General features: G+C 48.4%; 5 protein-coding genes, 2 long non-coding RNA genes and 1 pseudogene across 18 annotated transcripts, besides 23 other annotated features; 6 read left to right on the top strand and 2 right to left on the bottom strand.

Moving 5' to 3' along the window:
- Positions 13,624 to 14,548: an enhancer, noted in NCBI's record as "NANOG-H3K27ac-H3K4me1 hESC enhancer chr1:153555559-153556483 (GRCh37/hg19 assembly coordinates)". NCBI's record gives its function as "activates a minimal SCP1, AML or CMV promoter by ChIP-STARR-seq in naive H9 embryonic stem cells {active_cell/tissue: H9 hESC(naive)}" and the evidence as "EXISTENCE:reporter gene assay evidence [ECO:0000049][PMID:30033119]".
- Positions 18,825 to 19,623: an enhancer, noted in NCBI's record as "H3K27ac-H3K4me1 hESC enhancer chr1:153550484-153551282 (GRCh37/hg19 assembly coordinates)". NCBI's record gives its function as "activates a minimal SCP1, AML or CMV promoter by ChIP-STARR-seq in naive H9 embryonic stem cells {active_cell/tissue: H9 hESC(naive)}" and the evidence as "EXISTENCE:reporter gene assay evidence [ECO:0000049][PMID:30033119]".
- Positions 21,582 to 22,362: an enhancer, noted in NCBI's record as "NANOG-H3K27ac-H3K4me1 hESC enhancer chr1:153547745-153548525 (GRCh37/hg19 assembly coordinates)". NCBI's record gives its function as "activates a minimal SCP1, AML or CMV promoter by ChIP-STARR-seq in naive H9 embryonic stem cells {active_cell/tissue: H9 hESC(naive)}" and the evidence as "EXISTENCE:reporter gene assay evidence [ECO:0000049][PMID:30033119]".
- Positions 22,363 to 23,143: an enhancer, noted in NCBI's record as "H3K27ac-H3K4me1 hESC enhancer chr1:153546964-153547744 (GRCh37/hg19 assembly coordinates)". NCBI's record gives its function as "activates a minimal SCP1, AML or CMV promoter by ChIP-STARR-seq in naive H9 embryonic stem cells {active_cell/tissue: H9 hESC(naive)}" and the evidence as "EXISTENCE:reporter gene assay evidence [ECO:0000049][PMID:30033119]".
- Positions 24,758 to 24,847: an enhancer, noted in NCBI's record as "active region_1749". NCBI's record gives its function as "activates an Ori minimal core promoter by ATAC-STARR-seq in GM12878 lymphoblastoid cells {active_cell/tissue: GM12878}" and the evidence as "EXISTENCE:reporter gene assay evidence [ECO:0000049][PMID:35858748]".
- Positions 29,643 to 30,399: an enhancer, noted in NCBI's record as "H3K27ac-H3K4me1 hESC enhancer chr1:153539708-153540464 (GRCh37/hg19 assembly coordinates)". NCBI's record gives its function as "activates a minimal SCP1, AML or CMV promoter by ChIP-STARR-seq in naive H9 embryonic stem cells {active_cell/tissue: H9 hESC(naive)}" and the evidence as "EXISTENCE:reporter gene assay evidence [ECO:0000049][PMID:30033119]".
- Positions 30,563 to 31,762: an enhancer, noted in NCBI's record as "P300/CBP strongly-dependent group 1 enhancer chr1:153538345-153539544 (GRCh37/hg19 assembly coordinates)". NCBI's record gives its function as "activates an origin of replication core promoter dependent on BRD2, BRD4, P300/CBP, MED14 and CDK7 cofactors, with strong dependence on P300/CBP, by STARR-seq in HCT116 cells {active_cell/tissue: HCT116}" and the evidence as "EXISTENCE:reporter gene assay evidence [ECO:0000049][PMID:35650434]".
- Positions 30,563 to 31,795: a biological region, named in NCBI's record as "P300/CBP strongly-dependent group 1 enhancer GRCh37_chr1:153538345-153539544".
- Positions 30,626 to 30,865: an enhancer, noted in NCBI's record as "active region_1748". NCBI's record gives its function as "activates an Ori minimal core promoter by ATAC-STARR-seq in GM12878 lymphoblastoid cells {active_cell/tissue: GM12878}" and the evidence as "EXISTENCE:reporter gene assay evidence [ECO:0000049][PMID:35858748]".
- Positions 31,736 to 31,795: an enhancer, noted in NCBI's record as "active region_1747". NCBI's record gives its function as "activates an Ori minimal core promoter by ATAC-STARR-seq in GM12878 lymphoblastoid cells {active_cell/tissue: GM12878}" and the evidence as "EXISTENCE:reporter gene assay evidence [ECO:0000049][PMID:35858748]".
- Positions 31,787 to 36,523, top strand: S100A2 (S100 calcium binding protein A2). 4 transcript variants are annotated; one of them, XM_047427373.1, is made up of 4 exons: positions 31,787 to 32,125; positions 33,744 to 33,897; positions 34,095 to 34,216; positions 36,040 to 36,523. In XM_047427373.1, the coding sequence occupies exons 2-4, from the start codon at positions 33,754 to 33,756 to the stop codon at positions 36,062 to 36,064; spliced, it is 291 nt and encodes a 96-aa protein (XP_047283329.1). In that variant the 5' UTR covers positions 31,787 to 32,125; positions 33,744 to 33,753; the 3' UTR covers positions 36,065 to 36,523. The 4 variants fall into 4 exon arrangements, with proteins under 4 accessions (XP_047283329.1, NP_001353336.1, NP_005969.2 ...); NM_001366407.1 differs by lacking the exon at positions 34,095 to 34,216 and having other exon boundaries at positions 33,778 to 33,897; NM_005978.4 differs by lacking the exon at positions 34,095 to 34,216.
- Positions 31,915 to 32,672: an enhancer, noted in NCBI's record as "H3K27ac-H3K4me1 hESC enhancer chr1:153537435-153538192 (GRCh37/hg19 assembly coordinates)". NCBI's record gives its function as "activates a minimal SCP1, AML or CMV promoter by ChIP-STARR-seq in naive and primed H9 embryonic stem cells {active_cell/tissue: H9 hESC(naive and primed)}" and the evidence as "EXISTENCE:reporter gene assay evidence [ECO:0000049][PMID:30033119]".
- Positions 32,673 to 33,430: an enhancer, noted in NCBI's record as "H3K27ac-H3K4me1 hESC enhancer chr1:153536677-153537434 (GRCh37/hg19 assembly coordinates)". NCBI's record gives its function as "activates a minimal SCP1, AML or CMV promoter by ChIP-STARR-seq in naive H9 embryonic stem cells {active_cell/tissue: H9 hESC(naive)}" and the evidence as "EXISTENCE:reporter gene assay evidence [ECO:0000049][PMID:30033119]".
- LOC101928034 (uncharacterized) lies at positions 45,862 to 51,889 on the bottom strand. Its single transcript, NR_125947.1, has 3 exons — positions 51,722 to 51,889; positions 48,516 to 49,210; positions 45,862 to 46,388 (listed from the first exon to the last, which is right to left on the bottom strand). It is a non-coding gene; the product is annotated as an uncharacterized LOC101928034 (long non-coding RNA).
- Positions 47,160 to 47,721: an enhancer, noted in NCBI's record as "H3K4me1 hESC enhancer chr1:153522386-153522947 (GRCh37/hg19 assembly coordinates)". NCBI's record gives its function as "activates a minimal SCP1, AML or CMV promoter by ChIP-STARR-seq in primed H9 embryonic stem cells {active_cell/tissue: H9 hESC(primed)}" and the evidence as "EXISTENCE:reporter gene assay evidence [ECO:0000049][PMID:30033119]".
- Positions 48,024 to 48,318: a silencer, noted in NCBI's record as "tiled region #14368; K562 Repressive non-DNase unmatched - State 7:EnhWF". NCBI's record gives its function as "represses a minimal TATA promoter and a strong SV40 promoter by Sharpr-MPRA in K562 cells {active_cell/tissue: K562}" and the evidence as "EXISTENCE:reporter gene assay evidence [ECO:0000049][PMID:27701403]".
- Positions 48,285 to 48,846: an enhancer, noted in NCBI's record as "H3K4me1 hESC enhancer chr1:153521261-153521822 (GRCh37/hg19 assembly coordinates)". NCBI's record gives its function as "activates a minimal SCP1, AML or CMV promoter by ChIP-STARR-seq in naive H9 embryonic stem cells {active_cell/tissue: H9 hESC(naive)}" and the evidence as "EXISTENCE:reporter gene assay evidence [ECO:0000049][PMID:30033119]".
- Positions 48,373 to 50,302, top strand: S100A3 (S100 calcium binding protein A3). The gene is made up of 3 exons (NM_002960.2): positions 48,373 to 48,450; positions 49,141 to 49,286; positions 49,785 to 50,302. The coding sequence occupies exons 2-3, from the start codon at positions 49,146 to 49,148 to the stop codon at positions 49,947 to 49,949; spliced, it is 306 nt and encodes a 101-aa protein (NP_002951.1). The 5' UTR covers positions 48,373 to 48,450; positions 49,141 to 49,145; the 3' UTR covers positions 49,950 to 50,302.
- Positions 51,555 to 51,744: an enhancer, noted in NCBI's record as "active region_1746". NCBI's record gives its function as "activates an Ori minimal core promoter by ATAC-STARR-seq in GM12878 lymphoblastoid cells {active_cell/tissue: GM12878}" and the evidence as "EXISTENCE:reporter gene assay evidence [ECO:0000049][PMID:35858748]".
- Positions 51,755 to 52,335: an enhancer, noted in NCBI's record as "H3K27ac-H3K4me1 hESC enhancer chr1:153517772-153518352 (GRCh37/hg19 assembly coordinates)". NCBI's record gives its function as "activates a minimal SCP1, AML or CMV promoter by ChIP-STARR-seq in naive and primed H9 embryonic stem cells {active_cell/tissue: H9 hESC(naive and primed)}" and the evidence as "EXISTENCE:reporter gene assay evidence [ECO:0000049][PMID:30033119]".
- S100A4 (S100 calcium binding protein A4) lies at positions 51,825 to 54,010 on the top strand. 2 transcript variants are annotated; one of them, NM_019554.3, is made up of 4 exons: positions 51,825 to 51,878; positions 52,113 to 52,161; positions 52,822 to 52,977; positions 53,708 to 54,010. In NM_019554.3, exons 3-4 carry the CDS (start codon positions 52,837 to 52,839, stop codon positions 53,870 to 53,872), a joined length of 306 nt encoding a protein of 101 aa, NP_062427.1. In that variant the 5' UTR covers positions 51,825 to 51,878; positions 52,113 to 52,161; positions 52,822 to 52,836; the 3' UTR covers positions 53,873 to 54,010. The 2 variants fall into 2 exon arrangements, with proteins under 2 accessions (NP_062427.1, NP_002952.1); NM_002961.3 differs by lacking the exon at positions 52,113 to 52,161.
- Positions 51,895 to 51,944: an enhancer, noted in NCBI's record as "active region_1745". NCBI's record gives its function as "activates an Ori minimal core promoter by ATAC-STARR-seq in GM12878 lymphoblastoid cells {active_cell/tissue: GM12878}" and the evidence as "EXISTENCE:reporter gene assay evidence [ECO:0000049][PMID:35858748]".
- Positions 52,336 to 52,916: an enhancer, noted in NCBI's record as "H3K27ac-H3K4me1 hESC enhancer chr1:153517191-153517771 (GRCh37/hg19 assembly coordinates)". NCBI's record gives its function as "activates a minimal SCP1, AML or CMV promoter by ChIP-STARR-seq in naive and primed H9 embryonic stem cells {active_cell/tissue: H9 hESC(naive and primed)}" and the evidence as "EXISTENCE:reporter gene assay evidence [ECO:0000049][PMID:30033119]".
- S100A5 (S100 calcium binding protein A5) lies at positions 53,946 to 60,484 on the top strand. Of its 7 annotated transcripts, none has more exons than XM_017002029.2 (4): positions 53,946 to 54,391; positions 56,160 to 56,246; positions 57,426 to 57,577; positions 60,195 to 60,484. In XM_017002029.2, the coding sequence occupies exons 1-4, from the start codon at positions 54,370 to 54,372 to the stop codon at positions 60,333 to 60,335; spliced, it is 402 nt and encodes a 133-aa protein (XP_016857518.1). In that variant the 5' UTR covers positions 53,946 to 54,369; the 3' UTR covers positions 60,336 to 60,484. The 7 variants fall into 7 exon arrangements, with proteins under 7 accessions (XP_016857518.1, NP_002953.2, NP_001381163.1 ...); NM_002962.2 differs by lacking the exon at positions 53,946 to 54,391 and adding an exon at positions 55,822 to 56,046; NM_001394234.1 differs by lacking the exon at positions 53,946 to 54,391 and having other exon boundaries at positions 55,822 to 56,246.
- LOC124904423 (uncharacterized) lies at positions 59,956 to 64,189 on the bottom strand. The gene is made up of 2 exons (XR_007066630.1): positions 63,710 to 64,189; positions 59,956 to 62,727 (listed from the first exon to the last, which is right to left on the bottom strand). It is a non-coding gene; the product is annotated as an uncharacterized LOC124904423 (long non-coding RNA).
- Positions 61,015 to 61,650: an enhancer, noted in NCBI's record as "H3K4me1 hESC enhancer chr1:153508457-153509092 (GRCh37/hg19 assembly coordinates)". NCBI's record gives its function as "activates a minimal SCP1, AML or CMV promoter by ChIP-STARR-seq in primed H9 embryonic stem cells {active_cell/tissue: H9 hESC(primed)}" and the evidence as "EXISTENCE:reporter gene assay evidence [ECO:0000049][PMID:30033119]".
- Positions 61,640 to 63,032, top strand: S100A6 (S100 calcium binding protein A6). Of its 2 annotated transcripts, none has more exons than NM_014624.4 (3): positions 61,640 to 61,682; positions 62,271 to 62,429; positions 62,801 to 63,032. In NM_014624.4, the coding sequence occupies exons 2-3, from the start codon at positions 62,292 to 62,294 to the stop codon at positions 62,933 to 62,935; spliced, it is 273 nt and encodes a 90-aa protein (NP_055439.1). In that variant the 5' UTR covers positions 61,640 to 61,682; positions 62,271 to 62,291; the 3' UTR covers positions 62,936 to 63,032. The 2 variants fall into 2 exon arrangements, with proteins under 2 accessions (NP_055439.1, XP_016857522.1); XM_017002033.2 differs by having other exon boundaries at positions 62,256 to 62,429.
- Positions 63,604 to 63,898: an enhancer, noted in NCBI's record as "tiled region #2166; K562 Activating DNase unmatched - State 5:Enh". NCBI's record gives its function as "activates a minimal TATA promoter and a strong SV40 promoter by Sharpr-MPRA in K562 cells {active_cell/tissue: K562}" and the evidence as "EXISTENCE:reporter gene assay evidence [ECO:0000049][PMID:27701403]".
- Positions 65,075 to 65,402: a transcriptional cis regulatory region, noted in NCBI's record as "candidate enhancer chr1.8692 targeted for multiplex CRISPR interference". NCBI's record gives its function as "positively regulates S100A6 gene expression in K562 cells {active_cell/tissue: K562}" and the evidence as "EXISTENCE:mutant phenotype evidence [ECO:0000015][PMID:30612741]".
- Positions 87,788 to 87,837: an enhancer, noted in NCBI's record as "active region_1744". NCBI's record gives its function as "activates an Ori minimal core promoter by ATAC-STARR-seq in GM12878 lymphoblastoid cells {active_cell/tissue: GM12878}" and the evidence as "EXISTENCE:reporter gene assay evidence [ECO:0000049][PMID:35858748]".
- Positions 96,867 to 97,168, top strand: RN7SL44P (RNA, 7SL, cytoplasmic 44, pseudogene; annotated as a pseudogene).

Genomic DNA, 108,737 nt, shown 5'->3' with positions numbered 1-108,737 from the left:
GCCTCCAGAGTAGCTGGGATTACAGGCACCTGCCACCATGCCCGGCTGATTTTTTTGTATTTTTAGTAGAGATGGGATTTTACCATTATTGGTCAGGCTGGTCTCAAACTCCTGACTTTGTGAGCTGCCCGCCTCGGCCTCCCAAAGTGCTAGGATTACAGATGTGAGCCACCACGCCCGCCTGGCAAAAGTTTTAATGAGCACTTTCACATTCAAGGTTTTTTTGTTCCTCTTAACAACTGCAGTGAGATAAGTATCATGACCCACATTTTACACATGAAGATGTCAAGGTTCAGAGAGGTGATGTGACTCAGCCAAGGACTCACTGTTGATGATCAGGAGACTTGTGACTCAGACCCCATCTTTTACTAACTCTGTGTGGACTGCCCAAAGGGCAGAGGTTCTTGTCCGGTTTTGGCCCCAATAATTATGGAGGACTAAGAGTGTCCCTCAGAGGCCCTGTATAGTGGCTGTGTTGTTTCTGCTGCAGACTCATTTATTCATTCAGTAAGAATAAAGTACCTTAAGGCCAGGCGTGGTGGCTCACACTTGTAATCCCAGCACTTTGGGAGGCAGAGGTGGGCAAACCATGAGGGCAGGAGTTTGAGACCAGCCTGGCCAATGTGAAGAAATGCCGTCTCTACTAAAAAAAACCAAAAAACAAAAAAAACCCCCAAAAATTAGCCGGGCGTGGTGGTGCACGCCTGTAATCCCAGCTACTTGGGAGGCTGAGGTGGGAGAATCATTTGAACCCAGGAGGCGGAGGCTGCAGTGAGCCAAGATCGCCCCACCGCACTCCAGCCTGGGCGACAGAGCGAGACTCCATCTCAAAAAAACAAAAAAACGAAACAAAAAGAATAACGTACCTTGTACATGCCAGACACAGTAGATGCTATAGCAAAAAGAGTAGAAACAGACATGCTTTCTGATTTTATGGGGCTTACAAGTTGGAGGAAGAGTCAGCAGACAGCCACATGGTCACATAAACAAGTGGATAATTACAAATTGAGATAACTTCTAAAGGATCACATTTGTAGGAATTTTTAACAAAGAAACTTGACTTAGCGTTTGTGTGGGAAGATCCTTGTGGAAGGGACACTTGAGCTGAGATCTGAAAGATAAGCGTAAGTTATCCATGCAAAGGGAGCAGGTGAGAGTGGAGTTGAGGAGGAAAAGGACTTTCCAGATAGAGGGTCCATCATGGGCAAAGGCCCTATGGCAGGAGGGAGCATGATGAGTTTGTAACTGAGAGAGAGCAGGCATGGCTGAAGCTCAAGAGCAAGGAGGAGAGAGGTACCAGGCAAGGATGGAGAAGTAGGCAAGGCTGGAGAAGTAGGCAAGGCCTTGGGGGACACAAAAACCAAGGAATGGTTTTTCTAGTGATGTGAGAATGTGTGTGTGTGTGTGTGTGTGCTTGTGCATGTGACATAGATTTGCCTTTTGGAAAATTACACTCAGTCTGCAATACGGAAAAGATCAAGAGGGGCAGAACAGATTCAGGAGGATCAGCTAGGAGGCAAAAAATAACACCTAATATTTGTTGAGTACTTACTTTATACCAAGTGCTATTCTGAGTATTTTGCATGTATTAACTCCCTAATCCTTATGAGCTTATGAAGTAAGGACTTCCATTATTTTCATTTTACAGATGAGGAAACCAAGGTGCAGAAAAGTTACATAAGTTGCTGCAGATCATAGAACTGATAAGTGGTGGAACCCGGACGCTCTGATTTCAGAGCTTCTGTTCTTAACTGTGATTGTCTCCTGAGCACTAGGGTGGTGACAGTGAGGACTCATGTATCATGCATTCAATCAACATATACTTATGCAGTGGTCACTATGTGCCAGGCACTGTTCTATTTTTTATTTTTTGTTTTATGAGGCAGATTCTCACTCTGTTGCCCAGGCTGGAGTGCAGTGGCGTGATCTTGGCTCACTGCAACCTCTGCCTCCTGGGTTCAAGCGATTCTCCTGCCTCAGCCTCCGGAGTAGCTGAGATTACAGGCACCTGCCACCATGCTCGGCTAATTTTTACATTTTTAGTAGAGACGGTGTTTCGCCGTGTTGACCGGGCTGGTCTTGAACATCTGATCTCAGATGATCCACCCACCTTGGCCTCCCAAAGTGCTGGGATTACAGTTGTGAGCCACCATGCCCAGCTTTTTTTTTTTTTTTTTTTAAGACAGAGTCTTTCTTTGTAAACCAGGCTGTAGTACAGTGGCCCAATTACAGCTCACTGAGGTCTCAACTTCTCAGATTCAGGTGATCCTCCCACCTCAGCCTCCTGAGTAGCTGGGACTACAGGCGTGCTGCCACCACACCCGGCTAATTTTTATTTTTTACTATTTTTTTGTAGAGACAGGGTTTTGCCATGTTTCCCAGGCTGGTCTTGAACTCCTGGGCTCAAGTGATCTGCCCATCTCGGTCTCCCAAAGTGCTGGGACTACAGGCATGGGCCACCACTCCCAGCCTCAGGCACTGTTCTGTCTCTGCCGTCACAGAACTCAGTCCACTCGGGTGGAGATATACAATCAGTAAGCAGACAAGAAAATCATATGGCATATGGAGAAAAACAAAGCAAGAAAGAGGACAGTGAGTCCTGAGGAATGGGGCTGGTGGAGAGATGTAACAATGGGATGGATTTGGGAGAAATGTAAGGGGTAAAAAAGTCAGGCCTTGCTTATGAACTGAATCTGATGGACCAGAGAGAGGAAGGTGTCCAGGCAACTTCCATATATCTGGCTTGTGCAGCCAGAATGGTAGTGCCATTCATTGATACAGGCAATGCTGGGAAAGGCCCAGAACCCTTTTTCAGAGTGAGTGGGGAAGGAGGACATGTGGACACTGCAAGTTTAGTTTCAGACATCCCTTTGGGATAGTGATGTGGTGATGACAAAATGGTAGTTGGGGGGTGCACGGCAGGTGCGGTGGCTCATGCCTGTAATCCCAGCAATTTGAGAGGCTGAGGCAGGTGGATCACTTGAGGCCAGGAGTTTGAAACCAGCCTTGGCAACATGGTGAAACCACATCTCTACTAAGCATGCACCAGTAATCCCAGCTACTCGGGAGGTTGGGGTGGGAAAATTGCTTGAACCCAGGAGGCAGAGGTTGCAGTGAGCTGAGATCACGCCACTGCACTCCAGCCTGGATGACAGAGTGAGACTCCATCTCAAAAAAAAAAAAAAAGGATAGTTGGATATCCACATCTAGAGTTCATGGGGGAGGGCTGGATTGGCAATTTGGGAGTCAGAAACATTTAGATGGTAACCTAAGTACTGGGCACGGATGAGCTTGCCCATGGCAAGCATGGAGTGAGAAGAGGGTCTGTCCAAAAGGCACGTCCAAATGCAGACTCCATATGCCCCTTTTGTCCTCAACCTGCTCTTCGTGCTCTGGTTCGCTGGCAGCTCTGTTGTCAGCATGGAGCCATTCATTCTTCCTTTCTATATTTCGCATCCCACATCTTGTCTGTTTTGAAATCCTGCTAGTTCCATCTTCAAAACATATCCAGAATTAATCCCTCTTTCCACTTCTACTGCTACCATATTGATCAGAATCATGGTTGTCTCTTACTTAGACATTCCAAGCATCTCCCCTTGTTCCTTTATAGGAACATACTCACCTTATATACTCATATAGCAGCCAGAATCATTCTTTAAAAATGTGCTTCAGGCTGGGTGCAGTGGCTTACGACTGTAATCCCAGCACTTTGGGAGGCCGAGGTGGATGGATCACTTGAGGTCAGGAGTTCAAGACCAGCTTCGCCAACATGGTGAAATCCCGTCTCTACTAAAACAAAAATTAGCTGGGTGTGGTGGGCATGCCTGTAATTCCAGCTACTCTGGAGGCTGAGGCAGGAGAATTGCTTGAACCTGGGAGGCGGAGGTTGCAGTGAGCCGAGATCATGCCACTGCACTCCAGCCTGGGTGACAGAGCAAGACTCCATCCTGGAAAAAAAAAAGTTATGAAAGTAGATCATAATAAATGTTATTTATCAAAAAAGTACAATTTAAATTATTTTACTTGTAGTTAGCCAAAGGGAAAATGAACAAAATATTGAACTTCAGGTAATTTTTTTTTTCTCTTGAGATGGAGTCTGTCGCTCAGGCTGGAGTGCAGTGGCCCGATCTCGGCTCACTGCAACCTCTGCCTCCCGGGTTCAAGCAATCCTCTTGCCTCAGCCTCCTGAGTAGCTGGGATTACACGTGTCTGCTAATACATGCCCAGCTAATACATGCCCAGCTAATTTTTTTTAAAATACTTTTAGTAGAGACAGGATTTCACCATGTTGGCCAGGCTGGTCTCAAACTCCTGAGCTCAGGTGATCTGCTCACCTCGGCCTCCCAAAGTGCTGGGATTACAAGCATGAGCCACTTTGCCCGGCCCTTACTACACGTTTTCATTTTAGACGGTGACTTACGAATTCTTCCAGGGGGATGAGGAAAATAATACATTTACACTTCCATTTCCTGTACCCCAGAGTAGCACTATCTGATAGTTATATTATGTATACAGTATTTACATTCTGTCTTGTAACCGTGATTTCCATGTAAGTTTAGCTTCAGTTCTCTGAATGCGATGCTCACAGACAGAGCGTTTAGCTTGGTTTCTTAATTCCTGCATCCTTAATGTGATTTATTATTTGGTTGGTTGAATTTCAAAGGGCCCTTGTTTTATGTATTCCCTGAGTTGTTTCTTTCAACTCGAGTCTGTTGCAGCTTGGCAGGGAATACAATTCTTGGGTCACCCTTTCTCTCTGAGCCCTGTAACCTTCTCTCTACTGTTTGCTGACATTGTGTGTTTCATGGGAAAATCTCAGGGGAACTGGACTCTCCTCCCTGATACACAGCTTGCTTTCTGTTCATGGATGCTCTTCCTTTTTAAAGATTCTTTTTCTTTTCCTATTGTTCTAATGATGAAGTATTTCAAAGGTACAGAAAAGTACAGAAAATAACACAATATCTAATCATAAGCTTTGTTGAAGTTGGACATTTTTCTATATTTGAGTTAGATTGCTTTAAATAAATAACTAAAACTTACAGATCCAGTTAAAGGCCTCTGTGTACACTTCCGTATTGTACTTGCACTTTCCACAGCTGTAGTCACTATCCTGAACTGTGTATTTATGATCCCCTTGATTGAAAAATTTTTTGATCACATGTGTACAAATTTCTAAACAATATATTATTATTATTATTATTATTGAGATGGAGTCTTGTTGTGTTGCCCAGGCTGGAGTGCAGTGGCACAATCTCGGCTCACTGCAACCTCTGCCTCCCAGGTTGAAGTGATTCTCCTGCCTTAGCCTCCCAAGTAGCTGGGATTACAGGCGCCCGCCACCACGCCCAGCTAATTTTTAAACAATATTTTATTTAGTATTGCATGTTTTTGCACTTTACATAAATGGTATCATAGCATATAAATTCTTCTGCAACTTCCTCTCTTGTTTAAAATAAGATTTTACTTATTTATTTATTTATTTGAGATGGAGTTTCACTCTCGTTGCCTAGGCTGGAGCGCAATGGCTCAATCTGGGCTCACTGCAACCTCTGCCTCCTAGGTTCAAGCGATTCTCCTGCCTAAGCCTCCTGAGTAGCTGGGATTACAGGCCTGCACCACCACGCCCAGCTAATTTTGTATTTTTAGTAGAGACGGGGTTTCTCCATGTTGGTTAGGCTGGTCTTGAACTCCTGACCTCAGGTGATCCACCCACCTTGGCCTCCCAAAGTGCTGGGATTACAGGTGTCAGCCACCGTGCCCAGATAAAATAAGAGATTTATTTTAAGATTTATATTGATGGAGTTCATTCATTTTTACTACTCTATCATATTTCATTGTATGAAAATACCCTATTTATCTATAGTCCTATTGATGGACATTGGGCTGTTTTCAGTTTTTTGGGTGATTTATTTTAAAACTATTTTATTATCTATTTTTGTTTGTTTGAGACGGACTCTTGCCCTGTTGCCCAGGCTGGAGTGCAATGGCTCGATCTTGGCTCACTGCTACCTCTGCCTCCCAGGTTCAAGCGATTCTCTTGCCTCAGCCTCCTGAGTAGCTGGGATTACTGGCGCTCACCACCATGCCCAGCTAATTTTTTGTATATTTAGTAGAGACAGGGTTTCACCATGTTGGCCAGGCTGGTCTTGAACTTCTGACCTCAGGTGATCTGCCAGCCTCGGCCTATCAAAGTGCTGAGATTACAGGCGTGAGCCACCGCACTTGGCCGTTATTATCTATTAATTTAAAAATTTTGTTGCATTGCAGTCAGAAAAACATAATCTGTATAATATTGCAAACTTTTTTTTTTTTTTTTGAGATGGAGTCTCGCTCTGTCGCCTAGGCTGGAATGCAGTGGCGTGATGGCAGCTCACTGCAAGCTCCACCTCCCAGGTTTATGCCATTCTCCTGCCTCAGCCTCCTGAGTAGGTGGGACTACAGGCGCCTGCCACCACACCCGGCTAATTTTAGTAGAGACAGGGTTTCACCGTGTTAGCCAGGATGGTCTTGATCTCCTGACCTTGTGATTTGCCCTCCTTGGGCTCCCAAAGTGGTGGGATTACAGGTGGCCCTTTTTTTTTTTTTTTTTTTTTTTTTTGAGACAGCGTTTTGCTCTGTTGCCCAGGCTGGAGTGCAATGGCACAATCATAACTCACTGCAGCCTCGAATTCCTGGGCTCAAGCGATCCTCCTGCTTCAGCTTCCCAAAGTGCTGGGATTATAGGTGTGAGCCAACACATCTGGCCTTAATCTGATAATAGTGAGTCTCTGAAATTTTTCAAGGCTTTCTTTATAGCATCCAACATATTCAATATTACGTGATACATACATGCTAGAAAAGATTATGTATTTTCTCTTTGTTGGGTGTGAAATTCTATATACACCAATAGCTTAAATTTTTTGTTGTTGTTGTTGAGGTGGAGTCTCGCTCTGTTGCCCAGGCTGGAGTGTGGTGGTGTGATCTCGGCTCACTGCAACCTCTGCCTCCTGGGTTCAAGTGATCCTCCTGCCTCAGCCTCCCTAGTAGCTGGGACTACAGGTGCCCACCACCATGCCCAACTAATTTTTGTATTTTTAGTTGAGATGGGGTTTTGCCATGTTGGCCAGGCTGGTCTGGAACTCCTGACCTCAGGTGATCCACCCATCTTGGCCCTCCAAAGTTCTGGGATTACAGGAATGAGCCACCATGGCCAGCCCAATAGCTTGAATTTACCAATGATATTATACAGCTATTTTATACCTCTGCTTATTTTTGTCTCCTTGATCAACCAGTTTCAGAGAAAGGTGTGTAAAAAATCTCTAACCATAATTAATCTATTTCTTCCAAAAAACATTTTTTCTTTTTAATTTTTAATTAATTATTATTATTTTTTAATAGCGATGAGGTCCCACTATTCTGCCCAGGCTGGTCTTGGAACTCCTGGGCTCAAGCAGTCCTCCCACCCTGGCCTCTCTAAATGCTGGGATTATAGGCATGAGCCACCACACCCAGCCTCAGAAATTTTATCAGTTGTTGTTTTATATATTTTGAGGCTATATGAGTAGGTGCTTTTATGTTCCTGGTGTTTGTATTTTCTTGTATTACCTCATTCTTTGTCTTTTATATTTTTCCTCTTGTATCCTCTTTTGTCAAATATTAAAATTACTTCCCTGATTTTTTTTTGGTTTATATTTGCTTCATGTATTTTCTTCCTTTTGTTTATTCCTTCTATTTTCTTGTTTAAATATTTGAAATGGTTTTTTATTTTTTTTCAGATGGAGTTTCACTCTTGTTGCCCAGGCTGGAGTGCAATGGTGTGATCTTGGCTCACTGCAACCTCCACCTCCTAGATTCAAGCGATTCTCCTGCCTCAGCCTCCCGAGCGGCTGGGATTATAGGCATGTGCTACCACGCCTGGCTAATTTTTTTGTATTTTTAGTAGAGATGAGGTTTCTCCATGTTGGTCAGGCTGGTCTCGAACTCCTGACCTCAGGTGAACCGCCTGCCTTGGCTTCCCAAAGTGGTGGGATTATAGGCATAAGCCACTGCGCCCAGCCCGTGATAAAGTTTTTTTATTTTCAGTGTTTCTCTTGTATGCAACATATTGCTGAACCTTAAGGAAGAAACTCAACCCAGGAACGTTTGTCTTTTAAGAAGTGTGTTTACTTTACCCATCTTTATTACAATTACTATAATATTAGGACTTATTCTGCCATTTAATTTTATATTTTTCATGTACTGTGCCTTCTTTGTTGTTTCTTTCCCCACCTTTGTTACTTTCCATTACATAGAGCCAACATTCTTCTCATGTTTTGAAAACTATACATTCTATTTTCTTGTTAATGTAGTTGCTTTAATTTGACTTTATGCTACTTCATTGAATAATTTTTAATTATTTATATTCTTCCTAATAATAAAGTTCCTTTCACACCCTCCTATCCCATCAGTCTTGTCTTTTCCTTCCTCTTTTTTTTTTTTTGAGATGGGGTCTTGCACTGTCTCCCAGGCTGAAGTGCAGTGGTACGATCTTGGCTCATTGCAACCTCTGCCTCCTGGGTTCAAGCAATTCTGCCTCAGCTTCCCGAGTAGCTGGGATTACAGGTGTGCGCCACTGTGCTTGGCTAATTTTTGTATTTTTAGTAGAGACGGGGCTTCACCATGTTGGCCATGGTTGGCCAGGCTGGTCTCGAACTCCTGACCTCGGGTGATCTGTCTGCCTCGGCCTCCCAAAGTGCTGGGATTACAGGTGTGAGCCACTGCACCCGGTCCGTTCTGCTTATTTTCATCATATTCATAGTATCTATAATTCAGGTTTTTTTTCTTTTTTTTTTTTTGGTGTAAGTTCCCAACCAATGGCCTTGTCCTTCGAGTACTTTTCCTCAGGCTGATGATAAAAGTTCTGTGTGAAGGTCCTTTTGCTTCAGCTCATCTATGGGACGGAGTCCAGCTGCAAATATATGACACAGTAACTAGAGACTCTACTCTCCAACCAATCATTCCATTCTGATTATCTCTCACTCTCCTCCACCTCTTCTTTCTCAGACTCTCTCCCCCTTTTAGCTTTTGTTGATATTCAATTTTATTATGTCATTTAATCATGTTTATTTCCTATATTGCAGGCATCATCCTATCCTCTTGAACTTATTTCTCTTCTTATTTGGATACTTTGAGAACTGTAAATGTAGGTCTTTGTGTGACAAACATTCTGAGGCTTTTGTAATGCGATAATTTTTTTTTTGTTTTTGAGACAGAGTCTTGCTCTGTCACCCAGGCTGGAGTGCAGTGGCGCAATCTCAGCTCACTGCAGCCTCTGCCTCCCCGGGTTCAAGCAATTCTCCTGCCTCAGCCTTCTGAGTAGCTAGGACCACAGGCACGCGCCACCATGCCCGACTAATTTTTGTATTTTTAGTAGAGATGGGGTTTCATCATGTTGGCCAGGCTAGTCTGGCTAGTCTGTAACTCCTGACCTCAGGTGATCTGCCCGCCTCGGCTTCTGAAAGTGCTGAGATTACAGGCATGAGCCACCACGCCTGGCCGAGAATATTTTTTACTATATTTTCAAATTTGAATGACTATTTGGCTACACAGAATTTTTTTTTCTTTCTTTCTCTCTCTCTCTCTCTCTCTTTTTTTTTTTGAGATAGAATCTTGCTCTGTCTCCCAGGCTGGAGTGCAATGGCGCAATTTTGGTTCACTGCAACCTTAGGCTCCTAGGCTCAAGAAATTCTTGTGCCTCAGCCTCCTGAGTAGTTAGGGATTACAGGGGCATGTCACCACGTCCGGCTAATTTTTGTATTTTTAGTACAGATGGGGTTTCAATGTGTTGGCTAGGCTGGTCTGGACCTCAGGTGAACCTCCCACCTCAGCCTCCCAAAGTGCTGGGATTAACTGGGTGAGCCACTGCACCTAGCCTAAAATTTCTTTCAGTACTTACAAACCTTGCCACTTTCTTGTATTCAGTGTTTCTATTGAGAAGTCTGATGTCAATTTGATTCGTGTTCCTGCAGGACAGTTCTCCCCATGGCCTTGGCCTTATCCAGTTATCTCCCCTTTATCACTTGGAGCTCTCAGGAATAACTGTAGAATGGGCTGAGATACAACATCCCGAGATAAAGAGGGACTGGTGAACAGCCTGGGCCCCGTTCCAGTAACCCCTAGAAACAGGATGTCCTTCAACTCATTAGCCAAGCATGTCACATTGCCCCAGGGGTGTAAATCCAGGGCAGGCTGCTTTTTTTGTTTTGTTTTTTGAGACAGGGTCTCGCTCTGTGGTCCAGGCTGGAGTGCAGTGGCATAATCACGGCTCATGCAGCCTTGAACTCCTGGGCTCAAGAAATCTGTTCTCCTCAGTCCCCCAAGTAGCTGGGGGTACAGGTGTGTGCCACCATGCCCAGCTGATTTTTTTCTTTTTCCTTTTCTTTTTTTTTTGAGACGGAGTCTCACTCTGTTGCCCAGGCTGGAGTGCAGTGGCCCGATCTCTGCTCACTAAAACCTCTGTCTCCCGTGTTCAAGCGATTCTTGTGCCCCAGCCTCCCAAGTAGCTGGGATCACAGGTGCCCACCACCACATCGAGCTAATTTTTTTGTATTTTTAGTAGAGATGGGAGTATCACCATGTTGGCCAGGCTGGTCTCAAACTCCTGACCTCAGGTGATCCGCCTGCCTTGGCCTCCCAAAGTGTTGGATTACAGGGATTACAGGCATGAGCCACCGCGCCTGGCCTGTTTTTTATTTTCTAGAGATGGAGTCTCATTATATTCCCCAGGCTGGTCTCAAACTGCTGGCCTCAAGCAATCCTCCTGCCTCAGTTTCTTAAAGTGCTGGGATTACAGGCGTGAGCCACCATGCCCAGCCTTAGGATGCTTTTTGGAGTCCCTCAGCTGAGATGCAAGTGGGGCACATGTAACTGAGACTCCATCTGCCCTGGGCAGCTTTTCTTTTTTCTTTTTTTCCTCTTTTTCTAATCCAGTATGACTGGTAGTTCCTGGGCAGCTTTTCTGAGCCTTGGGGTACCAGCCTGCCATGAATCTGAGGCTTCTGTTGTCCCCTGCTTTCAATCTGTAAGTAATAAACCTGCTTCATGTAACTTGAGTGTGTCTGTGTGTGTCTGTTTAACTTGACTCAGACAGGTTGAAACCAGTGCACAACGGACCTACTTCTCAATTCCTTTGTAGGCAATCTATTGCTTTTGGAAATGTTCAGAGTTTTAATTGAATTTGATCTTCTTCCACTTCAATATGAGTCTAAATGTGTTTTTTTCCTCAGTTACCCTATTTAGCATTCTATGAGCCCTTTCTATCTGAGATCTTTTTCTCTAATTCTCAGAAGTGTTTCAATGTTATTACTTCATTATTTCCTCCTCTCTGTTTTTTTTTTTTTTAATTCCCTGTCTGGGGAATCCTGTTATCCTGATATGAGCACTCTACTTCTATTCTCCATAGCACTTAGCTCCTTTAAAAATATTCTCTTTGTTCTCTACTTCTGCCTTCTGGGAGAGTTTCTCAGTCTGATCATTTAGCTCATCCATTTATTCTCCAGTTGTAGCCATCTTTTATTTTTCCCAATGATTATGCTCTTTATTTTATTTTATTATTATTTTATTGACACTCTGTCACCCAGGCTGGAGTGCAGTGGCACGATCTTGGTGCATTGCAACCTCTGCCTCCTGGGTTCAAGCAATTCTCCTGCCTCAGCCTCCTGAGTAGCTGGGATTACAGGCTCACACCACCACACCCGGCTAATTTTTGCATTTTTAGTAGAGACGGGGTTTCACCATGTTGGCTAGAATGGTCTTGATCTCTTGACCTTGTGATCTGCCCGCCTCTGCCTCCCAAAGTGCGGGGATTACAGGCGTGAGCCACTGCGCCTGGACAGTTATTTTTTTATGACTTCTTGTTTTTATTTCTATCACTAATCTCTCCTTTATCTTTTTGAGGATTTTATTACCTTAATTTAACTTTTTGGTCTACCAGTTTCAATAACTATGCTTCAAATGGTTCATGTTGGTCTTTTTGGGGGGTATTTTGTTACAATTTCTGTACATCTCAGGTTCTGGTGATTTTGGCTTGTGAGCCTGTGTTTCCTGGGCTGGAGTGGGGGTTGTTCTCAGCTACTGCATCTGGAGGTATTGGGGGAAATCCTCAGTGTGGACAGCCAAAGGCACTGCAGAACTAGTGTCACCATTTTGTTTGCGGTCATTCCGCTGGGCAACATCCTGGATGGGAATTTGCCTTTAAGCTTTATGTTGTGCACATGTACCCTGGAACTTAAAGTATAATAAAAATCTATCTATATATATACAAAATAAAAAAATAAAATATTCACTCATACATGTGGAAAAAAAATAAAAAAATAAAAAAATAAAAAGCAGCTCTGGGAAAAGGCAGTCTCCCTGGATTTAAACCTCCAGCTCTGTGGATTTGCAGTGGGAGGAAGCTTGTTGCCTCAGATCAGCCCCCGACTTACTTGCATCAGCTTTTTATCCTGATAGGCCTTGTGTTTTGCCCTGCTTGTTTCTTCTCTGGAGGCAATTGTATCATATCCTTGTTTTTTTCCAATCCTTAGACCTTGAAAAAATGTTTTCCTTAGTGTAATGGTCAGAACCTTCAAATTAATGTTGAATAAAGTGATAATAGCAAGAATCCTTTCCTTGTGTTTGACTTTAACAGGAACAATTTTAAAGCATTTACTGTTCATTCATTTACTGTTAAGAATAATTTAATGTTAAGAATAAGATTGCAGGCTGGGTGTGGTGGCTCATGCCTGTAATTCCAGCACTTTGGGAGGCCGAGGTAGGTGGATCCTTTGAGCTCAGGAGTTTGAGACCAGTGAGGGCAACGTGGTGAAACCCCACTAAAAAAAAAAAAATAAGATTGCAGTAGGTTTTTGCTTGTTGGTCAAGATGTTCCTTTCTATTCCTAGATTATTAAGCGTTATTATTATAAATGGGTATTGAATTTATTCTGGCATCATCATATGGTTTTAATTTTTAATCTCTTAATGTGGAGACTTACATTAATGTATTTTCTAATGTTAAAGTCATCCCTGCAATCATGACATAAACCCAACTTAGTCATAATTTTTCTTAAGTATAATACTTGATTCCATTTGCTAACAGTTTATTTAGGATTTTGCATCTATAATCATAAGTGAGATTGGGTCTCAATTTTCCTTTCTCATACGATACATTTCTGGTGTTGGTATGTAGGATGATCTGCTTGGTACATGGGTTTGGCTGTATGTAACGGATACCAAAAATAGTGGTGACGTGAATGAGAGGGAAGTTTTTTTTTTCTGTCCTGTATTATCTGGAGGTTGGTGGTCCAGGGCTGGTTTGGTGGTTCTGCTTAACCACCCCTAGTTCGTATGGTCCAAATAGCTCATGTACTTTCTAAGTGGCAGGGTGAAGAAACGGCATGTCTCTGACTTTTGAGCATGAATCAAAACTTGCATACCCCATTTCTACTTCTCTTGGCCAGAACTTAGTCATATGGCTACACTCAGCTGCAAGGAAGGCTGGGAAGTGTGGCCTTTATTTGAACTTAAAAGCAAAGATTCTTTTGCTGTGAAAGACAAGGGGAGAATAGGTAATAGGACAATTAGCAGTCTCTACCATAAAGGTTATTTTATATATGCCACATATGGGCAGTATTTCCTTTTTCTATTTTCTGGAAATTTAAGTTTGTATGATTTTTTTTTCTTTTTTTTTTTGGCTGACTTTTGTTTTTTTTTTTTTTAAATTTATTTATTTATTTATTTTTTAATTGATCATTCTTGGGTGTTTCTCGCAGAGGGGGATTTGGCAGGGCCATAGGACAATAGTGGAGGTAAGGTCAGCAGATAAACAAGTGAACAAAGGTCTCTGGTTTTCCTAGGCAGAGGACCCTGCGGCCTTCTGCAGTGTTTGTGTCCCTGGGTACTTAAGATTAGGGAGTGGTGTTGACTCTTAATGAGCATGCTGCCTTCAAGCATCTGTTTAACAAAGCACATCTTGCACCGCCCTTAATCCATTTAACCCTGAGTGGACACAGCACATGTTTCAGAGAGCACAGGGTTGGGGGTAAGGTCACAGATCAACAGGATCCCAAGGCAGAAGAATTTTTCTTAGTACAGAACAAAATGAAAAGTCTCCCATGTCTACTTTCTACACAGACACGGCAACCATCCGATTTCTCAATCTTTTCCCCACCTTTCCGCCCTTTCTATTCCACAAAACCGCCATTGTCATCATGGCCGGTTCTCAATGAGCTGTTGGGTAGACCTCCCAGACAGGGTGGTGGCCGGGCAGAGGGGCTCCTCACTTCCCAGTAGAGGCGGCCGGGCAGAGGCACCCCTCACCTCCCGGACGGGGCGGCTGGCCGGGCGGGGGGCTGACCCCCCCCACCTCCCTCCCGGACGGGGCAGCTGGCCGGGCAGAGGGGCTCCTCACTTCCCAGTAGGGGCGGTTGGGCAGAGGCGCCCCGCACCTCCCGGACGGGGCGGCTGGCCGGGCGGAGGGCTGACCCCCCCACCTCCCTCCCGGACGGGGGTGGCTGCCGGGTGGAGACGCTCCTCACTTCCCAGACGGGGTGGCTGACGGAGGGAGGGGCTCCTCACTTCTCAGACGGGGTGGCTGCCGGGCGGAGGGACTCCTCACTTCTCAGACGGGGCGGTTGCCAGGCAGAGGGTCTCCTCACTTCTCAGACGGGGTCGCGGCCGGGCAGAGGCGCTTATCACATCCCAGACGGGGCGGCGGGGCAGAGGCGCTTCCCACATCTCAGACGATGGGCGGCCGGGCAGAGACGCTCCTCATTTCCTAGATGGGATGGCGGCCGGGCAGAGACGCTCCTCACTTTCCAGACTGGGCAGCCAGGCAGAGGGGCTCCTCACATCCCAGACGATGGGCAGCCAGGCAGAGACGCTCCTCACTTCCCAGACGGGGTGGCGGCCGGGCAGAGGCTGCAATCTCGGCTCTTTGGGAGGCCAAGGCAGGCGGCTGGGAGGTGGTTGTAGCGAGCCGAGATCACGCCACTGCATTCCAGCCTGGGCACCATTGAGCACTGAGTGAACGAGACTCCGTCTGCAATCCCGGCGCCTCGGGAGGCCGAGGCTGGCGGATCACTCGCGGTTAGGAGCTGGAGACCAGCCCGGCCAACACAGCGAAACCCCGTCTCCACCAAAAAAATACAAAAACCAGTCAGGCGTGGCGGCGCGCGCCTGCAATCGCAGGCACTCGGCAGGCTGAGGCAGGAGAATCAGGCAGGGAGGTTGCAGTGAGCCGAGATGGCAGCAGTACAGTCCAGCTTCGGCTTGGCATCAGAGGGAGACCGTGGAAAAGGATTTTTTTTCTTATTTGGTAAACTTGTCTATGAAAACCATCAATTTTATCTTTGTTAGGTAGATTTATACTGCTAATCAATTTCTTTAATGATTATAGGTCTTCAGATTTTCTCCTTCTTAGTCAATGTTGGTCAGCTTTACATATAAATAATTTACATATATATAAAATTTACATATATATAATTTTTTTTCCTGCAAAGCTGCCTATTTCATCTAATTTAAAAAATGTCAACCTCAGCTTTAGCTGGGGGAATCCTGGTTAATCTGGTTTAAGAGTATAAGTCTTCAAAGTAATTTTGTTTTGCTTTTCCCAAGTGCCCCAAGGCCAAAACCAGTTTAGTATTACTTTTTATGTTGACTTCTTGGCTTTGGGGTTTTCTGAACCATTCCAGCCATGTAAACTAAAATCCCAAATCTGCATGAAGACAGGCCCAAGGTTAAAATTTCTCTAAGAAAACTTTCTCCATCCAGAGCCCAGGCGAAGACGTACAAGCTTCCTCGAAATCTCATTTTGCTCATGAGAGGTTTTTTCTTTCAGCCCATTCTTTCACCAAGAAAGTGGTACTTGGGGCACCTTGCTTCATGTAAGGTGGCTTTCGGATTCCCAGATACTTGCAGTTATAAGGACCCATCTCTTCACGATTGGTCCTTGAAAACTGAAGCCCCTTGTTTTCTGAGATTAGAAACCGTCCCTTCCCAAGAACAGCTGTAGCATTAACTCACGCCTAATTGGTTTTTAGTTTCCCCTTCGCTTTGGGCCTAGAAGGGTTTTCTTTACTTTAATGTGAACTTAGCTGTGAAATAAAAAAAGTATCACTGTCATGTTTTAACCAGATAGATTCTATTGCAGAAGCCCCTGTTGAAAATAAAAAAAAAAACCAAACAAACAAAAGAAAAAAAGAAAGAAAAGAAAAATAATCGATAGAAATGGAAGTCTAGCTATTTTTCCTTAACGCAATAACTTTATCAGAATATGTCCTGGCTTTGATAAGTCTGGATCATTTTCTTTTCTTAGAACATGATGTGCCTGGCTGGGAACAGTGGCTCACACCTGTAATCCCAGCACTTTGAGAGGCCAAGGTCAGTGGCGCACTTGAGCCTGGAGTTCGAGACCAGTCTGGGCAACATGAGGAAACCCTGTCTCTACAAAAAAATATTAGCTGGGCGTGGTGGCTTAATCCTGTAATCCCAGCACTTTGGGAGGCCGAGGCGGGCGGATTACCTGAGGTCAGGAGTTTGAGACCAGCCTGGCCAACGTGGTGAAACCCCATCTCTACTAAAAATAAAAAATTAGCTGGACGTGGTGGCTTGTGCCTATAATCCCAGCTACTTGGGAAGCTGAGGCAGGAGAATCGCTTGAACCCAGCAGGCGGAGGTTGCAGTGAGCCGATATGGCGCCACTGCACTCCAATTAGGGCAACAGAGTGAGACTCGGTCTTAAAAAAAATAAATAAATAAAATAAAAATTAGCCAGGCATGGTAGTGCACACCTGTAGTCCCAGCTACTTGGAGGCTGAGGTGAGAGGATCACCTGAGCCCAGGGAGGTCAATGCTGCAGTGAACCATGATTGTGCCACTGCACTCCAGCCTGCGCAACAGAGTGAGGCCATCTCAAAAAAAAAAAAAAAAAAAAAAAAAAAAAAAAAAAAAAAAGGTGGGTGTGTCCATTAGATCTGGAGTCAAGTATTTATTTTATTTTATTTATTTTATGTTTGAAAGTATTTATTTTAGATTATTTTATTCATTATCGTATGCTTTGTTCTCTTTTTCAAAAATATCAATTATAAATCATTTGGATTTTTCTGTTTTCCACATTTCTCATTCTTCCTATAATGCTATTTTCATTGTTGTGTTCTTCCATTTCATTTTTATGATTTTCAGAAATTTATCCATTATAGTCTTTTTTTTTTCCATTGCATTTATTCTATTTTAAAATATGGCCTTCTTGGACAGGCACGGTGGCTCACGCCTGTAATCCTAGCACTTTGGGAGGCTGACGCCGGTAGATCACCTGATGTCAGGAGTTCGAGACCAGCCTGGCCAACATGGTGAAACCCCGACTCTACTAAAAATACAAAAATTAGGTGGGTGTGGTGGTGCATGCCTGTAGTCCCAGCTACGCGGGAAGCTGAGGCAGGAGAATTGCTTGAACTGGGCAGGTGGAGGTTGCCGTTGAGCCGAGATCATGCCCCTGCACTCCAGCCTGGGTGACAGAGCGAGACTCTGTCTCAAAAAAATAAAAAAGTGACCTTCTTAGTTATAGAAGCCAGAAAATAGAAAAAAGAAAAAAAAAATATGGCCTTCAACTTTGAAATGTTTTACTTTTTCCCTTTTATTTATTTTCTAAAATCTGCTAATTTTCTCTTCTTCACCTTCTTTTGCTATATAATCTTTTCTCTGAAACTTTGTATCTCATTTTAAAAATTATTTTTAAGGCTGGGTGCGGTGGCTCATGCCTGTAATCGCAGTACTTTTGGTGGCCGAGAAGGGAGGATTGCTCAAGGCTAGGAGTTTATTTTAAAAATTATTTTTTAAAGAAGAGGTCATGTTATATGAGGTTTTTTTTTCCTTTAGAAGTATTTGTCAGAATTCTTCCTGAGTTTATTTGGATATATTGATAATTATACTTCATTTTTTGCTGCTTATGTTTCTTTCCTCCATTTATCTCTCTCTTATTTTTTTTAAGACAGGGTCTTGCTCTGTGGCCCAGGCTGGAATGCGGTGGTACAGTCATGGCTCCCTGCATCCTCGACCTCTTGGGCTCCAGCCATCCTCCTGCCTTGGCCTCCCAAAGTGCTGGGATTACAGGCGTGAGCCACTGCACCTGCCCCATTTCTCTCATTTTTAAAAGAGCATTTAAAAGCAAAGTTCCCAAGTTAATTCCTTTCTGATTATTATTTACTTGGAGTGGGGCTAGTTATCTGCTGAAGGGTGCTGTGGTAGAGTGGAGTGAAGTGTAGTGGGCTTTCATGGTACTTGGCGGTAGAGGGTGGGGAATACATCTTTTCTTCATTTTCAGTTTTTGGCAGACAGGGTTGCTTCACAGCAAAACTTTTCTTTCTTTTTTTTCCAATCAGCTTCCCCAGGTTGAATCACAGCAATGCTTGGTGGAATGTGGTCTGACACTCTCTGTCTCCTCTCCTGCTTTATCCCAGTTCATCTCTGGTGGTGTCCCTGACAAGGCAATAGGAATGTCATGCCAGCATTGTTTCTTCTTAAGCTCCCCCTTCCCTGCTGTCTTGGGGTGTCAAAGTCGGTCTCCTCAGGGAGACCTCTCCCTTAGCCTCTTCTCAACCTCAAATAGGTAGGTTCCTTTTACGGGGCGCTCCACCAAGGGCTTGGGTGGCATGTTCTGCTCTCATTGAATGTCCTTGCTTAGCTTCCTGCAGAGATACATTCGGCAGATGCCTTTTGTGATTTGTAGCTTGGGGTTTTATCAGTTTCATTAACCATGGCTTTTTACCCTTTCTCTATTTGTTTTGTTTGATTATTCTTAGTGATGTCCCAAGGTTGAAGAAAGAATCTAATCTTCCATCCTTTGTTGGGAGTTCCCTAGAGTCATCTTTAAGTCCTAAATCAGATAATGTCATTCCATCATTTGAATGGAATGACATTCCACTGGCCTGTTGTTGGAGTTAGGAAAAAAACTAAATTCCTTACATCAGCCTACAAGGCTCTGCATGATTTGACCCCTGCTCATCTCTCCAATTCCACCCTGTGCCATTCTCTATCTCTTTCCATCCATGCTCCAGCCACACTGGCCTTCTTTTACTTTCTTTATGTCCCAAACTCTTTACCATCCCAGGGCCACTGCCTGGAATGCTCATGGGCTCTGCTCCCTGAGTGAGTAACTCTCATCCTTCAGTCTCAGATGAAAGCCCTCCTCCTTAGCAAGCCCCTTTCCTGACTGTACCCAGGTGGGTGTGTGGGGCCCCCCATGGTTCTCCATCATCACACCTATTTGTATTAATAGCACTTACTACTACTTGTAATTATATATTTTCCCCCTTTCTTCTCCCAGTTGATTATATGCTCCGCCAGGGCAGGAAATATGTCTGTTTTATTCACCAATCTCTCTGCAGGCTCTATCTAGTCCAATGTCAGCTCTTAATAACCATTTGTCAAGTACATTAATAGAGAATGAATTACAGAGTTTTATCCTTGAGAGCGGTGTTGAAGAGTTTAAACGATGTGGTGGTCTGTGGAGAGACCCAAAAGGTTTTTGAGCAAGTGAGTGACAGAACAAAGAGCTATAATCACAATGGATGAAGAAGGGAGAGACTGGAGTCCAAGGAGAAGCTAGCCAGGAGGTTGCCAGGAGGTTGCTGTCCCAGGACAGGCTGGCTGGCGTGAGGCAGTAGCTCTGGGGACAGAGAGAACGGGTCAGCCAGGCGAGCTTCCAAGGAAAACCCAGCAGCACTTGGTGTGTGCTCAGTGGCTGCTTGGCTGGATCTGGGTTTCTACAGAGCAAGACAGAGATGATACATGTTGGGGCTTGGATGATGGGATGGAGCTGGGGTACGGGGGAGCAGTGAGCTCACAGGCAGAGCCTGGGGTTGGAAGGGCGGAGCTGGTGGAGTGGAGATTCAAACGCCTTTTAGGAGCTGTGTAAACCGAGGGGTGTGGCCGGGCGTGGTGGTGAGTGCCTATAGTCTTAGCTATTGTGGGTGGGTGGAGGACTGGGGGGAGTTGGGGTGGGAGGATCACTTGAGCCCAGGAATTCAAGACCAGCCTGCGCAACATAGCAAGAACCATCTCTATTAAAATAAATAAATAAACTGAGGGGTGGTGATGCTGTGAGAAAGAGGAAGAAAGAGAAAGGAGACAGAGGGAAGCAAGCAAGAGAGAAAAGCTTAGAGGACCAACGTTAGCTCCACCAGCTGGGGTAGAGAGAGGAAGAGGACCTGGGGAAGGGGCTGGAGAAGAAACTCTGGGTGAAGGAGTGGCAGAGCCAGGGTGATTGCGGAGCGGTACTCTGCAGTCATGCCAATCCGAGTTCAAATCCCAGCTCTACACTTAATCCCCTGAGCTTCTGTTTCCTGGTCTATTAATCACAGACATTGCCCACATTATAGAATGGTTGAGAGGAGTAAATTAGATAATAAATGTACAGTACTTAGTGTAATGCCTACACAGTATAAGCACTCAGCAAATTTTAGTTTCTTCCTGCCTACCTGCCTGTTTGCCTTCTCTTTTTCCCTTCTTCTTTTCTTTTTTATTTTTTTTTTGAGATAGGGTCTCCCTGTGTCACCCAGGCTGGAGTGCAGTGGTGTGATCTTGGCTCACTGCAACCTCTGCTCCCTGGGCTCAAGCGATCCTCCACCTCAGCCTCCTGAGTAGCTGGAACCACAGGTGCATACTACCATGCCTGGGTAAACGGTGTTTTTTATGGAGATAGGGTTTCACTTTGTTGCCCAGGATGGTATTGAACTCCTGGGCTCAAGCAATCTGCCTGCATTAGCCTCCCAAAATGTTTGGATTATAGGCATGAGCCACCGCACCTGCCCGCCTGCCTTTCTTTCTTTCTTTCTTTCTTTCTTTCTTTCTTTCTTTCTTTCTTTCTTTCTTTCTTTCTTTCTTTCCTTCCTTCCTTCCTTCCTTCCTCCCTTCCTTTCCTTCTTTCCTTCTTTCTCTCTCTTTCTCCCTCCTTCCCTCCCACCCTCTTTCCTGTCTTTTCTTTTTTTTTTTGACAGGGTCTTTTTCTGTTGCCTAGGCTGGGGAGCGTTGGTGCAATTATGGCTCACTGCAGCCTTGATTTCTTGGGCTCAAGTGATCCTCCTGATGCAGCCTCCTGAGTAGCTGGGACTATGGACATGAGCCACCATGCCCAGCTAATTTTTATATATAGATATAGTTTACAAAATTTTAATTTTCATTTTTATACATAGAGATGGGCTCTCGCTATGTTGTCCAGGCTGGTCTGGAATTCCTAGCTTCAAGCAATCCTCCTGCTTCGACCTCCCAAAGTGCTAAGATTACAGGTGTGCACCTCTGCTCCTGGCCTCTTCTTTCGTTCTTAGGAACAGGTGTTTATCTAGCCAGAAGCTGGGCAGGTTCAGAAGGTCATTCTTTATCACTTCACTGAGGGATGCTTTTGTTCTGAGAGACTAATTATTGTGCATCTTTATGACCACAACATAAACACAAACATTCCAGGAATTAGCTCAATTTCTTCCCAGAAGTAAAGTCCCTTTGAGAATCCAAATGCAAACCAGAGGCTAGTTGGTGAATGGAGAGCCTGAAGGTGGATGAGCTTAAAGGATTGCTTGAGTAAGCCTGGTTGATGATGTGTGTGTCTATCATCCTGTAGGGAGCCAGTTTCTTATTTTGTTTTTCGTTTTTTTTAATTTTTATTTATTTTTTTATTTTTTATTGATCATTCTTGGGTGTTTCTCGCAGAGGGGGATTTGGCAGGGTCATAGGACAATAGTGGAGGGAAGGTCAGCAGATAAACAAGTGAACAAAGGTCTCTGGTTTTCCTAGGCAGAGGACCCTGCGGCCTTCCGCAGTGTTTGTGTCCCTCGGTACTTGAGATTAGGGAGTGGTGATGACTCTTAACGAGCATGCTGCCTTCAAGCATCTGTTTAACAAAGCACATCTTGCGCCGCCCTTAATCCATTTAATCCTGAGCTGACACAGCACATGTTTCAGAGAGCACCGGGTTGGGGTGTAAGGTCATAGATCAACAGCATCCCAAGGCAGAAGAATTTTTCTTAGTACAGAACAAAATGGAGTCTCCTATGTCTACTTCTTTCTACACAGACACAGCAACAATCTGATTTCTCTATCTTTTCCCCACATTTCCCCCTTTTCTATTCGACAAAACCGTCATCGTCATCATGGCCCGTTCTCAATGAGCTGTTGGGAACACCTCCCAGACGGGGTGGCGGCCGGGGAGAGGGACTCCTCACTTCCCAGAAGGGGCGGCCGGGCAGAGGCGCCCCCCACCTCCCGGACGGGACGGCTGGCCGGCCGGGGGCTGACCCCCCACCTCCCTCCCAGACGGGGCGGCTTGACGGGCGGGGGCTGCCCCCTCACCTCCTGGACGGGACGGCTGCCGGGCGGAGACGCTCCTCACTTCCCAGACGGGGCGGCTGCCGGGTGGAGGGGCTCCTCACTTCTCAGACGGGGCGGCTGCTGGGCGGAGGGGCTCCTCACTTCTCAGATAGGGTGGCCGGGCAGAGACGCTCCTCACCTCCCAGACGGGGTCGCGGCCGGGCAGAGGTGCTCCTCACATCCCAAACGGGGCGGTGGGGCAGTGGCGCTCCCCACATCTCAGATGATGGGCGGCCGGGCAGAGACGCTCCTCACTTCCTAGACGGGATGGCGGCCGGGAAGAGGCGCTCCTCACTTCCCAGACTGGGCAGCCAGGCAGAGGGGCTCCTCACGTCCCAGATGATGAGCAGCCAGGCAGAGACGCTCCTCACTTCCCAGACAGGGTGGCGGCCGGGCAGAGGCTGCAATCTCGGCACTTTGGGAGGCCAAGGCAGGCGGCTGGGAGGTGGAGGTTGTAGCGAGCCGAGATCATGCCACTGCACTCCAGCCTGGGCAACATTGAGCACTGAGTGAATGAGACTCCATCTGCAATCCCAGCACCTTGGGAGGCCGAGGCTGGCAGATCACTTCTGGTTAGGAGCTGGAGACCAGCCCGGCCAACACAGCGAAACCCCGTCTCCACCAAAAAAATACGAAAACCAGTCAGGCGTGGCGGCGCGCGCCTGCAATCGCAGGCACTGGGCAGGTTGAGGCAGGAGAATCAGGCAGGGAGGTTGCAGTGAGCAGAGATGGCGGCAGTACAGTCCAGCTTCGGCTGGGCATCAGAGGGAGACTGTGGAAAGGGGAGAGGGAGAGGGAGGGGGAGGGGGAGGGGGAGAGCCAGTTTCTTATTTTGAAATGGGGGGAAGCATTGAACTGGATCAAGCAAGCTGTCATCAAAGTCCATTACTTTTGAAGCTAGACTTAGATGTTTTACCAATTATAATGAGAAAAATATGGGCATTTCCAAACTAGGAGAAATAATGTAGCAAATTAACAGATTATTCTCAATTTTAAGGTTTTCTTTACTATTTTTCTTAAACTAACACCTGATACTTTCAGATGACAAAAAGTGGGCTCAAAGGATAAATAAATATTGACAGGAAAACCAGGAGTAGATCATGATCCCTGTATTTTAGTGGATGTGGGGTTTGGTCATGGTTCTATGTTGCTGATACATCAGATGGCCCCATCTTGGCCATGACACTGGCTCTAAGTATATGTTAGTTTCTTTTTCTTTTCTTTTCTTTTTTTTTTTTTTCCGAGACAGAGTCTTGCTCTGTCATCCAGGCTGGAGTGCAGTGGCATGATCTCTGCTCACTGCAACCTCCGTCTCCTGGGTTCAAGTGATTCTTCTGCCTCAGCCTCCTGAGTAGCTGGGATTACAGGCGTGTGCTACCATGCCGGCTAATTTTTGTATTTTTAGTAGAGTTGGGGTTTCACCATGTTGGCCAGACTAGTCTCAAACTCCTGACCTTGTGATCCACCCGCCTCGGCCTCCCAAAGTGCTGGGATTACAGGCGTGAGCCACCACGCCCGGCCCACAGTTTCTTCTTCTATTGATACATGTAATAACACTCACTGAGTCCTCCCTATACTTTACATACATACAAATGTGTTATCTCATTTGATAGGTGAAGTGGGCAATAGTATTCCCATGTTACAGAAGAGGAAACTGATGCTCAGGAAAAGGTTAAGTAACGTTTGTAAGGTTACATGGTGAGTGTAGTAACTGTGGTAACTTGCTTCCTATTTTTAGTAAGAGACCCTTGACCACACTGGCAAATCATAGCACTCCGTCTCCCTGGCAACAGAAATTGGCCCATGGCTAAGTATATGAGACAAGCAGGGCCAATCAGCGCTCTTCTCTGGATTAATATATAGATAATGGGTTTACAAAGCTGGAGCAGTCTGTGGCCACATTCCTCATTATTTGGAGAGGCTCTGCTATGCTATACTAAGGGTGATGCCCACATGCAAAAAGACACAAACAGCATGAGAGAAGAATGGATGGATGGATGGTGTTGAGTTCCTCATTCTGGTCCCCATGGCTGTGGTTTATTGATCCTGTGAATTATCACAGTGACCTTAATGCGATGTAACACAATACACCACATTTTTACTTTGGTGAGCTTGAATTAAACTTCTGTCTCTTTTAGCTGAAAGATCTTGATTGACAGAATTAGAATATGGTGGAGTCAAGATTCAAATCCAGAATCCAAAGTCTTAATTCCTTTGCAATAACCATTTCCTAGTATTACATATTGATCTCCAAAAATGTCTTTCTTTAAACCACTTCCTCATGAGCAACACACTATAATATTACAAATCACCACCCACTCTCCTGAGTCACTTTTCTTTTTCTGAAGCTGCCCTTAGTCCCTTTCTAAGATTTAGAAAGTAACTTGGATTTATCAGAACACAGAATGCATCTCTCAAGTTGGGTGTTTCTGGGAAGACTGTGAATCACCCTGATTTATGTTGATCCCTGTTAGCACCAGTTTCAGTTTTACCAAGTGACATTGTTCCTTCTTGGTCCTCTATGCTGGCAAATAGTGGAGCCTGGCTTCAGACTCAAGCCTGCCTTATACCCAGGCCTATGCCCTTGCCAGGACAGCAGCGGCCTCTAGCTGTGGGAAACCATGAGGAGCTGGCAGGCCAGGGTGGAAATATCCTGTGTTCTCGAGCCAGGTGTCAGGCGTGAGAACTCAGGAACTATGATACACTGACATTATTATCATTATTATTTTGTTTAGCTCACTCTGTTGACCAGGCTGGTCTCACACTTGGCCTCAAGCAATTCTCCTGCTTCAGCTTTCTAGTGCTGGGATTACAGGCATGCGCCACCACACCTGGCTAATTTTGTATTTTTAATAGAGATGGGGTTTCTCCATATTGGTCAGGCTGGTCTCGAACTCCCAACCTCAGGTGATCCACCTACCTTGGCCTCCCAAAATGCTGGGATTACAGGTGTGAGCCACAATGCCCGGCCACATCCTTCTTTCTTTTGAGTTCTGGGAAAAAGTACTCAAGCAGGGCTCCAAGTCTTAGCTGTGGACCAGCGAATGTAATTTGGAGCTGAGGCCAGAAAGATCTTTCTATTCCTCTCCTGCTGCTTCTTGAACGGACCTTCCTTGTAGCTCATTCTAGATAGCAACTGCCCAGCTGCCGACCCTTGCGGCGGTGGGGTCATCAGTGCAGGTGGGGAGCACAGGATGCAGGGCACGTCTTTCCGGGGGGCAGACTGACTGGGAAGAGGAAGCTGCAGTGAGAAGGGGCAGAGCTGAGCCTGCTCAGAGCCTATCCCTCAGTCGCACCTCTTCCTTTGGGAGAAGGAGAGAGTGGTGGAGAGAGAAGTGGGTGGCTCCTCCCTGCTGAAGAACTCTTTTGAGAGTAGGGTGTTAGATTGCTTCCTCCCCAAAACACTGGCATTGGCAAGAAGAGTTTCTGGTGACGTAGGAGAAAGCTGGTTCCGTAGAATGGTAGCAAGTCAGTTTTCAGGAGGTTCTGGGGGTGGAGGTGGAGGATTTAGAGCATATCTGGAAAAGTGGTGTTGAAGGGAGGAGAGAGGATGGTGGTTACGACGGACAGCACTTGTGCCTCTGTGTCAGGCACTGGGGATATGGAGCATTGACAATACTCAGTGCCTGTTTCTTAGGAGCCCAGTCTAGTGGGAGGGACACATATATAGTCACAATTAAACATAAGAAATAATGGGGGCTGGGTGTGGTGGCTCACGCCTGTAATCCCAGGACTTTGGGAGGCCGAGGTGGGCGGATCACCTGAGGTTCGGGAGTTCGAGACCAGCCTGACCAACATGGAGAAACCCCACCTCTACTAAAAATACAAAATTAGCTGGGCGTGGTGGTGCCTGCCTGTAATCCTAGCTACTCGGGAGGCTGAGGCAGGAGAATCACTTGAACCCGGGAGGCGGAGGTTGCAGTGAGCCGAGATCACGACACTGCACTCCAGCCTGGGTGACAGAGCAAGACTCTGTCTCAAAAAAAAAAAAAAAAAAAAAAAAAAAGAAAAAAGAAAAAAAGGGATAGAGCGATGGGCAAGGGGCTGCAGGAGGAACACTAGCTGTGTGTGTGCATGTGTGTGTGCATATTCTTCTGCTCTAGCAGGTGCGAGGCTGGGAAGTAGATACCGGGATGCTGCATGGAGGCAATGACCTTTGAGCTGAGTTTAAAGGGTGATTAGGATTGACAGGTGGACCTCCTGAGGAAAGGCTTTTCAAGAGAATGTGAGGCATAGGCAGGTGCTTGGAAGCACAGAAGGGCGCGGCATGCACATCAGTGTAGTTGCTGTGCCAGCAAAGGCATGCCATCTCTTCTGAAAGTTATGGGGGTTCACTAAGCATTTGAATCTGGGCTGACATGCTCAGATTTGAATTTTAGAAAGGTTATTCTGGTGGGAGAGCTGAGAAGGGGTTAGAGTTGGGGGGCGAGGATGGAGGTGGGAGGGGAGTTGGGATGTGTTTGCAGTAGTCCAGGAGCAAGATGATGCTGAGGGACCTAAGGCAGTGTGGACAAAGCTGGGTGGTATTTAGAAGGTGGAAACAATAGGTTGACTGGCCAACATCTGGAGGGCAGAGCGGGGGAAGCAGGAGGCTAGAGGACAGGAGGACAGCCACATTTCTGGTTTGGGTGATTGGGTGGATGGTGTTGTTATGTGTGGCAAAGGGGAAGCCAAGAGGAGGTGGGACAATGAGAAATGGTTCTTTTAAGCTTATTTGATTGTATTATTATTTTTTTGAGACAGGGTCTCACTCTGTCACTCAGCTCACTGCAACCTCCACCTCCCGGGTTCAAGCGATTCTCGTGCTTCAGCCTCCTGAGTAGGTGGGATTACAGGTGCACGCCACCACACGCAACTAATTTTTGTATTTTTAGTAGAGATGGGGTTTTGCCATGTTAGGCAGGCTGGTCTTGAACTCTTGGCTTCAGGTGATCTGCCTGCCTCAGCCTCCCAAAATGCTGGGATTACAGGTGTGAGCCACCATGCCCAGTCTCTTTTATATTTATATTTAATCCGGGCTAGGCTGGGCATGGTGGCTCACGTTGGTATCCCAGCACTTTGGGAGGCCGAGGCAGGAGGATTGCTTGAGCTCAAGAGTTCAAGACCCGTCTGGGCAAGATGGCAAAACTCCATCACCACAAAAGATGCAAAAAGATGCGCACAGTGGCGCACACCTATAGCCCCAGTTACTGAGGAGGTTAATGTGGGAGGATCACATGAGGCTGCAGTGAGCTGTGATGGTGCCACTGTACTCCAGCCTTGGCGACAGTGAGTCTATGTCTCAAATAAGTAAGTAAACAAAAATTAAAAAGAATCCAGTCCACAGGGCATTTGAAGGCAAGAGGAAAAGATGCCAGAATCAGAGATGGGGAGAAGATGGGCTTCTGGCGCCTGCTGAGGTTGAGAAATGAGACAGATAGGCTGAGTGTGGGGTGGAGAGAGGATGGGCAGAGAGACTGAGGCTGGTCTGAATGGAAATGAAATGTTAGGGCTCTCAGGGTTATCGGGGAATAATTGGAGCTTCTAGGAAAGGTTTAACGTTGTGACCACCTGTGTTCGTCATGCCTCCCCACCCCTTACTAATTGTGTGAATTTGGCAGACTTTGAGTCTCAGTGTTCTCCTCTGTGAAGTGGGGTCATCTTATTCCAACTCCTGGGATTGTTGTGTGAATTAAATGGGGTAATGTACGGAGAGCACCTGACGCACAGCGAGTGCTTCAAAATTTCAGTCTGCACCCCCCAGCAAAGGATATGCACACGCCCATTGTGAGTGACAAATCCAGGATGACCTGAACCCAATGTGATAACGTGGGTCCTCGCATGCTGGTCATGCTGCCGGGAGACACTTATGGATCCAATTAGTACAACAGGGGAAATAAATTATTTAATGCATTTTGCTAAGACAGAATACCTCAGAACTTATTTTGTGGGGCGGGGCATAATAAAGGGGGTCCTTCTGCTGAAAACGTTTAAGCTCAGGTTCGTGGCACCACTCAACCAAGGTCGACAGTCACACAGTAAGCCAGAGGCAATGTCAGGACTTAAACTAAACCTGTGGCCCCCACAATGAGGCCATTTCTCTTTCCCCTGAACGGCCTGGGGAAAGGGGGTGGGTGGGCAGAACTTGGCAGTGGCCAATCCCTCACTTCTGTCCCCTGGTTTTCTCCTGCCCTTATCTCTAGGCTTGCATTGATTGATTGATTGAGACAGGGTCTTGCTCTGTCGTCCAGGCTGGAGTGCAGTGGCACGATCATGGCTCACTGCAGCCTCAAACTCCTAGGCTCAAGTGGTCTTTCCGCCTCCTATCTCCCGAGTACCCATATCCCTAGGCTTTTAAAATGGCTTCCAGGTATCTGGCTGCCGTCTCAGACATCCACCTGGGCTTCTGGGCAGGGACTGTCCGGGAAACCTCATCTATGTGAAGCAGGTGTGGGTGTAGGAAGGCCGCTTGGAAATGAATCAGCACTGTCTCCTGTTTGAGTCGTAAGCAGGGCGCCAGAGGGTCTGGCGGACAAGAAAGGGAGGATGACAGGAGGCCGGCACTGCAATGACACGCCTTAGCCACCAGAGGGCACGAAGCAGCTGGGCAAAATCCCGCGGGGCCGCTGGTGGAAAATTTCTGGCACCTGGAGCCCGGAGATGGGGTGGACGGAATGTGAGGACCCAGCTTCCTGAGGCTGGGCCGGGGCAGAGTCACTGCTTTGGATGTCCGCAGGGCCTGCTTGTGTCTTGACTACTCTGCCTTTGTAGACAGCTGGAGAATGTGAGAGTGGGATTGGGATCGGACTCTAGGGGCCATTCCGTACAACTCTCCTGCCCTGCCGTGGGGGAGGGAGTTGCCCAAGGTTACGCAGCAAGTTAGTGGCAAATGAATACGATTATCACCAGTCTCAGGTATATGGCCATTTGATGGGCGCAGTCGCAGCCTCAGTTCCTGAGACAGAGACACCTGATTAAGGACAGGCCTTCAGGAGCTGACCCTAGTGACCCGCGGCTCTGCTGCTGTCTCTGTTTTTCTCCCTGGCTTTTCCATCTGACTGACTCTTTGTCTTCTTCGTCTGCCTGCCTGTCTCCGTCTCTGCCCGCTGGGGGGTTTGCTCAACTCCCTCACTGGGTCCTGGGAGCCGCAGTTTCCTGCTGTCACTCCTCAGGGATTTGTAGCTCTCTGAAGCTCTTTTCCGACCCGTTGTCTCGGTTCCACTCTTGGGATCCAGAGGAGAGGTGATTATTTCGTAGCATAGTCAGTGGTGTGATTTCACGGGGTGAGAAGGACTCCCTTGCTCCTAAGCACTCCTCCAGTGACCCCTGTTGCCATGTGGTAGCCGTAAGCACTGGTTGGCACCTGGTGTGGGCGAGACCCTTACCTCATGCAGAAATGAGTAAGACCGGTGAGCTCACCATGTGGGGGTGAGGCTGAGAGAAAACAAGTACACAGGTGATTCAGTCAAAATCAGAATTCTCTAAGTACACACGAAAAGGGCAAAAGGGGCGCTTTGTACAGGACAGAACAGGTAGACACTGAATCCGGTTGGGCCCTGGGAAGGCTCCCTGCAGTGGCCTTTGAAGGGGGGGTTGGATTTCAGCAGGATAGAGGGCATGGGCATGTGTGGGCACGTTCTGAACAGAGGGGTCAGCGCAAGCCGAGGGTCTTGGCCACACTAGTTGCATGTGCCGGTGTGTTTAAGGGACACGCAGCAGCAGGCCGAGTCTGGAGCGCCTCACTGCCAGGCTTTTTAAAAATTTTTAATTTTAATTTAATTTTATTTTATTTTTACTTTAAGTTCTGGCATACATGTGCAGAATGTGGTTTGTTACATAGGTATACATGTGCCATGGTGGTTTGCTGCACCTATCAACCCATCATCTAGGTTTTAAGCCCCGCATGCATCAGGTATTAGTCCTAATGCTCTCCCTCCCCTTGCCCCCATCCTTCTCCCCGCAACTGCCCACAGGCCCTGGTATGTGGTGTTCCCTTCCCTGTGTCCATATGTTCTCATTGTTCAACTCCCACTTATGAGTGAGAACATACCGCCTGGCTTTAAGGGACAGCCATGGGGATGCACTGCAGTTTCTGAGCAGGGAAGGCCCTGTGGAGGCCCTTAGTTAAAAGGAAAGAATGGCTGTGAAAATCGATGCATTGCGCTCCCTTGTCCCTCACCCTCAGTGTGAAGGGTTTTTATTCCGAGTTCTACTTGAAGTAGGCCTCGATGGGAAGACAAGTAGCATGAGGGGTTCAAGTACTGAGGGGAGCAAGGGACACTCGGTGGCTGTGCCAAGGTGTAGAAGAGGACACTGGGGGCCCCAAGGCCTGACTTCATGTACACTGCTCAGGCTGGCCCCCAAGTCACACGGTGACCGCTAGGAAGGGACCAGCCTGTTCTCAGTCTGATCCTCCTGCCATGTCATTATCCAAAGCTCCTCCTGGCAGGGCCTGTTTGGGGTCTCTGTGCCAGTGCTTTCCCTGCCAGGCTGGGCTGGGGCTTCCACCTACTGCTCTGGGACTGCTGCTGCCCTGGCCCTGGGGGAGGAGGGTGTGCCGCTGAGTCACTGCCTGGGCATCTGGGCCTGGAACCTCGGGTGAGTCACTTAGGGCTGAGGTAGAGGGGCTGGGGGAGGGGAAGAAGCTACTCGACAGCTGGAGCAGGGAGGGGAGCTGGGGCCACAGGAAGGGCGGTGCCCTGATGCCCAGACGGGCCGGGATAGACAAAGGGCCAAGGAGGAAGGGGCCCTGGGAGGGGGCAGCCCTCCCTTGGGCTGGGCTCTGAATGGCCACAGTGTTTGCCTTTCTCCGGGTCTGGGGAGGACATGTGTGTGGGGGGCAGTGAGAGAGGGCTGTGGCTGAGGGCTGTGCTTCAGGCCTGGATTCTGGCTTGGGAAGCTGTCCAGCTGGTGTTTTCAGCCTTGGGTAGGGATGTACCCCTACCCACCCACCCAGCCCTCAAGCTGGAGAAGAGGAGGCCAAAGTTTTCCTGTTCAGCCTTTAACTACTCGGGACTTCCTTATGCTCCCCACAGACTGTGGCCCAGCCCAACTGCGGCTGTGTGTAGAGCAACCCCATTTCTCACTGCTTCCCCATCCTTCCAGACACCTTCCTACACAGAGGGACCTTCCCAGGTATTTCTAAGCACACTTAGTTACCTCATTACCTCATTAAGAGGTATTCTGGTGCTGGCCATTAAAAGTCACTCCACTTCATCCATGCCCTGAAGTCAGTCCTGTCCTTCTCCTCCTGATGTCCCCCAGCTGCCTCCTCTGGCCCCCAGCTTCCTAAGGGTGGCCCCAGGTTGCTTCTCTCTCACACACACGGGCGCATGTATGTACACGAGCACTGGACCATGAAGTCTCAGCGTGTGCTCACAGCCTCTCACACAGGAGTGGGCTGTGACTCACAGGCATGTCATGAGAATGAGGCCTGGCACCAGTCTCCAGGCCCCAGAGCAGGGGTTGCCTCCCCTCACCCCGGTCCAGGATGCCCAGTCCCCACGACACCTCCCACTTCCCACTGTGGCCTGGGTGGGCTCAGGGGCTGCCCTTGACCTGGCCTAGAGCCCTCCCCCAGCTGGTGGTGGAGCTGGCACTCTCTGGGAGGGAGGGGGCTGGGAGGGAATGAGTGGGAATGGCAAGAGGCCAGGGTTTGGTGGGATCAGGTTGAGGCAGGTTTGGTTTCCTTAAAATGCCAAGTTGGGGGCCAGTGGGGCCCACATATAAATCCTCACCCTGGGAGCCTGGCTGCCTTGCTCTCCTTCCTGGGTCTGTCTCTGCCACCTGGTCTGGTGAGTACCTCTGTCCTGCTGAGGGCAGGGTGGGGAGGATCCCCGTGGGTCTCTGTCTTTGTCTCCACAGTTCTCTCATTCCAGCTTCCCTGGTGGGATCAACCTGGGCCTCTCTGGGCCTTCCCCCTTGGAAGAACTCTCTGTGAAGTGCTGAAGTGTTGACTGAAGGGTTTTTTTTTTTTTTTTTTTTTTTTGAGATGGAGTCTCGCTCTGTCGCCCAGGCTGGAGTACAGTGGTGTGATCTCAGCTCACTGCAAACTCCCCCTCCCAGGTTCACGCCATTCTCCTGCCTCAGCCTCCCGAGTAGCTGGGACTGCAGGCGCCCACCACCATGCCCGGCTAATTTTTTTGTATTTTTAGTAGAGATGGGGTTTCACCATGTTAGCCAGGATGGTCTCGATCTCCTGATCTCGTGATCCACCCATCTCGGCCTCCCAAAGTGCTGGGATTACAGGAGTAAGCCACCGCGCCCGGCCGACTGAAGGGTTTTTCTCCAGGTTCCTCTGTGAGGTCTCAGTGCAGGGGTTGCTCTGAGGCCCTCCCCTGGATATCTCAGTCTAGGGGCCCTTCTTTGGGGGTCTAGGCCTAGGAGCAGGAGGTGTGCATGTGGGCGTTGCTGCAAAAAGAATCCTGAGATTTTTTTTTTTTTTTGCAAAGTCCTGGATTCTAGCAGGACTAAGGTGCAAGAGGCAGGGGTCTCAAGACTCTGCCTGGGTCATGGCCCCAAGCAGCAAAGCTCTGCCCCCTGCCTCGGTGAAGGCAGGGCTGGCATGATGGGCCCAGGGCATGCCCTGCCTCTGGCATAGCTCCTCTGGCCTCACCCTGAAACCTGCCTAACCTTTCCAGGCTGGTCTGAGTATTCTCAGAGGCCTTGCCGCTGAGGTCTGTCCCATCCTGATCCCAAGGCAATGAACATTTCATATCTTTAATTCTAATTCCAACAGGATCCTTCCTGGTGGAGAGAATGTTAAGTTGCCCCCACCCTATCCATGCCCCTGTCTGCCTAGAGGCTCAGGGGCCTTCAGGGTGAGGGGAGACACATTCCCCACCCTCTGGGAGCTCCTAGTCTGAGAGAGGAAACACTCCTGCCCAAGGGAGCTTCCAGTTAGATGGCAGAGAGAGATGCCTCTGGCTTCAGGAGTCCCGAGTCTAAGGAGGGAAACGACTCCTTCAGGGAGCTTCCTGCTCCTAGGCTGTAGCCATGGCTCCTGCCAGACTGCACAGGAGCCCCCATCTGCCAGCCGGTGCATGTGGCCCTGCTCCCCAGAGCCTGCGCAGATGCCATCAAAATGGGACTCTGGTCACCCTGTCATTTCCCTTCTGGCAGACACTAAAATGGGGAGCCCTGCCCTCAGGGGGGTGTCCCAAGTGCCATCAGAGGAGGCTTGGTGACTCCCAGACACAAGGGAAGCTTTAGCGTCTGCCCTCAGGGTGAGATGGAGGTATCGCCTCCGGCCTCAGGGAACCACAGTCTGAGGGGGAGATGCAGCCCCTGCCTTCCCATTCAGAGAGGGGTTTTGTGAGGTGGCTTGGGGGCATAGGGCAGAAGTGGATCCTACAGGCTGAGCTAAGGCCCCAAGAGCCTCAGCAGTGTACCCATCACCTGGCACCTCTGCAGCCACAGATCCATGATGTGCAGTTCTCTGGAGCAGGCGCTGGCTGTGCTGGTCACTACCTTCCACAAGTACTCCTGCCAAGAGGGCGACAAGTTCAAGCTGAGTAAGGGGGAAATGAAGGAACTTCTGCACAAGGAGCTGCCCAGCTTTGTGGGGGTGAGTGGCACAGGCCTGTGGGGGAGGTCCTGGTGTGAGTGTGGGGGTGCAGGTTAAATCTCTCCCCCAGTTCCGGGTGCCTGTCGATGCAGGTGCCAGGGTGGGGCCCAGCCCCCTCCCCACTTTAGCTTCATGGCTCCACTGGAGTGGAAATGAGGCCCGAGTGGGAGTGCTTAATTAATGGCTGTTTCCTGCAGCATTCCAGAGAACCATGTGCTGTGAGGGCCTTCCGAGTCCATCTGTTTAATCCTGTCATTGGAGACTTGAGAAACCAGAGCCCAGAAGGGAAAAGTGATTGTCCCAAGATCACACAGCACTGGCACGTTCTCTCTCTCTCTTTTCTTTTCTTTTTTTTTTTTTTGAGATGGAGTTTCCCTCTTGTTGCCCAGGCTGGAGTGCAATGGCACGATCTCGGCTCACTGCAACCTCTGCCTCCAGGGGTCAAGCAATTCTCCTGTCTCAGCCTCCTGAGTAGCTGGGACTACAGGCGCATCCCACTACGCCCAGCTAATTTTTGTATTTTTAGTAGAGACAGGGTTTCACCATATTGGCCAGGCTGGTCTCGAACTCCTGACCTCGTGATCTACCTGCCTCGGCTTCCCAAAGTGATTTTTGTATTTTTAGTAGAGACGGGGTTTCATCATATTGGTCAGGCTGGTCTCGAACTCCTGACCTCAGGTGATCTGCCCTCCTCGGCCTCTGAAAGTGCTGGGCTTACAGGCGTGAGCCACCGTGCCCGGACTCCTTTTTTTTTTTTTTTTTTTGTGGTGGGGGGACAAGATCTCACTCTGTCACCCAGGCTGGATCATAGCTCACTGTAATCTCGAACTCCTGGGCTCAAGCAATCCTCCCAAGTAGTTGGAACTACAGGAGTATTGTCACCATGCCTGGCCAATTTTTATTTTTGTAGAGATGGAGTCTTGCTATGTTGTCCAGGCTGGGCTTGAACTCCTGGGTTCAAGCAATCCTCCCACCTCGGCCTCCCAAAGTATTGGAATTACAGATGTGAGGCACTGTGCTTGACCTCTTTCCATTTTTATATGCCAAACTAAGAAAGTATGTAGGGATAGAAAAGCCCAGCTAAGATATATAGTCTGGGACATTTTGTGGAGAAATGCATCGACCTTCAATTTGTCCCTCACCCTCCCTATACTGACTCATTGGTGATTCCCAAAGTTAGGTGTCAGGCTTTGAACACATGAGGCAGGTCCTTCTTTCCTTTTTTTAATTTTGTTTTTGTGGCTGGTTAAATTTTTCTAATTATTTCGGCTAGTATTAAAAAAGTGTTTTTCAGCTGGGTGCAGTGGCCTATGCCTGTAATCCCCACAGTGTGGGAGGCTAAGGCAGGAGGATCTCTTAAGCCCAGGAGTTCGACCAGCCTGGGCAACATAGCAAGACTCCATCTCTACAAAAATAAAAATAAAAATTGGCCAGGCATGGTGGCATACGCTTGTAGTCCCAGCTACTTGGGTGGATTGCTTGAGCCCAGGAGTTCAAGGTTACAGTGAGCTATAATACAGCCTGGGTGACAAAGTGAGATCACTCTGGTTGCCAAGACCAGCCTAGGCAACATAGCGAGGCCTTGTCTCTACTAAAAATAAACAATTAGCTGGGTGTGGTGGCATGAGCCTGTGGTCCCAGCTACTTGGGAGGCTGAGGTGGGAGGATTGCTGGAGCCCAGGAGGTTGAGGCTGCAGTGAGTTGTGATTGTGCCACTGCACTCCAGCCTGGGCAACAGAGCAAGACCTTGTCTTAAAAAATAAAAAGTGTTCTTTTCTGAATCTACCTGGCTGGTGTTGGGGAGCAGCAACCTTCGGTTTCCTCATCAGCAGAATGGGGTGATGATACCTACCTCGCTGGGCTCCTGTGGGATTCGAGCTGATGCATGCTCAGAGGAGCATCCAGTGTCCTCCCTGTGTCCAGGAGGAGGGCACACTGGAGATGCTCACCAATGAGTATCTGTCTCTCTCCTTACTCACTGGGCCCTCTTGGTAGCTCCCAGGGCCTCCTGCCCACCTTATACCCAGCTGCCCAGTGGGGAGGGAGAGCTGGGAACCAACCTGAATGTGTGAGGGTCTGGGTGTTTGGTGGAGCTGGGGTTGGGGCTGGCTTGGTGATGAGTGTATTTCCTGTCACTTTCAGGAGAAAGTGGATGAGGAGGGGCTGAAGAAGCTGATGGGCAGCCTGGATGAGAACAGTGACCAGCAGGTGGACTTCCAGGAGTATGCTGTTTTCCTGGCACTCATCACTGTCATGTGCAATGACTTCTTCCAGGGCTGCCCAGACCGACCCTGAAGCAGAACTCTTGACTTCCTGCCATGGATCTCTTGGGCCCAGGACTGTTGATGCCTTTGAGTTTTGTATTCAATAAACTTTTTTTGTCTGTTGATAATATTTTAATTGCTCAGTGATGTTCCATAACCCGGCTGGCTCAGCTGGAGTGCTGGGAGATGAGGGCCTCCTGGATCCTGCTCCCTTCTGGGCTCTGACTCTCCTGGAAATCTCTCCAAGGCCAGAGCTATGCTTTAGGTCTCAATTTTGGAATTTCAAACACCAGCAAAAAATTGGAAATCGAGATAGGTTGCTGACTTTTATTTTGTCAAATAAAGATATTAAAAAAGGCAAATACCATCCACCATCACTATCATTTCATAAAAAGATAAAATTTCAATTCCAATAAAGGAGGAAAGGTATAATTTCAGAATAAAGGACAGACCTTAACATTCAATACTGCAAGTAATGAGTTGTACCAGGATCTACTCAAGAGATATGAATTAGTCTAATCGACCCCGCAAAGCTTTATTTAAAAGATTCCTTGTTAGACCGAGCACGGTGGCTCACACCTGTAATTCCAGCACGTTGGGAGGCCAAGGCAGGCAGATCCCTTGAGGCCAGGAGTTCGAGACCAGCCTGGTCAACATGGTGAAACCCCGTCTCTACCAAAAAATACAAAAAATTTAGCTGGGTGTGGTGGTACATGCCTGTATTCCCAGCTACTCGGGAGGCTGACGCTGGAGAATTGCTTGAACCTGGGAGATGGAGGTTATAGTGAGCTGAGATTGGGCCACTGGACTCCAGCCTGGGCAACAGAGCAAGACTGTGTCTCAAAAAAAAAAAAAAAAAAAAAAAAAAAAGAATACAGGCCATAGGCAGTGCTGTGGTTTGAATGTGTTCCCCAAAGTTCATGTGTTGGAAACTTTATCTCCAAAGCAATAGTAATTAACAGGTGATTAGGCCATGAGGGCTCTGCTGTAATGAATGGATTCGTGCTGTTATCACAGGAGCGGGTTCCTTATAGAAGGATGAATTTGTCCCCCCACCTTTTATTTCTCTCCCTCTCTTTGCTCTTCCACCAGGAGATGATGCAGCAAGAAGGCCTTCTCCAGGTGTTACCCCCTCCAGCTTAGACTTCCTGGCCTCCAGAATGGTGAGCCAATAAATATCTGTTTTGTTTTGAATACCAGTCTGTGGTATTCTGTTGTAGCAATACAAAATGGACCAAGACAGGCAGTACACCTGTTTTCAGAAAACAAGTGTATTGTATTCTATACAACACATTCTATATTATATTGTACATTCTTTTTTTTTTGAGACAGGGTCTCGCTCTGTTGCCCAGGCTGGAGTGAAGTGGCATCATAATCTCTGCTCACTGCAACTTCCGCCTCCCGGGTTCAAGTGATTCTCCTATCTCAGCCTCCTGAGTAGCTGGGATTACAGGCATGTGCCACTACGCCCAGCTAATTTTGTATTTTTAGTAGAGACGGGTTTCTCCATGCTGGTCAGGCTGGTCTTGAACTCCTAACCTCAGGTGATCTGCCCGCCTCGGGTTCTAAAGTGCTGGGATTACAGATGTGAGCCATCATGCCCGGCCGAGAGCAAAAATTTATTATCTCTTATGGTTCTGCAGGTAGACTGGGTTTAGTTGATGGTTCTCACGTGGGGTCTTCCATGTAGGTGGAAATCGGAGCTAGAGTAATCTGAATGTTTGAACAAACTCAACTTCTACGGTAGCTTGCTTAACATGCGTGGCAACTGATATCGAATGTGAGCTGGGACCTCAGCTAGAACTGCCAGCCGGAGTGCTTACCATGGCCTCTCGATGTGGCTTGAGCTTCTTAGAGCATGGCAGTAGGGTCCTGAGAGGACAAATCCCAAAGTGAGCATTGCATGAGGCCTACGTGGAAGCTGGTAGGCTTAAGATTTATTAATTTTAATTTTAATTAAATTAATTAATTTATTTTTGAGACAGGGTTTCATTCTGTCACCCAGGCCCGGGTGCAGTGGTGCAATAATGGCTCACTGCAGCCTCCACCTCCCAGGGTCAAGCAATTCTCCTGCCTCAGCCTCCCAAGTGGCTGGGACTACAGGTACACGCCACCATACCTGGTTAATTTTTGCATTTTTTGTAGAGACAGTGTTTCACCATGTTGCCCAGGCTGGTCTCAAATTCCTGGACTCAAGGGTCCCACCTGCCTTGGTCTCCCAAAGTGCTGGGAATACAGATATGAGACACTGTGCCTGGTATTTCTTAAGATTTATTTCAGAAATCCCAGGACATCATTTCTGCTATATTCTAATGATAAAAAAAAATCATTAAGTCTGGCTCAGATTAAGGGGAGGAGGAGAATTAGACATCTCTCTCTTTTTTTTTTTTTGAGATGGAGTCTTGCTCTGTCGCCCAGGCTGGAGTGCAGAGGTGTGATCTTGGCTTACTGCAACCTCCACTTCCTGGGTTCAAGTGATTCTCTTGCCTGAGTAGCTGGGATTACAGGCATGCGCCACCACGCCCGGGTAATTTTTGTATTTTCAATAGAGACAGGGTTTCACCATGTTGGTCAGGCTGGTCTTCAACCCCTGACCTCGTGATCTGCCTGCCTCGGCCTCCCAAAGTGCTGGGATGACAGGCGTGAGCCACCGCGCCTGGCTAGACATCTTTTAATGTAAAGAGCAGCGTGCATAAAATTGACAGTGACCATCTTTGGAGACTAAATACCATAGTCTGTCTTCTAGCAACCGCAATTCACATCCCTCCCATATGCAAAATACATTAATCTCCTTCCCAAGACCCACAAAGTCTCATCTCTTTAAGGCATCAATTTGATGTCTCTGATCTTATTATCTGAGACAGGCCCAGAGATATGAACAAGGCTTCTCATGTGCAGTTCCTCCAGGACGGCTCCTCAAAAGTGGTTCCTCTTGACCTGAAGTCCTGTGAAGAACATAGTCGATGTTCACAGGTGAGATAAAGATACATAACTGCCATCCAGGCTTGTTGGCTCACGCCTGTAATCTCAGCACTTTGGGAGGCTGAGGTGGGTAGATCACTTGAGCTCAGGAATTTGAGACCAGCCTGGCCAAAGTGGCAAAACCCCGTCTCTGCTAAAAATACAAAGATTAGCCTGGTATGGTGGCATGCGCCTGTAATCCCAGCTACTCGGGAGGCTGAGGCAGGAACATCGCTTGAACCTGGGAGGTGGAGATTGCACTGAGCTGAGATCATACCACTGCACTCCAGCCTGGGTGACAGAGTAAGACTCTGTTTTTTTTTTTTTTCTTTTTTTTTTTAAAAAGATAACTGCCACAAACACGCCTATTCTTAAGGGTGTGGTGGTGTACTGGAGGCACAAATTGGTGCATTGGTCCATAGCAATTCCGAAATTGAGTCAGACATATGTCACCAGATTCTTGACTAGGGCCCAGTTCTGCTCTCTATAAGTGGTTCTTCTTGGCTCTTGGCCTCTAGGTTCTTGACTCCATTTTCTGAGTTAACTCTCTATTTTCCAAAAGAAGTAACTGTGTTGATAGCTAAGTAGCTTTCTCAGCCTAGTTCTTGCCCATTTGAAGTTGAAGACTCAAAAACTTCTTTTGGTTTTAAGCCATCTCGGTCTCTTTTAGTCCAAAATGATATAATTCCTGTAAAAATGTGGCCTCACTGTGCATCAATTTATAATTCACTTAATAGACAAAGCCATACCTACAAATCTTTTTAAGATTGGTCTCTCTCCAGCTTGGACTGAGAGTCAGGGTGCTGGGAGTAAATGCCCTTGAGATTCCTAAAAGCCTTCTAGTCTGAAAGAGCCTAAGAGGTACACTTCTAGAATTATTAGACGTTGTATTATTTATCTGAGAAGATCTAGGAAGCTTGCCCTTAAATCTTTTTGAGGTCTCATTACAAGGTCTTACCTTTGACTTACTTCATCTTTATCCTGAGTTCCTTTTTACTGTTAGGGATCTGGATTTGGTGTTTGCCCCACGGCCATTTATTAGTTTGAGAGTCATTTGCTGGTGGAAAGACTGTGCTGGGCCCTCTATAATTCTTTAAGAAGCTGAATAGTTCGTTCCTTCTGGTTTTTTTTTTTTTTTTTTTTTTTTAATGGAGTCTCACTCTGTCGCCCAGGCTGTGCAGTGGTACGATCTTGGCCCACTGCAACCTCTGCCTCCCCGGTGAGTAGTTCCTTCTTTAGTTCAACATTTTTTTTTTGAGACGGAGTCTCGCTCTGTTGCCAGGCTGGAGTGCAGTGGCACGATCTTGGCTCACTGCAACCGCTGCCTCTGGGGTTCAAGTGGTTCTCCTGCCTCAGCCTTCCTAGTAGCTAGGACTACAGGCATGCACCACAATGCTCAGCTAATTTTTTGTATTTTCAGTAGAGGCGGAGTTTCACCATGTTGGCCAGGATGGTCTCGATCTCCTGACCTCGTGGTCTGCACACCTTGGCCTCCCAAAGTGCTGGAATTACAGACATGAGCTACCGCGCCCAGCCTAGTTCAACTTTCTAGTCTCATATTTTATCATAGGCAGCCAGAAGAAGCCAATTGGTACTTTCGTATTCTGCATAAAAATCTCCTTACCCATATCCATAAACTGATTAGGTACCTTTCTGTTTTCCATGTAACTACAGACAACAGTGTTGCCAGACATCCTGGAATTACCTAATAGGATCTCTCTTTTCTAGACTCCAGTAACAATTTCCTCACTGTCCTTCAAATCATTACTAATAATCTTCTAGAGACCCTTCTAGCTTTCACCCATTGCCTGCTCCCAAAGCCAATGACACCTGTTTCAGTTTTTTTGTAATAGCAGCATCCTACTCTTGTAGGTCTTTGATGAAAGATGCAAGGAACAAGCTCATGCTAACTTTCTAAACTTTTTCTGCCACTTCCTCTATTACTACACCTAGGTTTCTTTTTGGTCCATGTTCCCAGATATGCCAGGGTCTGACCAAATGTTTTGTCATTTCACAACAAAGGTCCTGACTTTCCAGCCTGACATATTGGGTCATCATATCTCACTACCTTCCTCCCTCTACTTAGCCAAGTTCACATTTTAGATTCTTTTTTTTTTTTTTTTGAGACAGTGTCTCACTGTGTCGCCCAGGCTGGAGTGCAGGGGCGCGATCTTGGCTCACTGCAACCTCCACCTCCTGGGTTCAAGTGATTCTCGTGCCTCAGCCTCCTGAGTAGCTGGGATTACAGGCACCCGCCACCACGCCCGGCTAATTTTTGTATTTTTAGTAGAGATGGGGTTTCACCATGTTGGTCAGGCTGGTCTCAAACTCCTGACCTTGTGATCCACCCACCTCGGCCTCCCAAGGTACTGGGATGACAGGTATGAGCCACCGCGCCTGGCCCCCACATTTTAGATTCTTTTACTTGAGGATTCCACTTTAAGATATCAAATTCTCTACTAGTTAGGGTTTTTTTTTCAACTATAAGTTACAGAAAATCTGACTAATGCTAGCGGCTTCAATTGTCTTATACAAGAAGTCTGGAGTAGGATGTTCAGGTTTGATTCAGGGTTCCGGAGATGCCATCTGAGATCCAGTGTCTTTTCATTTTTTGGCCCTTTAATATATAGGACATCTACTGTTTTCCTCATGGCTTGTTGTTTCGTGATCACACTGTGGCTGCTATACCTCCAGGCCTCACTGTCCATGTTCCAGGCTGGAAGACAGAATAAGGATGAGGTGCAAAATGCCTTTTCCACAGGAGCCTTTGCCTTTTTATTATGATAGAAGTGCCCTCCCCCAGAGACTTCCACTTACATCTTTGGCCTTAACTGTGTAATTTGGCTAGTCTTAGCTGTAACCAAGGGTTTTTAGCTGACCACATTGACATCTTAGAAGAAAAAAAATGGGTCTTAATAATGAAGAAAGAGGGGATGGATAGTGGAAGAGTAATGCAGAGTGTTTTCCTGAATTTTTTTTTTTTTTCTGAGATGGAGTCTCATTCTGTCGCCCAGGCTGGAGTGCAGTGGTGCGATCTCGGCGCACTGCAAGCTCTGCCTCCAGGGTTCACGCCATTCTCCTGCCTCAGCCTCCCGAGTAGCTGGGACTACAGGCGCCCGCCACCATGCCCGGCTAATTTTTTTGTATTTTTAGTAGAGACGGGGCTTCACCGTGTTAGCCAGGATGGTCTCGATCTCCTGACCTCGTGATCCGCCCGCCTCGGCCTCCCAAAGTGCTAGGATTACAGGCGTGAGCCCCCATGCCTGGCCTGAACTGTTTTTTTACTTACTTGGGAAATCGATCTTTGAGAACCACTTCCAGAGTAGCTCAGATAGGGTCCCCAGAGACAGAAAAGGCCAAGTGAGAAGGCGCTGGGACAATTGCTTGTTCTCACTTATGATTCTGCCTTGACTGCACATCTGGGGCTGGCGAGGCAAGGCGGAGCAGGCCTTCAATGATACATGGTCTCTTTTCATAGCAATAAAAAGAGAGAAGCCCACCTTCCTAATATCCTGTAGGAAAGGGAGCCAGTAACTATAGGTCAGGGAATCATGATGATGGTAATTAACATTTCTGTAGCAGTTCTCAGAGTTCCTTTCATGCACACTGTAATTTCAGCCTCATGGTAACCCCGAGAGGAGCTATCATTAGGCCGTTTTTACAGATGAGGAAACTGAGAGGGAGCAGCATCTGTCATTTGTGGAGCACTCCCTCCAGCTAGGCACTCTGCTGGTCTATTCAAGTGTCATCTCATTTAATCCTCGGGGCAACTGGGTGAGAGCAGAGCTATGCTATTAGTTTCTGCACGTCACAGACAAGGAAACAGAGGCTGGGAGAGGTTAAATAAGGAGTAGCGTCAGGACTTGACCCATGTCTTAAGAAAGGTCCTCATCCCTGTGGACACTAGGGTGGCAGTCCGGGCCTTCCTCCCCTTCCCACAGCCATCTCCAAAGCCTGGGGCTTTGTGTAAGGTGAAAGGGACCTGGATGAGCAGCATCCAGACTCTCAGTGTCCCTATCCTGAGTCACTGGGGGAAGCAGGCCCACTTGCTCCTGGTGGATTAGTGCAGTCTGGTTTCTTTTGGGCCTTAGGCTCACAACAATTCCTGGCTTCTCTTGGCTCAGGTTCTGGGGCTGTTTTGGCTGGTGGAGACTAGCCTCAGCTGGCTGCCCTTGGAGCTGGGCAGGTTCTGAAAGAGGCTGATTTCCTTTCCTTCTGGGCATTTGACAAACTAACAAACACCACTTTCCCAGATGGTTCCGGCAATCTTCCCTTATCCCCTTTCCTCTCCCCAAATCTCTGTGCAGAGGCACAGAGGAGGAGAGTCTAGAAATAGCTCTGTTCAAAAGTTTGTTGGGCCAGTTGTCTCCCACTTCCTCCTAGAGCTGCTGCTGGAGGAGAGCCTCAGGAACACATACCTCACCCTGCATCCTGCCCTACTGTCACTTTGGCATTTGCTGTTTCGCATTAATCCCTGGCAGCCTATTAACCCTCCAGGAAAGGACAGAATGAAGGCAAAGCTGGGCTCTGAGACAAGGGACTGGCTGAAATAGGGCCCCCATGCCCTTGTCTTTAGGTCACTTGATCTCTCCACTGACTCACTGCTCTCATCTATGAATTGGTCACAATCAGTCAATGACTTGGCAGTCAAAAGAAGTAGTAGGTCTAAGTAATAGGTCCACAGGCCTCTTTGATCTCAGTTCAGATCCTCTTCCCATCTCCCCAGGCCCAGTCCCCAATTCTGTAGCAAAGGCCTTCCTGGCTCTACACCAGTCCCAGTCATCAAATACCCCTTCCTACACCTTCCCTATATTTGGCTCAGATGATGAGAAAGGAAGCTAATCATTTTGACAAGGTTCGTTGGTCCCATGGGGCTATGGGATTGGGGTGGGTTCACCCTGTCTCTGGGGCCCAGGCCCTTTTGGCACAAGCATGTGGGATATCCAGATGCTCAGGACAATTTATCTTGTTCTTCCCCGAGGTTCAGAACCAGACACTGACCTTCAGGGAGGCGGTGCAGTTTCCAAGGGCGTATGGTGATAGTGGTGATATTGGGGCGACAGAGCCAGGGAGAATGGGTGCAGGGGAGAGAGAGTCAGTGCTATAATAAGTCCTGCCAGATCAGATAGTGTCAGCTCTCACCCTTCATGCACCCACACGCGTTGCCCCTACGGGGAGAGAGCTCCTTGCCCTCCAAATATGGTGCATTTCTCAGTGGTCAGCTCCACATCTGCAGTGGGGGCGGGGGAGGCGGCTCTGGAAGGTGAGCAGCAAGGGTCCTGGGCTCAGCCCGAGCATGAACAATTGAGTGTGTGGACACTGGACGGGGTGTGGGAGGAGGACGGTCCCTCTCCAGGCCTTGGAGGGGCGGTTCATGTGGGATGCATTCGGAACCACTGCAGAAAGGGAGATTCAGGGGAGATGCTGGGGAAGAACTTCCAGCAGGGCAGAGAGTCCAATCATCCCAAGAAGAGTTTGTGAAAGCAAGGGAAGGGAAGTTACAGCTCTCCCCTCCACCTGCATGGAGGAGGCAGGACCAAGTGAACTGTTGGGGAGAGGCTGGTTCTTTCCCTCCCCTCCCGCCCTCCCTGAAGCCCCACTGAGGTGACTCAGTGCATGTTTGTTGAATTGGACTCAGAGGCCTCTGCCCTGACATTGTCCACAGTGACAGCGAGTGATAGAAAGCGCTTTCATGTCGGATTCTTAAAGTAGGAATCTTCCAAACCCATTTTGGAGGTAAGGAAATTAAGGCTCTAACAAGGTAAAGAATGTAACATGCTTGAGGGCAGGTGGCAAGAGGAAGGTAGAGCCTAGAGGTTCTTTCCATGACAGTCTGCCAACCCCAAAGTCCTGTACCTTGACAACTCTGTCCCCCCACCCCACCCCTCAGGCCTCACCTCCCAGAATGAGCTCCCGCCCTCCCCGCAGTCTCAGTCTGAGTCTCTCCCAGTCCTCTCCCAGTGGACAAACCAAGGTGCTGCAACCCAGAGAGGTCTGCCAAGCTGAGAAACGCCAGGGGCTGGCGGATGAGGACAAGGGCAAGGAGCCGGGCTGCTGGGCTCTTCCCTGACCACCCATATATTAATAAAGTACGTCGCTCCCTACGATCATCTTCTTTCTCCCAGCTCTGCTTTATTTTTCTTCATAGCATTTATATCAGCAATCTGTTAAGCACCTATTTTGTTATTGTCTGTTTTCCCCAAGAGACTGTCATCTCCACAGAGCAGGGACTTTTGTTTTGTTTATGGCTATACCCCCAATGCGTCTAAATATTTATACGAAAAATGAATGCCTGCTAGGCCTGCCACTCACTATTACGTGACCCTGGGCAAGTTACCCATCTCTCTCTCTCTTTTTTTTTTTTTGAGACAGTGTCTTGCTCTGTTGCCCAGGCTGGAGTGCAGTGGCACGATCTCAGCTCACTGCAACCTTCGTCTCCTGGGTTCAAGCGATTCTCCTGCCTCAGCCTCCCGAGTAGCTGGGATTACAGGTACGTGCCAATATGCCCAGCTAATTTTTGTATTTTTAGTAGAGATGGGGTTTCACCATGTTGCCAGGCTGGTCTCGAACTCCTGACCTCAGGTGATCTGCTCGCCTTGGCCTCCCAAATTGCTGGTATTATAGGCGTGAGCCACTGCGCCCGGCCTCACCCATCTCTTGATTAACATTTATCAAGCCCTTGCCATGTGCTGGGCACTATTTACTCTATGAACTTTATATGTATTAGCTTATTTAAACCCCGCACAAACCTATGAGGTAGTTACTATTATCACCCTCCATCACTGACAGGTGAGTAAAATGAAGCCCCGAGAGCAGAGGTAGGCTGCTTAAGGGAGGTGGCTGGGGGCAGAGCTGGGATATCATAGGTGGGAATAATTAAGCTCGACCTAGAGCTGAATTAATTGCTGGTGCACTCTGGCCCCCCCTTCTGCTGCGTGACTGTCTCTTGTTCTCTGCCCCCTGCTCCCCATACTTCCATTAAAAAGCCCATATAAAACAGGGCTATGTAGCCCATTATAAAACAGGGCTAATCACAGCTCCTCTTTTCCTTCCCTCCTCTATTGCTCACTCCCCTCCTCAACAGGGCTGAGTCTCCAAGGAGAGGACGGCACAGGCAAGGCTTGGGTGCTGGGGGCCGAGGGCGAGGTCGAAGGTGTCACTGGCGCTCTGGCTGCCTGCACGGGCAGGAAGGCTTCTTTGCCGGCCTGGGAGTCAATCTCCTTCCTCTTTTCCCTCTCACGCTCTTCTAGGTTTTGGGTTCTCTTCCTATAAAACAGGGAGGAGTTTCTCAGGCTCTGGTGTGAGGGAGAGAATAGAGAAGTTACATGAAAGTATGTCTGTTTCTGGTAATATGGTGGTCTGTGCCCACTTCAGCTTAAAAACAACAACAAATGCTGCATAGAATTAAATCTTTTCAAAGCATTGAAGAGACCACAAGGCAGTAAGAAATGAGTAGGCCAAAATCTAAGTCAAAGCAGAATCTGTACTGGGGCCCCCCGTGCCCTGAGGTCATTGGCCAAGCCAAGCCGAACCTGAGCTTTGATCCTGATGGTTTGGGGAGTGAGGAAGACAGAAGTGGAAGCCCAGTTCTCACCCCAAGAGGGGACACAAATGGATGACCCTCCCATGATGCTGAGACCCCAAAAGGCTACACACTCAAGCTAAAAGCCAGAGGAAATCCCATCCTGCCACCCACAAGACTTCAAGGAAAGTTGTTTTGGTGCTGAGCAGAGCAGGGGAAGAAGGAAAACAGCCCTTAAGGAGCTCCAGCCACTGGCCAGCCTTCATGTGACTCTAGCCCAAATTCATTCCCATCACCTGGGGTGGAAGGGCCAGAAATCTCAAGCTTAGACTCTGGAAGTGCCCCTGGGAGGAACACACCTCCTTCCTGTGCCTCAAAGACATCCCACCTGATGATTTCCCCCCTGGGAAGCAAGCAGTTCACAGCCAAAAGCTGGGATCTGGTCAGGCAAGTTCAGACTTCTCGTCTGTAAAGGGGAGGCTTAGCCACGTGCTCTCCAAGTTCTACCCGGAATAGAGATTTGTAGGGGTGCAACCTGAGCGAGGCAGAAGTGTGTCCCCACTTGGTATTCTGGGGGCCTCTGCAGAGTGAAGAGATGGGGCTGTGATGTGATGGATAAGCCAGACTGTCTCCTCCAACTGAGCTGGAAGGACTTGGCAGGAGACTGTCCCCTGTTCCCAACTCTGGGGGAGGGCAGATGGGGAATGAAAGGGGAGTGGTGTCTGAGCCCAGACTGGCCTTTGATGTGTGCGTGGATAGGTGGGCAGGTGGGGCCTGTAATGGGTCTGCTGAGGGATCCCTGAGGGCATCCTCAGTGTTGACCTACTTGTGTCCCCCATAATTGCTTCCTTCCTTTCTTGGGAGGCTACAAATAGTGACGCCCTGTCTCTAAGCTCCTACAGCTGAAACGCCAGCACCAGTGGTGAGTGCCAGCTGCTTGGGTCCTGCCCTGGGTTGAGTGTCAGGGCAGTTTGGGGACCCCCAGTAGCCAGCCTGACTCCTGACCCAGGGTCTGGCATTGGAAGCAGAGAGATGACCACAGGCGGGCCTGACACGGGGAGGGAAGTCAGATATAGTGGACGCAGAGGTTTCCTTACACAGTGAGGGGCTGTTGGGGAAGTTTGGGCAGGGAGGTGTGTAGAGCTAAGGTCTGCCTTGGGGTGGGAGCACTGGGCTCAAGGCTCTGGTCTTCCCCTTGATCAGGCCCCTCACCTGCTCCTTGCCTCCTTGCTTCACCTCTGAGTCTCCTCATTTCTGAGGATCATGGCCCTTTCCTCTCCTGGGAACCTGGACACCTTGCTCTAATCCTGGGGTGTTTACAATGAATTAAATCCTGGCAGTGCTTGGCACTCCCCACTCCCCTTCCCCTACTTTCCTGCCAGCCACAACCATGCCAGCCATTTGCTCCCAGCAGGGGGCCCAGCAGTGGGCAAATCTTCAGGGAGAGTCTTGGCCCTGGCCGCCCTGTGCTGCAGGACTCTTGTCCCGTGGGGGAATCAGGAGTGAGTCACTGGGCTAGCATGGAAAAAACTCTTGCCTTCCTGGCTGCCTTCGGGTTTTCCCAGGCTGGAGGCATCATCCCAGAAGGGCGGTGGAAGGGGACAGTGGAAGTGGGGGGAGGTGAGCAATTCCAGGAAGGGCTTCCCCTCCAATAGAACAGAGTATCCCTATACAGAACCTCCCTGCTCAAAACCCCCAGGGGTCGGGAGGGTAACCTCAGGGGAGGCCAGTCTCAGATTGGTAAACACCCGAACTGGTCAACTCTCAAGAGACCATCTGGTTCAGGTTCCTGACTGGGCCAGCGAGGTGAGATGAACCCCAACTTACAGATCAGGCCCCGCCCCTGAGACCCAGAGAGACAAATGGCTCACCAAGGTTGCACAGCTGGCGACAGGCAGAGAGGATCCCACAAGTTTTTCTTCTGGGTGCAGCTTCCTCGAGTTCAGGGCAGGAGGCAGGGTGAGGGCAGTGGTGGTGAGGCTGTGGGGGCGCCTCTCAGACCTGCCCCTCCCTGCTAAGGCCTAGCTTCTCCAAGGGCTGAGGGCAGAGAAGCACAGGGCCAGGCTCTCCTTGTGCAAGTTCCTGCAGGGAGGGAGGCTTCTAGGGCATCTCATGGGCTGGGGCAGACTGGGACCGAGCCATCCCTGGGTGTTGGGGATAAGAAGAGGTGGCAGATAATCTGAGAGTGCTTAAGGAGCCCCACGGTGGGGTGTGTGGGTGGTGGGGTAGGATGCTGTCTCTCTGAGGAGTTTACAGCGATGTTGGGGCAATGAGACCTCTACATGGGGAAATAACAACAGGACAGCAGGGGGATAAATTAGGAGGGGCTGGTGTGGTCTGGGAGGGCTACTCAGAGGAGGGGGAGACTGCGGGGCCTGAAGCCTGATGGAGGTTAAGATGGGTCTGGGAACAGTCTCTGAGAAACACAGAGGGCAGAGGTGAGCTGGGGGGCTGGCCTGGAACTCTGCTGTGAGCCACACCCTTGTTCTGTGACAGTGAGGATGGCCAGGCCTCTGGAGCAGGCGGTAGCTGCCATCGTGTGCACCTTCCAGGAATACGCAGGGCGCTGTGGGGACAAATACAAGCTCTGCCAGGCGGAGCTCAAGGAGCTGCTGCAGAAGGAGCTGGCCACCTGGACCCCGGTGAGCAGTCAGAGTGTCCGTCCCCTCCTCCTCCGGGGGGAGGCACTGCCTAGACTCTGCAAAGAGAGACCTGGGGACAACAAGCATGAGCACAGGACAGCAAGGGAGGGGGCTGGATTGTGAGGAGGGAGTGGGAGGGGGAGAACTGACACAGCAGAAACCTCAGCTTCCTCATCTGTAAAATGGGATGACAATCATCCCTGCTGCCTTGCAGAGCTGTTGAGAGGACTGAGTGAGAGCACCATGAAGAATGCCTAACACTTGGTAGGCACTCAGTAGCAAATAGTAGGTGCTCGATTAATAATCTGAGAGGACAGATTTGGGAGGGGATTGCAACGAGTGCATTATCAGAGCAGGGAGGTTGAAGTCGGCCCTCAGAAGGGTGTAGTTTGGGGTGGGGTGGGTCCACTTGGGAGAGGAAGGAGGGAGGTGGCGTGTGAGGCTGTTCTGCCCTCCTCATCCTACTCCCTTACCTCTCCCAACCCTTCCCTTGCACAGACTGAGTTTCGGGAATGTGACTACAACAAATTCATGAGTGTTCTGGACACCAACAAGGACTGCGAGGTGGACTTTGTGGAGTATGTGCGCTCACTTGCCTGCCTCTGTCTCTACTGCCACGAGTACTTCAAGGACTGCCCCTCAGAGCCCCCCTGCTCCCAGTAGCCTCTGCTCCAGGGGGTGCGCTGGCTGTCGGGGGCTGGGCATGTCTCCCACACCCCCTCCTACCCTCTCTCCTGTACCCCTTTCAATCTGGACTTGCCCAGGTCTTCTGCGATCAGTTAACCCATTTTACCTAGGAGGCCCAGAGATGTGAGGGCTCCTTCCTCAGGATGCCCAGCGAATGAGGGGTAGAGCCACTCTGGGGCCCAGCCTGCCTGCCGCACCCCTGTGGCCTCCCTTGTGGATGGGAGGAGGCGGGATCTGCTCTGAGGCCCTCGAGGCTCAGCAGAGCGTGCACCAATGAGACCACGATGGGAAAGGGCCTATTTAACTCCTAATAAAAAACTGGCATCAGCTTGGTTTTGTTTGGTTCTTCTCTGAGGACGCGTCTCCTGAGCTCTTTGCTCCTCTCTGGCCTTTTCCACTGCGGGAAGGCAGCTGAGGGCAGGGGCAGGGTGCTCCCTGAGGGAAGTTGCAGACCCTGCAGAAATGCAGTGGCCTCCAGGGTCCAGCAGGAGGGCGTGGGGACAAAACAAGGACCCCTGTCCTCCCTTCCTCTCTCTCTTTCTTTGGGATCTTTGAGAGAGGACTGCCTGAGTTTCCCCTGGGACTCAGTGCTCATGGTTGGAGGAGGGTGGGGCCGTGGGTGCAGTGGGGGTGTTTGTTCCCTGCCTCGGGCTGTGGGAGCCCAGAGAGCAGCACTAATGGGATTAGGGTGTCTGAGGTGTTTCTCCCAGCCAGGAAGGGGTGCTCTGTATGGAGGGGTAAGGGAATAACTTGAGCTAGCCCCTATCCCTGAAGCCGCAGCCCCCTGAGGGCCTTAACCCCCTACTTCTAACCCTCACTGGGTTTGTAGCCCACCCTGAGAGGTTGACCCGAATTATAACTCCCCTATTTCATGCCATTTCACCTCTAACTCTCCACCCCAACCTGGATTCTTCATTCCTGACACTCATCCCAACTTTAAATGGCCCCTCCTGATACCCTCTCCGAACCTGAGATCTATCCGTGAGCCCCCACGCCTCACTGCCACTCCACTCCATCACTACCTCACCCAGGACCTTTCCCACTGACGTTCCTGAGGTGGTCCCAGAGCCTCCTTTGGGTGTGAGCCTGTTCCCCTCCAGATCCCCCCGCCCCGACCCTGAGCCTTACTTGGCATGGCAGACAGTACCGGGCATGGGGATCCCCACCCCAGTTTTTGTTTCTGAATCTTTATTTTTTTAAGAGACAAGGTCCTCTGTGTTGCTCAGGCTGGAGAGCAGTGGCTTGAGCATAGCCAACTGCAGTCTCGAACTCCTGGGCTCAAATGATCCTCCTGTCTCAGCTTCCTGACTAGCTGGGACTACAGGCTACAGCCATGCTGCCCAGCTAATTAAAAAAAAAAATTGTTTTTCCTTTTTATAGAGACAGAAGTCTCTCTATGTTGCCTAGGCTGGTCTTGAACTCCTGGCCTCAGGCGATCCTCCCATCTCCCCCCTAGCTTTTGTGTCACCACATTTCCAGGGCAATCTCCCACCTGTCACCCACCACCCCCTGCATCTCCTTTCCTAGGTCCCCATGGGACTACTCCCTGTCCCCCATGCTCCAGGCACAGGCTGCCCCTTCCTCCACCTCTCTAAAACTCAGGCTGAGCTATGTACACTGGGTGGTGCCCATCTCATCCAGTCCCCTGCTAGTAACCGCTAGGGCTTACCCGTTACCCACGGGTGCCCACCTGGGAACAGGAGGCTTGGTTCCACGGCTGGGCTGGTGGAGGGTGCTGTGGCACTTACCGCATCAGCCCACAGCAGGAAGGCAGTATCCGCTCTCCCCTGTCCCCTGCTATGGGCAGGGCCTGGCTGGGGTATAAATAGGTCAGACCTCTGGGCCGTCCCCATTCTTCCCCTCTCTACAACCCTCTCTCCTCAGCGCTTCTTCTTTCTTGGTTTGGTGAGTTGTGTTGGCCTGACTGGCATGCAAGGGGTGTCAGAGGCCAGGGCTGGGGAAGGAGAAGGGGAGGCTGGTGGGGGCCAGATGTGCTAAAGAGATCCAGATGTGAGATTCTGATGTGGAACTCTGGGTGGATTGTGTGCGTGGGTGTGCATGGCACACACACACATGCACGTAAGACGGAGGAAAAAACAAACAGAAAAGTGAGCAAGTGACTGAATTTGAGCTCTCCAGGTGCTTCTGAGATGTGGGCTTGCACACGCTGTTGCTATAGTACGTGTTGGTATGTATGTGCCTGTGGGTATCTGCACTGGCTCATGTTTGCTGGGTTGCGCACTCGGGAGCAGGAAGCAAAGGAAAGGCAGAAGGCAACTGTGGGCCTTTGTCTGGTGGTGTGCCCCATGAGCCTCTGCCCTGCACGCAGCAGCCCAGCTCGAGAAGGTGCATGGCCTCTGCAGCTTCTCTTCCAACCCTTGCCTCTGCCACCTCACTTTGCCCCTCCCCATGCTGAGAGCTAAGCGGCTGTGCTGGTTTTTTCCACTGCAGGCCCCTGGGCAGGCCTCCAGCAGCCACACCCAGTTCTGGGAGGGAAAAGAATGGCAAGGGCGGGGCCTTTGTGGCTGAGCTGTGGGAGTGGATAGACTGAGTGAGGGGTGGAAAAAATGCTGTTGTTGAGGCAAGGCCTGGGAGGCCCTGGGAGTTTGCTGCCCGAATCTCCAGAGCTTGCGCAGCGGATCTTGCAAATGTTCACTGCCCAGAGCATGTGTTCCCCACTGTGCACACCCTCCCAGCCAGGTGCGGGGGCCCACTGCTCTGGGCTCCCCCAGGGAGGGAGCAGAGTCTCGCCAAGTGCTCCTGGAGGGATGGGAGTGGAGCCTGGCATTCTGAACACATCTCTGAGGGGTGGGATTAATAAGACGGTCTCTGTGCCTCCTGCTCCCAGATCCTGACTGCTGTCATGGCGTGCCCTCTGGAGAAGGCCCTGGATGTGATGGTGTCCACCTTCCACAAGTACTCGGGCAAAGAGGGTGACAAGTTCAAGCTCAACAAGTCAGAACTAAAGGAGCTGCTGACCCGGGAGCTGCCCAGCTTCTTGGGGGTGAGTGGGTAGTGCCTGAGTGAGTCCCCACGTGGGGCATTTCCCACAGAGGAGGGCAGCAGTCTTGCTCTAGAGCATTAGCTACAGAGGGCATCTATCAGTGGGGTGGCTGCCTGGGGTGGAAACACATTGAACACCACCACTCACTGCCTGGCCCCATGCTGAAAGAGGGCTGAGAATGAATGGGTCAGACACTGCCAGGTGCTTTGCACAACTTAACTGAAGGGAAGACTAAGCTCAGAGTGCTAAGTAACTTCCCAAGGTGGTCAGTGTACACAACTGCCATCCGGACCGGGACTGTCTGACTCTTGCCATCACTCCAACAGTGGACACTGTTTGAGTTTCTATTTGGCTTGTAGATGTGAAGACACAGATGTGGAGATGATCACAGGCCTGCAGACGTTCCCTTCAAACAATAACAATGTATATTTGTATCAAACATAACACAGTTTATATATTGTTTTCATGACTATTACTACCTCATGGGATTATTAGAACAACCTTGGGTGAAAATGTAGTGGTCCCGTCATTTTTCCATTGCACCAGGTACTCAGACTTCCTTATCCAAGGAGCACCTTCTCCACCCTAGCTTAGCCTTGAGGGTTGGAGTTCCAAACTGGACCTCCCAAAGGAGCCTCCCTGAACTCTGGTCTGGGAGTAGAAACTGGGTCTGGTCCTGGCTCCACCCACTGGGCTTCTGTTTTCTATCTGTAGCCTCTTCTCCCTCCAGAAAAGGACAGATGAAGCTGCTTTCCAGAAGCTGATGAGCAACTTGGACAGCAACAGGGACAACGAGGTGGACTTCCAAGAGTACTGTGTCTTCCTGTCCTGCATCGCCATGATGTGTAACGAATTCTTTGAAGGCTTCCCAGATAAGCAGCCCAGGAAGAAATGAAAACTCCTCTGATGTGGTTGGGGGGTCTGCCAGCTGGGGCCCTCCCTGTCGCCAGTGGGCACTTTTTTTTTTCCACCCTGGCTCCTTCAGACACGTGCTTGATGCTGAGCAAGTTCAATAAAGATTCTTGGAAGTTTTGAGGCTGATGGTTTGAGAGACTCTGGGGGCGTGGGTTGGGGACTGAGGGATATGTTGTGGGGTGGTGGTGGGGAGAGCTGGGAGTTGAGCTGAAGTTTTATGGACAGCAGACCAGTGAAGTTAGGGGAGGGATGCAGGGTGACTAACAGTGTGTGTGCACAGGCAATAGAGTTCACTCGGTGTGGTCAAAGCCGAGAAGGGGACCCCTCACCACCCCCCTGCCAAGGTTTGGAAGGTCCCAGCTGTGGGATCTCAGCCAGCCCACTTACCCCTCCCACCTCTCTCCAACCTTGCCTCTGGCAGGATCTTGAACCGAGGCTGGAATTGAAGGTCATATCTGTTCCTGGTTGGGGTCTGGAATGGAGTTTGGGTGTCCTGGGAGTAAGTCGGAGGGAAAAGAATAAGGCTGAGTTGCAGGGAGGAAGTATTTAGGCGAGAGTGGGATGGGGAGGAGGGCTGGCACTCAGTGCTGACGTTGACAGTCCAGGCCCTGTCCTGCCACCCACTTCCAGATCATTGGCTTCAAACCACAGGGATGGATTAATCCTTTCCTGTGCGTGGTAGGATCAGGGAGGGCAATGTGGAGGGAGACCCGCTGTTTGCAGCAGCATGAGAATATAGGCATTCTCGAATCCACCGTCTCTGCCATAAAGGTCCCTGGATGAGATCTGTTATCAGTCAGGAATCAAGCTCCTTCAGAGAAGGACAGGGGACCTCAGAAGAGATGAGTGGGGGTCAGTGGCTGGAGTGGGAGTGAGGCAAATGGTGGGAAGGTGACCATAGTTTTGGAGACAAAATTCCACATATATGATCTGACAAATGAAATTGAGATTATTTTCCCCCCAGAAAATATAAGGCATGATATTGCTTCCCCTTAGGTAGGTTCAAGGCCAGTGGCTCCAGGGTGCAGTGGTGGGTTGAGGTTAGACTTCAAGGCCATGTCTGGGTGACTCAGGGATCTTTTAGGAAGAGGTGCATGGAGGTCAGGTGCAGAGGCTGGAGGGCTTTGTCCCACTGACCTCCTCTTGAGGGTCCTCTTTCCTCTCATCACATGGGGCTTTTCTCTCAGGTTTCAGAGGAGTGGGGCAGGTGACTCAGATGTTCCCGCAGGGTTTGAATACAGAGACTTGGGAGGAATTTCAGTTCAGGAGAAAGTCTGCTGCCTTCCGCTGCCCTCTCCATCCACCCTCCCTGGGAGCGCCCTCCCTGGGGCCTCCACCCAGGTCACGCTCTCCTTCAGAGATGCCTACTGCATAGCAACCAATCCCTGCTGCCTCTCCAATCTTGCCAGCTGGGGGTGGGGTGGAGTGGGGAGCAGTGGGGAGGCCCCCCAGGCTGGGGTGGGACTGCAGCAGTGATAGGTACTACACCCTGAGCCCAGGTCTGTTCTTGGACTGGTGGTAGAAGTATGTTGTTCTACTGTGGTAGAACGATGTCTGAGTGTCTCCTGGGATACAGGAAACTCTCCCTGGCCCCTACTTCCTCCTTGACTGCAGCCTGAACCTGAACCCCCCTCCCCAATCCACAACCTCTACCCCAGTGCTGGGCCTTAGCCCTTCGCTGGACACCTTCCCTATTCCTGATTCTCAGTCCTCCATGCCAAGAGTCTCCGACGAGCCTTTCCTGTGAAGAGCAGTGAGGCCTAGAAGAAATCGTTCATTTAAAAGCCCTTTAAAAACCTCTGGGCCCATATTAGCTCATGACCTTGACCATATCCTTCGCAGAAAATATCTTCCTCCACTGATCCCCATCTCAAGGGCTGTCTTCTCTACTCCTGGAGTGGGTGGCAGGATGGGTGGGAGGGGCCCGATGTGGAGAGCTTCCTAGGACACGGGGAGATGGTGCCCTGTGTTTGTCCCACACTTCTGAGGTTTTCTTTCCAGGACAGCCTGGTTTCCCTTCTTCGGCTTATTGTTCCATCAGATTTCAGATTTTGAGTTCTGATTTTTGGTCAGAAGAGTAAAGTTTCTGGGATTGGGGACGTGTGTGCTATGGGAACTCAGTGTGTCCCCAGCCCTTGTTTGTAAACAAGGAAGGTGAGATTGGCAGAAGGGGTTTCTCCCCAGCTCCATCCCGGGAGGCTCTGACGTGGGCATCCTCAAGTCCCCAACAACTTCTCATGGGCCCTTTCTCTCCCCTGGATTCCTAGGGACAGAGATCAGGGAAATAAAGGCAGAAGGCAGTGAGAGGGAGGCTATGCCTGCTGCTTGGATTCTCTGGGCTCACTCCCACAGTGGTAAGTCCTTCCTTCCTATGTCTCTGTTCATCTGATATCTGGTGGGTCACGCTGGATGATGAGGGTGACAAGTGGTGGTGACCTCCACCAAGGAGGCCTGGCCCCACAAGCGGGCATGCGCTCAGGGAGAAGAGGGCAGAGCCTTTGGAATTTCTTGAGAAATGGCTCTGGGGTGGAGGTGGGGGTCTGGACTAGCCAGGATGCTCCTGCAGGTGCACAGAGTCCCTTGCCTTCAACTGTGGTCCCAGCTGAGTCTCCTTGAGGTGGGAGAGGCTGAGGTTTTTGTGGTGGGAGAGGAATGATGGGTCTGGTTCAAGAATGGCAGGGAGGGCTTTGGGCTGGAGGTGAAGACTCTCCACAGATTTAACCTGCAGCCTTCAAGTTCCGTGGGTGTTGCCTCCTTCCTCCCTGAGGGGGAAGTGGTTTTTGAGTCTGAGTCACTTGAGCTCCATCTGTCTCTTCCCTTGGCTGAGGGTGGCTGTGCTATTGGAATCCAGGCCCTTATTCAAGCGTAGCCTCTGGATCCAGGTTTTGGAATGATCCTGGAGATTTCAAGAGGCCCCCTGCCCTCCCTGCCCGCTGACCCGTCTCTGTGTGCACTGCTCTGGGCCAGAGTCTGGAGACCAGCTGGGCCAGCTCAGCTCACCTCCCTGCTGCTCCTTGTTGAGACCCCATCACCCAGTTCCAGCCCAGCCCCCTCTCAGCCCTGGACTCTCTCTTTGCCCTGTCCCCGACTTTAATAATGGGACACTCCTCGATATCAGGTGATTCAGGCACTGGGGGAAAGGCTGGTGAACTGCCTGTGGAAAACCAGTTCCTAAGCTGGAAGAAGCAGAGAGAAAATCGTGACCCTTGATCTGCTCCACCATCTGCCACCAGGGCCTTTTGAGGAGGTCGTCTTCTCATCTTTCTGCCTCAGGCCTACTTTTCAACAACTCCCCAGCAGGAGAGTCTGTGGTCTCCTTTGGGGTCTTGCTGTTCTCCTTGTACCAGCAGCTCCAGAGTTTGTTGTGGGTCTCATTGTAACCTGTACTGATATAGATGGGCGCTCTTGTTAGTGGATTTCAGTCTCATCCTGGGTTCCAGTCTCTTGTTCTTTGAGGGAGGGGCCTCAGAGGTAGGCTAGTGCTGCTGGTGGTGACTTCCTGAGGAATGGGATCTTCCCCTCTCCCTCTACAGAGCTGCACACTGTGATGGAGACTCCTCTGGAGAAGGCCCTGACCACTATGGTGACCACGTTTCACAAATATTCGGGGAGAGAGGGTAGCAAACTGACCCTGAGTAGGAAGGAACTCAAGGAGCTGATCAAGAAAGAGCTGTGTCTTGGGGAGGTAGGTGATTGTTCCCTCATCCTCCACCCCAAAGTCTGAGTACTCCCTCTGGGGGACACATACCTACCCTCAGGATCCTCCAGCCTAAGCCAGGGGCAGGGTGGCCAAGGGCTACAGACAGAGACAAAGGAAGATGGTGGGGATTTCGGGCCAGCAAAACTCTAGCCCTCTGTGAAGGAGAATGGGTCAGGGTCTCACTGAGAAGGAGGAAGGGCTGAGTCTGGAGGGTTTAGAGAAGGAGATTGAGGAGCCTTCGATGGTGGGGCCAGGCTCTCCCAGCAGTGGCAGAACCTGTGCTAGGGGTCATGGGTGGTGAAGGGATGCAGGGTGTCCAGGTCCAGCTGTGTACAACTCAAGTGTAGGGACTCTGCCTGATTCTTCTCTGTGTGCACAGCATGGCCAGGGCTCTCTGATGGTGCTGGCACTCAAACTGAAAGGTTAACTTGTAAACATAGGGTAGTGAGGAGACAGAACTGGTTCTCACCAGATGGAGGTGGTGGGAGGGAGGTGACTGACAGAGGGGAAGGCCCATGAGGTTATTATAATACAATATCCCCGAGGATAAATAAATAAATAAATATATATATATATATATATATATATTTTTTTTTTTTTTTTTTTTTTTTTTTGAGAGAGTCTCGCTCTGTCACCCAGGCTGGAATGCAGTGACATGATCTTGGCTCACTGCAACCTCCGCCTCTCAGGTTCAAGCGATTCTCCTGCCTCAGCCTCTTCAGTAGCTGGGATTACAGGCACGCACCATCACGCCCAGCTAATTTTTGTATTTTTAGTAGAGATGGGGGTTTCACCATGTTGGTCAGGCTGGTCTCGAACACCTGACCTCGTGATCCATCTGCCTCGGACTCCCAAAGTGTTGGGATTACAGGCGTGAGCCACTGCGCCTGGCCAAGGATAAATATTTTTGAGACAGAGTCTCACTCTGTCACCCAGGTTAGAGTGCAGTGGTGCGATCATGGCTCACTGTAGCCTTGAACTTTCAGGCTCAAGTGATCCTCTTACCTCAGCCTCCTGAGAAGCTAGGACTACAAGCAAATACCACCACGCTTAGATAATTTTTAAAATTTTTTGTAGAGATGGGGTCTCACTATTTTACCCAGGCTGTTCTTGAACTCCTGGCCTCAAATGATCCTATCGCCTCAGCCTCCCAAAGTGCTGAAATTACAGGCATGAGCCACTGTGCCTAGTCTTATTATTTTTATAGTTAAAAAAAATCAATGCTCAAATACATCAAATAACTTGCCTAAGGACAATCCGCTAGTGGGAGGCTGAGCTGGAGTTCTGGGCCAGGCCTGTGAATCATCCTCCCTGTTTCCTTTAAAATTTAGCCTGGGTGCCTCTCCATCTATCACACCTTGAGCCCTGGTAGGCCCTCCCAGAAAGAAGGTCCACAGTGTGCCACATGGGCAGGGGACAGAAGCAGGTATGGGCGTCCCCAGGCCTGATCTCTGGCCTTCTGCCAGGCTGCCTGCATCCTGGAGGTTAATGAGGGCAGAGGGAGGGGCCACAGGTCCAGCAGGGATTAATTACAGAAGGAGAGACGCCCAGAGGAGGGCCTGGCAATAACAGGAGCCCAGGCTGGGGACTAGGATCACGTGACAGACAAGCAGTTTCCGCCTTTGTAAGTCCCAATGTCTCCTGTGAAAACCTGTAGCTGACGGCAATGATGAGGAGACATCAGGATCTGCTTGTCTATATTTTCTTCCTGTTCCACCCAAAGGACCCTGACTCCATCGTCCTAATGGAGCCAGGCTGGGACATCAGGGGACTGAACAACAGTGCACAACCAGGCTCCAGGCAGGCCTCTTGCACAGCTCTCCTAGCAGGGGAGGGATGCAGTGGCTTCACAGCCCCAGTGCACTGCTCTCATTGAGAGACATTTTGTCCGGGGTTATTCTCACCTAGTCCTTAGAATGGGGAGAGAGTCACTCAGAGACTTGGATAATGCTCAATGCCACATAATCAGCAAGGTGTTCTTTTTTTTTTTTTGAGAAGGAGTTTCATTCTTGTTGCCCAGGCTGGAGTGCAATGGCATGATCTTACTTACTGCAACCTCCGCTTCTCAAGTTCAAGCGATTCTCCTGCCTCAGCCTTCCAAATAGCTGGGATTACAGGGATGTACCACCATGCCTGGCTAATTTTGTATTTTCAGTAGAGACAGGGTTTCACCATGTTGGTCAGGCTGGTCTCGAACTCCTGATGTCAGGTGATCCACCCGCCTCGGCCTCCCAAAGTGCTAGGATTACAGGTGTGAGCCACCACACCTGACCCAGCAAGCTGTTTTTATCAGGTGTTGGTATAAAACCTAGATGATTGTTTCTTTGGCTGGGGGACAGTATTGCAGGGAAGGCAGGCTAGGCTAGCATTCCTGCTGTCATTTATTTCCATTCAGGAGTCAGGTCCCTGACCCCCTACCTCATGCCAGGCCCTTCCCTAGGTGTGGGCAGTGGGCAGACTCTGGGGGTCGAGATGCTGACAGTGTCATTGACTCAGCTGGGGCTCACCCTGAAGTTTCGGGGTGGGGATGACACCATGCAGTGGTGCGAGGGCAGGGCTGGGAGCGGGGTCTGAGCTGTCTCTCCACCTGGGTCCACAAAAGATGAAGGAGAGCAGCATCGATGACTTGATGAAGAGCCTGGACAAGAACAGCGACCAGGAGATCGACTTCAAGGAGTACTCGGTGTTCCTGACCATGCTGTGCATGGCCTACAACGACTTCTTTCTAGAGGACAACAAGTGACCAGGGCTGCCCTCCACCCTCACCCTCCACCCTTTGCTGCTGACCTCGGCTGCTCCTCTCACAGACCCTCTTTGGCCCCCTGCCCTCCTCTCCCTCCCAGATGGACCCTTCCATGGGAGGAAATAAAGTTTCCATCGCAGGTGCTGGGAGTCTGGTTTTGAAGCTGTCTTGTCTACCTTGGCCTGGGGAGAGGGGAGCACAGGAAGGGTCTCTCCTTGAGTGGGTTGAGACAGCTTCTGCCTCTGGGGGTTAGGGTCCTGGGCTCCCACTGCATTCCTCTCCTTCTTTGGTGTGGACGTCATTGGTTTTGTCATGGCTTAGTTTTGCCTGCCTGGAAAATGGGGAAGTTAGGCCAGGCGGGAACTCTGCAAGGATGCAGAGGAAGTTAAGAGGGAAAGTTGCTTTGAGAGGAGGACACTGGGAGGGGTTGGGAGTGGCTCCTGAGGGCGGTGATAGGCAGGCAGGCCTGACTTGTCCACAGCTCACCGGAGGCCACCTTGGCAGCACCTGTAGGAAGGGCATGTCTGGCCTCCACACCAGCCCCCTCCCTCTTCACCATTTCCCCTTCAATAGCACCACTCTCATCATCTATGGGGGACAGTGCTTTCTTCTCTCCCTGCCTCCTCCATCAAAATCTTTTCTCAGGGGAGGGTCTGAAAAGGCCTTCACTCCCCCGTAAATAACGAATGGTGCTTACAGGGCTGGGCTCCCACGTGCATGCACATTAACACCAAAGGTGCTGTAGTGAATGGAATTTGGGGCACTGAGGGGAAGGAGTGGAGGTGTTGGTAGGAACTTGTTGCTGGTGGGGGATGGGCGCCGTAGATATCCTTTACACCACTGGCTACTCCCCCTATCTCCTCTGGGGTGACCCTGAGTATCCTCTGTGGGACACCGGCATCCTGTGAGGCGCCCTCCTTGCCCACATTGACGCTGCGCTGGCTCGAGGGTCACATTCACGGTCTGGCAGAGGAAGCAGGGGTGACCGCCGCAGTCCTCCTCCTGCTCCCCTTGCCGAGTCACGTGTCACGAAGAGCAAACTGAGCAAACTGAGCTGCGCAGATGAGGGGAGACTCGTCACCAGGCGTGCAGTGGGCACTGCTGGGCTCCCCCATCCCGTCCTAACCCGGAACAGCCCCGGGCAGGAGGCGTGGAAAGTCGAGGGGGTAAACCGCGAATGTGCGTTGTGTAAGCCACGGCGCAGGGTGGGGCGCGGGCGGGACTTGGGCGGGCGGGGTGGGCTTGGCCGAGCTGGCCTCCGGGGCACCGACCGCTATAAGGCCAGTCGGACTGCGACACAGCCCATCCCCTCGACCGCTCGCGTCGCATTTGGCCGCCTCCCTACCGGTGAGTTCTCTCCAGGAGCCCTGGGTACTTTCCAGGGCCAGCTGCCCTCACGCTGGGGGTCCAGCCATCCCCTGCCCAGTTCAGCCGCTGGATCCAGACTGGGGCCATCTGTGGCGCTCCCCCGCTGGAGGGATAGTCAGGAGCAGCAGTGCTGTGCCAGGCAGGCCTTGGGCTAAGGGATCGCAATGGGGTGTGCTCTTTTGGGGTGCGGAAGGGAGTGCCCTGGGTGTGTCATTGCCACCATGTGTGGCCCTGTGAAGCTGTGTTTAAGCTGCCTTTGCAGCCTCCATTCCCCTCCCCTGCCCAGCCATACTCCTCAACTTCTGGATCCCCTGAAGGACAGTTCTCAGCTGTGCCCAAAGCTACTGTTCCTATATGCTTCTTAGAATCCTTAAGCCACCTCTCTTGCCTTGGCCCTAGTGTGCTCTCTCCTTCCCCTTCAAGCCCTGGGCTGTCTCCTGATGCCATTGTGTGTGGCCTGAGACTGGGTGGTTCCAAAGGAGGCGGGGCTAGTGCAGGCAGCATTATTGGGGTGTGTGGGTGAGAAGTCCTTGCTCCCATGGCACTGACTAGGCCCTCTGCTGCCAGCTCCAAGCCCAGCCCTCAGCCATGGCATGCCCCCTGGATCAGGCCATTGGCCTCCTCGTGGCCATCTTCCACAAGTACTCCGGCAGGGAGGGTGACAAGCACACCCTGAGCAAGAAGGAGCTGAAGGAGCTGATCCAGAAGGAGCTCACCATTGGCTCGGTGAGTGGCCTCCTCCCCAGGACCCCTTTTCCCACCCTTGTCCTTTGGAAGCAGGATTAGGGGAGAGAGAGGTGCCAGGTGCATCTGACTCACATTTACCCACATTCTGAGGCCCTGGTCCACATGTAGACCCTGAGCTGTAGACCCACTCTCCCAGCGGGTAGGGGATGCTTCCAGCCGGATATCCATCTCTCCAAATGAGGACCAGTAACTGAGAAGTAGCTGAGGAGAAGCAATGCCAAAGTGACATGGGTCCTTGGTGATGAGGGAGCACAGAGCCACTTGCAGAGAGGATTGCCTGGGAGGGGGAAGGGGAAGAATCCAGGGTTGTCATCACCACTGAGTATGGATTTCACATTCTAACACATTAGAAGCTGCAGGATGCTGAAATTGCAAGGCTGATGGAAGACTTGGACCGGAACAAGGACCAGGAGGTGAACTTCCAGGAGTATGTCACCTTCCTGGGGGCCTTGGCTTTGATCTACAATGAAGCCCTCAAGGGCTGAAAATAAATAGGGAAGATGGAGACACCCTCTGGGGGTCCTCTCTGAGTCAAATCCAGTGGTGGGTAATTGTACAATAAATTTTTTTTGGTCAAATTTACCCTTGCGTCCTGGCTTCCGAATGATTTCTGTTCCTCCTTGGCTTAGTGGGACACCAGCCATTGGAAGATTTGCTCACGGTCAACCTCTGAAAATGACTCATTGACTCGCCAGGCCAGAGGACCCACCCTGACAAGGCTGCCTCTAGCACATAAGGTGCCTTTATGTGAATGAGGAGAGATGCCCCTCTTGGCAACGCCATCCTAAGGAAAGGCTCAAGTGGTTTCCAGTAGAGAGAGTCCTGGGATGAGCTTGGAGATGGAAATGGTCCCTGGGCCGGGATGTGATGGGGTTTGGGGGCCTGGAAGTGAGGCAGAGATAGTCCCAGAGGCTCCCAGATGTGTTTTGCTCTGGGTGTGGCAAGAGGGGCCCTGGGGTGGGGCAAGTCCCCTTTCTCATCACAGCGCAGGGGTTAGATAGGGCACATCTGAGATGCCTGAGGCTTGGCTCAGGGAGTTTCCTACACCAGTGAGGACGCTGTGTGACTGAGTCTACTGCGGCTGCCCAGGTCCCAGGTGGAGTGGGGGAGGCACACTCTTGGAGTGTGTCCCTGCATTCAGGGTGAGGGCTTTTTGTTGGAACGGTGGTCTGAGGAGCTGGCAGCTGCACCAACACGTGAACCACGGGGTGTTCAGTAATGGGGCGGGGTATCCCTGCAGCCTCAGCGTAATGACTCACCCGGCACTTCCACGGGATCCCAGCCTGGATCTCAGCCCCCATCAGAGAAGATGACTAATTGAATCATTGTCCATCATCTGGATTAGTGTTTTCAGGCAGAAGGGAAGAGGATAAGGAGGGTAAACGCTGTTTCCGGGTGATGCCACATCATTCAGCCTCTCTAGGCCTAGTCCGAGCTGGGCAAGTTTACCTCTAGCTTCTGGGGAAGAGATCTTGACTTTAGATGGAGACCACATCCTTCTTTCCCTCTCACCTCCCCACTTCCCTTGGGGGTCCAACTTTGTGGAATTAAGTTGTCTTCTGTCCCCACTGGGTGGGGATTGGTAAACAGCTGGGAGATGCACCTTCTTGGAGGCCCTCCTTCTCTATTGCCTCCCCTGCCCTGCAGGGAGAAGTCGCGCTGTTGGTTGCAAGAGACCGGGGGCCGAATTCCCTCTCTGCACAGCCGTGCCCAAGCCTTGGCTCTATTCAGCTCCCTCTGGAAAAGTACGCGCTCCCTAACCCCTCCCGCGCCCCTCTAGGTTCCCGCCCTACACCCCTTTCCTCCCCCTTTCTTCCAGTCCCTCTCCGCCTGCCTTCCAGTGGCTGACAACTTGGGGTTCGGAGCGAGCGCCCTCCTGTGGACAGAGAGCAGGGCGCTGCGGGGACAGTCGGGTTGGTTTTCTTGAGCCTCTGGCAGGGGCCCGCCGTGGGGCTGTGGCCTGGCAGTCAGGGGAGTCCTTAGGAAGAGGAAGACAGAATAGGGCGCCCCGGGAATGTCAGGGTAGGGGGATCCTTTAGCTCCCGGCAATCAGCCCTAGAATTAAGCAACTCAGCTTCACAATTGACACACCTACAATAAGCAAGTCCATGAGGGAAAGGCGGTCCCTTTGTAAAGACAAATGGAATCGGAACCCTGCGCCTCCCCTCCCCAACCTGCAGGGCTAGAAGACCTTCGTACAAATCAATGCTCCCTGAGGAGAGGGAAGAGGAGTTTCAGTGACAGGAAGCCCGCTGCTGCGGGGAGGGGATGCTCAGGCAAGGCCGTCTGCCGGGCGTTCCTGGGGAGCTCTGGTGGGTGGGCAGGCCACCGGTGCAGGAGAATCAACACAGGTGCACAGTCCATCTGCTCAGTAAACAGGCGTGTCCTTTCGTTTCTGCTTCTCCACAGTGGTGGAGGGGAAAGGGAACATGAATTTCAAGAATAAAACAAAAAACAAAACAAACAGCAAATCTTTAGGGGTATAATTTTTTAGGTTTTTTTTTTTTTTCTCGCAGGATAGGGGAGGGAAGCAGCATTTACAATGGAATATGGTAGGTGCAGCAGTCAAATGGTGGAATTGGGTGTGGAGAGGTGCATAGACTGGACGTTTTATTGCTCCGACCAATTTAAAGTTGGAATTGAATCCTTTCAGCTCACTGTTGAGTATGGTGTGGGCTTACAGGATGGGGAAAAGTTAGGATGTGAGCTGAGGGCTTCATGAGAGGTCACTTTGCTTCTCTGAAGGTTGAGCAGTGGGAGTGGCTCTAGTCTCTCCACTTCCTTCAGTTGAGGTCCTCCCATTACTGACATTAATCCTACAATCTAATCACCCTAACATTGGTGAAGCTGCAACAGCAGCACCACAGACCATCTCTGTAAACTGGGGCAGGCCCCAGTTAGGGGGTTTAGGACTGAGTCACAGGAAGTAGCTCTCTGTTTTTTGCCAAGCAAAAAGGAAATTGTCAAGAATAATGCCACCACCTTTGTATAGGACCACATTTTTATAGCAGCTTCATTTTTGTGAGGCACCTATCATAGCCATTGCCTCTTGTCATCTTAGAAGATTTGTGTGTAGTATGTATTATTTTATTTTAATTTTTTAGAGACTGTCTCTCTCTGTTGCCCAGGATAGAGTGCAGTGACACTATCATAGCTCACTGCAGCCTCCAACTCCTGGGCTCAAGTGATCCTCTCACCTCAGCCTCCCGAGTATCTAGGACTACAGGTGTACACCAACATGTCTGGCTAATTTATTTTTTGTAGAGATGAGGTCTTGCTGTTTTGCTCAAGCTGGGCTTGAATTCCTGACCTCAAGTGATCCTCCCCACTTGGCCTCCCAAAGTGCTGGGATTAAGGTGTGAGCCATGTGAGCCGCTGTGCTCAGCCTGTGTAGTATATATGATTAACCCCACTGGACAAGTGACAAGAGGGAGCTACAGGGAAGCCATTGCCTCTACCCAGGTCAGACTGTAAGTTAAGAGGGAGCTGCGAGCAGAGCTGAGTTCTCCTGATTCCAGGCCAGCTCATTAGTGCCTGTCTCATGACATTCTTTGACCATTTCTTCCTTATCTTTTTCTCTTAAATGTTTTAATTAGATATTGGGAATACATAAAACTGTTTATAGACTAAATCTAAGATATAAGAACAATGACACAAAATCCACCCAGTATAACAAGTGAACATTACCATCACCTTCTAATTCCCTAACTTGTCTTCCCCATCCCATTTTCTTCCCTCTCAGTGGGACCGCTGTCTGGTAATACTATTTGTCATTTCCTTTCTTAATAATTTTTACTACATGTATTTTCATCTCTAAATGATATATGGGTTTACATTATTGTGAGTTTTATGTAAATGGAATAATGCCATGTGCATTCTTCTGTTACTGGCTGTTTTTCACTCAACGTTATGTTTGAGATTTATCCAAGTTGCTCTAGTTTGCTAGTTTTCACTGCTATGTAAGAGTTCATCATATGACTATAACATTATTTATCCTGACTATTGCTAATTATCATTTTGGATTATTTCTATTTTCCCCATTACAAACAGTGCTTCTGTGACCATTCCTGTAGATATCTCCTAGGATACGTACCAGAGTTGCTGGAGGTTTGCACCTATGAGTGGAATTGCTGGTGTGTAGAGTACTCACTTTCATTTTTACTAGAAAATGCCACCTTGTTTTTCAAGGTTATTGTACTAATTTGTACTCATAACAGCTTTGCATGTTCCATTTATTCCACATCCTTATTTTTTGTTGGGCTAAGTTTTTTTGGTGCCCAGTATGAAATGTTAACTGATTTTTAAAATTTGTATTTCCAGGATTACTGATGATTCTGAGCATCTTTTCTTTTCTTTTTCTTTTTTTTTTTTTTTTAAGTATAGACGGGGTTTCACCGTCTTAGCCAGCACGGTCTCAACCTCCTGACCTCATGATCCGCCCTCCTTGGCCTCCCAAAGTGCTGGGATTACAGGCGTGAGCCACTGTGCCCGGCCAAGCACTTTTTCATATGTTTATTGGCCATAAGTTTCTCTTTCTGTGAAGTTTCTGGTCAAGATTTTTGCTCTTGTCCTTATATATGTTGCAAATGTCATCTAGTTTGTGGCTTGTTTTTGCACTCTTTTAAGGATTGAAAATTAAGAAGGTATCAATTTGCTTTTTTTCTTTTTGAGACAGAGTCTTGCTCTGTTGCCCAGGCTGGAATGCAGTAGTGCAATCTTGGCTCACTGCAACCTCCACCTCCCAGGGTCAAGCAATCCTCCCACCTCAGCCTCCTGAGTTGCTGGGACTATAGGTGTGTGTCACCATGCCTGCCTAATTTTTTTTAATTTTTTTGTAGAGATGAGGTCTCACTATGTTGCCCAGGCTGGTCTCAAAATCCTGGGCTCAAATGATCCTCACATCTCAACCTCCCAAAGTTTTGAGCTTGCAGGTGTGAGCCATCCTGCCCCACCTGGATTTTTTAAATGTCTTTAAATAACATGTTATCATTTTCACCAAGTGTATACTTAATTGTACAATTTATTGACATTGTTGCAAATGCCATATTTTTGTTTATGAAAAAGCCAACCTCTGTAACATATATGTATATATTTTTTGTATTTTATTTTTAATTATTATTATTTTTAAAAAGAGATGAGGTCTCACTGTGTTGTCCAGGCTAGTCTTGAACTCTTGGGCTCAAGCAATCCTTCCACCTCAGCCTCCCAAAGTGCTGGGATTACAGGCATGAGCCACCATGCCTGGCTTATAAAATATTTAAAGAGATTTATTCTGAGCCACATGTGAAGACCATGACCCATGACACAGCCTCAGGAGGTCCTGAGACCATGTGACCAAGGTGGTTGGGTTATAGCTTGATTTTATACATTCTAGGGTGACAGAAGTTACAGGCAAACATCAACACATTAAGGTATACATTGATTTGGTCTGGAAAGATGGGACATCTCAAAGTGAAGACTTACACGTCATAGGTGAATTAAAATAATTTCTGATTGGCAATTGATTGAAAGAGTTAAATTATTACCTGAAGACCCAGAATCAATAGAAAGGAGGGTCTGGGTTAAGATAAAGGATTGTGGAGACTAAAGTTCTTATTATGTAGATGAAGTCTCATAGGCGGCCACCCTTAGAGGCAATAGATGGCAAATATTTCCTATTCAGATGTTTAAAAGGTGCTAGACTCTCAGCTAATCTCTTCTATTTTTTTCATGTGCAACATGATTTTTTATTGATGCATAATAGCGGTACATATTTATGGGGTACGTGTGATATTTTGATACAAGCATACCATATGTAATGATCAAATCAGGGTAATTGGGTATCCATCACCTCAAACATTTACCATTTCTTTGTGTTGGGAACATTCCATATCTTTTTTTCTAGCTGTTCTGAAATTTGCTATACGTTCTTTTAACTAAAGGTCCCTTGCTGTGTTATGGAACACTGGAATTTGTTCCTTCTGTTTAACTGTATTTTTGTACCTATTAACCAACTTCTCTTTATCCTCCCCCGTCCTCTACCCTTCCCAGCCTGTGGGAATCACCATCCTACTCTCTGCCTTTATGAGATTTACTTTTTTATCTCCCATATATGAGTGAGAACATTTGATGTTTGTATTTCTGTATCGTGCTGCAAGTGAAAGGATTTCATTCTTTTTTTGTGAATGACTAGTATCCCATTGTGTATATATACTGCATTTCCTTTATTCATTCATCCATTAATGGACACTTAGGCTGATTCCATATCTCGACTATTATAAATAGTGCTGTAATAAACATGAGGATGTAAATATCCCTTTGATATACTGATTTTCTTTCCTTTTGATATATTACCAGCAGTGGGATTGCTGAATCGTATGACAGATCTATTTTCACTTTATTGAGAAACCGCCATACTGTTCTCCATTGTGACTGTACTAATTTACATTCCCACCAAGAATAGACTAGTGTTCTCTCTTCTGCACATCCTTGCCAGCATCTGTTATTTTCTGTCTTTTTGATAATAGATATTTTATTGATACCCTATTTTAACTGAGATGAGATATCTCATTATGGTTTTGATTTGCATTTTCCTGATGATTAGTGATGCTGAACATTTTTTCATATACTTCTTGGCCATTTGTATGTCTTTAAAAAAATTTTAAACAATTTTATTGAGGTATATATCTATATCTATATATCTATATATATTTTTTAGATGGATTCTCACTTTGTCACCCAGGCTGGAGTACAGTGGCCTGATCTCAGCTCACCGCAACCTCCAACCTCCTGGGTTCAAGTGATTCTCCTGCCTCAGCCTCCCAAGTAGCTGGGATTACAGGTGCCCGTCACCAAAAATTAGTCGCCTGGCTAATTTTTGTATTTTTAGTAGAGACAGGGTTTCGCCATGTTGGCCAGGCTGGTCTTAAATTCCTGATCTCAAGTGATCTGCCCGCCTTGGCCTCCCAAAATGTTGGGATTACAGGCGTGAGCCTTCTAGCCACTGCACGGAGTGGTGGCAGCACCCTACCACCCTTGTTTATTTCCCATTAGGGAGAGCCTTAGCACCCCAGACCTACACGGTTTGGGACAAATTCATCCCCTTTCACAACTCACCAGTTAAGGTGAGATCTTTTCAGCTGGAGAAGAGAGCCCCTTTAGCTCACGGCCATCAGGGGTTAGGATTCCTTCCCAGGGGCCCTTTGGTTTCCAGGGCAGTCCTGTTTCCACTGGCTGAGCTTGTGGCAGAGGTGCTAAGCCATACAGGGCTTTTTCCCATTTATTTTATCGGGGCACTTTGTCTTTTATCGGCCTGGCCTTCTGCACTGATGGCAATTACTTGGACGAGTGCTTTTAAGGAAACCTGGAGGGAGCTGAGGGCTTGTGAAGCAGCCAACAGTTGAGTCTGCCTCCTGTCTCTGCATTTTTCTTTCTCTTTTTAGTCCTGTTATCCTTATTCTGCTCTCAATGATAAAAGACTGAGGAGGTTAATTTGAGGATTTCCTGCATAGCGGCCATGCTGTATTACACAAGAAAACCCAGATGTTTCTTTTTTGAGAGTTTGGGGGTTGAATTTGCCCCAATACTTTAGGATGCAGCCTAGAGGTGAGTCTGAAGGAACAGACGGGGTTTGTCCCATGGTGGGCCTGGGAACCATGTGCTTGGGGGCGGGACTCTTTTTGGAGCATGAACCACACTTTCTCTCGAGGTGTCCCTCCAAGATGAAAAAGGGTTCCACTGTGTCTGCTGAGGGACTTGGGGGTGCACTTTCTAAAGGGGGGTCCCACCTATTAGAAAAGACCACTTGGCTGCTTCCTTGTACCTGCATTGGCCATCCCGCATAAGGCCAATCCAGGTACAAGGAAAACAGGTGAAGGGAGAGCTCTGCCTGTGCTAGCCCAGCGGAGGGGGCGGGTAGGGGAAGACTCATTGTTCCGAGGCTGTCTGAGATCACCTGATTTAGCAACATCTGGGACAGGATGCCTGGCTGACTCCACAGGAGAATTTAGAGTAAGAAAGAGAGGGTCTGAGTCACCCAAAACGTGTGTGAATTTGCTCTGAATGAGCATCCATGGCCAGTTGCATGCATAGGGATTAGGGACTTCCAACCAGAAAATACAGGAGAGAGCCTTCTTCCCTTCTGGGCAAGGTGGCCAGCCCCATTCACCCTCTGGCCTTCAGGTAACACTGGAAAGTGGCCTGGGCTAGTTGCTGTCAATTGCCAGAGGGATACTAGAAGCCAGCTGCTGGGAGACTGAAAAGATAACATAAACTTAGGCCTCTCACCCAAATGGGTGGTAGCCGTAAGACAGTTCCACATGGACACCGTTTAGTTCCACCTAAGTGTAGCTCCAGCCAGAGACCTATAGTTGTTTTTATGCTTAGATGCTGTCCACCAAGGGTCCCCAGTTGGGAAAGAGAAAGAGAGAGGTGAGAGAGTTCCCCATAAGGAGAGAGAGTTCCCCTACGGGCAACTAAAATGTCACAGGTGAGCAGCAACTCTCTGGGGCTGGTAATGTGTGGACGGTAAAATAATTTACCAAGATAGTTGTAGGTAAAGATAGGCAGATTTATTAGAGAAAGTATGAATATGTTGCAAAAGAGCAACTGGCAGAGTCAGCAAGAGAGGAGCTGACTGCAAGGAAACAAAGGCTTGCTGGGGATTTTATAGGATGGCTCTTTTCTGTGTACGGATGGTTACATCGGCACAGCAGTACCGACAATGCCAAGGTTGCAGTGAGCTAACTTCCAATTTCTATCAGCTGAGGGTCTGGTGATAGTTGTGATAGAGGCAACGGCCAGCCAAATGCCTAGGCAGATAGGGAAGTGTCCTTGGAGAACTTCCAACCCGCCCAGGTCATTGTGCACAGGGGCTTGCCTAAACATGTGCACGGTGAAAAATTCCATCCCTTAACACATGCACAGTAAGGGAAATAAATCAATGTGGAGTGGCTCAGACTAAGGGCCCCCATGCACACCGAAAGGTCGGGGTGGAGCCACCAGGAATTCATACCTTATGCAAGGGAAGGAGCCTGACTCTTCAGTGCATATGTGGGAGCCCTGGTATTCAATTGTGAGGTGGAAACCTGTTTGCAGGACCCCTCTATTTGCTGAGAGGGGACCCCTCTTTTGCTCAATAAATTTCACCCTCCTCATCCTTCAATGCATCCATATGCCTAATGTTTCCTGGTTGTAACACAAGAACCTGGATTTAGCTGAGTTAAGGAGCAAAATCCTCTATCAGTTGGGCACAGGAAGATTGTGAGTTATTTGTACATGAGTGCTATGAGTCCTGGATCATGAAGAAAGGCCCACTTATAGCTGATCTGCTTTCTCTTTTTGCTTTTCCCTGGTCCCACCAGCCTGACTCCTTTTTCCTATTAGGACTCCACACCTCTGACAGCTCCATCCTTCGACCCCTTGTGCACAATGACCTGGGCAGGTTGAAGGAGGTTTGGAACTGCTGCTTGCTGGAAAACAATGGCAGAGGTAGCTGCAGACCAGCTTATTAACCTCCTGCCCAGCAAGGAGGAATAGGATCAGAGACCTGCTTAAAAAAGCAGTCTGGCCATGTTTTTGTAGAGCAGCTGTGGTATGCTGCAGGTCCGCTCCAGCCCCCAGTTGCCTCAGACTCCTCAAAGCCCAAAGGCAAGAGTGGCTAAAGCAGCCAAACAGCACAGATGGTGGCTCATCCCTTCCTCTCTGAGCTCCATCCAGGGAGGTTTGAAACCTTTGCTGGCTGGAAAACACTGCCAGGGGTGACTAGAGGTCCATATGAATAAGCAGTCTGGTGGCCTTTCTGTAGAACTGCTGTGCTGTGCTGGGGGAAAAAAAAATCTCAGAAAACCAAGAATAGGGAGAACTAACTTTCTTTCTTTTCTTTTCTTTCTTTCTTCTTTCTTCCTTCCTTTCTTCCTTTCTCTCTCTCTCTCTTTCTTTCTTTTTCTTTTTTTTAAATAGAGACGAGGTTTTGCCATGTTGCCCAGGCTGATCTCTCTCTCTCTTTCTGTCACCCTCTCTTTTTTTTTTTTTTTTTTTTTAGGACAGTCTTACTCTGTCCCTAGGCTGGAGTGCAGTGGCACGATCTCTGCTCACTGCAGCCTCCACCTCCCAGGTTTGAGCTTCTCCTACTTCAGCCTCCTGAGTAGCTGAGAATACAGGCATGCGCCACCACACCTGGCTAATTTTTGTATTTTTAGTAGAGACCGGGTTTTGCCATGTTGGTCACACTGGTCTAGAACTCCTGACCTCAAGTGATCCTCCTGCCTCAGCCTCCCAAAGTGCTGGAATTACAGGTGTGAGCCACCACGCCTGGCCCGATTCATTTATTTTTAGACTTTTGTCTTTTCTAATATATAACTTTAAGGCTATATACTTCATCTAAGTACTATTTTAGCTACCCAATAAGTTTTATATTGTCTTATAAATGTACATAATATGTAACCAGCTGGAGTTACTAAACTCTCTCTCTCTCTCTATTTTTTTTTCTTTGAGACAGAGTCTCGCTTTGTCACCCAGGCTAGAGTGCAGTGGCATGATCTTGGCTCACTGCAACCTCCTTCTCCTGGGTTCAAGCTATTCTTTGGTCTCAGCCTCCTGAGTAGCTGGGACTACAGGCACGCGCCACTACACACAACTAATTTTTGTATTTTTAGTAGAGATGGGGTTTTGCCATGTTGGTCAGGCTGGTCTCGAACTCCTGACCTCAGGTGATCCACCTGGCTTGGCATCCCAAAGTGCTGGGATTACAGGTGTGAGCCACCACGCCCAGCCTAAACAATATATATATTGGTTAGTTCTACACATGTTATATTAACCAGCTTTTGTTTGGTTATATTTACATGTTATATATTTTTTCATTCTTCTCCTGTTAATCTTTTGTATTCTTTTGCTTTAGATTTGTTTTTATGTAAATAGCACATATGGATTTAAAAAATCTGACCAGTTGATTTCTCTTTTCTAACTGGAACAATTAATTCATTCATATGTATTGATGTTACTGATATATTTGTTCTTATTCCTACCATCTATTTTGTGTTCTTGGTTTTTTTTTTTTTTTTTTTTTGAGACAGGGTCTTGCTCTGTTGCCCAGGCTGGAGTGCAGTGGTGCGATCTCGGCTCACTGCAACCTCCACCTCTCGGGTTCTAGTGATTCTCCCACCTCAGCCTCCCCAGTAGCTGGGATTACAGGCACCTGCCACCACATCCTGCTAATTTTTGTACTTTTAGTAGAGATGGGGTTTCATTATGTTGGCCAGACTGGTCTTGAATTCTTGACCTCAAGTGATCTGCCCGCCTCGGCCTCCCAAAGTGCTGGGATTACAGGTGTGAGCCACCTCACCTGGCTGATTTTTCCACATTTTTAAGGTTTCCTTTTCTTTATTGATTGGTCAAAGTGTAGTTTTTCAAATTTTCATTATGATTTCTTATCTTCCCATGAATATTTCTTAGAAGTATATTTTTAAACTTTCATACATGTACCTTTTTTCTAGTTATCCTTTTGTTACTGATTTTTAATTACATTGTGTTTTGATAGCAGGGGATTTATTGTATAATTTTACAAAATATGTTCAGACTTGTTTTGCTCTAGCATGTAGTCAATTTTCATAAAAGTTGTGTGGGTGCTTCAGAAGAATGTGTGTTCTGTAGTCATGTTTTCTTTTTTTCTTATTGAGGTTCTCTTTTTGTCTGCTTGATCTCTCAATTACTGAAAGAAGCATGTTGAAATATCCCACTAAGACTGTGATTTTATAAATTTATTTTAGTAATTCAGTCATTTTCTTTATATTTTTTGAGGCTATACTAAAAGATACAAACAAGTTCGGAATTGTTATGTCTTCTGCAATATTTGTAGTAATACATAGTGATTATTTTTCTCTAATAATGCTCTGTATATATTATATTATATATATATTTTTTGAGACAGAGTTTCACTCTGTTGCCCAAGCTGGAGTGCAGTGGTGTGATCTCAGCTCACCGCAACCTCCACCTTTCGGATTCAAGTGACTCTCCTGCCTCAGCCTCCCCAGTACCTGGGAGTACAGGCTCCCACAACCATGCCTGGCTAATTTTTGTATTTTTAGTAGAGATGGGGTTTCATCATGTTGGCCAGGCTGATCTTGAACTCCAGACCTCAGCTGATCCACCTGCCTTGGCCTCCCAAAGTGCTGGGATTACAGACTGTGAGCCACTGCACCCAGCCTGGGAGGCTATTGTGTCTGGAATTGGTGGGTTCTTGGTCTCACTGCCTTCAAGAATGAAGCCGCAGACCCTCGCGGTGAGTGTTACAGTCCTTAAAGGCGGCATGTCTGGAGTTTGTTCCTTCTGATGTTCGGATGTGTTCTCAGAGTTTCTTCCTTTTGGTGGGGTTCGTGGTCTTGTTGCCTCAGGAGTGAAACTGCAGACCTTCGTGGTGAGTGTTACAGCTCTTAATGCGGGGCATCTGGAGTTCTGTTCCTCCTCCCTGGTGGGTTCCTGGTCTCACTGGCTTCAGGAGTGAAGCTGCAGACCTTCGCAGTGAGTGTTACAGCTCATAAAGACAGTGTGGACCCAAAGAGTGAGCAGCAGCAAGATTTATTGTAAAGAGCGAAAGAACAAAGCTTCCACGGTGTGGAAGGAGACCCGAGCAGGTTGCCACTGCTGGCTAGGGCAGCCTGCTTTTATTCTCTTATCTGGCCCCACCCACATCCTGCTGATTGGTAGACGGGAGTGGTCTGTTTTGACAGGGTGCTGATTGGTGCATTTACAATCCCTGAGCTAGACACAAAGGTTCTCCACGTCCCCACCAGATTAGCTAGATACAGAGTGTCCACACAAAGGTTCTCCAAGGCCCCACCAGAGTAGCTAGATACAGAGTGTCGATTGGTGCATTCACAAACCCTGAGCTAGACACAGGGTGCTGATTGGTGTATTTACAATCCCTGAGCTACTCATAAAGGTTCTCCACCTCCCCACCAGACTCAGGAGCCCAGCTGGCTTCACCCAGTGGATCCTGCACCAGGGCTGCAGGTGGAGCTGCCTGCCAGTCTCGCGCCTTGCGCCCGCACTCCTCAGCCCTTGGGTGGTCAATGGGACTGGGCGCCGTGGAGCAGGGGGTGGCGCTCGTCGGAGAGGCTCGGCCGCACAGGAGCCCACGGAGCGGGTGGGAGGCTCAGGCATGGCGGGCTGCAGGTCCCGAGCCCTGCCGCGCGGCGAGACACGGCGAGAAATGGAGTGCAGCGCCGGTGGGCCGGCACTGCTGGGGGACCCAGTACACCTTCCGCAGCCGCTGGCCCTGGTGCTAAGTCCCTCATTGCCCGGGGCCGGCAGGGCCTGCCGGCTGCTCCGAGTGTGGGGCCCGCCAAGCCCACACCCACCCGGAACTCCAGCTGGCCCGCAAGCGCCGCGCGCAGCCCCAGTTCCCGCTCGCGCCTCTCCCTCCATACCTCCCTGCAAGCTGAGGGAGCCGGCTCCGGCCTTGGCCAGCCCAGAAAGGGGCTCCCACAGTGCAGCGGTGGGCTGAAGGGCTCCTCAAGTGCCGCCAAAGTGGGAGCCCAGGCAGAGGAGGCGCCGAGACCGAGCCAGGGCTGTGAGGACTGCCAGCACGCTGTCACCTCTCACTATGACAATAGAAACTCAATTTACCAAGATTGGCAAATGCCCTCAAAGCAAAACCCAGCTTCAAAGCTATTCTAATTTTCCTGGATTTCTGTTTTTATTTACATTTGGCCTCTGAATATTTCTTACCAAATTGTTTCACTGATGCACTTTAAAAAGGTTTTCATATTTTATGTAGCATTTTGAGATGTTTCTGGTTGGCCAAGATACCTATCCTGTCATTATTTATTGTTTTATTCAATACATGTGTACTCAGAGTGTGCCTTCTGTGTGGCAGGAGCCATCCTTATTGCTGGGGCTGCCCTGATGGTTGAGATCCATGCTTCGCCCTGAGGGAACTGCCTGACCACAGCAATTCAGAAGTCATTTCAGTTTACTTAAGATACTTGGTTTTAATGGATTTAATAGCTGCGATAGGTATCTCACAAAAATACATAGCCCAACTGCTTTGTTCAGGAGTGAGGCTATGGAATTGAAGAAGTCTGATAAACCAGAGCTGGGTGGGATGTTAGAGACGGTCTAGTCTATAGTGTTAAGGCTGTGCTCCCTGGAGTTACCCTAGGCAGAGCTGCTGAGAACAGCCCTCCAATCTGTGTCCTGCACAAAAAGCTCATGCTAGGGGAATCAGTGAGGGCTGAAATTCAGCCTGTGCTGAGCTTTCTAAGCCACCACCTCGGTGCCTGGCTACCTCTGCCTAGAGGATGAGACACCTTTTTCTCATTTGTACAAAGGCAGCATGTAGATTTAACAGGCCCAGGGATGTTATTTAGCTAACAGAGTAAGGGGCATGCCTATGGCCAGGGCTCTGGGGCCTCTTCCTAGACTCTTTTGGCTTGGACACTCACTTTAACTATTATATGTGTGGTTTTTTCAGTGAGAGGAATATATCTTGGACCCAGATCACTAAGCTAAAAGGAAGAATCAAGCTAGGAACTGCTCAGGGCAAACCTGCCTCCCATTCTACTCAAAGTCACCCCTCTGCTCACTGAGATAAATGCATATCTGATTGCCTCCTTTGGAGAGGCTAATCAGAAACTCAAAAGAATGCAACCTTTGTCTCTCATCTACCTGTGACCTGGAAGCCCCGCCCCCTTCTTGCTTCAAGCTGTCCCACCTTTCCGGACCTAACCAATGTTCATTTTAAATATATTGATTGATGTCGCATGTCTCCCTAAAATGTTTAAAACCAAGCTGTGCCCTGACCACCTTGGGCACATGTCATCAGGACCTGTCATGAGGCTGTGTCACGGGTGCCTCCTGAGGCTGTGTCCTCAATCTTGGCAAAATAAACTTTCTTTCTTTCTTTTTCTCTCTCTCTCTCTCTTCTCTCTCTCTCTCTCTCTCCCTCCCTCCCTCCCTCTCTCTCTCTCCCCCTCCCTCCCTCCCTCCCCCTCCCTCCCTCCCTCCCTCCCTCTCTCTCTCTCTCTCTCCTCTTTCTTTCTCTTTTTCAGGCTGGAGTGCCGTGGCACGATCTCAGCTCACTGCAACCTCTGCCTCCCGGGTTCAAGCAATTCTCCTGTCTCAGCTTCCCCAGTAGCTGGGATTACAGGTGCGTGCCACCACGCCTAGCTAATTTTTGTATTTTTAGTAGAGACAGGGTTTCACCATGTTGGTCAGGCTGGTCTCAAACTGCTGACCTCGTGTTCCGCCCCCCTGAGCCTCCCAAAGTGCTGGGATTACAGGCTTGAGCCACCGCGCCTGGCACTGGCAGAATAAACTTTCTAAATTAATTGAGACCTGTCTCAAATTTTGGAGGTTCACACTTCCAAAAATTTATTTAAAAAACTAATACAAGGTTTTTGGTGCTTTAAAAAAAATCAATAATAATATGGCTTCTCCTTCCTCCATCTAGCATCAGTGCTGGAATCCCAAAGAGGGAAAGTAATTTGGTGGCTTAATTCAGTGAGGATCACAGCCAGTCAGAGGAGTCTAGCTCTGGGTTGCGGGGATGATGAGGAGAGCAGTTCAGCCTGGCAGGGAGATGGGGAGGCGTAGGTATTCTGGCTGGAGATGCAGCTCAGGGTAAAGTGGAGGAGGAGGTGAAAGGGGGGCTCCAGACATCATCCTGTAGACCAGTGGCTTCCTTCCAACTTGTCTATCGATGGTTTATTTTTTTTCTTTGAGATGGGGTCTTGCTCTGTTGCCCAGGCTGGAGTGCAATGATGCTATCATGTGTCACTGCAACTTCAAGCTCCTGGGTCAAACGATCCTCCTGCCTCAGTTTCCCAAGTACCTGGGACTACAAGTGCATGCTGCCACACCTGGTTAATTTTTAAAATTTTTTGTTGAGACAAAGTTTCACTATGTTGCCTGGGCTGGTCTCAAACTCCTGGCCTCAAACAATCTGCCTGCTTCTGCCTCCCAAAGTGTTGGGATTGCAGGTATGAGCCACCGTGTCCGGCCCGATGCTTATTTTTGTCTATTTATTTTTCTCAGTGAAAATACTTTCCTCCCTTATTATATCAATAAACTTAGTGATGGTAAAGAATTTGAAAAATATTTTAAAATATAAAGAAAAAGAAGTCATCTGAAGTCCTATCTCCATGAAATAACCGTTGGTTTGATTATATCCTTTTATGCATCTGTTTTTAAATATATGATTTTTCATATATGGGATCATATAATACATGGTGATTTATTGGTGATATTTAAAATTTTTTATTTTTATTTTTTATTGTGGTAAAGACTCATCACATAAAATGTACCATCTTAACCATCTCTAAGTATACAGTTCAGTGGTGTTAAGTACATTCACAGTGTTGTGCAATACAATCTCCAGAACTCTTTTCATGTTAAGGAACTGAAAGTCTACCCCCATGAAACAATAGCACCTCATTCCCCCTCTCTCCAGCCCCTGGCCACCACCATTCCACTTCCTGTCTCTATGAATTTGGCTGCATTAGATACCTCATATAAGTGGAATCATACAGTATTTGTCTTTTTCTCCTCAAGGCTCATCCATATTGTAGCATGTGACAGGGTTTCCTTCCTTTTGAAGGCAGTGATATTTTTAGAGGCACTGTTTGTTTTTATTTTTTCTTTTCTTTCTTTCTTTTTTTTTTTTTGAGACAGAGTCTTGCTCTGTCATCCAGGCTGGAGTGCAGTGGCATGATCTCGGCTCACTGCAAACTCTGCCTCCTGGGTGCAAGTGATTCTCCTGCCTCAGCCTTCCGAATAGCTGAGATTATAGGCGCCCGCCACCAGGCCTGGCTAATTTTTGTATTTTTGGTAGAGATGGAGTTTCACCATGTTGGCCAGGCTGGTCTCGAACTCCTGGCCTCAGACAATCAGCCTGCCTTAGCCTTCCAAAATGCTGGGATTACAGGCTTGAGCCATCCACCTGGCCCTTTTGAAGTGTAAATCCCTAGGGAGATAGTACTCTATCTAGTCTTCTAGGCACTGGTTTAACCTAGGGACTTACAGGTGGTGAGCATTTAATCTCTCTTCTGGAGATAAGAGAAGTTTTACCATCCTTTTGGATCATGCAGTTAACTACACAAATGGCTATAAATCCTAATTCTCAAGGTATGTGAAGAATTTTGGGAGGTCAGGTAGAGCTTTTACTGGAGCATTGAAAAGTTCACTGAAATGGACTGTTTTATTTCCCTACACTCAAATAACCAACGTTAATAGATTATAACACATTCTTTCATAGCTTTCTTTATGATCATGTCACTATACATAAATGTAGTTTCACATATAAGAGTTTTGTTTTTTTTGTTTTTTGTTTTTTGTTTTTTTTGAGACAAGGTCTCTCTCTGTTGCCCAGGCTGGAGTGCAGTGGCGCGATCTCAGCTCGCTGCAGCCTCCGCCTCCCGGATTCAGATGATTTCTCCTGCCTCAGCCCCCCGAGTAGCTGGGATTACAGGCACCCACCACCACACCCGGCTAGTTTTAGTGTTTTTTGTAGAGAAGGGGTTTTGCCATGTCGGCCAGGCTGGTCTTGAACTCCTGATCTCAGGTGATCTGCCCACCTCGGCCTTCCCAAAGTGCTGGGATTACAGGTGTGAGCCACAGCACCCGGCCTAAGAGGTATTTTTATATAATGTAGTTGCATTATAAAAATGGGATCATGATGTATACTTTCTGCATTTTATTTCTTCTTTGTTTATCGTGAACATTTCTTCAAGTCAACTGATAGAGATAGATCTAAATCATTCTTTTTAATGGCTATATATTATTATTCCAAAGTATGGAAGCACCACAATTGATCTGATCATTTCCTATTTCCCTAGTCATGGGCCTTTCCTGCTCTAATTTTTTTTCACTACAACTAATAATACTATTGCTGAGTAAACATCTTTATAACACATCCTTAAGGACTGATGCTTTCATTTCATTTCTTTTCTTTTTTTTTTTTTTTTAAATGGAGTCTCGTTCTGTAGCCGAGGCTGGAGTGCAGTGGCACGATCTCGGTTCGCTGCAAACTCCACCTCCCTGGTCCCAGTTCAAGCAATTCTCCTGCCTCAGCCTCCCGAGTAGCTGGGATTACAGGCATGCGCCACCATGCCCAGCTAATTTTTGTCTTTTTAGTAGAGATGGGGTTTCACCATGTTGGCCAGGCTGGTCTTGAACTCCTGACCTCGTGATCCACCCGCCGCAGCCTCCCAAAGTGCTGGGATTACAGGCGTGAGCCACTGCGCCTGGCCTGGTGCTTTTATTTCTATGGCACAGATTCCCAGGAGTGAAACTGCTGGGTTGCAGGGCATATGTATATTTAATTTAAATAGCTATTGCTACATTGTTTTCCAAAACAGCAATAGCAATTCACACTTCACATTAGTAGTAAATGAGAGCAGCCTTTCCTGGCATCCCTAACAGCCTCAGGCACTATCACTTTAGTTTTGTCCCCACTAATAATAGGATACTAATAGGAACTTCAAGAGCTCTAGTGGATCTTCAGAGGCAACTTAAGGGCTTCCTCTTGAGGGGGTAGTGGCTCACGTGGGTGAGACTCCTGGTCCCTTACCCCATTTCAGCCAGAGCCCTGTATTTTTCATATATCAGGCTTCCTCATAAGGTTTTATTTTAAAGAAAGGTTCTAGGAATAAACAGATGTTTGAAAGCCTCATCTCTAAGCCGTGAAGTAGGTGAAGGTTGAACAGAATGGTGATGTGATGAAAACCTGGACTTCAAGGAGACCTGGAGCCTGGAGAAGGGGTCCTGGAGTGGAGGCAGAGCCCCCCGCCAGGAGGCTGGTGCCCTGGGTCGGTGAGAGAATGAGGATGTGACCTGGGGTGGAGTAGGGTAGCAGGAAGAGGGCAGACGTGTGCCCAAGGATGAACATGCAGGGTTTGTTGGCTATAGGGTAACAGGGTGGGAGGAGGTAGGATGGAGCCTAGAGAGGGGGTCTAGGATACCTAGGTATGGCTCCTGGGTGGCCAGGATGCCAGTGATGATGACACACCTGGAGACAGCTCCAGCTGTCCTGACACCTAGGGACCTAGTCCAGGTGGTGAGCAGGGACAGACCCAGTGGAGCCTGAAGAGGAAGCTGGGAGAAGGGAGCTGTTTTGCCCCACCCCATTATAGGCAGTGCCTAGGGCGAGGGAGTCAGGGAGGGGCTCACTACCGGAGCTTGTCTTGCTTCATACCAGGAAGGGTGTGACAAGAGAGCAGGGAGCAGAGAAGGAGAAACCTGGCGAGCCACTTGCCATTGCTCAGTGGGCTGTCCAAGGAGATCCTTTCTCTGTCCTCTGAGCACCCAGCTTCCCTGCCTGTGTCCTCCCCAAGTCCAGGGGACAGCAGCCCAGCCCTCTGTCCAGAAGAATGAGGGAGGCTGGGGAGGGCCCCAAGGGACCCCTTTCCAGTCCTCCTCCACAGGAAGGAAGAGCCACAGCATCAGAAAGCCCCTCTCCTGCCTCCAGGCTCAGTTTAGGGTTTTCAGCTAGGAAGAATCCTACACAGATGCACCTTTCAATGAATGCCTCTTACCCCGCCTCCTGTCATGGTCTGTGTGCCTGCTCCTCTGGGAGCTCTGCACCTCGCATAGGAAGCCCCAGCCTTTAGTTCCCTGGCACTGAAGAGTGCAGATGCAGCTTTCCTGAGCCAGGCTGCGTGGCTCTGAAGGCTTCAGGTGGCGGTGCAGTCCTACACCCAGGAGAAGGGAGGGATGGGCCCTCCAATTCTGATCATTCTCTGCAGCATGCAAAGCCTGAGACTGAGTTCCTCATGGGTTACCTAGGGCCTTATGACTTCCACAGGCCCCAGCACTTTTGGCTCTGTGGGCGCTTTCCTTCATAGAAAAATATTAAAAATAACATTTCATGACTGCATTGGTATAAAGACAAATACAAGCCAAGATGAATTCACTATGATAGATTCATTATGATTATGTTCAAATTTCTCTGCTTGTAAAAGAAACAAAAATTAATCATTTTGTTGGGCCCTCAGGGCTACGCCTCCAGTGCCCAATGGGTGCCCACCCTGCCTGGAGGCCGGCACACCTCACAGGGCAGGTGGGTGCAGAGGGAAGGAGGTGGAGGTGGTTCTTTTTTTTTAGATGGAGTCTCGCTTTGTCACCAGGCTGGGGTGCAGTGGTGCAATCTCGGCTCACTGCAACTTCCGCCTCCCTGCAACTTCCGCCTCCCGGGTTCAAGCGATTCTCCTGCCTCAGCCTCCTGAGTAGCTGGGAATACAGGTGCACGCTACCACGCCCGGCTAATTTTTGTATTTTTAGTAGAGACGGGGTTTCACCTTGTTAGCCAGGATGGTCTCCATCTCTTGACCTCGTGATCTGCCCGCCTCGGCCTCCCAAAGTGCTGGGATTACAGGCGTGAGCCACCGCGCCCGGCCATGTTGTCATACTTCTACAACAGCACCTGATCATAACCACCTGTTTACCTGTCTGTCTTCACGTGAACCTGTCTGACTGCATGGGAACCTCCCCTGACACAGTGATCCACACAGGCTCAGTAGTAGGGGTGCAGTAGAGCATACTGGTTAGAGCTCAGATTTTGGAATAAGGTGGAATCAGGTTCAAATCCTCCCTGTGCCATTGCTAGAGACATGACCATGGGCAAGCTACTTAACCACTCTGATCCTTAATTTTGTCATCTTTAAGTGAAGATACACTGGCTGGGCTTGGTGACTCACACCTGTAAATCTCAGCACTTTGGGAGGCTGAGTTGGGAGGATTGCTTGAGCCCAGGAGTTCAAGATCAGCCTAGGGAACATAGTAAGATCCCGCCTCTACAAAAAATAAAAAATATTAGCTGGGTGTGGTGGCACGCAACTGTGGTCCCAGCTACTCCAGAGGCTGAGGTGGGAAGATTGCTTGGCCCACAAGTTAGGGACTGCAGTGAGTCGTGATTGCACCACTGCACTCCAGCCGGGGTGACAGAGAGACCCTGTCTCAAAACAAAAACAAAAACAAACAAACAAAACCCCCAAAACCAAAAAACCAACAAAACAACAAAGATTCCATCTAGACTGTGGACTTTGCAAGGGCAGGGCCCCGTCAGTCTTGTCACTGTGGTATCCTAAAACCTGACCTCAACAATGGAAAAAAAAGAAAAAAAATTTGCCACAGGGACTGTGGGTAGGGAGGGGTGGAACAAGAGAATGTAAAATTCAGTTTGTCACCCTGTGTGGTTATTATTTTGAAGAAAACAATAAGAAAAACAATAGAGTCGAGCCGGCTGAGCCCAGCATAGTGGAGAAATGAATCCATTGCTCCTTGGACCATCTGTTCATCTTGAACACCTGGGGACGAGGGAACAGTCAGGGGGAGAGGCTGCCTGGGACACTTCTAGGAGGATCTGGGCAGAGGGAGAAGTGATGGAGCTGGATGGGGTTTGGGAGGGCGGGCATGGAGTGAAAGGCGCCCGGTGAAGCCTGCCGCCTGGGGAGGATGTGAGTGTTCCTGGACAAGGGGCTGGTGGTTGGGGTGCAAGCAGATTTGCCCTCTATGGTGGGCAGTCAGCTTGGCCTTTCTTGAGAGAAGGGAAGTCTATTGCGTGGGGCAATAAACTTAGAAAATTTGAAAAGACGCCATGACAGATACAAAAATAAAAACACAAAAAATTCAAAATTCTACCATCCTAACAGTGATTTCCAGTTGGGTTTTCATGTTATCTTCCCTGTGTCTGGCTTTTGCATTGTTATACTCATGGAGAGTGTACCGTTTGTCATTCTACTGCTTTTGTTTGACCCAATGGCATGAATCTGCCCCTTCCACCATATGCATCAGAGGCAGGTCCTCTCCACCACCCCACTAGGTGTCCGGGGTGCCCTTTGGTTGTATAGTTATCCTAGGGATGCAATGGAAAACTTCTCCTAGTGTGCACGTGTTGTCTGTATTAGGGTGTTGACTGCCACTGGATGGCACTGCTCACTGGGCTGGCAGCTGGTGGGTGCTTGGAGCAGAGAAGGAAGTTTCTATTCACAGGAAGCCCTGAGCAGGGACCAGCTGGGACCTCAGGTCCTGATGGTGAGAAGGCTGAGGGGTCAGCCATGAGGCCTAGTTCTACCCTGTCTCCTGGGAACCCACCAAGGCCTTGGTTCCTTCTCTTGCTCTTGCCCTGTTGCCAGCACACCCGACAACAAATGCCATGCTCTGGCAATTCTCCAAGTCTGGCTTGTCCCATGTCCTCCACTGCAGACTCCCCTTTCCTTCTGTACTTTCCTGGCTCCCCCAGGATACACCCACTTCCGACCCCGCTGCTTTCATCCCTCCACTCCAGAAGCCCTGTCCTAACTGCAGCTTTGATTATAGCAACATTGGTGTATGTGTCTGTTTTTGCACAAGCACCATGCTGTTTTGGTTAAAGTTGGTTAACTTCAGTGGTTGCTCACTACCTGGGTGATAGGACAGTTAGCATACTCCAAATATCAGCATCACACAATATACCCTTGTAACAAAACTGCACATGTACCCTCTGAATCTCAAATAAAAGTGGAGAGTAAACACACAGAAAACCTTGTAGCAACAGAAAAACGTTGAGATTAGGAGGGCTCATTCTTAGCGGTTGTTTTATGGGAGCAAAATGTCAATACCTGTATCTTGGTATTTGTTTCCTGCATTAATAAAATACTGGGGTGAATACCTGTTTTATATGTAAATGTTTTCAGAATTTATTGCATTAAAAAACACTGGAACTGTGTATTTAATATATTTTGAAAAAAATTAGAAAAACACTGCAAAACATCAAATAAAACACAAAAATTTCAAATCTCCAGCCAAGCAAAAAGCCCCATGTGCCTGCTCTTAGTCTCTTAGGTGAGGGAAGAGACTTACTAATAGTCTGTCCTGAGGAAACCACTCCCAGGAATGGGTCCAAACTCCTTTTAGTGCACACCTCCCTTTCCCCCAAAAACAGGCATTACTATTTTCCTACCAAATTTTCCTATGAAGGCATAATTACCATTTTGATGACAACACACAGATCCTTCCTGCTGATGTTCAACTTTTGCTAATGTCCCTTACTTCTTGACATCCTGGGTATCCTTTCCTCCCCCTAGTTACAGATTGCTTGTGCAAATACGTTAATAAATACCGCTTTTAGCTGTGAAGTTATTAAGAGTGTGAGTTATTACAGATTGTTCTGTGGCTGGAGCTCAGCGCTGGACTATGTTTTATGTTTTGACTGGTGCCCTTTGTGTGCAGCTCAGAGCCACAGTGTTAGTTTAGGAAAATACAAATCTACCATATGCAATGAATGATCAGGAAACTGTTGAATTTGGTGAGTAACAACTCTCTCAGAGGCCAGGCACTGTGGCTCACACCTGGAATCCTAGTACTTTGGGAGGCTGAGGCGGGAGGATCACTTGGGCCCAGGAGTTTGAGACCAGCTTGGGCAATATAGTGAGACTTTGTCTCTACAAAAAATAAAAAAAAAATTAGCCTGGTGAGGTTGCTTCTGTGGTCCCAGCAACTCAGGAGGCTGAGGTGAGAGGATGACTTGAGTCCCAGAGGTCGAGGTTGCAGTGAGCCATGTTCATGAGACTGCACTCCAGCCTGGGTGACAGAGTGATACCCTGTTTCTAAAAAACAAAACAAAACAAGACAAAACAAACAAAACAAACAAGAAACAACTTTAAAATGTTTGGAAGAAAATATAGAAAAAGATCGTTATGACCTTGGGGGTGGTGAAGGTTTCCTTAAGCAAGAAGAAAAAGAACATAGCCCAGAAAACGCTTTACTGCATTTAAATGAAAAATTTGTGTTAATCAAAAAGCACCATTAAAAAAATACAAAGCTAGACTCTGCCTCAAACAACAACAAACAGACAAAAAAACTTTCCAAGAAACTGAGAACCTTAAAAAAAAAAATCTGGGAGTGTGGGTGTCAATCTCCCCAGCCTCCTGCCTCAAATTTGGGAATAAAAATGAGACTTTCCCCCCACCTTTTTTTTTGGTTCTCCCATTTGAGGTCAGGGCTTGGGCCTGGGAATGAGGGAGCCCACAGGGTCAGGCTGCCCCGGGCCCTGGACACTGGCATCTACCTTTTCCTCCACGTGGCAGGAGACCGGGCCAGCCTTGGGCTGCCACTACCGGTCCTTTGGCTCCCCCTGTTGACCACCCAGTCTCCAATCGTCGTGGTCTTGCCTGCGGAGAGGCCTGAGGGGTCTAGCAGAGTGCTGGGATTGCCAAGGGAGAAACTGATGGCCAGATGTTTGAACAACAGCTGGCTGGAGCAGAAGCCAGACCCCTCTGCTCTTCTTTAGGGTCAAATCTCAAGTCACATTGTCCCAGTGATGGGCAGCCCTGCCCTGTAAGGAAAAGACTGAGCTAGACTTCTCATTCCCAATTTGTCTTCCACATTGCTGTTACATTTGGCTCTTTGGGCTGGGTGCGGTGGTTCACATGTGTAATCCCAGCACTTTGGGAGGCTGAAGAGGGTGGATCACTTGAGGTCGGGAGTTCGAGACCAGCCTGGCCAACATGGCAAAACCCTGTCTCTTCTAAAAATACAAAAATTAGCCGGGTGTAGTGATGCATGCCGGTAATCCCAGCTACTCTGGAGGCTGAGGTGGGAGAATTGCTTGAACCTGGGAGGTGGAGGTTGCAGTGAGCCAAGATTGCACCATTGCACTCCAGCCTGGGCGACAGAGTGAGACTCACTCTCAAATAGCACCAATCAACCAAACAACAAAAACAACAAAAAGAAAACATTTGCCTTTTTTGCTAATAAAACTGATCTGTAGCTTAAAATCCTATATTGACTTCCTATAATGCCCATAGAACAAGATCTAACTCCTCAGGCTTGCACCCAAGGCCCTCCTCAATTTTGCCTCAGTCTTTTCTTCTGTTTATTTTTTCATCAATTTGCCCCCTTCCCTAGGCCTGGATCTGTGCCTTGGGCAGAGATATTTTTAGAGACAAAAGAAACCTTTGCTTCAGTTATGTGTAGAGAAGTTTGGGGTTATAACAACGTGTGAGTGCAAGGTGTTATTTGGCCTGATGGCTCAGGCAGAGGAATAACAGATTATGATGTTTGAAAGATTAAAGTGGAAACAAACAAAATGCACCATAGCATAATAAAGCCAGTATTAATATTTTACAAAGAGGATGTTGAAGTTGTATTAATAGGGGGATATGCTTCCTTTGTGTAGAAATACTGATTATTGTGGTGAGTGGTGTTTGCCAAGCACCAAAGTGGGGATAAAACATCCACTAGCCCCATTTCTATGGCGCCAAATGCACCGGCCTCCCTGCGGTTTGCTAAGGACACCCCCTGCTGGCAGAAAGAGGGAGCATGGCACACATGCCAGACACTTGCCTGGTCTCCTGATCTTGCCATGCCCTTTTGCACCTCCATGATCTGTTCATGCAATTTATTCTGTCTCTTTGTATCCTCCTCCACCCCCAGCCTTCCATACCTAGCTCAAATGGGACCTCCTTGGTGACATCTCAGGTCCCTGTTCTTCTCTCCTATTGTACCCAATATAGTCCTCTACAGTTGCCCTTAGCACACCCTAGTGAAAGGATCAGTGTACAAGCCTGTCCCCCTCCACTTCGCCTTTCTTCTACTCCCCCCACTCCTGTTATCTAGACCAAAGGCTCTTCAGTGTGAGGGACCGTGCCACCCTCGTCTTCATTTAGCACAGGACCTGCCACATGGTGGGTACTCAGTAAATCTTTGCGGGATGGATGAACATACTTTCACATTGTGGAGGGTTGTGGAATAAGGGCAGGGGAGAGAGTTCCTGTGCAAGGTGTTTTTACGTTGTATTCTGACCCACACAAATCTTGGAAGATGAGTTCAGCTCTGAGGCAAGGAGGTGGATCGAATACTTGAGATCAGGCCCAACAGACAGGTCTCAGACTGCAGGTGCTGGGCAGAGGGTGTCCACCAGTCATGATCTCAGGAAGGCAATGAGGGCTCAGTCCTGATGAGGAAGCCAGGGTGCTGATTCGCTGCTATGTCCCTCACACCCAGCTCCATGCCTGGAGGACAGCAGGTGCTTACTAATCACTACCGGCTTGTTGAGTGCCCAGGACATGGTGATGTGCAATTGGAAACAAAACTCAATTCTCTTCAAATGCATGCCAATAAACTCACATTCTTATTTTTTTTTATTCCTGGATGCAATCTTGACAGGTCCCATAGCCTTTCTAGTCAATCTTAGGCCTCAATTTTCTTTTCTTTTTCTTTTCTTTTCTTTTTTTTTGAGACAGAGTCTTACTCTGTCGCCCAGGCTGGAGTGCAGTGGCACGATCTTGGCTCACTGCAACCTCTGCCTCCCGAGTTCAAGTGATTCTCGTGCCTTAGCCTCCCGAGTAGCTGGGACTACAGGCGCGTGCCACCATACCTGGCTCATTTTTTCTTTTTTGTATTTTCAGTAGAGATGGGGTTTCACTGTGTTAGCCAGGATGGTCTCGATCTTCTGACCTCGTGATCCAACCCCCTCTGCCTCCCAAAGTGCTGGGATTACAGGCGTGAGCCACCGCGCAGGGCCAGGCCTCAATTTTCAGGCTGTGAAAAGTCCGGCCTGAAGTTCAATCTCGTCTTCTCAAAGGCCCTCTCTTGCCTGGACTGGCTTTTGCCCTGCAGCGGGGAAGGGCATGTGGGTAGCTTCTTCACTGTCTCCCCTCTGTCCTTTCAGCTCTCCTTCCCCACACCATGTGTCCTCTGGCTCTTGTAAGTGGGGGAAGCAGGAGGAGAGGCAGTGCTCACAAAGGTCTTCTCACTGGCGTGTTTACAATCTGGCCTTGGTGGCCTCCTTGGGTGGTGGATGCTTGAACGCTGACCCCTGGGGTGGGCTCCCCAGCTCATGATCTCCTGATGTAGCTGCTGCCTTCTTCAGGTGGCCTCCCGGCCCCTGCCCCTGGCTTCCAGGAGAAGTCTCCACACAGACTCCTTGCGGGGTGGCCCTGTCCTGTAGGCAGGCTCCCTTTGTGGGGATCCCTGTCTGGCCACAGGACCCCAGCATTGCTCCAACATCAATCGGCTTCAGCCTCAGGCCTCTCACAGACACCCCTCCTCATCTGCTTTGGGGCAGGCAGCCTCTTGCCTTTGGACTTTTATAGGTGTGAGTCAGGAAGAATTTCCTGTATCCCCCAATTCTACAGGACACAGCTCACGCTCTCTGAGGGGTTCTCTTACAGCTCCTCTCACTTGGTTGAAGGGGGAAGGAGGAAACTTGCCCTCCTTCGTGGAGGTGAGGACGGGCAGCACGTGGCGCCCTCACCCCGCCCTCTCTGAGCAGTCCCCAGCCTTTCCCTTCCTTGAGGTGAGGGGTAGATAAAGTCACTGAACTGTGTTTTTGGTTCACCTCCCACCTAGAAATTTCTCCATAGATGGTCAAAAGCCTCTCTTAAGAATATATAGAAACTTAATGCCCTTTGTCCCCAGCTTTGAGACCAACATAAAAAAGGAGCTGGTGACAAAGTTCTATTTTAGCATTCCATTACATGAGGGCTTGTAGAATGAATTGTGAACAACTGGACTTAGAATAACGGGGCCCGGGGGTGAGGGTTGCTTCCAGGAGGGCTTCTGGGTGGAAAATGGGGCTGTGGGAGTGGAAGGGAGGGATGGCAGGGGGCAGCAGGGGAGCCGGCTCCAGACCCCCAGGCAGACTTGCACTTGAATCTTGGCTTTCTTTTTTCTTGGTTGTGTGTTCTTGGGAAAGTTACTTGTTCTCTCACATTTGCCTCATCTCTGAAATAGGGACTATTATAGTTAGGATTAAAGAGATAATGTCTGCAGGACACGCTTCACTCTGGTAGTATCATTTTTGGTATTCCTGTTCCTTGGGTGTGTGTGTGGGGGGTCCGTGTCAGCAGGAGGGGAGTAGGTGGGGCGAAGCCTTCTTGGCTCTGCTGGAAGCACCAGGAGGAAGATGGGTGGGAGGAGGGAGACATGGGGGGAGGAATTCAGTGCAGAGGTGAAGTCAGTTTCTGGCCCCTGGGTGGAGTGGCTGTTAGGGGAGAAAGCCGTGCCCGCTGAGTGTGTCCTCACCCTGTCCTGCACTGACAGCCTTCTCATTCCATGTCTGTGTGGGAGGCCCAACTCAGCCTTGGGCCTGGCCTCTGCAGAGTGGCCCACGTGGGCAGGGTCCTGTGCTCTCTGAGCCCTCTGGGTTTCTTTCTTCCCCCTTCCCCTCTTCAGGGCCAGCTCCTGCTCTCTGGCTGACCCGCCACAGGGATCTGGGCCTTGACCCAGGCAGCTGACTCATGTGCTCTTTGGATTCTCTGGCAAAAAATGTTGCAGCCTCCCCCACCCTGGCCTTGGAAATGGAAATTCTTGTTCAAGGAGCTGGTGAAGATAGTCAGCTGCATACAGCTGGTGGGTCAACAGGGACCAGGTGGCGGGTGTGAAAGGGCTCAGCAAGTTCAGAGCATCCTGCAAAGGGCTGTGGAAGCTAGCCGGTCTTTGGTGTCATTCCTGCATTCATTTTCACCCACACAGGTCTGACCACCGTCTCTTCCCATTTCTGATAACCCCATTCCTAGCGGAACTTTCTCTCCCCATTTTTAGTGGTGCTGGTGGTGCTCCCAATCATACTGCCTCACTCCTACCTGTCACAGCACAGGCCCGGCTGATCCGATAGCCCTGTCCCTTGATGCCTGGCACCCTGACCATGCCTACCTTGCTCAGCCCCTTGTAGTCCTGTGACAGAGGAAGCAGATGAGAGGTGGTGGCTCACTGCCCATGTGGACCTGGGTGCCATGTGGCTGTGCGTACAGGGGTGATGTAGCAAGAAGGATTTTGTAGCTGAGAAGAAATTGAATTTGGAACCCAGAGGTTGGATCCAGGTGATATGGTTTCCTAAAGACAGTTTAGAGACCATGTGATATGGTTTGACTGTGCACCCACCCAAATCTCAACTTGAATTGTATCTCCCAGAATTCCCATGTGTTGTGGGAGGGACCCAGGGGGAGGTAATTGAATCGTGGGGGCCGGTCTTTCCCATGCTATTCTCATGATAGTGAATAAGTCTCACGAGATCTGATAGATTTATTAGGGGTTTCCACTTTTGTTTCTTCCTCATTTTTCTCTTGCTGCTGCCATGTAAGAAGTGCCTTTGGCCTCCTACCATGATTCTGAGGCCTCCCCAGCCATGTGGAACTGTAAGTCCAATTAAACCTCTTTTTCTTCCCAGTCTTGGGTATGTCTTTGTCAGCAGCATGAAAACGGACTAATACACCATGTCAGGTAGGTATGCTGGAATTTCAATAAGACAAAGTTGAGAACGTGAGGGGAAACTTGGGGGCCTGTTCAGCAAACAGCCCCCAGGCTGACATCCTCTGGAATGTTCTGAGGAAATGGCATTCTCTGGGTCTTTTGCAACAAGTACCAACTTTACACAAATGACCCATCAGAGGGCTCTTTTTTCCAAGCCTCAAATCTAGCTCTTGTGATGATGTCACTCTGGCCACAATGATTATTGAAGAGGTGGGCACTACACTAAATTGGGCCAATCATGGCCTCTTCCTGGGGGAAGGATGTGAGGGAAAGAATGTCCTCTCTCCTTTGGATTGCTACCAGTGAATGACCAAAGTTGTGTCTCACACAGAAGCCCTCCTAGCATGCAAGAGAGTGCAAGATCTCCCAAGAAAGAGAGATGGAGCATCAATGGCATCTAGAAGCCAGGGGACATTATATGAGTTTTGGCATTTACCCCTGTATGATCCAGTGCTGTGAACTCTTTTCTCTTATTTTATTTTTCTTTTTTAGGGACAGGGTCTTGCTGTATTGCCTAGGCTGAAGTACAGTGCCTAGCCATAGGTGAGATCATAGCACAATACAGTCTTGAACTCTTGTGCTCAGGTGATCCTCCCAGCTCAGCCTCCTGAGAAGCTGGGACTATAGATGTGCATCATTGCACCCAGCTTCTCTCTCTTTCTCTTTCCTTCTTTCTTTTCTTTCTTTCTTTCTTTCTTTCTTTCTTTCTTTCTTTTCTTTCTTTCTTTCTTTCTTTCTTTCTTTCTTTCTTTCTTTCTTTCTTTCTTCTTTCTTTCTCTCTCTCTTTCTCTTTCTTTCTTTCTCTCTCTTTCTTTTCTTCCTTTCTTTCTTTTTCTTTCTTCCTTTCTTTCCTTTTTTCTCCTTCCTTCCTTCCCTCTCTCTCTCCCTCTCTGTCTCTTCCCTCTCTCTCTCTCTCTTTCTTTTTTTTTTTTGGATGGAGTCTCACTCTGTCGTCCAGGCTGGAGTGTAGTGGTGTAATCTTGGCTCACTGCAACCTCTGCCTCCCGGGTTCAAATGATTCTCCTGTCTCAGCCTCCTGAATAGCTGGGATTACAGGCTCACACCACCATGCCTGGCTAATTTTTGTATTTTTAGTAGAGATGGGGTTTCACCATATTGGCCAGGCTGGTCTTGAAGTCCTGACCTCAGGTGATGTCCACAAACCTCGGCCTCCCAAAGTGCTGGGATTACAGGTGTGAGCCACCACACCTGGTCAGCTTCTCTTTTTCTCTGAAGTGAGTCTTAGTAGAGGAGTTTTTCCCCTCAAAATATCTAAAACACTAAGACATCCCTTCAGAAGCCCCCACGTTGACACTATGTCATAGCAACATGTACCCTTGGTGACTCTCCTCTGCCTCACTATTCGAGTCACTGTCCTCTGCCCACACTTGTACCACTGCTTTCCACCAACACACACACACCTGGGGAAATGGAAAGATTAATACTGTATTAAGATCATTTTTCCCACTTGGCCCTGCAAATGACTCTGGGAGGTAGGTGGGTTGGGCAGGTTGGGTTTACCCCTATTTTGCAGGTAAGGAAACAGAGGCTCAGGGAAGTGAAAAGCTGTGGCCATGCCTCAGGGCTGGTGCCAGGGCTGAGTTGCAAACCCAGGTGATCTGGTGCCAGGCTGAGATGGCAGTGCCACTGTGAGGCAGTATGGCATTGCAGAAGGCAGCAGGGAGTTAGACTTTGACTTAGAAAGAGCAGCTAACTTCTGTGAGACTTAGTTTCATCAGCTGAAAAACTAGTGTTTTAGTCTGTTTTTTGGTGCTTCAGAATACCTGAAACTGGGTAATTTATAAAGAAAAGGAATTTATTTCTTACAGTTTTGGAGACTGAGAAGTCCAGGGTCAAGGGGCTGCATCTGGTGAGGGTCTTCTTGCTGGTGGGGACTCCCTGCAGAGTTCTGAGGCAGCACAGAGCATCAAGTGGTGCTGGGGCTGAGTGCGCTGGCTCAGGTCTCTCTTCCTCCTCTTATAAAGCCACCAATCCCACTCCCATGATCACCCATTAATCCGTTAATCCATTTATCCATGAATGAATGGATTAGTGGATTCGTGGGGCTAGGGACCTCATGACCCAATCACCTTTTGCAGGCCTCATCTCCCAGTACTGCCACACTGAAGATTAAATTTCAACATGAGTTTTAGGGAGGCCAAATATTCAAGCCATAGCAATGGGATACAATTATCTATCCTATAAAGCTGCCTTGAGTCTTAAAAGAGAGCTTCCAATTTAAAAGGCACCTGGCCCACAGACCGTGACACCATCATATTCTTGTGAAATGGCTCCTGAAGGTAGGGAGTAAGGCAAAATGTCTACACTACCCAGCCCAACAAACAGCAAGCACAAGGAAATATGAAGACCCTGGGTCAGTGCTCTGCGCTCCGTTCTCTCTTAGACTAGTTTCTACAGCCCGTGAAAGTGTGGGAGGACACCTGGTAACTGCGCAGTAATTTGCACACTTGAGTGGGCACTGGGATCACCGGAGGGCTTGTTAGAACACAGATCTCTGGGCCCCTATCCCAGAGGTCCTAACACAAGCAGGTCTGTGGTGGCCTGAGACTCTGTATTTCTAGTAAGATCCCAGGTGCCGTTGTTGCTGCCGTTCTGGGGACCACATTTTGAGAACTGCTGTCCTACAGGGTCTGCTCCTGGGAGGGCCCAGAGACAGGGTGTGGGGATCCCTTTGTGTTTTCTCTCCCAACCAGGCTTCACTGAATGGTTTCTGGAGCCCGTCCTGCATCCAGGCAGCTGGACCAGCGTCACTGGCAGCTTTAGTGAATGCGGTTAGTGAAGAACCAGAAAAAACAGGTGTCACACTTTTGGTGCTTGAATTTTTTTTTTTTTTAAATTTTTGAGACGGAGCTGACTCACTCTGTCATCCAGGCTGGTGTTCAGTGGCATGATCTCGGCTCACTGCAACCTCTGCCTCCCAGGTTCAAGCGATTCTTCTGCCTCAACCTCCCGAGTAGCTGGGATTGCAGGTGCGCACCACCACACCCAGCTAATTTTTGTATTTTTAGTAGAGACGGGGTTTCACCATGTTGGCCAGGCTGGTCTCGAACTCCTGACCTCATGATCCACCTGCCTCGGCCTCCCAAAGTGCTGAGATTACAGATGTGAGCCACTGTGCCCGTCCTGGTGCTTGCATTTTAAAAAGCCAGGGTAGAGGTGCAAGATAATAAAGATTTGGAAGCATATGTAAGCGTTCCCTAAGCTTCCTACCATGACCCCAGCCAATCCATATGGGACGACTGGTGGGGGCAGGAGCTGAGAGCACTGAGCTCACAGAACAGTTCTAGCCCTGAGATGGCCCTCCCAGCACTGATCAGTGCCAGCAGGAGGAACATAGGGCCTGGACACTTCACTGAGCCTCCCATCCCACCCACCAAAGGCCCACATGGGTGGTGGGGCCTGGAAACCGAGGGAGGTGGTGGTGCATGGAAGGGGTAGTCTTCCATCCCCTGCCCCAACTTGGGCAAGATGGAGCTTCCTGGCTACATAGGGTTACTACCAAACAGACAACTCCTTGTAGGGCTTATTTTATTTTATATTTTAATTTAATTTAATTTAATTTAATTTAATTTAATTTAATTTAATTTAATTTAATGTTAGTGTTTGCCTTCCTATCTGCCTATCACTATAAGGCAGCCAGAGCCCTGAGCTCTTCCTTGGTCTTCCCAATATTTCTGTATCTAACAAGAGAATAAAGGATCATTGGGCAGAAAGTAGACGTAAGAGAGAAGAAAGAGAATACTGGGAGTGGTGCATGGCACCCTCATTGTTACAATAAGAGTAGCTCCTAACAGTGTCCATCAACATTGCTGGATGTCAGTCACAACAGGCATGGACAGCAGGTAAATAGCCACAACAAATGCCAACTTTCTCTAGAGCTGTAGCATCTACCACATAGATTTTGTGTAGACCAAAAGGGCTCTCTGCAACCCAGGCAAAATGTATAAAAACACAGATATGCCTAGACACTCTCAGGCAAAAGTATTGCTCAAAGGAAAATAAAAAGATTGCCTATAAAAGAGCAATTCAAGTGAATCTCATATTTCTTAGAAGTTACAAATAAGCAAAATCTTCAGTTTTTGAGGAAAGAAAAGGTTGTGCCTCAGAATTGCATAAACATAATTAAGCAGCTAGCCATCTGTGAGGACACCAGAAAAATATCCCTAGATATACAAAGGTCCCTAATATTCTCTTCTTGAAGTAAAGAATCATGTTCTCTTCTTGAAGTAAATTACTTCAAGACTGGCTAAAAGATGAATAAAAATTTTAAGAATTCTGGAATGGTGACTTAGAATTCTTGATGGTAAACCAATAAAACTGGTTAAACATACTGTTAGATCTAAATAATTGAAATATAATAATAAAATTTACTGTAAGCTTAAAAAATAATTATTTCAAGAAAAAATAAAATGAAAATACAATTAATTAGCAATAATCAGGCTGGGCCCTGTGGCTCACACCTGTAATCCCAGAACTTTGGGAGGCCGAGGTGGTAGGATCACCTGAGGTCAGGAGTTCGAGACCAGTCTGGCCAACATGGTGAAACCGCGTCTCTACTAAAATACAAAAATCAGCTGGGTGTGGTGGTGGGCACCTGTAATTCCAGCTACTCGGGAGGCGGAGGCAGGAGAATCGCTTGAACCTGGGAGGTGGAGGTTGCAGTGAGCCGATATTGTGCCACTGCATTTCAGCCTGGGCGACAGAGCGAGACTCCCTCTCAAAAAAGAAAAAAGAATTAGCAAGAATCAGAGTTTAAGTCACAAGCCATATTGCTGGACACCAGTAAGTAGCAAGCAGATTGAGAAAGAGTAAAAGTGTATTAATTTCCTCATTTTACATGAGGAGAATAAAAGGATATACATTTATTCTTAATTTTCAAGATTAGAATAATATTTGTAAAAATGTTTTTGAAAATCTTTAAAGTACATGCAGGGAAAATGGAGAGAAAAATATGTTTTCCAAATAACCAGAGCATCTGATAAAACAAAACAGGACACATAAAATGAAAGCAGAAAGCAAAGGAAAGGGTGAGGAAGTATTAAAAAGAAAAACAGGCTGGGTGTAGTGGCTCACACCTGTAATCCCAGCACTTTGGGAGGCCAAGGCGGGAGGGTCGCTTGAGGCCAGGAGTTCAAGACCAGCCTGGCCAACCAGACGGGAGACCCCGTCTGTACAAAAAATAAAAAATTAGCTGGGTGTGCTGGTGCGTGCCTATAGTTCCAGCTACTCAGGAGGCTGAAGCGGGAGGATCTCTTGGGCCTATGAGTCCTGGGCTGCAGTGCACTATGCCAATTAATTGGGTGTCCACGCTAAGTTTGACATCAATATGGTGACCTCCTGGGAGCAGGGGACAACCAGGTTGCCTAAGGAGGGTGAACTGGCCCAGGTCAGAAATGCAGCAGGTCAAAACTCCTGTGCTGATCAGTATTGGGATCACTCCTGTGAATAGCTACTGCACTCTAGCCTGGGCAATAGAGCAAGACCTGGTCTCTTAAAAAAAAGGAAAAAAAGAGAAAAGAAAATTAACTATGCTCTGTTAACTGATATACAGGTAAGTTATATGCTGTTACACATTAAATGATGCAAAATTGTATGTACAGTGTAATTCCAATTTTGTGTAAAAATGGTAACAATTTCTCTAAACTTATATGACAGCATTTCTCATATTGCTTTCTGTAGAACACTACTTTCTATGAGATGTTTGTGAATAATTGTTCCAGAAAAAGGGATCTGGTAAAACAAGGCTAGGAAAATCTAAGCAAAACCATGTAAAACCATTTCATTTTGGCAAGTCTTCTCAGTGCCTTATTGGATATTTTTTCTTTTTGGCCACCCAGCTCCTGGACCCTCATCTTCCATGTGTGGACTTTCTCGTCTCATCAGGCAGTGTCCATCTCCTACAGCAGAAGCGGATGATCCCAGTTCCTTACCTTTTCTCTTCCCTGGTGGCTTCACCAGTCGGATAGATACACCTGTCTGGGAGTTGGAGCTGGGCTGGTTACCCCCGGAAGCAGAGGTGCTGGGGAACCCTTCCTGGCAGGGGCCAGCCACATTCCTCAGTGCCCATGCCATTCAGTGTTCAGAGTGACTATGCCAAGGTCCTCACCAGGCTGTTTTGGCGGTGTGATTTTGGCATTTCTCTTTGTGTAACTTTCCTTTGTTCTTGCCCACCTTCTAAACCCTAGTTCTCTAGTCTTCTTGAATCTAGAATTATTTCAGTTTTTTGAGAATACTAGAATTTAGTGTTATTTAAGTAAAATTTTGTTCTCCTCAAATCAGTTTGAGGCAGTTTCTGCTGCTCGCATTTCTGAATATTGACTGACGCATTATTATACTAATGTGTACTGTGAATTTCTAAAAGGGAGAAATTTTCCAAAGTTATTTGTCTGTACTTTTTCCCTTTTCTTTTCTGAAAACTTATGAATCTCCTGTGAAATTAGTATGGTGCGAAACGTAAACTTATGGCTATAAAAAAGTCTGGGAGGAAATACAACAAATGAAGCATAAAGGATATTTTATTCCAAATAATGGGTTGAGGACTTGTGTTTGTGTCTCCCTTCAGAGATCCCATTAAAGGGCGACTATAAACCCATCACAGCAGAGATGATATAAGGTGGATCAGACAGTGGGTAGGAGATTTAAACATTTCCCCAAGCTGGAAAGGCAAAGGAGGTGTGCTGATGGATAAAACAGAGTGGAGGAAGCCTCAGAACAGAATATGATGCCTGCAAAGGACTGGGGAGGAGGTGGAGCTGACCTACACTTTGGAGCCCCAGAGAGACTTAGGGATGAGTTGACCATGTAGGGTGGAAATGAGAAGGGACAGGCAATGCTAGGGTTAACTGAAAGTCTGTCCAGGCACCAGCTAGGGCAGTCAAACCCTTTTCCTCTCTTTCTCATCTGCTTGCAGAGCAATAGCTGTCTAGGTCCTGCTCTTCTTTAAAAAAATTAACACATACTCTGGCTCGTTTACCTTGGCCCCCTAGAATAAAGCCTTTTCAGTTCCAGCATAAACAGCTGGTTCCTGTCAATTCACCCTCAAGTGAAGCTTGCCAGGCCATAAATGGTGTCTTTTTTTTTTTTTTTAAGACGGAATCTCACTGTCACCCAGGCTAGAGTGCAGTGGTGTGATCCTAGCCCACTGTAGCCTCAAGCTCCTGGGTTCAAACAATCCTCCTGTCTTAGCTTCCCAAGTAGTTGGGACTACAGACATGTGCTAGCACACCTGGCCAATTAAAAAAAATATTTTGTAGAGATGGGGTCTTGCTATGTTGCCCAGGCTGGTCTTGAACTCCCAGCCTCAAGCAATCCTGCTGCCTTGGCCTCCCAAAATGCTGGAATTACAGATTTGAGCCACTGTGACTGTCCCATAAGTGGTACTTCTAAGCAACCTTCTTATGCAGAGGAGAAACCAGTTGGGAAAATCGATATACATTCACAATAGCACAGTAAACCCTGCATCAATGTAAGAGCTATTTAGAAAAACTAACTTAACCTTTTATTCTTAAGGATGTAGAATCACCAAAATATGAAGAATACTCCCAGCACAAAAGAGAAAAGACAAAATAACATTCAGAATAAGCAATAGCCCTGGAAGAAAAGGAGAAACGCAGGACTAGAAAACTGCATCTTCAAAGACATTCAATAAGGGGGTTTCCAGAAAAATGACTTTGTAATAGAATTCATGTAATAGAATAAGAAACTAGAAGACATTAGTAATATAAGGCAAAAGTATAGATTTCTTTTTTAACAAAAGAAAAAAAAAACCCAAAGCAATTAGAGACCTCAGATAAAAGAAAAAATGGTCCAGGAAGAAAGCGCTCTAAAATATGGCATGCAGCCTGGGCAATGTAGCAAGACCTCATCTCTGCAGATAAAAAATATTAGCCCGGTGTGGTGGCATGTGCCTGTAGTCCCAGCTACTTGGGAGGCTGAGGTGGGAGAATCACTTGAGTCTGGGAGGTCGAGGCTGCAGTGAGCTGTGATTGCACCACTGCACTCCAGCCTGGGCAACAGAGCAAGACCTCATCTCAAAAAAAAAAAAAAAAAAAGTGTGGCATGATACTGAGCAATTGACAGTTAAAGTGTCTTAGCACTTTTAGTCCATTCGGGCTGCTATAAAAAAATACCATAAGCTAGGTAGCTTAACAACAGAAATGTACTTCTCACAGCTCCTGATGCTCCAAGTCCAAGATCAAGGTGCCAGCAGATTCAGTGTCTGGTGAGAGTCGGCTTCCTGGTTCATAGATGGCAGTCTTTTCACTGTGTCCTCAAAGTGGAAGGAGTAAAGGGGCTCTCTGCAATGTCTTTTTATGGACACCAATCCCATTCATGAGGGCTTCACCTTCATGACCTAATCACCTCCCAGAGACCGCACCTACAAATACTATCATATTGGGGATTAGGTTTCCATATATGAATACTGGGGGCACAAACATTCAGTCTATAGCAAAAAGAAAAAAAGAATTTTATTGACATGCTAGGAATATTATTCTGTAAGAGACAAGAGGTTGTAACTCTGGATCATTACAGAAAGAAGTGTCATCTTAGCTTTGTAATAAACAATAATAATGTTGCCATAATAATGTAAACACTATTTTCTGGTTTTTGATTATTTTTAACAGATCTATAAACAAAGCCCAAAGACTTAATTATGATTCCAGAACAGAATGTCAGTGTTTTACATGACAGTGTTTACATGACAAGTAAAGTTGTAACTGACAGAAGGTGGGAGGAGGAAGGTGAGGAGGGAGGTTGGAGGGAAGCGGGGAGACACACATATCCTCTTCTAGTGTGGGGAGTTCAGAGGCACTGTCTGAAAACAAAGGGAGGCTTAGGCTTATTATTAAAAGTTACAAAGGTAGTCAAGAGAAGAACTAAAATTATAATATAACTATCAAAACTGGGGAGGAGAATAGAGAAGAGTTGGGAAGTAGAACAAAAGAGAGTTATATCCCTATCTTTCATTGTAGGCATTCCGCAGATAATGTTTAAAGGCAATGCATTAAGTAATAGAAACGTAAGCCACGTTATTAGAATGATGGGAGTACACTCAATAAGTGATGAGAAATTGTTAAAACGATTGATTCCTTTTGAGGAGAGGGACTGCAGGTAAGGCAGGGAATACTAATTTTATTATTTTTATTTTTTAATTGTTATTATTATTATTTATTATTTTTATTTTTTATTTTACTTTAAGTTCTGGGATACCTGTGCAGAGTGTGCAGGTTTGTTACATAGGTGTACATGTGCCATGGTGGTTTGCTGCACCTATCAACCTGTCATCTAGGTTTTAAGCCCCACATGCTATTAGGTATTTGTCCTAATGCTCTCCCTGCCCTTGTCCCCTACCCTCTGACTGGCCCGGGTTTGTGATGTTCCCCTCCCTGTGTCCATGTGTTCTCATTGTTCGACTCCCATTTATGAGTGAAAACATGCAGTGTTTGGTTTTCCATTCCTGTGTTAGCTTGCTGAGATTGATGGCTTCCAGCTTCATCCATGTCCCTGCAGAGACATGAACTCATTCCTTTTTATGGCTGCATAGTGGGAATACCAATTTTTTATTATAAATTTTTTTGAACTATTTGACTTTAAAAAAGCTATGTACATGCGTTAATTAGATAAAAATATAAAAATAATGGAAGATGCATTATAACATAAAAAACAAAATAATTTGGAACATAATGGATAGTTCTTATTTTCTAATTTACATGCTTTCGTATAGTCTGCGTTTTCTGTAATGAGGATGGGTTACTTTTTATCATTAATAAATGAAAATAAGATAAGAAAAAGAAAAATTAACAACGACTTCTTAATTCTCAGACCATCAGCTCTAACAGGGCAAGAATCCTGTCTGTCTTATCTTTGTTTTTCCAGTGCCCAGGGCAGCCTGGCCCCAGCAGGTGCTGAATGGATTGAATGCAGGAAGATAGACCCTGGGAGAGAAGCATTTGGGGGCAAGGGAGGCAGAGGTGGGCTTCACCTCATCTGAGTTGGCTGGAGTGTTGCCCCTTCCCTGGTGGCCTCTCAGAGCTTCCCCGCTCCAGAGTGCTCCGAGGCTTGGATCGTCTGAGCTGGGTTTGGGGCCTTAGTTCTTGCTAAAGATTCCTAGTGTTCACATCTGCCTTGGCCTGTGCTGTCACCCCTGCTGTTGTCTGGGGAGCCCAGAGGTTGTAGGATGAGGTGATGGGGTGGGCGTGGGGTGAGGCACGGGCCACTGGGGTAATACCTGCCATGGGTCCTGGGGAGGGATGAGGTCACAGCCTGCTGTTCTGAGAGGCGGGTGGGGAAGCCAGGCCAGCAGGCAAAGAGAATCTTATGTGTTCTGCATTTTAAGGATAGGATAATCTCTGGGAAAAATCCAACATACTTTGGGAGTGGATCCTCTTTGTCTCAGGGCAGTTCAGAGCAGGTGTGACCCCAAGCAAATGTCCCCTGGGGCCAGCCTGTCCTCCCCAGCTGGGTGTTCACCTACCATGCTCGCCCTTGCTTGTTGTTGCTTTGCTCCAGTAGCTTTCCCTCAGCTGGCCCGAGGGACTCAGAATGAGAGCCTGTGGCCCTAACCAAAGAGTGACCTCTAGGGAGCTCTTATTTCAGGGGAAGACCACTCATGACCACAGGAGCTCCTAGTCTCACGGTAAGGATAGGGCATCACCATAGCTTCTCCCTGCGTGGGTCAGAGTGACCCCAAAACTGATCCCCCCTCTTTCACCTCCAGTCTGATGGCAAGAAGTCAATGATGTGTCCCCTGGCCTCCTGGGAGCAGTGGTTGGGTGAGGGGTGACATCAGTACTCTTAATTTAGAAAGTGGGTGGGACCAGGGGAAGGGTCTCGTAATAGACCTAGGCCATTGCCAAGATTGGCCAGCAGGGGGCGGAGTAGACCTTAGCAGGAGAGGGCAGGCAGAGGAAGGAGGGAAAAGGGAGGAGATGGTTTGATGGAAAGGGCTCTCAGAAGGAAGGTGGGGAGGGGCTTGGTGGGAGCTGGGAAGGTGCCATCCTGCTTCATACCTTGGCTTTGGCAGGGGAGGTCTGCATGGTCTTCTTGAGGAGAGAGAAAATAATTACAGAGACACTGGAATGGTTGAGCTGCAGAATTTACCAAACCAGGGACCTCTTATGTCTAGGTTCTCATTATATGAAATAATAATCCTCTATTTATAATCCACTTTAAATCAATTAATGTATTTTTTTTGCAATCAAAAGGCTCCCAACTGTTGCAAATTTCCTTTTCCAAGACTAATTAGGGAGGGACACTCAATCTCCAGCTCCCCTCTTTGTTGCTGAAATCAGACATCATCCATGCCAAGGTTCTGCTCACCAGAAGCTCAGCCCCTAGCAAGCAGGACCTGCCTAGGGGTGGGGGGGTTGACTTTTCCTTTGCCTCCATGCCCCTTAGTGGCACTTGGTTTTGAGGAAGACTCTCCTCCTCTGCTGCACTCTGAATTTTCTCTAACCTCAGGAAAATCTAGTGGCTTTCCTTTTTAGATGGAAATGATGCTTCACTGAGAATCTCCCATCCTGATATTTAACAACATCATCTACATTCATGAATGTGTTGATGTTTTCCATCTGTGTTGTTTTGTGTTGGGTGGAAATTGAGATAAGGGTTGAATTTTGCATGTGGCTCAAGGTATAGGCCAGATATTTCATGCATGAATACAGGTTCCATAGGCAGAAATGAGCACCAGAATATACAGACTCCTGTAATTTGTGGGAATCTTGGCGAGGGCTTTGGACATATTCGGGGGGTGCAGGGTGGAATCAGGGCAGGGTGGTGGTAGTTACGAACAGAGAGGCCCCTGCTGACATGTAGGCATCAAATGCAGTTCAGAATTTTTAATTTATAGATTCTAGTAGAGAAGACTATATAAAGATTTCTATTTTGGAGGTAGATGTAGAAAAGCTTGAAGTGGCCAGAGATAGTGTTTGTGGTGCAGATAGCAGAGATGATACCCTAAGACCTGTGAAAGCAGTCACAAAAAGCTGCGCTTTGTTTGTTAAAGATGTTAGCTGTGGTTTATGAGATGTGCTGCTTTGGATGATGGAAGATTAAGCCTGTGTTGGCATGGTGATGGAAAACATGTTGTTCACAAATAAAGTCTTTGTGAACATGTCCTTCTTTGATTCAGAATTGAGGCAGGCAGAGCCTGCTCCCATGGGCTGAGAATTTGCAAGCCAGGGTGGCCTCACCAGCTATTTGCTCTGGGGCCATGACCTCAAGAGTAGGGTCCTGGTTTTCGTTACACGAAACAAACATTTATGGTAGCCAAATGATGATGATTGTGTAATTACAAGACTGGATAAAGTGATGGAGGAAATACAATCTCAAGCATTTGTGGAAGGTAGAGGGCAGAAGGGTTGTTGTGGTTAGGGAGGCTTCACAGAGCAAGCAGGACTTGACAGGACTTGATCTGGGCTCGGAAGGTGGCCACCGTGAGACCTGTCAGACTGGAGCAGACTGTGCTACAGCTCCTGGGGAGGAACATGCCTGGGGTGGGCCGTGGAGGGCCTCACACGCAAGGGCTGGAGGGGTTAGAATTGGTATGCTGATTTAATAAAGAGGAGGAAGTCACAGAAGGAAGAAGTCACATACCTGGATATTTAGAAAATAGTAGAGGGGGCTGGGCGTGGTGGCTCCCGCCTGTAATCCCGGCACTTTAGGCCAAGATGGGCAGATCACCTGAGGTCAGGAGTTCCAGAGAAGCCTGAACAACGTGATGAAACCCTGTCTCTACTAAAAATACAAAAATTAGCTGGGTGTGGTGGCCTGTGCCTGTAGTCCCAGCTGCTGGGGAGGCTGAGGCAGGAGAATTGCTTGAACCTGGGGAGCAGAAGTTGCAGCGAGCCGAGATTGCACCACTGCACTTCAGCCTGGGCGACAGAGCAAAACTCCATTTCAAAAGAAAAAAAAAAAAAGAGAGAAAATAGTAGAGGTGTCACGCCAAGCTGCATCAGTGGAAAAAGCCAAGTGGAATAACTCAAGCATCATTTTTCTCACCCCCAAACTTCTCATGGGGGTTTCATTATCTGATTCCATCTTCCGTTTTCCATATATTTGCTCAATCCCTTCTTTTCCTAGTGATACAGGCAGGAGGCAGGAGTTCAGCCCAAGTGGACCCCTTGGCCAGAGAGTGTCTGGTTGGGACTTATGGATTATGTCCAATTTCTGGGTGGCAACAGAGAGGGTGGCTGGAGATTGAGTGTCCCTTCATTATTCTTGGAATAGGAAATTCTGAGAATATTGGAATAGGAATTCCAAGAATATTATTCTTGGAATAGGAATAGTCTTGGAAAAGGAAATTTGTACCATTTGAGATCCTTCCAGTTGTAAACAAATAAAATAACTGGTTTAAAGTGGATTATAAATATAAGTTTATTATCTCATATAATAAGAAATCTAGAGATAAGAGATCCCTGCAGCTCAACCATTCCAGTTTCACGGTAATTCTTTTCTCTCTTCTTGAGAAGCAATAAGCACAGCTCCTTCCATGACAATGTCCAAAGTAAATAGGGGTGGGCGCAGTGGTTCATGCCTGTAATCCCAGTACTTTGGGAGGCCAAGGCAGGTGGATTGCTTGAGATCAGGAGTTCGAGACCAGCCTGACTAACATGGTGAGACCCTGTCTCTACTAAAAATACAAAAAATTAGCTGGGCATGGTGGTGCATGCCTGTAGTCCTAGCTACTCAGGGGGCTGAGGCAGGAGAATTGCTTGAACTCGGGGGGAGGAGGTTGCAGTGAGCCAAGATGGCGCCACTGCACTCCAGCCTGGGCAACAGAGCAGGACTCTGTCTCAAAAAAAACCAACCAAACCAAAACAAACCAAAACAAAACAAAAACCAAAACAAAGTAAATAGGGAGTGCAGGGAACTTTTTTTTTTCTCCCAAAACTTTTTTTTTTTGTTTTTTTGGAGAAAGGCAGAAAATCTTTCTCATAAACTCTCCAGAAGACATCTCCTTCATATCACCAGCCAGAACTAGGTCCCATCTAGGCCACTTCTAGAGGCACAGGAGGCTTGGAGACCAAGTCTTTGGCATTGTTGGCCTTTGTTGTGGAAGGTGTGGTCTGCCAGCAAGAAGGAAGGAGAGGGGACTGGTGGATGGTTGGTGACCAGCAGTGACTACTGCAAACCCAAGGAACAGAGGAGTGGCAGAATTACTGCAGAGGGGAGGCAAGAAGACCAAGTCCTTGGGGTTTGCAGGGAAAGAGGAGGCAAGCTCTTGTGTTTAAGAATACCTGTGTGGTGGGTTCAAGGTGCACTGTAGATTGAGTGCTTTGGCTTTGTGTGAGGGACACCCCACGGCACCTGTGCTAGAGTTTACTTAGACGGCGAGACCAAAGCCACCTCAGTCTCTGTTTTTCCTCCTGTAGTTTCAACCACGAGGATTCACCTTGAATTCACAGAGTGGAGGCTGGCATTGTCTCCTGGGCAACATATTCCTCCTTCCTCTATGAGGAAAAACTCCCCAGAGGCCGGACACTCCTGGGAGTGGGTAGAAATGAAGACCTGGGGAGGGGTAGAGACAAGAACTCATCTCTTTCTCTTGAACTTCCAGGTCTGAACTCCCTGCCCTTAGCAGTGGGAGGAGAGGGGTGCAGAAGGGCAACGGCAGATGTCTGCCTGATGGGGAAGAAGCAGCCCCAGCTGGGGAGTTCCTAGCTTTGTGAGGGGCAGTGCTCTGACCAGGCTAGGCTGGAAGTCAGGGGCTGACTGTGAGGGGCTTTGTGGGTGGGGATGCTTGGCAGAGGGGAGGGATCATGAGTGCTGAGTGGGGGGCGGGGAGGGGCTGGGAAGGGATTTGGTGAAAGGCTTATGGGGTCCTGGGCTGGAGATGGGGTTCTTCAAACATGCTGAGGGGTGATGGTGGGGTTTCCTGGACCTCCCACCCCAAGACAACTGAGGAGGCTTCAGTGCCTCCCTCTTCTATCTTGTGTGTCACACTCTGTGGCTTGCCAACCAAGACTGTCAGCGGATTGCGTAGGTGTTTCCTCTCTCAGAAGTCAGTGGAGTCCCCCATTTCTTCAAAGAAAGCATGAGTGCCTGCCTTAGGGATCTGGAGCTCTGAGTTAAGTCTCCTTCAGTTCTTCACCAGCCCTGCGGCTTGGGCAAGCCACTTCACCTCTCCCAGTCTTGTTTTCGTCATCTATGAAACAGCAGCACTGTGGGGTCAGATTGACTGCTGTGTGAATCACAGCTCAGCCTCTGTTAGCCTCTGTTAGCTCTGTGTCTTCAGACAAATTAACCTCTTTGGTTTGCTTGCAGAGTTTTTGTCTAGAGTTTTCAATCACTCACTTCCAGATGAGTATTGCACTTACTTTTGCCAGGTGCAGGGCCTAACAGCAGCAGCAGCAACAGTGAAAAATCAAAGCAAAAGGGATAATGTCTCGTTTCGTCATTAGGAGGGATTCATATTACACCGTGAGGTTGGCTGGGGCTCAGATGAAGTCACCATTCTGACTGCTGTCATAAAAACTAAATGGGATAAAGAGGGTTTTGTAATCTGCGAAGGCTGCCAGGACAGACGTAAGGATGAATCAATCCCTGGGAAGGAAGCCCAGATGGTGGCTTTTCAGACTTGACAACAGGTGGCGGCTCCCGCCCTCAGGGTGGGACTCTTGGATGGGCCCTGTCCAGCTCCAGGACCAGGTAGGCCTGGAGGGGCCTTTCCTCCCGGGGAAAGGAAGTGGCATGCATCCAGAGTTCCCAAAGTGGCGATTCCATTTACCTTGCTCAGTATTTGACTCTCTCGTCCTCCTGTTTGAGACGGGAGGAATGATGGTGGGTGAGGAATTCGGGAAAGCCGCTTTCATCCCTCCTTTTGCAGTGAACTCGGCCCAATCCCACTTGTCCAGGAGTGTTCTGCACCACCCCACCTCGGGGTTCAGGAGGAAAAGGCCACTATATGGCTTTAATTTTAGGATTGAGATAGAACTTTAATAAATTTGAAGGTTCAGTGTTAGAGCCTTCAAGTTTTGCAGTTTCATGGCAGTGGTTGAATGTTCCCATTTGTGCCCTTGAATTCCCTGATTGTGATTCGCACTGTTGTCCCCACCACTCCACTGCCACTACCACCGCCACTCCACTGCCACTACCACCGCCACTCCACTGCCACTACCACCGCCACTCCGCTGCCACTACCACAGCCACTCCACTGCCTTTACCACCGTCACTTCTGCTATTGTAGAGTCACAGCTCACAAGGTGGGTAGCACGAGAGCTAAAAATAAACAGGTTTAAACTAGGTGTCAGAGTCCAGCAATTAAGGGCAAGGATTCTAGAGCCAGACTGCCTGAGTTCAAATCCAGGTGTGACCATTTACTGCCTGTGTGATCTTGGGCAAATTACATAATCCTATAGTGCCTCAGCTTTCACATCTGTAAAGTGGGGGTGATAATAATAGCTCCTACCTTTTAAATGTGTTGTAATGATTAAATACATTCATAGATGTAAAGCCTTTTTTTTGAGATGGAGTCTCACTCTATTGCCCAGGCTGGAGTGCAGTGGTGCGATCTTGGCTCACTGCAACCTCCGCCTCCCGGGTTCAAGCGATTCTCCTGCCTCAGGCTTCCGAGTAGCTGGAATTACAGGCGCCCGCCACTGTGCCTGGCTAATTTTTGTATTTTTAGTAGAGATGGGGTTTCACCATGTTGGCCAGGCTGGTCTCGAACTCCTGACCTCAGGTGATCCGCCCACCTCAGCCTCCCAAAGTGCTGGGATTACAGGCATGAGCCATCGCGCCTGACCTGAATATTTTTTATTCCATTTTACAGGCAGAGAAACTGAGGCTCAGAGATGTAACTTGTCACATCCACATAGCTAGGAAGTAGAGGAACCAGGTTCAAACCTGTGATTTTTGGCCCCCAAGGCTAGTGCTCTTCACTACGGGTTTATACACTGCAGCCTCCACAACTGCGTTGCTTTTTTTAGCACAAGGGCAGTGTCTCACACATCTTTCCAGCACACACAGGCCTTGCCTCGTGAGCCTGGCACTTGGCACGTGTGATTTTAGTGTGATAAAGACTCTGGTATGTCTGGGCTTCCTTCCAGGGTGTACTCACTT

The sequence above is a fragment of the Homo sapiens genome, chromosome 1, assembly GCF_000001405.40.
Source record: "Homo sapiens chromosome 1, GRCh38.p14 Primary Assembly".
Classification (NCBI taxonomy): domain Eukaryota; kingdom Metazoa; phylum Chordata; class Mammalia; order Primates; family Hominidae; genus Homo; species Homo sapiens.
This window is presented reverse-complemented; position numbering and strand designations above follow the sequence as displayed.

Bases quoted from the DNA above. Each gene is read 5' to 3' on its own strand.
- S100A2 (NM_005978.4), top strand. From the start codon at position 33,754: ATGATGTGCAGTTCTCTGGAGCAGGCGCTGGCTGTGCTGGTCACTACC. The intron at 33,898-36,039 runs GTGAGTGGCACA...TGTCACTTTCAG, and splicing joins AGCTGCCCAGCTTTGTGGGG to GAGAAAGTGGATGAGGAGGG.
- S100A3 (NM_002960.2), top strand. From the start codon at position 49,146: ATGGCCAGGCCTCTGGAGCAGGCGGTAGCTGCCATCGTGTGCACCTTC. The intron at 49,287-49,784 runs GTGAGCAGTCAG...TCCCTTGCACAG, and splicing joins AGCTGGCCACCTGGACCCCG to ACTGAGTTTCGGGAATGTGA.
- S100A4 (NM_002961.3), top strand. From the start codon at position 52,837: ATGGCGTGCCCTCTGGAGAAGGCCCTGGATGTGATGGTGTCCACCTTC. The intron at 52,978-53,707 runs GTGAGTGGGTAG...TTCTCCCTCCAG, and splicing joins AGCTGCCCAGCTTCTTGGGG to AAAAGGACAGATGAAGCTGC.
- S100A5 (XM_017002029.2), top strand. From the start codon at position 54,370: ATGGAGTTTGGGTGTCCTGGGA. The intron at 54,392-56,159 runs GTAAGTCGGAGG...CTGGATTCCTAG, and splicing joins GGAGTTTGGGTGTCCTGGGA to GGACAGAGATCAGGGAAATA. The intron at 56,247-57,425 runs GTAAGTCCTTCC...CTCCCTCTACAG, and splicing joins CTGGGCTCACTCCCACAGTG to AGCTGCACACTGTGATGGAG.
- S100A6 (NM_014624.4), top strand. From the start codon at position 62,292: ATGGCATGCCCCCTGGATCAGGCCATTGGCCTCCTCGTGGCCATCTTC. The intron at 62,430-62,800 runs GTGAGTGGCCTC...CTAACACATTAG, and splicing joins AGGAGCTCACCATTGGCTCG to AAGCTGCAGGATGCTGAAAT.